This window comes from Gymnodraco acuticeps, unplaced genomic scaffold (assembly GCF_902827175.1).
Source record: "Gymnodraco acuticeps unplaced genomic scaffold, fGymAcu1.1, whole genome shotgun sequence".
NCBI lineage: Eukaryota > Metazoa > Chordata > Actinopteri > Perciformes > Bathydraconidae > Gymnodraco > Gymnodraco acuticeps.
The window spans coordinates 1-102,500 of record NW_022992310.1 but is presented as its reverse complement, the minus strand read 5'-3'; the positions used below and the strand labels follow the sequence as shown (position 1 = coordinate 102,500).

Sequence of the window (102,500 nt, the reverse complement as noted above, 5' to 3'; positions counted from 1 at the left end):
TGATTGGAGCAGTGCCACACAAACAGGCTTGGGAATTTACTACACAACTGGGTAGCAACGCCTGTTCTCTTCTCTAGCATGACTGAAGCCCCATCACATGCAAAAGAAACGAAACACTGACCTAAAAAGTCCTCGTTAAAATCTCTTCCAAGACACTCCATTAACGCCTTTGTGATGTCATCAGCCGTTGTTCCATCCAACTCGATCAGCTCCCAAAAAAACGTTTCGGGCTCAGCATCAGCTAATGCTGAGCATAGACACACAACAAGCACCGTTTTACCACTAATAGTGGTAGATTCATCGACCAAAACACAGAGTTTTCTTTGGTTTTCTGTAATGTCTTTTGCCATTTTTTTCTTCAGCTCATGAGCTATGTGGTCGATGATTTCGCCACAGGTTTTATTGGAGTGCAAAACCCTGCCCACGTTCAGCCCATTCAGTTTCTGTACATTCAAATCAATTGGCATGTCTGTGAATGGCCGGCTATGTTTGCCAATTTGATATGCCGTTCGAAAAAACTCTGATAGTGGTGTCTAATTCAGATTTATGCATAGACTGCACTTGATGTTGAATAGTTTCACATGAAGCAGATGTAAGGATGTCAGCAGCTTCTACATGGACTTGTGATTCTTTATGTTCTTTGATTTTTTTTCTCAGGCTAGCTTGTTGTTTGCCCTTGTCAACACCGAAATGAGACACTGCACACTCACCCCATTCAGTTGACAGTTTCAGTCCTTGTCCAGTGTGTATTCCCAAAGATTTGACATCTCTGCATATCCGACATCCTAGCTTCTTATCTTTAAGAAGGAGCCATGCATTGGTCTTGCAAAAATATTGCACCTGGTCCGTTGTCCAGCAGTCAGGTGCATCGCTTTGCCCGGTGTTGGTGGTGGCAGTTGCGCCAGCAGCAGCTAACGTTAGAGGCTCTGGAGGAGGCGGCGGAGCTAGTGCTAATGCTAATGCACTAGAACTTGGAGCAGGAGGATCAACCAAAGAAAGCTCCCCATCAGACACAATTTCCAACACAGGCACAGCATTCTCTGTATTTGAAGTTTCTTCCGGCGACAACCGCTGTCTTTTTGCACTTTTATTAATCCACGCTAACATTTTAGAAATGCTAATTTGTGACGTGACTTGCTTTCCTTCTCTCGGGGGCGTGCCTGCTCTGTTCTATCACTCTACATAGCCACCCACTGGGTGGGAGTTGCACTGCATAAACACAACACACGTGCATCTAGGTATGTAAATTGTAAAGCATTAAAACATGGTTTTACTAACAGTTTTCAGTATGTTGTTACTTCGGCATTATTATTATTATTATTATTATTTTGAAACGTGTATTACTATTAAATCACGGTCAAATAGGTTAATTTTGACATAGTCGTTTCCACCACAGTATTTACATGGAGAAGATAAGCCCCGCCCCCTCTCCAGCACGTTCTGTTTGAATGACAGGAGTAAACAGCTGACAGCCGCTGTGAAACTCCAGCGGTTAGAGCGATGAGAATGTCCGTTCGGCACCTCATGACGCATCTACTGAGTACCGGGCGGCTGTATATATATATATGGATGTATAATAAGAACGGCGGGAGAGTGTTGAGTACTGGCACGGTGCATGAGTACCGGAGTACCGCCAGCATGCCGGTACTGAGCAAGAAGTGCCGGTACTCCATGGGTCAGAACCAGAAGTGCCGGTACTGCGTACCGGTGAGTACCGGCCCAATTCCAGCACTGGGTAAAACCACAGCTTACAGTTTGTATCGTCCAAATGGACACGTTTCACATTGTCAGATGTTGTCCTTCTGCTTCTGCTGATGAGGGAAAATCCAAGCAGTAAGTTCAGGTTTGAGAATGAAAGAAAATGTGGAAGTGCCTTAAACCTGCAAGGTCTTCTTCAATACAGCATGATGTTCATTTAGTAATTTATAATCCCATTTGAAGTACAATATTCAATGAAGCAGGGTCTGCGTGGGGTAATATCTGGATTAGGGGTGCACCGAATGGGAAATTCTTGGCCGAAACCGATACCGAAAATAGGAAACAGTTGGCCGAAAACCGAATGCCGAAAATGATTAATAGAAATATATATATATAATGTATACATTTTTTACCAATGTTGTTCAGCTACCTGATTATGGAAATAGACATGATTATGGCAAAACTTAACTTAAATAATAATCACTATTATGGGTCCATAAAACATTTATTCAGCACTTTTGAATGCATACAGTACATTTATATATGTCATGTATTATTGCTAAAAAACATTATATCGCAGTCTTAGTGTCGCCAACTCGTTTCTAATATGCAAAGACAACAAATGCGTCTATGTTGTATTTTCGATCAGACGAGATCTCTCTCCCCGTCTGTGTGCGAGGGGGCGGGGCAGTTTACACACACGCAGCTGCTACATGCAGCGGAGCACACTGCGGAGATGGCGGAGAGAACGCGCTCCGAGGTGTGGTTAAACTTTACCCGTCTCGATGTGGAGAATACTTGTTACCAAAAGTGCAATAAGAGTTTAGCATGTAAGCACGAGCAATTTGTCTAAACATTTAGCAAAAGTGCACCGCATGCAGACGGAGGAATGTACCGGGTTCGACCGTCTTTCTAGCAGCTCTGTAGCTCCATCCACGAGTAACGTTTCCACGTCAGGTGTTATGTATGCTAGCAGCAACACACGGAGTTAACTACATGATACAAACATGGGTTAATGATTAGAGGAAACTGAGTTATTTAGTTTGTTAAAATTTCAGCTATTCTGTTTACAATCTGTCATCAGATTATTTAATACGATTTGTTAAAGGCTCAGGGCAATCTCGATGACAAAGGTCAATGTTCCCCCCCTGTGAGCCAGCCGCGAGCATGGTCGCCGCGTCTTTATTACGTCATCACAACAACACGTTAGGTTACCAACGTAAGCCTGTTCTGACATTCGGTGATATTTTTTCGGTGCTAAAACCCTTTCGGCCGAAAGCCGAAAGGGCCTTTTTAACCATTTTCGGCCGATAATTTTCGGTGGTCGAATATTCGGTGCATCCCTAATCTGGATTACACAGGTTGCTGTCCGGTTTCCTAGTTAAAAAAGTTAATTGAAAAATGTTTGATTTAAAAAAATGTCTTATTCAGCATTTGGTTGTTCTAACTGACTCCTATCTCCAATTTTTTTTAATGCAGACAGCCAAACACCAAGATTATATATATCAAAATCAGAATCTGAATTATTTTATTACTCAGCGGGGAAATGTACAGTGTTACAGCAAACCAAAAATATTGTTTAAAACTGGAGATATTAAAAAAAAATGCATAAATAAATAAATGTTATGAGCAACAAAAATAAAATACGTTACATTTATTTGTTATTGGCTATGGTAGGTTATTGATTATGTTCACATACTTATTTGGTTATTAAAATGTAAACCGATCTTTTCAGAAGGGTGTTTAGAGTTGTACCCCCTAGATCTTCTCTAGTAATTCTGCTCAAAGTGCACCAGATTGAAGCATTTTACTTTCAAATGTTAGAAAAAAATATTTTTAAGGGGTGCATACCCCCGGACCCCCCTAGAGGATGTGATGTCCATCCCCCAATTAAAACATGTTAATACAATAATGACTACATTTGAAACCTCCTTTATGTATATAACCAACATCTCAATACGTTTAAGTTTTTGTAGTTTATTGGTCTTTTGTAGAGATTTTTCATTTATTCTTTATATATTCTATTGTGTATTGCTTGGAGGGGGGGGGGGCACCAAATCATAATCTCGCCTAGGGCACCAAAATGTCTAGGACCGGCCCTGCAGACCACAATCCCAAAACGTCACAGTGACTACATCCCCTTCCTATAAACAGCTTAAGGAAAATTCCTTTAGAATCATAGAGTAGGTGGAGTGGTTTGATAAAGAAATGGCCTCGTTTCAGGCAGCAGTTTGTTAAATGTCCCTATATCAATTACACAGCTGCTGTGCAGGTGAGTCTGTGAAGACCAGAAGAACTACAGCAATACATCTGATTACGGCCTCGCCTCACGTAGGACCCGCATCTGCCACTGCTCTCCTGCTCCTGTTCCACACCTGCACCGCCGCTCCACAGCGGGATGGAGGGATGGCAGCAGATGGCACTGGTTCCCGCTGGACGCCACATGGACCTGAAAAGCAAGGAGAGGACAGAGCGGGACGGGAGGCGTGGGCAGTTCAAGAGATGGAGGGAGGAAGAGATCCAGGGAATGGCTGGGAAAGAATGAATGAGGAGAGAATTGATGGTGTGAAATGCTGTTGTGGGGAAGTCCTTTATACATTTTGATTTAGAGGTTGAAAAAAGTGGTATGAGTTCCCTTGAAAAGCTGCATACACTCATCAACAGTGTGCAGGTGCAGCATGGGTTGTTACTTTAATGAAGCCACAGAGGTTGGTGCTTTAACAAACAAGCTGCTTTCAAGAACTTAATGTTCTAGGACAAACAGAGAGGGGTAATTTGTGTGAAGTCACATTAGCTGTGAGATGCACTCAGATTTTAAGCTTTTCTTGCATAACATGACTGTTTATATTAACTACTTATCACAGAGACAGATACATGGTCATGATTTTCCCTGCAGTATACAGGCATATTGAGTGGTGTGATGTAAGTATGATGTGGCAGGCCCAAGTTACACTATATGGTATCATCTGGTCACATGATCAAATAGAGACTTGACATTGGACTACATGTTATCCATCATTGCATATCTGTATATGACCAAAATGAGTGTTAGAAATTATTTGAAAGTTTGATAATATAATTGGCATAATGACCTAATGCGGCACAATTAAATATTAGTTAGACAGTTTATAGGATCGTATTCACAACCTTAGATATGCATCCCTCCCTATGCACCTATCTTATTAATTAGATGTGCTAAGTGTTTTTCTGCTCTGAACCTTAATTACTGACAAGGATCCATTCTCCGCCCAACAGATTGTTTAAGGGCCCACATGTGTTATGCCCCCATGGCACTCTACGGAGCGTCCACACTACAGCTTCAAAAAAAGCTTGGAGCTGGGCGTGTCTGAAGCTTGGGGATGTTATTCAAGCAACGCGACCAACAACCAATCACATGTATCTCCCGCCCCCGACATACAAAGCAAAAACCCCCGGGGATTTTATGGGAGCAATATATATATATATATAAACTCCCCAAACAGGCGAAAACCTACCAGTTTCACCCACTGTCTCTGCCACCTCCCTCCATGCCTGGTTCCTCCGGTTTGTATCCCGGTAGGTGAAGAGGGTCCGGTCATACAAAACCGGGTGATTTGCTACGGCGATAATTAGTTTCTCCTCCATCTTTTTTTGAAATATAGAAATGAACGGCGGGATATCTCTCCCAGCTTAGACGCGGTTTGATTGGCTACGGCTTGAGCTGTCAGATTTTCCGAAACGGGATTTGATTGGCTGGCGCTGGCTACTCCGGCGTCTCCGGCGTCAGAAATTGAACCGGAGACGGCGGAGACGGACCGCTATGCTACCCACAATTCAGTTTGCCGAAAAAAAGCGGCAACGTGACGTCACCCCATTCAAAGTGAATGGGCAGATTGAAGCTGTCGACGCTGTCGACGCTGTAGTGTGGACGCTGTCGACAGCTTCAATCTGCCCATTCACTTTGAATTCACGTAATTCACATAGCGGTCCGTCTCCGGCGTCAGAAGTTGACGGACCGCTATGCTACCCACAATTCAGTTCGGTGAAAAGCGAGGCAACGTGACGTCACCCCATTCAAAGCGAATGGGCAGACGCGTTGGAAACAGTTTTTGAAGCTGTCGAAGCTGTAGTGTGGACGGGCCGTAAGTGTATGCCCCTGGTCATATATTTGCCTCTGCATCTTGATTTTAGCACAAGGGGCTAGGGTCCGGGTTTAAGTTTGCAGTACACAGTTTAAACAAAGACATGGACACAAGTACTGGACATAAAATACACACTGTTTTCACACATGCATGTAAATATATCTAATATCGGACCCAAATATGTATATATGTTCATTTTAAGTAATTTCTTATTTTAAAGTTACTTAAAGGCGGGGTAGGTAATTTTGGAGAAACCAGCTCGAGTGCGCTAGAATTTGAAAATAGACAACCGGAAAAAATCTGCCCCTTCCTTCAGACTTCCTTACAGAGCCCCTCCTCCAACACACACGAACGCGCACATGACCAATGAGGGCACGAGATAAGTTTGTGCACAGATGGAAGGCTGACAGGCAGGTAGGCCATCCAGTTACTTTAGCCGGGCCGGCTCAAATGATTGGTCGTGCTTTTTACAGTACTACAGCTTCCACAGATGATATTTTTGTATGGATTTTTTGTCGAAGCACTTAAGATATTCATTGCTATCGGGATGTTAAGAGCATTCCATGGAATATAACAAAAAGTGTATCTCGAGCCGGTTTCTCAAACTTACCTACCCCACCTTTAACTGTATATAATTTGTATTTTTATCTTTAATTTGATTAATCTCTAATCTTGTGTGAATCTGTGCTGTCCTGTTTTTCATTCTTATCCTGTTGCTGTTCAACTACTGAATTTCCCCACGGGGATTAATAAAGGTCCATTTTATCTTATCTTCAGTGGCGACTGGTCATTAGGGGCAGGTGGGGCACAGCCCCACCAAGTGTCAGCAGAAAGTATTAAAAATAATGATTGCAAAAAAAAATATTAAATATATTTTAAGATCATGTTTAATCATCTGATTCGTCTGTACATTGCTGTTTTAGTCTGTGTTCTTCTAATTAGTGTCTACAGTGTGTGCCTATTGAGCTGTTTAGAGCCATGTGGGACAAAACCCGATCCTGCCCCTCCCTCTCACTGTCTAAGTGAATGGTGACTGTAAAAACTACACTGCACATGCTCAGAGTATTGTCCTATTTCATGTGTGTGGCAAAAAAATGAGAACCGCAGTGACGCGTCGTAAAACCCGGAAGTAAACTTCTTCCGGTTCCTTCGTGAAAAACCAATGCAAATTCTCCATAGGATTTTGGAAAATAGCTCGAAATAAGGTCTGTGGTTGACACACATTTAAGAGAGGGATCACGTTTTGTTTAGCCGGATAATCTCCACATGTCTACCCTACTTTTATAATTTTTGAATCATATATCTAGTCGCCAAAAGCGAAATGCTAACGTTATGCTATAAACTAACTACAAGCCAGTACAGCAGCAGGGTCGCACGACTTCAACGTCACGCCAACTTAAGATCGTTTCAACTGACTTGCACTGAAACTGCACTTTGAACACTTTAAATATATTAACATTTTAAACTGTATACCCTGGTTATCTAGGCCATTTTTGTTTTGTTTTATTATTTATTATTTGTATACATGTCACACTGTGGGAAACGATATTTCGATATTTCTGGATGTATAACACATGTAGAATTTTTGACAATAAAGCTGACTTTGACTTTCGCGTGCTTGCATATTTTAACAAAGCTTTTCATTTCAGCCACACTGAATTTAACTAGAAGTCATGGCTGTCAATGACCAGTCTGATATCGTTTTACAAAGATGACAAGAAGAGTGTAGATAGAGGAGAGAACCACTACAAGTCAGGACACGTAAAACAGTGCAGTCTAGATGAAGGTGTGCTTACCGGTGTTGTCAGGGCTAGCATGAGGGACAAGGTTTATAGTGTCGGTGAGTAGTGATAGCAAGAGTACCGTTAACCTAGAGTTAATTTATTCACATTAATTCCCATCAACAAATCCATTTTATGTGTCACATGAAATCTTTATTAGGCAAGGCAAGGCAAGTTTATTTATATAGCACTTTTCAACACAAGGCAATTCAAAGTGCTTTACAAAAAATGAAAGACATTAAGAAAATGGCATTTAAAATCAGTCATTAAAAAGAAAAGCTAATAAAATAAACATTAAAAGAAAAAATACATGGATAAAAGTTACAGTGCAGTCTAAGATGTGAATAGTTCAATTAAAAGCAGCGGCAAAAAGAAAAGTCTTCAGCCTGGATTTAAAAGTAGTAAGAGTTGTAGCGGACCTGCAGGTTTGTCTAGCTACTTTTATAATTTTCAAATCATAAATCTACAAGAAGATAAGGAGGACTTTTACAAAAAAGTAAGAGATTTTTGTCCAGAAGGATAGGCAAATGGACTTCATCTTCAAGTCAAGGTAAGACCACAATTTTATTGAAAATGGGATCTTACTAAGAGAGAACAGTTCAATATTTAAATGATACAATTACATTTTTTGGGTATCCTTTATCCTAAAATTAATCGAAGAATCAGACAAAAAAAGCTTTTGAAAATAATATTATATTTTGATTTGTAAACCTGAAGAGTCAGTGCCAGTACCAGCCATGAACCTCACTGCACCTCACTGCAGAAGCTTATATATAGACATCTACGTTTTTTGTGCCCCACCACTTTTGTACATATAAAAACGCCACTGCTTATCTTATGTCAGGGACGTGCACAGACATTTGGAGGGGCTATTGCTCTAAACTGGAAAAAGGGCCTCCCCCCCGAAAAAAAAGATAAGACCAAAACGATTATTACATTAACTAATTTGAACAGTAATTCACATCATCATCTCAAAACAAAATAAGCTAAGGCAACTACTTGCATTCGGTGACTTGATTTTTAAAATGAAAAACAGGGACATTTTTTGTTTTGCGGTCCATATCTCATTCAAATATCTAATGTTAGCAACTATTAAAGAAAACATGGGGACAATTCAATGCAGTTTGACCATTGTAACTGCTGTGCAGACATACTGATAAAATAGGGCTTCTATAATTACCTTAAATAAACTCACTAATTAATTAAACCAGTTCAATACGCATTATTCTTATAATTCTTTATGAGCCCAGTAAAGGTACGGTATCTAATTACTTATTTATTTAGTATTCCATAACTTAATAACAGAGACGGTCAAATTAAAGTAGAGATATGGCAGAAATCCTACAATAAAGCGGGACAGTGAAGTGTTCTCCTGTGAGAGGGCGATCAAGAAAAGAGAGCGAGCGGCGCGTTGAGGGAGTTTACCATGGATGTTTAATAGGAGTTTAAGGAGCAGATGAAAAGACACAGAAAGACAGAAGCACAATAACAAGTATATGTAGGTGTTTTTTTGTAAATAACCGACGGTGCCAAGAGCAAGTAAAGTCCCTGCCATGAGAAAACTCAAAATCCATTTCCCTAAATCCGACACTAGAGGTGGTCTTAACGCACCAGCACCAATACAGTAGCCTATAATAAATATTATATATATAATACGTAACATGTGTAATCACACACTTAGATATGTGCGATATAGAACATCAATAATAAAAACGTAGGACTACCTGGTTTAAAATACTTTTGTGGTCATACTGTGGAATGAGTTCACACTGAAACGAGTTCTTCATTGAAAATGTCGCGGGCAATTACATGTAAGGAGAAGAAGAAGTAGTAGAAGGAGAATGAAGCTGGTGTGTTTCCCGCAGCGAGACATTACAATACTAATTGTGGGCTTATCATGTTGATTCGACCACAACAGAAAGAAAAAAAAACTCTCGCTCTCTCCAGAGGGGCAGGTCAGCCAAAAAGGGAAAACGGGCCGTTAACAATAGCCCGTACCTGTGCACGTCCCTGTCTTATGTACATTTCATTGCAAAAACATTATCAGTTTATGGTACCACAAGGAGCACTGACGCTGACATTCACAGGCATAAGGAAAGTGAATTGTGCAGTGTCAAATGTGTGTTAAACATCCTGCAAAATTGACCACAGATAGATGTTTCCCATCAGGACATGTTTGACTTATTTACCATAGTTATTTACGCATGGTTGTGTTTAGAGAGCGCTCTGGAGGCCGGAGTGGGTGGAGCTTGCGTGCCTCGCGCTGGGTCCTCGCGCAGAGCCACGCTCAGCAGCAGCACTGGAAGAGGAGGAGAAAGAGAGGAGAGAGAGAGAGGAGCACAAAGTTTCAGGCTGCAGCTGATCGGACACGGACGGAACCTCTGGTCAGGTTTGTGCAATATTATCACCACTTTTTGTAATCACGCTGCTGATAATACTTGCATTTTTGGTTTTAATTAGTCAAATAAAGCACGCTCGATCTGTATTGTGCATGGATTTATTACAGATTGCACTGCGTAATTGTGTGAAGATTGACGTGCATGTGTTTAATAGTAAGATTTTGCGGTGTATTATAAGTTTAAAGCTACGTTATCAATTCAGTTTTTTTGTACAACTTTCCAAGTCATCCTTTCGCCACAAATGCTGTGTTGTAAACTAGTTTTTGGTGTCATTTTTATTTATTTATATACCTTTCAAATGACTTTAACTTGATAATAGGAGTCACCTTTGTCAAAGAGCAGCAGGAAATGCTTCTGTTGTTTTGTAAAAAGTCGAACCTAGAGAATTAACGGTCCAACAAAATTGACAGGAGACAAAAATGGCAATAAAACAGATGACTTATCTGATCTTTTGCAAATCTTATCATGAATATTATGGTGATTTTTTGGGTGATTTAAGGAGGTAAGAATATCTGCTGGGTCTCCTTTCACCAAACCTGCTGACTTTGATTTATTTGAGGGCACCATTTTTCCACATCATGGACCAATGTGCCATGAAATTACAATGACAAGTCCTGTGGCAAGACAGAATCCCTTCCCTCCCTTCAGCCCCGAGACAGGCTCCTTCAGCAGGAAAAGGGTTGGATTATCCCGCTGAGAGATGGGAGAATGAACTCCACGCAGGTCATTAAGATAGCACGGATGCACACATGTTTAATACATGTGAATTTAATTTAAAAATGTCACTCTGTAGCTGCTCTTTTAGAGTTGCAATTGATACTGATGGGGGGAAACACCATAGGCACTGCGTTGATCTGTTATCGATTCTTTTTGGTTCTAATGTGTAATTTGATCCAGCTCTTGGCTACAGAGATGTATCCTTTGCTCTATCCACCTCATCATTTATCCACCAGGATTGAAATCTGTGTCAGGCGCTGGATGCATCACAGGCTTCCTGGCTTTATCCATCTATATTGTCTTATGTTACATGGACATGCTGAATAATGAACTAACTGCCTCTTGTCAACAGTAATGAGTCATCTGAGGTTTTGATATCTAACAATCTGGATTGAGGTCGTTGAGCAGAGGCAGAGGTCCACTGCTGTTCTGAGACCAGGTAAAGATTTCAGATTAAAGTGTAAGGGATACGAGAGCTGGTCAACTCTCAGAATAAATGTATAGGAATAATACTCACCCAAGTACAGTATGGTTCAGAGGGCTACATTTCAATATGGTTAAATGACATCTCAGATAGGGCTAAAACGTACTTTCTGTATGGATTGATCTGCAGAAAATGGTTGTTTTCACCAAAAATGTAAGACTTGCTCAGATTTTCCTTCCAAAACCCGAATATATTAACTTGACAATGAAATTAAGCAAAGAAAGCAAGACATCTTCATAATTCAGAGGCTGAAAACACAATTTTAGCAATTGTTTTTGCTAAAAAATTACTTTAACGATTAACCGGTTATCAAAATAGTTGTCGATTATTTTTTGTTAATTTACTTATCTTTACTTTTCTCACAATTTTTTTTACCAGTTTTAGGTTTTTGTGCATGTTAATGGTCTGCAAAGGCTAAAATCCCTGGGTTCCAGTTTCATATATTTCCTGTTAAGCATAACACTTGAAAGTTACCCAATGTAAACATGCAGAAGTCAACAAAAGGGCAATACTCTCATTAAAGGCTTGATCATTTGTCATGGAAATGAGAGCATACTGTGGCAACGTTGCTTTATTGCATTCTCAGTATACCATTTATGATAAATAACCACAAAAGCTCATCTGCAGGAAGCTCATGATCAGCATCATCACGTCATGACTTGTAATGAAAGAAGAGATGGGGAAGAAATGGTTTCCCCGCAGAGAAACACAGAGTCAGGATGTACAGTATTACATAGAGCACATTAGAGAATCAGGTTCTCCACACACTCTCACTCTCTTATATCGTTTACTCTCTATCTCTCACCAACGTTATTGTTTCATTAGGTGGTTCAGACCCTGTGTGAAAGCAGCAGAAGTGAAGTCACTAAAGTGTCATTGCTGCACGAACGCTATCATTTAAACTGTTATACGGTTCAGTTCTGAAATTACTTTTTCACGAGAAATCACCTGCGCGTCTTATGACAGTATATTACCCCTGAAATAATAGCAATGTCACACCGAGCGTGATTCAATTTGGCCGTATATAACGTGGCAACATGGCACAGAGGCTCATAAACCTCCTATTTTCTGTCCCGTAAAGAGCCGCCTCCCGCTCGCATGAACACGAAAGCAGGTAGAAGGTGGAAAATGGCTTTTTGAGGCGCAGCGTCAAGGGTCTTCAGGCTCGACAAGGAGGCGATTCTTCGAGTGGTTTTGATTGCCTGGTGAAGATAGGGCATCACATATTCATCGACCCCCATAATCTATAGCCCCTTTGGAAACAGACACAGGGCCCAGGATTTCATTGTCTCCAGAAAGCCCCCCATGACCCCTGAGCACAGTATATTAAATCGATTGGAAATACTAGAAGAGGGGCAATTCACTTATTGGAATGAAATCTGCTGATGGACCATGAAGTGTGTGGATAAGCTCCCCTTTCCTTTTCTGGTCTGCAAGGCTTCTCTGTAATCTCAGTCATCAAATGAGCCAGACTGACTGCCTTCCCTTCAGCAAGGTGATCTGTCCTCGCTCTCTGAGGACATTTCTCCTGTGTTAAATCCTTGCTTAGGAGTCCAATTGTCAGTGGGGATCACCCTGATGAGCAAAAGTTATTTCAGCTTTGAATCAGCACTTTCCCATTGTTGAGAATTCAAAGCTTCTCTTTTTCTTGAAAGGTCGTACGGATTTACGCCCTGATACTGTATTTTTTTCATGGAGTGTGGCGTAACAAGTGTTTTTTAAATTGCTGACTGAAAGCCATTGTATTCCATCCTGGCATGTGTTCGCGCTGACGTCTCAGGGAAGCGGCAACATCCGGGTCTGAAAGTGAAATCTATGTTGAAGTGCCTCAAAAAATGTCCATCGTAAGTTGATCTTTAAATGTCTTGATTTGTCAGTTTCGAATCGCTTGTCGTTTTGTTGACATCGTTGTAGCTCTACTACTGCAAAAAGAAGTATAGAAGTCTATGAAAAAATGACCCTTTACCTCATTGAGCTCATGGTCTCAATTGTTAGTTTGAAGTCTTCTTTAGTACAGCATGAGGTTCATTTGATAAATGATGGTCCCATTTAGATTAACACAGATAAATCAGGATATGCTTCACTACCCAGTTTTTGACAGGTCTCTACCACGGCGTTGTCCAGTTTATGGATGGACCAACATGTGACTTTTTTACTTCTGGTTCCATAAAAACAAGATGGCGATGGCCAAAATGCCAAACTCAAGGCTTCAAAACAGTAGTCAATGAACCAATGAGTGACGTCTTGGTGACTTCATAGACACTTCTAATACACAGTTTATGGATATGTGCAGGGGAGCACCTTCCGAACAGGCAAGGCAGGAAACTGTTTGGGGCCCCGGACCAGAAGGGGGCCCCCAAAGAAGGTAGATTAAGAAGGTCCACAGCAACGACAACATGAAACACCCTTTAATTTACTGCAACGACATGTCGGGTAACCCCCTTAAGGGGTCCCCATGCATAGCGCGCCATCAAAAGCTAATAATTTCAGTTGCGCTGCTCCACTCCAGGGGGGGGCTGTCGGCTGTGCGTGGTGATGAAAAGCTGGTTCGAGAGGCCCCCAGTGAATGTTTGCCTAGGGCCCCCACAGACTCTAGGATCACCACTGGATATGTGGTGAACATGTGGTAAACCCATAGAGTTATCACCAAACTCTTTCTTATCTGTGGTTCCAGAAAAACTGAGAAAATTCAAAATGTAAGGTTTCCAAACATTCACCACAGAACCAAGGGGTGATTTCACAGTGGCTGACTCGTCTAGTTATTCAGTCTATGGGCTCAGGTTATTTATTTGTACCATTCTCAACAAAGTTTCATACTTTCTTTAAATGCTAACTGTAGTGTAAGCACTGCCAGTGTTGTGTGGGTAGGGCATGTGATATAAATACGGCCACTGGGGATCTGACAGAATGACTTGATGCTTGATGGAAGGAAAGTGCTGTTCTCTGACTTTTTAAGAGTGCTGACATTTTCATATTGCCCAACACACACACACACACACACACACACACACACACACACACACACACACACACACACACACACACACACACACACACACACACACACACACACACACACACACACACACACACACACACACACACACACACACACACACACATACACCATGTATACATCACTTCAGGGGACATTACATTGACTTACATGCATTTCCTGGAGACTTATCCTAACCTTAACCATAACCAACACATGCCTAACCCTAACCCTTACCCTTACCCTAACCCTAATCCTAAACCTAACCAAGTCTTCACCCTAAAATTAATGATTCCCCTCATGGGGACCTCCAATTTGTCCCCATAAGGGAAGCCAGTCCCCACACGTGACTATGTAAACAGATTTAGGTCCCCACAAGTATAGTAATGCTAGACCACACACACCCACACACACCCACACACACCCACACACACACACACACACACACACACACACACACACACACACACACACACACACACACACACACACACACACACACACACACACACACACACACACACACACACACACACACACACACACACACACACACACACACCTCCTACTTAGACCCTCCCCAAATCTCCTCTCTCTCAGCACCTGTCCTTTTCCCTCGTCCTCCTACCTTCATCTGATTGATGCCCCCCCGGTTCCCTGGGTAGCCGCAGACCTCTGGCTCTGTCCGAATGCAGACGTGAATCATAGGGATTACCGTTCTGTTCTCCACCTTTCCTCCCAACTTTCTCTCGCTTAGTTTTCTTACCTCATCCCTCATTTCACATCCTCTCACCTCACCACTGGGCCTCTTCTGGATGTGTGCTGCTGTGCTGTTATCCCTGGTGACAGCAGCAGGGGGTCTTTCAAGGTGAATTATAGGGTTGGATTGGCCTATCAGCTGCTCTCATGCTCACTTACACGCTCTTTATTTCCTGCGTTTTTCAGAATTGAACAGAATTACATTACATGTTATTTGTTAGATGCTTTTATCCAAAGCGACTTACATACTCAATACTGTGGACAATCCCCACAGGAGCAATTTGGGGTGAAGCGTCTTGCCCAGGGACACAACGACATGCTGACTGCAGTGGGGTTTGAACCTGTGACCCCTGATTTGAACCTGTGACCCCTGATTCCAACACCAAGGCTCTATCCACTGCGCCACACGCATAAATTGCCCTGTACATAAAACGTTTCCACTTTTTTGGAACATTTTCTCACTCACTTACTCCTAGCCTGCAACCAATTTATCCTCATTTTGTGATATTTCATTGCCTGTGATTCGTAAGTTAGATGAAGATACATTTGTTTGGGCTAGTATTTGTATTTATTCATTTATTGAACAGGGACAGAGCATTTTAATAGAGATTTCTGTAAATGCGCCAGAATTAGCCAACATGCTAGGTCACCCCTCAAAACTAATTATACTTAAAAAAAGTATATCTGGTTTTCATAAATCCTTAAAAACATTCAACATAAAATCTCACATATAGGAAATAATATTTAATAAAATAAAATAAAAACATGACTTTTCATCCCAATTTGTGGGACAAAAACATGATATGTAAAATGTTTTAAGAAGGAGGGTGTAGCAACTATTTCATAAAGAAAAAAGCAATTCTTATATTGAATATTTAACATCTTTCATTTGTAAGTATGTATGTATGTATGTATGTATGTATGTATGTATGTATGTATGTATGTATGTATGTATGTATGTATGTATGTATGTATGTATGTATGTATGTATGTATGTATGTATGTATGTATGTATGTATATATGTATGTATGTATGTATGTATGTATGTATGTATGTATGTATATATGTATGTATGTATGTATGTATGTATGTATGTATGTATGTATGTATGTATGTATGTGGATATATATGGATATATATGTATGTGGATACTGATGACATTTGTCCGCCCTGATAGGAAAAGAAGGGACTTTTTTCAGGAAGAAAGATTGGGTCGATTATTTCTTAAAGAGGAAAGCAGTGATGGAAATATGGCGACTGACGGATGTGATGGTCAGATATGAGAGAGTAGTTTAAGGTGGAGGTGGAGCAGAGGAAGTCGGTGTATTTTGCTGCCTGACAGCTTCAGTGAGTTAAATATCTGCAGGCGACAAATGTGTCTCAGGACTCGTTTCCCTTCCAGTCAGCCCCCGGGGTTTCTCATAGCCAAAAGAAAATCACATTTAGAGCTCATGACTTTGTGAAATAAAATTCACAAAATAGGTTGGCTCTGTGAGTGTCTGCATTTATTCTTTTTTTATTACATTTGTATTGCTGTTATTATCTTTTATTACTTCATTGCTCAGGCTGCAGCAGACACAGTGACTTGATGTGATTTTCTTAGGTCTCAGATAAAATGATACAATTGTGAAATGATGCCCAGGGTTGCGGTTGGATAATCCAAAAATCAGCTCCTAAATTCTAACCCTATCTCCTATTCCTTGACCTCTGAGTGAAACGTCACGGGGTTAAGGGATAGTGGATAGGAGAATTCAAAAGGATTTAGGAGAAGAGACTGCGGTACTTAGAGAATCCGACTGCACTTTCACTATCCGAGGTGTTTATGATGCGCCAGCCAGCGGACGTCATAAATGTGCGTCTGCTGCTGCTGTGGGGAAACTATGGAAACTACAGTTTTCTATACAGCGAACTACAACATGGATGTTTAATAAGAACGAGGGACTCCTGTAAACTCATCTAGAGACTCTGCACCGTGCTCTGATGCTGTTGCTTTGCTTTATGAACGTGGACAACAGAGAAACATATTCTTCAGGACCAAAGTTGGAATTGAAATAAAAAAGGAAAGTGAAACTTATGCTCGTCACCCTCTCCCTCCGGTCCACATTAATACAAATGATCCCAATACGTATGATTGTATGAAAATATCTTAAAATCAATACAAATGTATTTATTATAAACGTTAGTCCTTAACATCTATCACTGTGTATATCACCATTCAAACATCTTTTAAAAGTTGAACAAACTCCACACAGCTCAGTAAAGACTGTGAAATGTTGACTTTATTTGATCATTTCAGTAAAAACTAACGTTCATATTTCTCTTTTTGATTATAATACTGATTAACGTTCAGAACAAAGCACTTTGGCAACTTACCACATACGTTTTAAAATGCTTAATAAGCACCGTAACTTTCATGATATAATTTCTCGGTCATAATCGGTTGTTTCCGTGAACGGCCGACTGTTGAGTGACGGCAAATGCTGCGGCTGCAATGCATTGTGGGGCGGCATTTTCTCCTCTCCTTTCGGTTAGGGAGGTCCAGTGGTTCCTAAGCTAAAGGAGGTTATAAAGGAAGTTTGAAACCTCCTTTCCTATCATCTAGAGAATTCGAACGGCACTTATCATGGCTGCCACTGAGGGACTTCCGGGTCATTTCACTCCGTTAGGAAGGTTCCTAAGCTAGATGGACTATTGGGGCCCATTCCAATAGTCCATTTAGCTTAGGAACCTTCCTAACCAAGTGAAATGACCCGGAAGTACGTGACCTGTGAGTAAATATTGTTTTGGCGTTTATATCGCACAAAATAGGGCAGGGCTATGTTGATATCGGGGTATGAGACTTGCCAATACATATCCCTACTACTGTATATATTTTTTATTTTAACATTTTTCAGCCACATTAGTCAATTGAGAACAAATACTTATTGACGATGACAACCTGGCCAAGTGATCTGTCAGCATTTAGATTAAATCACAAACCTTAACATCTTTCTATACCTTAGTCTCTGTGTCATTTTGACTAGATAAATGCATTTGAATGGTTTGATAGACCTATTCAGCAACTGGTACAACATCCAGTTTCTTCACTACATAATTTACTAACTTAGATTTTCCTAGCAGAAGTCAAACCATGGACTGTATTTCAGTCACTTATTGGTTTATGGACTACCGTTTTGATGCTTAGCATTTTGTCCGTCATGTTTCTTTTGTAACCAAAAGTGATACAAGAGGTAGGAGTACAACCAAACACTGAACATTTCACGGTGCGTAGTGGAGCATGCTGGATCCAAAAACAGAAAATACAATAAAGGACGAACTGACGGGGGAATACAAGTAAAGACGAGACTGATCACAAAGACACAGCTGGAGAGGGCATGCCAAAACACAAGGTGAAAACAGTCAGACAATTAAAAAGGCTGGAAAACACAGAGACAGGAAGTAAAACAAGACATGACACAAGGACCAGTGGCGGCTGGTGGAAAATATTTTTGGTGGGGCTGTTGATATAGTGAGTACAATTTTTTTTTGGGAGAAATGACCCCTTAAATTAGGACTTCTGGTGATGTAATGGTGCGTTTCCAGTGCAGCGCGGAGCTCGCTTTAATGCTGCGTTCAAAACACAAGGAAAACAGGTGAAAATAGTCAGACAATTAAACAGGCGGGAAAACACAGAGACAGGAAGTAAAACAAGACATGACACAAGGACAACATACATTTCAAAAATAAAACTGGTGTCAATCGTCAATCCCAACTCACCCTAAAGCAGACTCTGCTTTATTGTCTAAATGGGTCTATTATTTACAAAATGAACATCATACTGTATTGAAGAGGACTTTGTTTACAATCTCTTCTAAATCAAGTGAGAAGTTTGGTAATTTTCTCGTAGACTTCTGTACAATCTGAGTGAAACAGTGAAGATGAACAGGTGACCGTATCAGGTGAGACTTTCTACTCAGCAACTCAAAACTAAATCAGGCCTCATTGTATTTAGGGAAAGCTATTCTTGTACAAAATAAATACTGATCTAGAATCTTGAATAGTTTGAATATTGATGCAGGAGTAACCTTGAAAACCTAATAAAAAACCCGAAATATGCTGATAGAGAAAATAGACTGTTCAAATCTTCTGGAGACAAAATGATAGATAGTAGGCAGCTCTGAAGGTGGAATTGCTGCATGAGCATCACAAGGGCTTCATTGGTGTACATTTGTCTCTCTCTCTATATCTCTATTCATTCCTCCTGGTTCACTTCAATCTGAGTTTCTCTGTGACGTCCTGGGACACTTTTTCTCTTCTGTAACATCCCGGCACTGAGATTGTCACGATCTGTCTTTATGGTGTTTTGTCTTGTCTTGTTTCATGTTTTATGTTGAAAGGTCTTCACTTCCTGTCTTGCCTGTTTCTGTCTGCGTTGTGTCTTGTTTAAATCTGTCTGTGGTTCCCTGTCGTTAGTTTCCCTGGTGTGTCTAATTTACCCGATTGTGTTCACCTGGTGTCCCTGTGTTTTCTCCTCCCTCCTCACCTGTGTCTTGTTTCTGTGATTAGTCTTGTGTGTATTTAAGTTCTGGTTTTTCTGTCTGTCTTTGTCGGTTCGTCTTTTGTCATGACTAGTTCGTCGGTGAGTGTTCTGTTTTGTCTTTGTTGTTCACCTTGAAATAAAGGAAGTTTCACTTTGATCTGCATTTGGGTCCTACCTGCTTCACACACCGTGACAGAGATCCATACTTCAAACTGATGGGGTGTGAACAGTAAGAAAGTACATGTGTGTATGACAAAGGACAGCTTCTCAAAGAAACATCCATATATAATGTGTTGCCATTCATTTTGTGTCACTGCACTCTTTTTTGTTTTAAAAGGTCAGCAGTCTTGAGTGTTTTCCACTCTCACAGCTCTGCCTTCTCATTTGCATGTACAGTGAAAGCACAGGGCGCCTTCTCTCTTTATATCTGTCTCTCACACAAATACACACCGACCTATGTAAGAGTCAAGTCAAAGTCAACTTTATTGTCAATCTCAAAATATGTTTGTACACACAGAAAGATCCAAATACTGTTTCCCACAGTCCCGAGGTATAAAATACACACATTAAAATACAAGAACGAGTGTGTGCAGAGACGAATGGCGGGCTGTGTTGTAACGGCAGAATATTTAATTGCCTAACTTTATCACCATTACTGCAGCTGCTGAGTGTCTGCCGGCCTGATTATGACAGTGGCATTTTTAGGAGCTGCTACCCAAGTGTAAAGAGAAACGACTCCACAGACACCTTTTTTCTCTCAGGAGCTACAAATACCTGAAAGACAGACATGTTTGGTCTGTGAATTTAAGTGTGCATTTGCGAACATTTATAATTTCTGCAAATGCACATTACTTGTAAAGATACATTGGCATAATTGTAAAAAACACAACATTTAGATGTATTGATGATAGTTGTGAACACACACACACACACACACACACACACACACACACACAATGTTCGTATTTAGTCTCCTGATCTTAAATGGGAATTAAATCAGTTGAGTGTTCCCAAAGCACCAGTGTTCTGCAGTTTGTGTGGGCCTACTGTACTGTTGCACAGTTTTGGAAGATTCATAGCTAACTACACTGAAGATTATGGATTATCTCATATTTTTAAGCCTCAATTTGTGTGTGTGTGTGTGTGTGTGTGTGTGTCCCCCTCTAACATCACCAGAAGTCATAATATATGGGATCATTTCTCAAAAAATTCTTCCGGGGGAGGATCCCCCCGGACCGTCCTAGTATGGTTTGGTCACAGCCATTTCCATAGCCCCACCCAAGATATTTTCCCCCAGCCGCCACTGGTTACACATATTTCAAAACGCAAAGTGTAATAACTGCAGTTGGCCTCCCTGTCAGAATGACAAAGTTCCTCAGTGAAGCACAAGCCCATATTTCTCACTAAATTGTTAGTACAACTTATTAAAAAGATCAGTTCAATGCAACTAATGTCGTCTTAGTGTTATTGCATGATGTTGAAATTGGTTTGCCATGAATTTAGTGATGGATTGTAAACATTTGAAATGTAGCATTTAAGTGTTTCTCAGTTACAAGGTTGTTGTTTTAATAAATCAGACACTGATGGTGCAGCGCTGTACCTCTTTATATAGACATTTTTTCCTTAACAAATAGTTTTTGCGCTGATCAGGGTGATGAATTTGTTTTTCAAAGGGGGTACATTATTGAAAAAAGTTTGAGAACCACTGATTTAGGGGAAAAAATATTTTCTCATTACACTTTAAAATATATCTGTATTTTCTATACTCAAGTTTATGTTCTTGTTAATGTAGAAACTGGAGCCTTTAAGTAAGGTTGCTTGTTATCCAAAGTGCACCTCCAAGAAGAAAATACAAAATGAATGTTACCAAAACTTACATTTTACTACATAAAAAATGAAGCTTAAAATAAGGTTCTTCATCACCTGAATTCAGTGTTTTCATTTGTTTCCCTGTCTGCTCTTTGTCGTACATTACCAATGGACAGGATGCATTTTAATCGTTAATATTGATGGATCTTCTTAATTTAATTTCAAGAAGCCATAAACTTTGATCGAGATTAATAATTCATTAACTGTGCAGCCCTTATGTACATTAGCTTAACCTCAGCTGCTCATATAATTATTAACACATGTTCTAAAGCAGGCGTGTTCAACTATTTTTGAGGCCGAAAACCTTTTAGCCAAAAGACGGAGGAGAAACCCCTTACTAAATAAATAAATAGTTAATATAAATAGTTAATAAATAAATAAATAAATAGTTAAGTTGCATATTAAACAGGGAAAGCCTTCACCTCTTTCGCAGTTTTTTCTGTAGTTTCTATCACTCTAAAAGAGACCAAATGATCAATAGTGTGTCCCACAAGAATCTTCTTACACTTCCGATTATAATGCAGCTACTCAGCTAAAATGTTTAGCAAATACATAGAAGTAGCTAACTAGTTTAATGTAATAGATAGGAGCCAGAAAGTGATTTAACACAGGTTAGCTAGCTCACATAATTGCACTAGGATGTATGGATAATAGTTTAAATAGAATAGAATATATCTGTATTGTCATCATACAAAGTACAACAACATTTCTTTGGTAACTCTCACTGCAGTAACAAATAGACACAATAAATAAATAAGAGTGGTAAAAGCAGAGGTAGTAGCGATGACAGTGCAACGAGATTAAATTCAGTGTCAATGTGCATATTAACACTTACAGTCTAAATATATATTAGTAAAATAGCTAAATAATAGTGCTTGCAGTCTTTGAGGTGTGTGTGTGTGTGTGTGTGGCCTAGCATTACTATCCTTGTGGGGACCTAAATCTGTTTACACAGTCACGTGTGGGGACTTGCCTCCCCTTACATAAGGGGGGTCCCCATGAGGGGATTCGTTAATTTTAGGGTGAAGACTTGGTTAGGGTTAGGCATGTGTTGGTTGTGGGTAAGGTTAGGATAAGTCTACAGGAATTGGATGTAAGTCAATGTAATGTGCCCTGAAGTGATGTATAGGCCTACATGGAATGTGTGTGTGTGTGTGTGTGTCATACTTGCCAACCCTCCCGATTTTCGCGGGAGACTCCCGATTTCATTGCCCTCTCCCGGTTTCCTCCCAGGGTCATATTTCTCCCGCATTTCTCCCGATTTCTGACAAAATCCGATTTACTCACGACTGTTTCCACTCTGACTTTAATACAGCTACACCATTGTTTGGTTTCCATGGTAGCGCGTCTCTTTAGCAGCACACGCAACTCAAAGTCTGAGAGGGTGAGGAAGATGAAAACTGAACAAGAATCGACAACTCGACCCTCTGCTCACTCCTTTCCTGTAAAATACAGGTCCAGCCCACACATATGCTCCATGGTGCTACAGGCATTGCCCTTACAACTACAATAAGCATGTAAATGTTAATCTACAGCTCCGGCGATCCAGCACCGGAGTCTCCACCTGCAGACGCAGCCATCCTCGACAACTACTGTACCTTGGATACGAGTCCAAACAACTCACAGACACACAGGCCAGGGCGCTGACAGGGCGCCCTTTGAGCATCAGATCTGACGATGCTGATTGGCTGAAATTGTGTTTCGGCGGCATAGTATACAGATAGCAACAGTCAGCTTGTTGGCTGCTGCTGCTCTGGCTGAGGGCTCCTTTCTACCGCCCGGACGAGAGAGGGTAATGATACACGCTGCGGCCAGGCAGGAAACATGTGACTTATCAGTAACTTTAGACATCGTAAAACAATTTTAAACGAGATTTTATTGTAGATTATACATTTTACTGATACCAACTATATAATATTTACCTTGTTCATTAAAAATAAAAATATTTTTTATTTATATTTTTTATTTTTTATTTTTAATGACAATCAAACATGTGGGAAGAGGGGGGGTGGCGCCCCTAGTGCCCCTATGGGCCGGCCGCCACTGTGTGTAACTCTGTTAATATAAAACCCACACTGCTCAAACATCGTTACTTTTCCTAAAATTGGTATATTTATTTATTTTGGGGTGTGGGGAATGAAGAGAAAAAAATATATGAGCATTTTATGACCATGGGATTTTGACCCCTCATATAAACATATGCATAATGCTGCGCTATACTTTGCGGCCACACGCCGTTGCCTAGCAACGCTTATTGTTTAGGTGTCCTTTGATAAGCAGGCAGTCATATAATTAACTAGAACTAGCTAGATCTGACAGATTTGGACATAAACGCGAGTGAAGTATAACCAGACGTGAGAGAGATCAGATCAGCTGCTGCTGACAGAGAACACGCAGCTCTGCATGATCACAGCTCCGCCGCTGTGACGGATCGTTGAGCGGAGCAAAAATACACTAAGAGTTAGACCTAACACACTTAGCTAGTTTATCTACTCTGGAACTAGCTAAACTAGTTATAAATATATTTATTCTTTCCTGTCGGGTCACTTATTACAGGTTCAGCGAGCTGCACGAGACTGACGGGCTGTCAGGAGAGGGAGAGGAAAAGAGAGCACCCCGTTTATTTTTCCCATTTTATTATCCAGAGTTTCTGTAAACCTTTGAATAAAGTAGTTCATCTACTATTAGTAGTTTGTTTAAATGCATTAATTATGTTTTTTTTATAAAAACATAAAATAAATCTCATGTACCCCCTGCAGTACTCCAACGTACCCCTAGGGGTCCGCGTACCCCCATTTGAGAACCACTGCCCTATATCAATGATAATAATCGTGATCAGTGACGGGTTTAAAATAACCGTTTTGGTGTGAGTTTTGCAGCAATATGAAGACTTGCAAGTCCTTTCCTTCAGAGATTTGCATGTTAAAGTGGAATAAAGTCTGTTCCTGGAGAGTTATGTACAATAAAGCTAGATAAATTCTGTTCCTGCGGAGATGTGTTGTTGTTTGCAGCTCAAGGTGAGCTTGTCTCGTTAGCCTCAGACACTCAGCAGTCCTCAGCTCCCAGAGGTGACAAATGAGCGAAGACAAACCTCTACGAAGGAATCACTGCAACCAGAGAATAAAACAGATCAATGAGGCCTAATGATGGATGGTATCAGTACTCTCACTGAGGAATCCACCGGCAGACAATGCAGGATGTGCAGTTTTTGTGTTCCTACTTTTGAAGAGATTAAGGGGGATACCATCTTAAAGGTGGGGTAGGTAATTTTGGAGAAACCAGCTCGAGTGCGCTAGAATTTGAAAATACACAGCCGGAAAAAATCTGCCACTTCCTTACAGAGCCCCTCCTCCAACACACACGAACGCGCACATGACCAATGAGGGCACGAGATAAGTTTGTGCACAGATGGAAGGCTGACAGGCAGGTAGGCCATCCAGTTACTTTAGCCGGGCCGGCTCAGATGATTGGTCGTGCTTTTTACAGCGCCACGGCTTCCACAGATGATGTTTTTTTATGTATTTATTGTCAAAGCATTTAATGTATTCATTGCCATCAGGATGTTAAGAGCATTCCATGGAATATAACAAGTGTATCTCGAGCCGGTTTCTATACCCCACCTTTAAGCATGTTGACATCGTGTAGCTCTATTTTTCATACGTTTATACTTAGCAATTTCCATATGTTCAGCATTTTTTCTCTTTGCTCACTGGGAAGCAGAAGTAAATATTTTTTCAAAAGTGTAGTAGAAGTCCTGAGAAGAAACGTCTTAAAGAGGCCCTACCATGCTTCCTGTATTGTATAATATAGGTTTTAGTGCATGTAAATGGTCTGTAAAGGCTAACATCCCCGTGTTTCCTCCAGAGGGAAGTCACTATGTAACACTCAAGCTCCTATTGGCTAGCGAGCGCTCCAAAATATTGTATGTGATAGGCTAAGGGGCGGGACATCTCTAAGCAGGTTGACCAATCACAACAGAGCCGGCCAGCTAACCAATTAGAGCAGACTGGGCTCTGGTTTCAGACAGAGGGTGAAAAGAGGTCATGCAGTACGAGAACAATAAAGAGCTTTTTGAACATTAAAGCATGGAAACACATCACAGTAGAGACACTAAATGCAAATATGAACCTGAAGAAGCAGTTTTCAGGCTATGAGATATGAGAATGTCCTGTTTTTTTCTATTTAATATCATATTAAACCAAATATTCTTGGGCTTTGGACTTACAAAGCATTTTAGTTTTTTTTAGTTTTGATATACTTTATTAATCCCCGTGGGGAAATTGTTTCTCTGCATTTGACCCATCCTAGTGTTAGGAGCAGTGTGCTGCCATTTTGAACGGCGCCCGGGGAGCAGTGTAGGGAACGGTGCTTTGCTCAGGGACACCTCGGTAGCACTTGGTCTTGCCGGGACTTGAACTGGTGACCTTCGCCAACACCGCCCTTTGGACTTCAGGGAAATGGGAAGATAATCTTTCTCTATTTTCTGACCATTTTCAATAATGAAAGAAATCTCTAGTTGCAGCCTTTTTGCAAACATAGTGGGTGTTTCTCAATGTCGAGTACGCTTGCTTGGTAGCACATGTCTTCCGAGTCACTTGCTTCAGAAGCGAGGCAAGAATCCTTCCTGGCATTCGGAAAACGAAGAGTGGAACAGGCGAGCAAGTGTGCAGGTGTGCGTCATATGAGAGGCCCCGCCTTACATTTCCCGCCACAGATTTGGGGAAATTGGTCCGTGCGCAAAGCATTGTGGGGATTTTAAGACCGCGGAGTCTATACATGTGCAGCCTCGAAATCTCTCGCTACGAAGTACGCCGGGCTCGGTAGAATTCCAAGTATGCTGGACATTGGAACAGTCCTTCGGCGGCACTCGATGACGTAGTGTGCTTGAAATAGTGGCTCTAGAGCAGCTTTACTCGACATTGAGAAACACCCAGTGTGTCCTTTTGGCCAGTTTATAGAGATGAGGAAGTAAACCCACCTGAGATTGAGGGTCTCATCCAGTCCCCACCCTTTCTTCTTCAGGTCCACTTTATCTTTATAAGCAGTAAATTGGAAAGGGTTAATTCAATTCCCAGCAGGCTGTGGCTGCTAACATTTACCGTCTCTCCCCCTCTTCTTCTTTTGCTCTTGCCACTTGCTCTCTCTGCCTTCTCCCTTTCCCATTGTTTCTAAAGTGTAATTACTTTTAGAGAGTGGCTTTACTCGGGCTATAAATAATGAAAAATCAGGCTGTCTCTGCTGAACCCTATGGAGCTCTGTTGGCTCACTGGGTGTGTGAGTGGTGAGGACACTGTGATCTGTGGTTTCCATCATGAACAGATCATGCCTGTCTCCCTTTTAATTTACACATTTGTTTGACCCTTTTATCCCGTTGAGAGACATCCAAACAGAGGCAAAAAACTAGCAAAACAAGAAGTGAACATATCATTTCTTTGTGGAAAATCCCCCTATCAGTGAGTTCTTTTATCTACATCCTTGAAATCATGACTTTTTACACAGCCATTCCAAAATAATTGATGACTGTATAATGAATTTCTGACCTCTATATGCACTTTAAAACAGTACCTTTTAATTGGCCTCAAAATGCAAGTGTCTGAATATCACTTTCATTTGTGAGCCTTTTAACTTTATGGCAGTTAAGCTCTTGGTACATTTGTTTTTCCCCAATTCAACACAGCTGAATGTCACAGTTCCCTGAGTTGATTGGAGGTTTTTAGGATCACCTGTTGGCTCCTGATTAAGAACTGAGAGCAGCTTGGTGCACTTATCCTCTCAGCCAATCAGAGTGAGACAACCTATTTTCTTAAGTGTTTAAGAGAAGGAGCAAATGTCACACTCAAGGTGCTCTGATTCTGCCTTCACATGTCACACACCTCATTTCAGGATTTCAGAAACCTTCTGGCCCTTTTTGAAAAATCTTAGCTCTCTTAAGTGTTCTGCTTGTTGGTGATATGTAGCATATAGAAAAGACTAGGGATGGTGAGATGAAGCCTTATGAAGCTTTCCAGCCAATTGGTTCGCTAAAGGGTTCATCTCATGAGGCTTCATCATGGGCTTCATTTGAACACAAACCCCCCTGTTGGTCAAATATAAATGAAATGTTTAAATACATTCAATCCTTTATTACATACTCTCTTTGAATGATGATTCAATCAAAAATAAATCTATGTATCTATATTTTTTGTTAAATAATTAGCTTCAAAGGCTTTTTTATCCTGCTTTACAAGTACTTATACTAGTAGAATATATGCATTGTAGCAGGTCTTTCTGGAAAATGTATTATGTGATTATTCCTCCAAATATCCAGATGAGTTGCTTTACATCATAATAAAGTGAATATCTTCGCTGTTCGTATTACGAAACAAGACTTTTACGAACTTGGAGGAACAGCTTTCACTGTTTTCTGAGCTTTTTTTGATCAAGCGAATAATCCATAAAACAATAGGCAGATTAATTGATAATTAAAATAATAGTCAGCTGAGCCCTAAAGCATTTTGTGAGAAAAACACTGTAATCTACCCTGCGCCTACATTGTAGAAACGTGTGTGTGTGTGTGTGTGTGTGTGTGTGTGTGTGTGTGTGTGTGTGTGTGTGTGTGTGTGTGTGTGTGTGTGTGTGTGTGTGTGTGTGTGTGTGTGTGTGTGTGTGTGTGTGTGTGTGTGTGTGGTGTGTGTGTGTGTGTGTGTGTGTGTGTGTGTGTGTGTGTGTGTGTGTGTGTGTGTGTGTGTGTGTGTGTGTGTGTAGTGTCCATTTAAGGGCCTTCTGATGAAGACTGACGAGTGTCCACTTCGCTTGCCTTCATCTCAGGGGTCTCGTTGGTGCTTTCAGGGAAATGTCTTGCAGGAGAAATGGAGTGGGCGAGAACTAATGCGAGTGGAGCGAGGCCGAGGCTGATGGTGGTCAGTGTGTGTGTGTGTGTGTGTGTGTGTGTGTGTGTGTGTGTGTGAGGCTGATGGAGTGTGATGGTGTGAGCGAGACTTAACGAGGAGGAAAATGAGCTGAGCAACGTCTGTCTGTCCTCCCTCCACCTCCCAATATCTTATTCACACACACACACACACACACACACACACACACACACACATACACATACACATACACACACACATACACACACACACACACATACACACACACACACACACACACACACACACACACACACACACACACACACACACACACACACACACACACCATGTATACATCACTTCAGGGGACATTACATTGACTTTAACTATAACCAACACATGCCTAACCCTAACCCTTACCCATAACCAAGTCTTCACTCTAAAATTAATGATTCCCCTCATTATGTCCCCATAAGGGAGGCGAGTCCCCACACGTGACTGTAAACAGATGTAGGTCCCCACAAGGATAGTAATGCTAGGACACACACACACACACACACACACACACACACACACACACACACACACACACACACACACACACACACTGGTCTGACCACTCTAAGGCTTGTTGCCCTTTTAACTTCCTTTTTATGAAATCGACCGTTCTGTATGTTTTACATTTACTGCTGTTTGTGATTGCTTAAATAAATCAATAAACAATATGTAGAGGTAATTATGGACCTGTTATTATACAATATGATAAATGCCACTATTTCAAAGGCAACCACTGCTTTCTCTCTCCTCTTTAAGTCTGTTCCCACTCTCTGTCGGTCTGTTAATCACCGTCTCTGTCTCTCAGTGATGAGATAGTGATTGATAATGGTGCCACTAAATAATTACAGTGTATGAAGGATCAGAGGAGGAGGTTATGTGTGTAGTTTTTAGCAACATTCATTCAACATTCACAATGGAAATCAACCCAATGTGGTGAGGAGTGTCACCAGCAATGTTCCTTTTATTTGCCCACTTGAATTTCAAGAGTGTGTGTGTGTGTGTGTGTGTTTATATGTTGCACTATAGTGTTCTTCCTGTGCATTAACCATCTGTTCTACAGGATTTTGTATTAACCCTGACTGAGTATTCTTGAGTACTTTTTACCAGTTAATATCAAAAACAGTAAAGTAAAATATATATAATCAGATTGTTATTTATGATCTGATCCAGATGATAACTTTGCTCATTATAAAAGCCCTAGACGACCATGGTTCACCCACACTACACACACTTTGTTGAGCCATTTCTTTTGACACAATTTTCAGTGTCTCTCAGAAACGAGTATATGATTTTGTATTTCAAACTGTAGAAAAAGTGCAACTCCACTCAAGAACACATAGAAAATTCAGATCATTGATCATTTATATTGGTTGATTAAATACAGCAACGTGATTCAATGCATTGTGTTTATGTAAGCAAATGTTTTGCTTGTGTTAGTAGGTGTAGAGGAAACTTCTGTGTAGCTATGTAGTGGGAGTCACCGACTCGGGAAGGAGACACGGGAAGAGCAGTAGCTTTGATGTCAAACACATGATGGTTTATTTGGAGTTAACGGCCGGAGGATTCACATCACAAGTCCAAGAGTCAGAGGTTCTGACTTCACGGTAGAGTTGCCACGTCAATTCTGGAGAGCCTCTCTCTTGCCAGCCCATCTAACTGGTTTCGCAGAGAGTAAACAACATATTTGAGAAGATAGCCTAAACAGTGTGGGAACACTGAGCTACTTGCGTCGGACACCTATGACCTCGAAGATTTCACCTTGGAGTCCACAAATACAGAGAAGGAAGTGTCCCAGTGTACCCACAACACAGACCATCTGTGACCCAGTATTGACCGGTCACAGAATGGGAACAATAACATTATTGGCTAAGCAGCCTGTGTCCTTAAAGAAGGTAAACAGACATCAAGGTTTGTCCTGTATGTCACATCTTGGCGTCTATGACAATTATTTCCATAACAGTAGGAACATTTAACAATGATGCACTGAGAAGTTACAGGAAGCTAAAGCAAAAAACTAAAATTAACAACAAGTCCTCCAACTCATACGACCAAATATGTCGTTTGTTCAAGCGCTTAATACGACCTATAATTACGTTTTAAAGTTTAAAGGCCTCTAGTGCTCCCGTTGAATGCAAACGTTACAGATGGTCATTTATTCACACATAACCCTCTCTGTAAAATCCTAAATTGTAGGATAGTTTGGCCATTAAAACGCTTTATGATTAGATTTCTAGCGAGAAGTATATATTGTACTTTTAGAATCCACGTCCAGTCGTTATGTAGGATCTATAGTTTGATAGATATTACGAAGATGATTTGAGGTTTCGTCAGGAGAACGTGTATATGCGGCAAGCTTCCATGTAAAGTTACGGGTTGAAAACAGTATTTCCGGTCTCGACGTTTTCATAATAAAACCAATGATCAAATGATTTAACAGTGATATCTGCAGTACTCATCCACTAAAAAACATCAGTTTATCCTAGTTAATTATACGACATTAATTGGTTTAAATTGTGTACAATGCTTTTGTGTTTTTCCCATAGGGTTTTCTCTTTCGATTCTGAGAGACACATTTCTTTTTTCAGAGGTTTTGATAGGCTAAAATCACGCCGCAATGCACGTCGGGATATGGTGTTTATGTGATATGAAATCGGAAAACATTTAAAAATAATACTTTATTCCGAGTGTTCTTGCTTTTCTCTTTAAAAGTCATCACATAACGGCATGTATACATAACCTATACATGTATACATGGTGTGTGTGTGTGTGTGTGTGTGTGTGTGTGTGTGTGTGTGTGTGTGTGTGTGTGTGTGTGTGTGTAGTGTCCATTTAAGGGCCTTCTGATGAAGACTGACGAGTGTCCACTTCGCTTGCCTTCATCTCAGGGGTCTCGTTGGTGCTTTCAGGGAAATGTCTTGCAGGAGAAATGGAGTGGGCGAGAACTAATGCGAGTGGAGCGAGGCCGAGGCTGATGGTGGTCAGTGTGTGTGTGTGTGTGTGTGTGTGTGTGTGTGTGTGTGTGTGAGGCTGATGGAGTGTGATGGTGTGAGCGAGACTTAACGAGGAGGAAAATGAGCTGAGCAACGTCTGTCTGTCCTCCCTCCACCTCCCAATATCTTATTCACACACACACACACACACACACACACACACACACACATACACATACACATACACACACACATACACACACACACACACATACACACACACACACACACACACACACACACACACACACACACACACACACACCACACACACACACACACACACACACACCATGTATACATCACTTCAGGGGACATTACATTGACTTTAACTATAACCAACACATGCCTAACCCTAACCCTTACCCATAACCAAGTCTTCACTCTAAAATTAATGATTCCCCTCATTATGTCCCCATAAGGGAGGCGAGTCCCCACACGTGACTGTAAACAGATGTAGGTCCCCACAAGGATAGTAATGCTAGGACACACACACACACACACACACACACACACACACACACACACACACACACACACACACACACTGGTCTGACCACTCTAAGGCTTGTTGCCCTTTTAACTTCCTTTTTATGAAATCGACCGTTCTGTATGTTTTACATTTACTGCTGTTTGTGATTGCTTAAATAAATCAATAAACAATATGTAGAGGTAATTATGGACCTGTTATTATACAATATGATAAATGCCACTATTTCAAAGGCAACCACTGCTTTCTCTCTCCTCTTTAAGTCTGTTCCCACTCTCTGTCGGTCTGTTAATCACCGTCTCTGTCTCTCAGTGATGAGATAGTGATTGATAATGGTGCCACTAAATAATTACAGTGTATGAAGGATCAGAGGAGGAGGTTATGTGTGTAGTTTTTAGCAACATTCATTCAACATTCACAATGGAAATCAACCCAATGTGGTGAGGAGTGTCACCAGCAATGTTCCTTTTATTTGCCCACTTGAATTTCAAGAGTGTGTGTGTGTGTGTGTGTGTTTATATGTTGCACTATAGTGTTCTTCCTGTGCATTAACCATCTGTTCTACAGGATTTTGTATTAACCCTGACTGAGTATTCTTGAGTACTTTTTACCAGTTAATATCAAAAACAGTAAAGTAAAATATATATAATCAGATTGTTATTTATGATCTGATCCAGATGATAACTTTGCTCATTATAAAAGCCCTAGACGACCATGGTTCACCCACACTACACACACTTTGTTGAGCCATTTCTTTTGACACAATTTTCAGTGTCTCTCAGAAACGAGTATATGATTTTGTATTTCAAACTGTAGAAAAAGTGCAACTCCACTCAAGAACACATAGAAAATTCAGATCATTGATCATTTATATTGGTTGATTAAATACAGCAACGTGATTCAATGCATTGTGTTTATGTAAGCAAATGTTTTGCTTGTGTTAGTAGGTGTAGAGGAAACTTCTGTGTAGCTATGTAGTGGGAGTCACCGACTCGGGAAGGAGACACGGGAAGAGCAGTAGCTTTGATGTCAAACACATGATGGTTTATTTGGAGTTAACGGCCGGAGGATTCACATCACAAGTCCAAGAGTCAGAGGTTCTGACTTCACGGTAGAGTTGCCACGTCAATTCTGGAGAGCCTCTCTCTTGCCAGCCCATCTAACTGGTTTCGCAGAGAGTAAACAACATATTTGAGAAGATAGCCTAAACAGTGTGGGAACACTGAGCTACTTGCGTCGGACACCTATGACCTCGAAGATTTCACCTTGGAGTCCACAAATACAGAGAAGGAAGTGTCCCAGTGTACCCACAACACAGACCATCTGTGACCCAGTATTGACCGGTCACAGAATGGGAACAATAACATTATTGGCTAAGCAGCCTGTGTCCTTAAAGAAGGTAAACAGACATCAAGGTTTGTCCTGTATGTCACATCTTGGCGTCTATGACAATTATTTCCATAACAGTAGGAACATTTAACAATGATGCACTGAGAAGTTACAGGAAGCTAAAGCAAAAAACTAAAATTAACAACAAGTCCTCCAACTCATACGACCAAATATGTCGTTTGTTCAAGCGCTTAATACGACCTATAATTACGTTTTAAAGTTTAAAGGCCTCTAGTGCTCCCGTTGAATGCAAACGTTACAGATGGTCATTTATTCACACATAACCCTCTCTGTAAAATCCTAAATTGTAGGATAGTTTGGCCATTAAAACGCTTTATGATTAGATTTCTAGCGAGAAGTATATATTGTACTTTTAGAATCCACGTCCAGTCGTTATGTAGGATCTATAGTTTGATAGATATTACGAAGATGATTTGAGGTTTCGTCAGGAGAACGTGTATATGCGGCAAGCTTCCATGTAAAGTTACGGGTTGAAAACAGTATTTCCGGTCTCGACGTTTTCATAATAAAACCAATGATCAAATGATTTAACAGTGATATCTGCAGTACTCATCCACTAAAAAACATCAGTTTATCCTAGTTAATTATACGACATTAATTGGTTTAAATTGTGTACAATGCTTTTGTGTTTTTCCCATAGGGTTTTCTCTTTCGATTCTGAGAGACACATTTCTTTTTTCAGAGGTTTTGATAGGCTAAAATCACGCCGCAATGCACGTCGGGATATGGTGTTTATGTGATATGAAATCGGAAAACATTTAAAAATAATACTTTATTCCGAGTGTTCTTGCTTTTCTCTTTAAAAGTCATCACATAACGGCATTGTAATACACGGTTCGGCTGCATTACATAATACATATCTGCCGTAGATATGTATTATGTATTTATAGAGCCCTGATCAGAAGACCTTTTGACAAACTGGAAGAGATGCCGCCAAAACTGAATACGTGACGTGGACCATAAAATATCAACAATTAAACAACATCTTCCATTTCTTTTCACACAATACGTCTCCTTGCAGTATCAACACTAATTCGGCTGACTTTTATAATTGATCCAATAAGTAGATAGTCTGTATTTACACCATTACGGTGCACAGCTGATAGAAAGGGATTTTTTTGTAGTTTTTAAAGATATTACTGATTTTCTGAACTACCTTTCCAACTCCTCATGCAGTTGACTGTTACAGGTCTATAAAAGTTTATGGTACAATGCATAAGCTTCACATTGAGAGACTGAAACTGTATTTTCCTTTACCGTTCTGTTTTAATTTCACAATAAAGTGAATAGTCATATTATGTTTGATATTATTATGTTTTATTAACTAGACCACTGGTCTAAACCGTACCTCCTAGTGGTTAAAGCACGTTATTGAATTTAGTTGTTGAATAAGTTTAATTTTTATGAAAACATTTCAATATTAAGAGTAGCCTACATACAAAATAGGGGTCAATGATAGAAATATAGAATAGAAAATATCAAGAAGATACTGTAGTGATCTCTACAATAAAACAGTTTAGTGCAGGACGTCCAAAGATATTAACAGGAGGATGTGCAAAACAGACAAACTGATAAGGCTGAATTTTACTCAGGTGTAACGAAAGTCTGATTTAAGGGTTGTTTATATTTCACATCATTAATCAGAATCTGCAAAGTAACAAAAATAAATGTAGTAGAGTAAAAATACCAGGTTGACGTCTGAATTGTAGTGGAGTAGAACAAAGTAGTACATGCTGCTGTAACAAAAACATTTCCCAAATTGGGATCAATAAAGCATCTTATCTTAAGATGATCGATGGCTACTGCCATATTTGCTAAATGTGCATCTGAACCTTGACAAGTGCATGTTTCAGGCTTATCAATTAACAACAGGAGGGGTCACAGACATAAGACCAGCTGTTAAATAAAGCTCTTCTGACCTTAGCTGTCATGTGGGTAGGCCTATATTAATGCTGCCCATTATGGGCACAAGCAATTTTCACCCATGTATTAATTATATGTTTTAAATTTGATAACACCAATGTGTTTCGTATCCCCTAAACCTCCAGGGATGTATACAGTTTAATACTGGCAACTTCTAATTGTGGGAAAAAACGAAAACGTCTTATAAAACTACAATTCCCAGTAGAGACGTGCCATAGAACATATTGCGAAACACACAATAGCCAGCATGTGTAATTCTGGGGGGGAGGGCTGGGCTGGACCCGTCCAAGTCCAGTTTTGTATAGTCTGCCGTGGTTCCATTCCATTTCAAAGAGCTGTTTGACATTCGGCGTAACCTTGTCGCACTGCCACTCCAACATCCAATCACAAAGCTTGAGGGCAAATCATGGGGTTTGTAAAGCAAGGCGGATGTTGTAGTCCCAAACGATAGCTGGGGATTCTGGGTAGTGTAGTGTCTTCGGAAACTCTGTAGTGTCTAAACTCCGAAAAAACTATTTGTTTCTCCGAATCGAAGGTTAAAAACACAAAAGCATTGTACACAATTTAAACCAATCAATATTGTGTAATTAACAAGGATAAACTGATGTTTTTTAGTGGATGAGTAATGGAGATCATTTGACAGTGTGGGGAATACTTCCGGTTTTATTATGAAAACTTCGAGACCGGAAATACTGTTTTCACCCACGCTAACTTTACATGGACGCTGCCCCATATACACGTTCTCCTGGCGAGACCTCAAATTATCTTCGTATATCTATCAAACTGTAGATCCTACACATCCACTGGACGTAGATTATAAAAGTACAATATACACTTCTCGCTAGAAATCTAATAAAAAAGCATTTTAATGGCCAAACTATTCCACAATTTAGGATTTTCCAGAGGGTAATTTGTGAATAAACGACCCTCCGGAGCGTTTGCAATCGACAGGAGCATGTTGTTTCTTACACGACCACTAGAGGTGCTACACTTTAAAACGTGACTCTGGGTCGTATTTAGCTGCTGAACAATCGACCTATATGGTCGTTTTTTGTAGGAGGACAGGCTGAAAATTAATAGTGGGGATGAGCATGAACAACAACAACAACAACAACAACAACAACAACAACAACAACAACAACATTTGCCTATTAAGCCTTAAACTGCAATACGAACATAGGTGTGGTTTTGAAGCTGTCAGTGTCTCACAGCAGCTGATAACAGTTGGAAGGATTTCTGATCTGAGCTGCAGATGTGTCACAGTGTCCGTCGTCCTGATGTCCTTCACCACAGTCACAAGGTTTCTGACCTATTTTTGGGCAACGCACGTCAGAGGAAGCGACACACACACACACACACACACACACACACACACACACACACACACACACACACACACACACACACACACACACACACACACACACACACACACAGAGGTGCACACACGGTATGAGAGTCTCCAGGGTTTTCGGTGCACACACTCAGGCTGGCAGCAGGACAACACAGCAGAAAGAAAGAAAGGCAGAGCTGGAGGAAGAGATGAAAAGGTGTTTTGTGGTCACGCTGAGCAGACTGTGTATTTAGTGCCAGATAACCTCTCCTCTCTCCTCTCTCCTCTGTAGTGCTGCCCGCTCACCACAGTAACCTCTCCTCTCTCCTCTGTACTGCTGCCCGCTCACCGCAGTAACCTCTCCTCTCTCCTCTGTACTGCTACCCGCTCACCACAGTAACCTCTGCTCTTCTCATCCATCTGCACCGCCATTCAATCTCCATACGCTGCTTCTCATTTCCCCTTTTCTCATATTTATTTTCACAAATCAGAGATGCATAATATATACAGAATATGACATATAAATATTAGGCTGATTATGGTGTATCAAAACTAAACTATTATGTATCATGACGGTTATAGTTGATACATTTTTGGAGAAGAAGAACAAGAAGGAGGAGAAGAAGAAGAAGACGGAGGAAGAGTAGATGGAGAAGTGAAAGAAGAGAAAGTAAAAGTATGAGTAGGTGGAAAAGAAGAGGAAGTATATGGGGATGAAGGGTGGATGAAGAAGAGGAAGGAGAAGGAGAAGAAGAAGTATAAGAAGCAGAAGGAGGAAGAATAGGATAAAAAGAAGAACAACTGGTTACTAAGACATGTTGCCAACAATGTGGACTTTTTTCTCAGTTTCAGAGGAAGACAACACAACTGCTACTGCTAGTTTTCAGATTGACTTGTCTATTAAAAAACGAATTGACATCTGTAGAGCCAGAAATGTTAAAGGGGACCTATCATGCAAAATGCACTTTTTTTGATGTCTTTTATACATAACCATGTGTCCCCGGTGTGTCAGGGAACTCACGCAGCGTCAGAAAATAAAGCCCTCTCTCTTTTCCTCCGTACCCAAATCTCTAAAAACGGGGAACAACGGAGCTGATCCAGATTTGCGTCCGATATGACGTAATATCGGAAATGTGGACCCACGGCCCAATCAGAAACGTTGTGTTATGGAAATCTAAAAACCCCAATACTGTAGAGTACAAGTCAAAGTGATCAAATAAAATAAATGGTGAATCAGACAGTTGTCTTTCTGGTGATGTTTATTCGATGACTCAAACAAACATCAGATACAATAAAATATATATATATATATAGACACAGGTCTCACAGAGTATAAAATATGTCTGCGCGAGTGTGCGCAGTTCAATATAGTTTTCAAGCTTATATTGAGGAAAGGGTGGGAAGGTAAGAAATCTGTTGCTATCAGAAACAATGCCCGACTGTTTTGGACGTAATATGGTCGGTGTTTACATTAGCATCGCTAACACTCAGAGCTAACCTGTACTGGAGAGCATGTGTGTGAAGAAGCAGGAAGTAAAAAGGAACTCAACTTGTGGTATAACCGGCAAGAGAGAAAGCCTTTGAGCTCCATACTGTTTCAGAGATAACCCTTGATAATCCATGATATGGCGTTTCATCACGGCAGTATTTAGTTTAGACGGTAGCTGCCGGGTCCCGCATGAGCTCAGACCCCTCCTTTTTCTTTCACATTTTAATTTTTTTAAAGCTTTATTCATAAAATCAGCACTTTTGAAACAGGAAGTGAAATAGAGGGATATGAGGCATGGCTAGAATGGGTGATCTGTTTGGTATTTTGACCAAATCACTTCATAGACATGTTTTTTATATATTTGTATATATCTGAGACCTATGCTATTGCCTAAAATAGCATGATAGGTGACCTTTAAGTGGTATTGTTGAAAACATTATGATATGATAGATGTCATGTACATTTGGTAAGGTCAGACCTATGGCAAAATAAATCCATCAATTATTTTTCACTTCTCAATTTTGCCTTTCAATTCTACATAAACTAAAATGTGAAGTTATCTGATATCTTATGGGTCATGAGGGGTAGTATCGGTATTAGAGAAGAAAATCTATATTGATCATCCCTCATTGAGATATATTGAGTTCCTCGTCTTGTCCAATAATCCTCTCTCCAGACAATAACCAGTTCACTGTAAACTGATTAAAAATTCAAATCTAATCCAACCTATCTGTACCTCTGACCATTTCCCCTTCATACACATTTAATTCACTTTCAATTAACATCCCTTCCTGTTTCCAACCAACTTTGTTCTTTTGCCTTTGTCTCTCTTAAACACCCCCCCCCCCCACACACACACACACACACACACACACACACACACACGCACACACACACACACACACACACACACACACACACACACACCACACACCACACACACACACACACACACACTCACACTCACCGCCCTCTCTGGTGTCACAAAGCGAAGTGAAAATGGTTTGCGTATTTCCTTTCCTCCAGGATTTGAAACCCAGTCCGCCAGGGGAGACATGATTTTGGATTATTAATGACTTTAACTTTGTCTTTCCCTCCATCATGTGAATAACGGGGGTCAACACATGAACAAATGGCCCAACAGTACACTGACGTAATGTGGTATCAGTGTTTATAATCGTGCATTCATTACTGCTAATGCGGCCGTAATGGCACGATAATCAGCTGACTAATTGAGTCATTACAGGGGAAGCTCGTGCTGTTACCCCCCCCCCCCCCCCCCCCCCCCACAGATGGCTTATGTCACTGTTAGTTATTGAGCAAAGGGTGCTTATCATCACATCCTATGATGACATGAGGAAGGAATTACTTAATCCTCTCCTGCTGGTCCCCATTAGGAACAATCAAGGAAAGCTTGTGTAATGCATGTGTTGCACACCTGGATACAAAAGGGACTTCCAGGCAGAGGTCGCGTTAACCGAATATTTTCCGTCTATGACGGATTTTTTTTAACAATGACGGACAAATCTGAAAGCAGTCCGTCATTTTGACAGATTAGAACAAACTCGGAACAGCGCCAAAGTTACCCCGCAGCGAGGCTCCGGTGTTATGCAGTGTTATGCATGCCCTCCAAAAAGGAAATTATACCGTTTTAAACTGTGCCGTACAAATCATTGAAATGTCTGTGAGTTTTCGCTTTACGCTGTGTACCCTCCTGCGAGGTGCAGCAGCCATGCATAACACGGCGCATGTGAATTGTCCCGTCCCCCCCTGTTGACAGTTCACGAGCAAGCTTCTCCCCCCCCCCGTCAGAGTTGTGTAAAGGCCGACGGGTAATTCTGGATTTTGACAGAAGATATAGTCTAGCACAACCTCTGCTTCCAGGTGTACATACGTTTAAAGGGGCCCTTCTTAAACTAAAGGCCCTTAAACTTCCCTTTGTGTTTTCTATATGTTTTAGTGCATGTAAATGGTCTGCAAAGGCTAAAATCCCCCCCTTCCCCCCCCCCCCCCCCCCCCCCCCCCCGCCTGAAACGCCTCCATCGGACTCCTTTGTTTACTTCCTAAACATAGTGATATCACTATGTAATATTCACACTTCTATTGGCTAGCGCATCAACATATTGCACGTGATTGGCTAAGGGGCGGGACTTCTCTAAGTGGTTGACCAATCACAACAAAGCCGGCCAGCTAACCAATCAGAGCAGACTGGCACAAAATACAAATATTTTGACTGACTAAAGGTTAGGGGTTAGCTAAAGGCACTTTTAAAATAAAAACATTTTACTTTGTTTCTGAAATACACAAACTCTAATAAATAATGCTTTTACCTCTTCTGGCTTTCACCTAAAGGACCCCAGAGATGCCCTCTGTGCCTGTATTAAATGTGGCATTGCACATGAACATATATCAGAACAAATGAAACTACAGTATATATAAAAACCATACCAAACAAAACCATACAACAACAACAACAACATATAAAGATGCCATTTGCAGGCCCAAAATGACTGTGGGTCCCACACCTGTAGTTTAATTTAAAGGGATTTTTCAGATCGGGGCAATTGAAATGTCCTCATTAGTGACATTTGTGGACAATTATCTTGAAGCTTTTCTAACCAGATGTATTTTATTCTTTCCGGTGCTTCTCATAGGAGCTGCAACCGGGAACATCTGATGACAGGACGTCTGTAACAAGTCATGCCTGCTGAAGAGCCTCATGAACAGAATCAGAATTCAAAACACTGAAGATCAAGCTGGATTAAGAAGCTTTTAAATTCATAACTGACACTTTGAGAAGCTTACCTTCTCAGACGATTCATTTTTCTACCTCTTGTTGCTTTTCCTGTGAAAATAAGCAGTTTTTTTCGAGTTCTTTGAGTGCCTTTTGATAGCTTTGACCCACATTTGAAGCACTTATCATGGAAAAACGTCGCATTTAGCACGCCACTTTTGCAAAAGTGGTGCAACTTTTTTATATTCAGGGTCGCTGACCTCTGGCTCTAGTTAGAAAGAAACACATGCACGTACACTGACACACACCTGGTGTTTCTGGCCTCTTGTTTAAACAGCTATACCCAATCTCCACATAAATCACAGAGGACACTGGCCTTGAATGCGATCTGACACGTGTTGTTTGCATTGTCTGAAAGAAGAGTCACGTCTCTGATTGAGAAGGAAAGCTATTGTGACACCTTGATAAACACATTAAAAACCTCACACACCGCCTCAGGGACGGTTACTCCGCTAAGTAAAGCCATAATTACACTGTTTAGTCACTTCCTAAAAAACATGTGGTGCTGAAAAGTAGTCCACGTTAATTAAAAAGTGTGCATGTGTCACATTGACAGCCTTTTCTGGGTCACGTCACTTTGACTGACCTAGATTTGAAAATACATTTGGAGGAAGATGTGTGTGCAAGAGGACAGGATACACACATTTTTAGATATAAACACAACACTATCTAACCTTGAAGATATCGTTTGCATTCTTACTTCTTATGTACTACCTAGCAAACCTTTTGTCTAGGCCCTTCACCCAAGAAAAAACACAATACAAACTTCTTATAAGACGTCTTTAAAAGTCTCCAGTTGATTTTCCTTCCTCACCACCCTCGATGAACACCTTCCCTTCCTTCTCCGCCCCTCCTCCCAACACGCCCATCCTCAAGTCAGTGTGTAAGCCGTGCCTTCGGGCCCCGTGGAGGATGAACGATGTTCCCACACTTGACTACGAGTTCCTTCTGTCCCCGGCCAGCTCCTCCCTCCCTGGCAGTGCTGGGGGGGGTAGCAGCAGCCCCCCCCTCTCACTGGGTGGCGTGGACAATGAGCAGCGCACCGCCCTGGCCTTCGTCGGCCTCCTCGTCCTCTTCCTGGTCTTCCTACTGGTCCGGTGCTTCAGGATCCTGCTGGACCCCTACAGCCGCATGCCTTCATCGTCCTGGACCGACCACAAGGAGGGGATGGAGAGGGGCCAGTTCGGTTATGCACTGGTTTAACGATGTGTGAACAGGAACATATTTCATTGAATCTTAGAGAGCTATTTAGATCTGGGAATGGATAATGCATAATGTTGTGAATGCACTCTAACAGGAGGGGTTTACTGTGTCCTGGTGTACAGTTTTAAAATGATGAATTATGAATCTGCAGCATAGGGTGACCAGACATCCGGGAAGATTCGGGACTGTACCAAATGATGAAGAGTTCTCATGTATCCTAACCTATTCGCCCCAAAACTTAGATTCAATCGAGGTGTGTTTTGCTATAGCCGAATACAACATTGAATACTTTGAAACAACTGATGTAAGAAGTACTCAGAACCTTTACTCGAGGGAAAAGTACTAATACGACAGTAAATATATACTCTGTTAAGTAAAACTGAATTCCTTTTTTTTAATTAGCATCAATTTATACTTAAAGTACCAAAACTAGAAGGCAAAAAGTACAATATACGCTTCCAAATTGTAGTGTAGTAGAAGTATGAACTAGCATAAAGTGGAAATACTTATGTAAGTAAATAGACCTCCAAATTGTACTTAAGTACTTGAGTACATTTACTAAGTTACTTCTTACCCTTTGGGGATTTGTTTTGGTGTTTCCCCTCACACATGAATTATGGCTTTCGTAGTTTTGTATAGCCTTGCACGGTAGATCTGACGTTTACTTGAAAATCTTCGGTGGAAATTAAACTTCCTTCGCTGACATGGTGCCAGCGAAATAATTTGAGCAACAACTGAAGGTACCGTTTTAGGAGGAAAATACCCAGAGATCATTGATGCCTTACATGATCCAAACAAAGTCATTGCAACGTCTGCAGGAAATGAATATACTATGATTAATACTAGTGTTCCTTGACACTAAATGTCATGTTCTGGAGGGCATTCCCAACTCCCCTGTTCCCTGAATTACACCCATTATCATCTGGTCACCCTACTGCAGGAAGAATAACAGGTTTGGTTAAACAACAACATGCACACAGCCCACTGGACTCCCTGCGAGACAAACCCCCAGATGTTGCACCATGAAGGACAGGAATAATGAGCTGCACAGCTGAGCCATAACCTGAACCTACTGTTCCCATCCAGCATGTCACAGCACCTCCTCAGGGCTAGGGTCTCCAAACTCCACAGCTTGCCAGTATTTAAAAGGAGTAGAACTTAAAGGGGACATATCAAGGGTAAACTCACTTGTTCAGTGCTTATGCAGATACATTTGAGTATCTGGAGTGCCTACACCTCTACAAACAGTGAAATAAGACAACCAGAATGTTATTTTGTGGGGTAGCTGCGCTTATAAAACATGACATTCAGATGTTGCTATACTTCCTATATCACATGGAGATTCATTAAAATATACCTCCCCAATCTGAGTACCTCAACCCACAATTTCAGGACAACCTTTGCAATTGTTGCACTAGCCAATCAGAACAAACTAGGCTTTTCCTGGAGTTGGTCTTAAAGAGACAGGCGCTAAAACGGCACATTTGAGACAGAGGGTAAAACATGTTTTTTAAAGAAGCCGATATGAGGAAAATAATGTGTTTTTTAACATTGAAGCATGTGAACATGTTCTAGTAGAAACCCCTTATACATGTATGAACCTGAAAATGGGCATGATATGTCCCCTTTAAATGAAAGAGTTTATTTTTCTTTGGGACTCACTGCAGTTTCATGAACCTTTTAGGCAGGTAGTTTGTGTCTCCATAACATGTTGTCAGTGTATATTTTGTGTGTTACTGTGTATGTAACTGAGAAGCCATATTACATCCATAATCTCTTATTACTGCAAGTAAAGTTTATGTTCACTGGTTGTGTGCTTTGCTTTGGTGAGCCTGCCACATTTGGTGATGAAGCAAACAGCAACCTTTAGGCAAGAGAAAGCTTTATTTTTCTATTCCTGACTCGAGTTTGGGGAGTCTCCTTTTTGCTATCTTTCTGTCCTCTTACTGTGGATTTCTGACGGAGTCATGCAGCCACGTCTTAGAAGGAGGATAAGCTGGGTTTTTCTTGTGTTTTTACATCTTTTTCTGACTTGATCTGCTTTGTTTTTTAAAAACACTGTCATGAATCAGTGAAAAAAAAACGTTATTCTACCTTATTTCCACTGGAAATTAAATAAATGATTGCTACTTATTTGTCACGTTGCCTCAGTTTTGTTACCAACACACACACACAGACAATTCTAACTGATTCAGAGGAAGTCGCTGGAGCCAGACATGAACGATGCAAAATAACGTGATTACGTCAAAGTCCAAGCAGACCCAGTGATCATACTGTTTGATGAAGGTTGCCACAGTGACGCAATTTCTCCATAGGATTTTGGAAAATAGCTCAAAATAAGGTCTGACTGGACAGGAAGGAGATGTCATTTCTAATCTGGAAGTGAATTACAAGTAACTTCTTCTTTTTTTTAAACAATATGTTTATTCATTTTTCATTATTTTAAACAAGACACACCATACCTTACAAATACTTACGACAACAAAGCATTAAAATAAAACAAATGATGTGATAAACAGAGACAAAGACAAGACAGGACATCATTACAAAAATTAAATGAAATTGAAATATAAAATATATAATACAAATAAGAGACATTAATGAAATGAAATTTAAAAATAAAATAAAATTGGGCAGTAGCAACATTATCCTAAAAAGTGTACATAGTCACAGCAGTTTAAGAAGTACTTTACTTTTCCATTCAACCAGATCGCTCTCATGGATTCCCATTGTTACTTCTTGGCATGTTTGACACATTAACATCACCTAACAGCTGAGTAAACGGGCCCCAAACCCTATCATAGGTTTCATTTTTCCTTTTCAGAATATACGTCCATAGAACAGCAATTACTCATTTCCCTACAAGTAACTTACGTGCTTACTTCACAAAATGTATTTGGTATCATTCGTCTGCTGGTATCTGTACTCTCTCTCAGCTTATTGTTCTATGAGTCAGGTGGTTCTCTCTCTCTGCTTATTGTTCTATGAGTCAGGTGGTTCTCTACTTATATGGTTATGTGTTTTTTAGTGCTGTCAAAATTATCACGTTAACGGCGGTAATTAATTTTTTGAATTAATTGCGTTAAAATATTTAACGCATTTAACGCATGTGCAGAATGGCCCGCCCCATACGTGCCACCAGTGGCAGCGCCAGGGTATGGCTGGGGTAGGCTACACCCATACCAAGAAATGGCTTAGCCCCACCATGAAAAATGATGTTAAAGTAAGCAAAATAAAGTCTGCCAACTCGCGCGGAGTAAATTGCACAGACAGCAGTTAGTAAGATTGATTTCAGTAGCCACGGTTTTGAAAACTTTTGTCACGTAGTGATCGTCTTCTCAATAGAACATCTTTGATAACGGCGTGGTGTTGTTGCAGGAAGTCCCGACGGAGAATACTTTTGCTGTAGTACAGGGGTACACATAACTGGTACGCAGGTTATGTGCGTAATCTCTCTGAAATGCGTACCGTCACTTGTGTCACAAAGCGCATTTGCGTACCGACGTAGGCTACTTGTGAAGCTTTTCCAGAAGATCACCGGACGACAGAGTCGGTCTCCGTGTGCACAGACAGGGCTGCTGTTAACGTCGGTCTGTACAACGGAATTGTACCAAAACTACGCCAACCGGCTGCGGAGGGAGACTCCCCCCCTTCACTGGAGAACTGCGCTAAAACAGCTGATCACAACGTTCACACTCTGTGGTCACGAAGTACTCCACTAGCCGCCGCCGCCCCCCCCCCCTCTGTCGACTTTCCTGAAGTACTCCCCCGTTGATAGAAATCAACACTGTAATGAATTAAGACCCCACGGTTTGATGATTGATAGGTGTGTGGGCTGTCTTTCATTTTGACACGCAGAAAAATGTTATAATAAACATAGATACTGTATGTTAAATGGATATATCCGCCTTCTTTCATTTATCTTTCCATTCCCACAACATTGATTGATTAATTAATTAATTTTTAAACTGTGATTAATCTGATTAAAAATTGTAATCGTTTGACAGCCCTAGTTTTTTTTATATGAATGTTATTACAGTAAACCCACAGGAAGCGACATGCGCTCATCCTGACTGAGTCACTGCGGAGAGGCGGATTACCGAGAAATGTATAAGAAGAAATAAGAGGCAGCAACTTTGAGGAAGTGACACATAGTGTGTCACAGTGACCAGTCTAGAGATTTACACGAATACAAGAGACACGATGGGACGAATTAAAACGGATAAAAATGTCCTCACTTCTTATTCTGCTGCTTCAGTTTACAGGTAAGGATTCCTACAACATATATATATATATATATATATATATTTAGAAACATTTAAAAAGGTAATTTATTCATCATTAATGTTACTTTATTACCTAATCTCATTTGAACCAAGACAGAGGTCTGTTTGTCTTCCAACGAGGGGAAGGCAACTTTAAAACACATATGGAAACTTTTGTTGTATCTTAAATTAACATTTGTATTTCTCTGTATTCTTTATATTTCTCTCTTGTTTATTCAGGGACTGCAATTGGACAGCGTGTCCTCTTCCTCTCTGTCAGAGTTGGAGATGAAGCCACTTTGCCGTGTAACTATGTGATTCATGATCAGGGTGAATGTGAGAGTACTACCTGGCTCTTCAGTGATTCAGGAAACTCAGTAGCGCTGGTTAGACGTGGGCAGATTGGTAACCATGCTAAATCAGACAGACTGAGAGTTACAGAGAAATGTTCTCTGCTTGTAAAGAAGGTCACAGAAGAGGATGCTGGTCTTTACACCTGCAGACAGTTCAGTTCAGGAGAAGAACAAGAAGGTCCAGACATTCAAGTTTACCTGTCTGTTGTTACCAGTGAGTATTTACATCATGATGTTTCCAAACTTTCTCTGTTGAGCAAAATACTAAAACATAACAATAGTTATTATTGCAGTGATGAAGTTAATGTTACTCTTGTTGTCTTTCTCTCACAATATCTCCATCTTCAGTGACTGGACATCAGGACAATGATGAGGTGACGTTACGCTGCTCGGTGAAGACATATGGAGACTGTGGACACACAGTGAAGTGGCTGTTTCAGGGTCGAGATGTGGATAAAGATCACAACGATATAAGGAGATCACAGTTCCGCTGCTCTGCTTCTGTGACATTTCCGACTTCTCATTTTAGTTACACACCAAGGTCTAAGTTGTTTACTTGCTCAGTAAAGGATGGTTCCAACGTGCAGGCCTTCAGCCTTCAGTCCTCAGGTGAGAACCAGCTGTTTAAACATAATTAACTCATATATTTGTACTTATTTTACAGATTTGGAGTTTAAGTATAACATCACAATATAAATTACCCATAAGACAGTTTGCAAGTGAAACATTTGTTGATCTTTTTTCATCTGTTCAGGTGAGGACACAGCAGCAACAACAGAGAGCGACTCCAGATCAGGTTTCACTACGACAGCTTCTGTAATCACTGAAGATGCAACAGGTTATTGTTGCATTATAGAAATTAGTTTAATTAACTCACTTTTATAACAACACTAGTCTTAAATTAAAGTAAATGATTATTGATTTATATATGAATATTAATTGATTACAAATCTTAAATCAAGGACTTTAAATTGGTTTGTCTTAAGGCCCGGACACACCAATCAAAGAACTGACACAGACGGACCCCGATGTGCCGCCCTGCCCTATCTGCAGTGTGCATGTGCGAGATGGTCCGCCATATTGGACAGCTATATGCCATACATTTTTGCATACATTCACAGTAAATAGTTATTCAGCTGTCTAACAGAAGTTAAATTCATTTCTCACTTATTCTGACAATGTACTTAACCCCAAATAAAAGAACCCAATAAAAAGAGTTGTTAAATAATAGTGAAGTCACGTTGTAATAAAAACAACTCCTCTCTCTCGAGTTTTCTTTTTGTGCTTTGCCAAAAGCCACTGTGTCAAGTGTCCTACTTGGGTTGCCGTACGGAGTTGACCATCTCGCACATGCGCACTGCCGACAGCCAAGTTGCACGTACGCACTGCGCATGCGTGAGTGGCAATAACTCTCCTTACCAGCAGGCGGCGGTAGTGTGTATTCGTCATTCAAAAGAGGCAACAACCGGAAGACACCGAGAGATAACTGAGAGAAGAAGAGCAGACTGCGTGATAAAAACAAACAACAAATAGCGTGTGCGTTCCATTTTCAGTCTACAGCGAGAAGCTCATGGGGCTTTCCCGAAGCTGTGTCGAGAGCTGGAGTTAAATGAAATCTCAGATTTGCCTTCTTAATAGTTTGTTTGGGTCCCTCACTTCCGTTTCGCTTCTCATGCACTGATTCACTAGCTGAACAGCAAATCAGAGTGATTTATTTTGCTTACAGCCTTTTGGCCCAAAACCCGATTTTCGGCCGAAAAGGCATCGGCCCGGCTGAAAAGTCCCGACGGTGCGGGACACACCAATCTGAGTAGGGCGTGTCGATGCTCATCGTCGGCCTGATGCCCACCGACGCCGATAATCGGCCTGGTGTGTCCGTGCCTTAAAGCTGCTTTTTTTAAAATGAGGAAATACATTTTCACGAGAAATAACATCACATCTGATTTGCGTTCAACGTGATTAAATGTAGATAACGTTCAGCCTTCAGTCCTCAGGTGAGAACATGTTTAGCTACTAAAGATTTGTTGAGTTTTGTTAATCCGTTACACAAACATCTGAAAAACTGAATCATCAACAAAAAGTACTTTTTTATTAAACTCTAAATGTTATGATTGTAATTCCTTTTCCAGGTTGGTGGTGGTGGATCATCGTTGTGATAGTGGGTGTTGCAGCACTCATAATAATCAATGCGCCTGTCATCTGACGGACGAGGACTCAAGGTGAGGACATTCACACATTATACTTTACAAACAAGCTTTTGAGAAACATGGATTTTAACTATGGAAGATTACATTGATGCTCTCTGGCCTCTTCAGGACAGAGACCTCAGACGGATGAAAACATTGTAAGTTTTATGGATAAGAAGACAAACGTTTTGACAGTAAACAATTGAATCAGATCAAACAGTGTCGTAACAATCTAAACCAGATTAAATAGAAAGAGATGAGGGGAGACTGGGAGAGAGGATGAAGAGATGTACAGAGAGAGGGATTAAGAGATGAAGGGATGTAAGGAGGGATGGATATAGGGAGGGGTTTTCAAAGAATTGAGGGGTGGTTGAAGGGATGTAGGTATATTAGCCGCTTTCACACCAAGTACTTGCCGTACTTAGTGCCGGCACTTAGTAACCCCCAGGCACTAAGTACCAATCGCGTTCACCACCGGATGTACTTTTCCCTGAGGGAAGATTACGCAAATGATACCGCTGACGTCACTTCGTCTTCTTCTGCTTTGGGTTTACTGGCAGGCCGCAAAACAACTTCACGGCGTATACTGCCACCCGAAGTCCCCGGCCGGAAGTCCCCGGAGTTGGGGACTGGCTTCAGTAGAAGCTGCTGGGAGTCCCAGCAGCTTCTACTGAAGCCTTCCGAGTAAATCGCCAGAACGCCGACACCTCCTCATCTCCACCGCTCCCCATGTTTTCTTTTGTGTTGCCATAAGTTATTCTCTCTCTGTTGGTGCGCGGGGCTAATGCTAATAATGCTAATGCCACAAATACAATGGCGGCTTCACAAAACTTGTCAGAGTTTTACGGGCTGTGGTTTGCAATTCGCCCAGCCAATAGAAATTGGTACTTTTTGGTACTTTTTTGGTACCACCTCTCAGCAGGCAATAAAAATGGGGGTAAAAGTTCCTGGCACTAAGTTCTCTTTTGGTGTGAACGCAACATAAGGGGTACTAACGGAACTAAATGGGAAAAGTACGGGGAAAACTCCGGTGTGAACGCGCCTAATGAGGGATAAAAGGATGAAGGGAATTAGGGATGAAAGTTTTGAAGGGATGAGGGGGTGGGATGAAGGGATTTAGGGAAAGATGGATATAGGGAGGGAGGGATGAAGAGTCGAAGGGTTGAAGGGATCAATGGATTACAGAGAGAAGGGATGAATGTATTAAGGGATTTAGAGAGAGAAGGGATGAATGGATTACAGAGAGAAGGGATGAATGGATTACAGAGAGAAGGGATGAATGGATTACAGAGAGAAGGGATGAATGGATTACAGAGAGACGGGATGAATGGATTACAGAGAGAAGGGATGAATGGATTACAGAGAGAAGGGATGAATGGATTACAGAGAGAAGGGATGAATGGATTACAGAGAGAAGGGATGAATGGATTACAGAGAGAAGGGATGAATGGATTACAGAGAGAAGGGATGAATGGAAGCAAACACAGATGGATGAAATCAATGTGAGTTTTTACAACAAAATACTGAACTGTTTTTACTCTCTCTTCATTATAAACTGATAAACACAGACACAAACTACAGCCTCCAAAGAGACCATAGATCTGAATCAACACCTCTTTGAACCAGTAACAACTGAACATGATGAATTCAGATTAAGGACTGATTCCCCTGAATTACATCACATAGAGGATTTCCCCACTTTAACACTAGTGCTTTAGCATTGCTAATAGTTTTTGTTGTATTAGAAAACAATGTGTATGTTACTGTGAATAATGTGCAGGATACAATCTAGTTTCTAAGCAAACTGTCCAGAAGTCAGTAGATTAAATCAGATCAGACGGTAACTGATGGTGCGTTCAGGGTCTGCTGACTCAACTGCGAACTGTGTTTTACTTTGTTTTTTGTTTTTGTTTTTTTTGTTGTTTTTTACCTCGGAGTCATCTTCGACAGTCAGCTCAAATTCAACCACCACATTAATCACATCACCAGGACTGCCTTTTTCCACCTCAAAAACATTGCCCGTCTCCGCCCATCACTCTCCTCCTCTGCTGCTGAAACCCTGATTCATGCATTCATCACATCACGACTCGACTACTGCAATAGCATCTTCTACGGCATACCATCCAACCTCCTCAATAAACTCCAACATATCCAGAACTCTGCTGCCCGCCTCCTCACCCACACCCGCTCCCGAGACCACATCACTCCCGTCCTCCAGAACCTCCACAGGCTCCCTGTCCGTCAAAGAATCAACTTCAAAGTCCTCCTGATTACTCACAAAGCCCTCAACAATCAGGCCCCCCCTACCTCACAGACCTGCTGCCACCACACCCCTTCCCGCTGCCTCCGCTCATCAGAAGCCAACCTCCTATCCATCCCCACCCGCACCAATCACCGGACCTGGGGGGACAGAGCCTTCTCTGTCGCTGCCCCCTCCCTCTGGAACTCACTCCCACAACCCATCAGAGACTGCACTGACCTCACCACCTTCAAAAAACTTACAAAAACTCACCTCTTCAATCTGGCTTTTAATGTGTGATTGTTTTGTATTATTTGACTTTAACTTTAACTATATATTTATTTGTTGTTCCTCTATTTTATTTTATCTTCACTATATCTGTAAAGCGTCTTTGAGCACCTGTAAAAGCGCTAACAAATTAAATCTATTATTATTATTTTCCACAGGTATGATGTAGATGATGGTACAGTGAACTGAGAAAACATCAGACCTCTTGATGGAGTTTGAGCAACACTTCTGCCTCCATCAGACTCCACTGATCAACAACGTCTACATCTGTCATCATGTTTCACATCATGAGTGGAAGATTTTACAATCATTCTGAATTACATATTATTTCATTTTGTTTTGATCTAATAAACCACTGGATGTCACTGTAAAGAGCTTTTAACTCTAGTTTCCTTTCTTATATTGTCTTCATGCTGAAGGTCTCAGAGCTGATTTTAAGATGTACTGATTCTGTGGTTGAGACACATTTAAGAGATGGATCACGTTTTGTTCAGTTGGATAATATCCACATGTCTACCCTACTTTTATAATTTTCTAATCATAAATCTATAGATGTACAATTAGAAAATTCAAAAAGTAGGGTAGACATGTGGATATTGTCCTAGATATTTAACTTATTCTGTGTGTTGACATTTACGACCAACCCTACTTCTAATCTCCCGTAAGGAATGTGATAATGCAGTCGTATGTTGATACTACCAGGTTTTATGGCCTGACCTAGCGGGCACAGGGGGGGGTTTTACGACTGTGAGAACGCTGGCTTCTAAGCACCACAGATGTGAGAGACATCTCCTGTGTCTCCAGGTGTTTACGCCCCATCCCCAATATGTGGATTTGACTCTCTGTAAACTAGTTAAAGGGTCTACCAAGATGCGAGGCTGATCAGATTTGACATGGCAACCCACCCTTACAGTCAGAACCTTTGACTGCAGTGTGACTTGTGATGTGAATTTCTCCGGCCGATACTTGTATTAAATCTCAGTGTTTGACATCAGAACTCCTGCTCGTCCCGTGTCTCCTTCATGAGTCGGTGACTCCCACTGCATTGCTACACAGAAGTTTCCTCCACAGATATTAACCGACTGAACAAAACGTGATCCGTCTCTTAAATGTGTGTCAACCACAGACCTTATTTCCAGCTATTTTCCAAAATCCTATGGAGAAATTACATTGCTTTTTTGTTGAAGGAACCCATGTGCAGCTTACTTCCGGGTTTTAGGATGCGTCACTGTGGCACTCTATTAGCCTTTAAATAGAAGAAGTATCCTTGTTTCTCAATGGTCGACCTAGGTAAAGGATGGTCATCCACCTCTGATTATTTCTCTGTAACCCTTCTTTGCATATGTCTCCTTACAAGTGTCCATGGTCTCGTTTCCTACAGGTGTCCATGTTGATGTTATCACTATGGCCACTCTATTACTACCTTGACCAAAACTTGACCTCGTTAGTAATTTCTAACAGATGTTACTGTTGTCCACTTTCCTAATGTAACTTCTTACCCCATCAACTTCAGAGAATGAGAAGGACAGTTCTACCCTAACCCAATAAAAGTGGCCCTTTGAAACCATTTTGGATGATGATCTCGGGTATGGCATAGAATCTCAGTTTCCAAATAGGAAGTCCGACCTCAGGGGGCGTTCCAGTTGAAATTTCCGACTAGGAACTCAGATATTCCCACTTCCCAGTACAACTGGAATGCACCAAATATCTCCACGCTATTATTTGAATCCCCCAGTCAGAGCTGGTGGATGATGCCAGGGAAAAGGAAGTTTGGGAACCTTTGCTGGGTCTGCTTTCCCCCGCAACCTGACTCCGGGTCAGCAGTTTGACGATGGATGGATGGAAACATCTTAGGAAAAAAAAGAAGAATAACTCTGGACACAACACTTAAAAATATAACCCACAATACTTTATTGCCGTTAATGTCACTGGACAAAAGTTTACAATATGTGAATCACTCTAATTTTACAGACTGCCATTTGGTGTTATACATCTTTGGTTTTTGCACATTCAGGATATTAAAAAATGTTCCATGATTGATTTATTGATTGTCAGTTGGTAGGCGTGATGTGACTGCATGATTGTCATTTCAGCTTTTTGGTGAACATTCGAGCAGAAACAGTCTTCTTAATTTTCTATAAAACACAGATTTTTAAATGCAAACAGATGGAGATGACAGTATTGTTTCAAGTCACACTGAAGCTGAGAAGCACACGTAACACAATGCCTTTTTTTTAAACATAGTGGTAAATAAAAGAATTACTAACTGACATTAACGATTCAAAGTATACAAAGGGTTCCCAGGTTAGAAACATGGTTATGTATTACAAACATTAAAGGCTGTGGGGCAGTGCAGCAACATTGACTGTAAAGATTTAGCACCATAGATCCTAAATGGAGATATTATGGCATTGTACAGACAGTGTAAGCTTGTATGAGATAATAAATGATGGGAATGTTTATTGTTATTAAGTCCGTTTTACATGTAACCTTGGTGGTGGCTGATTGACAGTGGTTTCAAACAATACAGACAGTTTTTGTTTCTCAACAAAAAAAGTCAACACACTTAAAAGGCCTTCATCTTACTGTGAGTATTTGGTTTGGCAGCCTTGACATTGGAAAACAAAAACATCTACATTTTACTTAAAAATATACAATTTAATTTTCAAGAAGCAAGTTTGATAATATTGTTTTTTCAGCATTGAGACAATACAAAAGACAGACATACACAACAATAAATCCTAAAAAAAGAATAAGTCTTTTTGCAATCCAGATTCAAGACTGCACTTTGTACAGAGTACGAGATGGTATTATCTAGCACCTTTTTCCTCCTCGAGAGAAAAACAAATCATGAGAAATGAAAGATGACCTGCTTGATATTTGGTTTCTTTATGAGGTTTGGTGTTTACCTGTGTGCGTGCCCTTACGCTGTAAAACACTACCTTTAGTTACAGTTTAGGTTAACATGTCATGGGTCTTTGAGGCTGCAGTCAGCTGTGTTGTAAACAAGGTTAAGAAAGCTCACGGTAAAGTAAAATAAGTCCACTTATAATCGAGTTCTGCTCTATAGAGTGGTGCAGTTAAGACTTATCTTGTCGGCTAACAATTTTGGAATATCCCAGCAAATAAGAACAGTGGACACTACACGTTTCGTACTCTCCATAACACGTGTTTTATTAATTTCAAAGGTACGAAGCTAATGTTAGGCTAAAACAAGCTACAGCAGGGTAACATCACTTCCCGTAACCACCGCTAAGCTAACTGCGGCTAATGTTTGGCGTGATGACACCCTCCATATTTAAACACCTATTGTATTTAATTAAAATGGTCATAAGCCAGAAGTAAAAAGCTAATGTTAGGCTAAAACAAGCTACAGAACGTCATCACCGCTATGCTAACGGCGGCTAATGTTCGGCGTGTTGACGTTTAGTTCCCATTTAAGCTACATATACGCTTCAGATATTCACCAATTGGGTATTTACTGACCTATTTTATGTTGTACAACAAAATGTGAACATCTCTTTAGATTTTGTTAACTAAGCATCTGACCAAAATCACGAGGGAAGCAAACGTTGTAAAATGCGGACTCATTTCCTGGTTTGAAGGACTCATTCCTGCACCACTCTATTCTCCTGTAGCTTTTATGTTTAGGAGTTTTTTTAAATGCAGAACCGGGAGAAGCTATCAACAAGGGGAAAATACTCTGGCCTTAAAGAAAAAGCTGTCTCTCAGGTCCAAAATCAGTGCTCCTGAAGTCTTAATCCCTACGAGATAAACACAAACATGACCTGATCTATCTTTTTCTCTGTGAGCTACTAACTGGTGTTTATTCCCTGCTCACGATGGATCCTGAGCGACACTAGCACCCTTTTTTGTTTCAAATTCTGCATCGCAGCACGGTGTCCGCACTGGCTGAGAAGCACTGAGGTAACCAAACATGACCGCACACACACGCAAACACGCTAATCCCTGCTTGACAAAAGTCGGCTACGTCAAGAGTAGCTCGCTGAAAGTGGGTTTTCATACGGCTATAAAACAGACCTGCTATGGACTGAAGAACCTGAAATGCTGTGTAAATGTTGCAGTCCTTCGTGTTAACATTTTTCAAACAGCACAAATACATTAAATGACACACTACAATACTGAAAGGGGCGGACGTGACGAACATTGTTCCCCAGTGTTGTGAATTATTTTTACCAAGATCACAGAGAGGTGAGAAAGTCCTTGGACCACCCCTTATACTTATAATTTTGGCATTTTGACCGTTTTTGGCTGCTCTCTGCACTTATTTTCTTGTACTGCTTGTGTACAAAAGTGCTTCATGGACTTTTTAACCATTATTTTGTCTCTATCAGGGTGCTACGGTCCAAACACTGATCACCTCTCTGCTTTCTCCTCCACCGGTTCTCAGTGGAGTGCTGGGTCAACTACAAGTGGAGGGGCGCATGAGGAAGTGTAGTCATAAAACATGAACATATAATAACAAAAACAGTAACAAAGTGGTGGTAGAGTTGGGCTGATTGACTCAGTCTTTCGTAGCCCTTGATGCAGGTGGGGGTGCTCCTGCAGGGGGGAGGAGTTATCGGAGAAAAAGGGGTGGAAGGGAAGGTTAGAGGCTTTTAGGAATCAGTCCAGGACAGGATGGTGAGCGCACTCTGGGCTCAGTGCAGGTGGATGAGGAGCTTGATGCGCAGGGCGTCTCCTATCTCCCCTCGTAGGTAGTCAGTGTCGTGCTGCTCCTCCAGCTGGTGGAGTCTGCGGGGTCCGAAGAGCCTCAGGCTGGCGATCTCCAGCTGGTAGGATCCCGCGGGGGGCGCCCTCTTGGCGAGCCGGAGCACACTCTTGCCGTCGCGTCGCTCCAGCAGGCGGAAGTGTTCGTTGGTGTTCCCGTGAGTGATGACGTAGCGGACGTGGTGCTCCAGAGGCTCCAGGGCCGGCAGGAGCTCCAGCAGAGGCTCCTTGTTGAGCAGCGAGGACAGAGTGAGGTTCATGGGGATCGGGCCCTGCGTGTCGATGCTGGCCATGCTCACTTCTGGCTCCTGGAGGATGAGGACAGAGAAACATTAATTATTAATATTATTGTATATTTTTTTACGTTTATGTATGTTTATTTATGAGTTACTTTTAACAACAAGGCAATTCACAGTGTCTTACAAAACAAAAGTACCTTTATATTTCTCTAATTATACTTTATTGAGTTTTTCATTTTTTACAAATACAAACAATGACATCCACAAATAAATATATTAACAATGAGTGAATAAGACATGTACAAATGAGTTGGCAATCCATGTATAAATACAACATTTTACTTAGTAATACGTAACCAACCAAGTTAATCTCCCTTAATATGATTATTTTTATATTAAAGAATGGTGTTTTCATTTTGTTTATTTAATTTTTTCTTTCAATTGTAATTGTGATTTTTCATTGAATTTTTTATTATTATTTTATTTTAATTATACATTCTTTTTAATGTACACATTTTTTCACATAAGAAAAAAATAAATCTAATGGTTTAATTCATATGATACGGCACGTTTCTTTGTTTGTTGTTTGTACTGTATGTAAAACCATTTATTTTAAACAGACTACATGTATGGACAAAAGTCAATCGTAAAAAGTGAAAATAAATAAGGACCAAAAGCTGGAAGAAGATTTTCAACTTATGTAAATGTTGCAATAATACAGTGTTACATTTTACAGGATATTGTGCGGGTTCATGTGTAAAATATGGTGTATTTAAATTCTTAATAAAATCATAGGCAGTTTGTCAACACGTACCTCGCTGAGTTCGTTTCCGTCAGTGTGGCGTCTGTGGCGCCCGTTCTTGGCTCCTCCTCCTGCTCCTGCTCCGTTGATCTTACACTCGTAGCACGCCTCGGGAGACAGACTGTCCTCGTCATCGCCCTCCGTGACATGTCCCGGGAAACCTGAGCCGCTCATACAGTGACTGGAAGAAACAATGAGATGATGTTTAGTCACAGGGAAGGAAATACATTTTAAATTAATTCATCACTACTCTCAGCATACCATAACCTATTGCAACGTACTGTATTGCATTGTATCTTATTGTATCACATCTCATTGTAGTATCATATCGTATCATATTACATACTATCATATTGCATCGCATCGTAAAGTTTTGTATAATACCGCCTTGTATTGTATTGTATCAATTTGTATAGCATTGCCTCGTATTGTATGGCATTGCTTCCTATTGTATCGTATCGTTTTGTTGTATCATATTGCATACTATCATATCATAGTATCACCTACTGTAGTATCGCATAGTATCGTATAGTTTTGTATCATACCGCCTCGTATTGTATTGTATACTATTGTATCGTATCACTTTGTATCATCTCATATGGTATTGTATCGCATTGTTTCCTATTGTATTGTATCACTTTGTATAGCATCGCCTCATATTGTTTTGGTTTGGTATCGCTCGTATCCTATAGTTTCATATGGTATGGTATCGCTTTGTGTCGTATAGTCTCATAACGTATCTTAAACTTATTGAAAATGAATTGGCAATAACTCAGCACTGCATTGTACCGTAACGTATAGCAGTGTTTCTCAAACTTTTTCATACCAAGGACCACTTAACCAATAAAAAAACACTCGTGGACCACCTAACTCCACAAATATAAAAAGACACATCGTTTTTCTAGAACAGATTACAAATCACTTGAAAATGGTACAAACAAGTGGCAACATGTGTGATGAAGGTGTTGCGCTGGGCTATATCATGCAATTGAAAGTGAAACTTAACCTCCCTCCATTGCGGAGATATTCCCGCGAGAGTGCGGAAAACTTAAATGTATTTATTTATTTCAAATGTGAAATTTTACCAATATACTCACGGACCACTAGGGGGCGCTCACGGACCACCAGTGGTCCGCGGACCACACTTTAAGAAGCACTGATAGTATCGTACTGTATCGCATCTCATTGTATCGTATCGTTTTGTATCATCTCTTATTGTATCGTCCCATACAGTATACTATTGTATTGAATTGCATAGTTTGGTATCGTATTGTATCATATTGTATCGCATCGCCTTGTATCGTATGGCCTGGTATCATATCGTAACGTATGCTATAGCATGTTATCGTTTTGTATCGTATAATCTCAGATCGTATTTTATGATACCATGGTATATCGTATTGTACCACATCGTCTCCTATCTTATTATTACGTATCATATGTGTCCTCTTACCCCTGTCCGGCCCTGTAGAAGCCCCCGGGGCAGCCGCACTGATACCCTCCGTCGGTGTTGGAGCAGCCGTAGATGCAGGGGTTGGAGCTGCTGCCGCTGCACTCGTTCACGTCCTGGCAGCCGCTGCCGCCCTGCTCGAAGTCAAAGCCGGAGGGACACACACACTTAAAGCTGCCCAGTGTGTTGTAGCAGGAGGCGGAGCCACACACCGATGCTCCCTGACACTCGTTCTCATCTGAAGGGGGAAAAGTGCAGAGACAGAAGATGAGAATGTGTACGAGAAAAATATGGTGTTATTCTTCCATTCAAGATAAGTGAGTTCAAGTATTTAATTCTCCATACAGCATAAATCAAATTGATAGGCTTATGCAAGAGGCCTTTTTCATATTTGTCATTACTTGCCACTTAAAAAAATTAATCATACAAATACTGGTATCACAACATGTTTCCGATTACTTTACTTTTTCTGTGGGATAACTGTCGATCGAATATATATCGCAAATCCTTTGTATCAAGAATCAAGTTGTGAATTGATTCAAATGTCGATTTTTAAACTAATTAAGTGTTAGATAAAACCAGATCAATCAAGATATATATTTTGAGAAATGGTTATTACATTATTCCTCAAAGATAAGAATTTTCCTTAATCACTTTACACTAATAACTTAAGGAGACATCATATTTGTACATACATTATGGAACAATTTATAACTTAACATATTGCTGCAGTCTTATAATAAGCCTTGAGCCCCAGGTCCTTTATCCACAGGACAAACTCCCAGAATGCATCAGTGTAACTCACCGACGCACTGGTTCCACTGGTAGTGCTGCACGTAGCCCTGAGGACAGCCGCAGCGGAAACCTCCCATCATGTTCTGACAGCCGTGCTGGCAGCGGTGGTTACTGCCACACTCATCCACATCTGAGCAAAATGAAAATACACTTTTAATCTCTCGTGGGGGGGGGGGGGGGGGGGGCGCAACAGCGCTAATTAAAGTTTAAAAGTCTCAAAAATGCTACAACTACTGTCACAAACTGGATGAATGTGAAGTATTTTGTTAAAGGAGGATGAAAGCGTAATTAAGGAGCACTATGGAGTGACTTTGATGGTTATTGGACTCAGGATTAATTCATTTGGATTCCCGCTGTATGAAGAAATTAAAGGACGGCGGAAAGTGGAAACAATTCACAAAGGGATTAAACTGTTTAAAACACATGCTCAAAGTAAGCTTGATTTTGCCGATGTGTTTATGTGGATTCAAAAGTCGTAAATAATCTACAAAATGGAGGAGACCGATCTGATCGGAGCAACTGTGACAAATAATCCAACTGAAACCGGCATGGACAATGACCGTTTTAAAAATGCACTTATCCAGAAAAGCCTGGTTTGGACACTTTACGGGCAGAAGAAACATTTCTATTAAAGAAAGAATTATACATTTCTGTCTTTGTATGCCTTTAATACTAACTTGAATTTTTATTCAAATGAATTAATCAATTATTTTTTACGTTTTATTGTAATGTAGAGACAAGGCTTTTAGTGACAATCATGTATTGCGTTACAATTACAATTATATGTAAAAAAATAAATAATTCTAAATATGATATTTGGCCTCAAATCATCTGAGGCCTGGCCCCCCCTGCGATCTTTGGCGCCCCCCCAGGTTGGGAACCACTGCTTAAGAGAACATGAATTACAATATAAGGGGTTGCTCCAATACGTTTTATAACACTTATCCTATTCTCTCTTTTATTAATTGTATTCCTTCTTAGGAAAATTGACAGGACTTTTTTTGCTATGTGCAGACGAGACTGGTTGAATTTAATGTTGTGATAAAAGGTGATTGTCTTCATTGATTGTCTGTGTGATTGCCCGATCAACATTCTCTTATATTTCAGTTATGTAATTCCTTTCATATATATTTGAGTTTGTTTAGTTTTTTGTCAATGGGATCTATTTTGGCCAAGCTTGTATACCGTGGTCTCGCGTTACCAAACGTCTACTTTCACACAGCTATAAGTTGTTTATTGACAACACAAAAAAGATACATGTAGAAGAACAAAAAAGGACCTTGTGTGGCAGATCTTCCTTCAGCGTGTACTCACCCTCACACTCCACGCCGGTGCCGTCCAGGGAGAAACCTTTAGAGCATTCACAGTTGAAGCTGCCGGGCGTGTTGACGCAGGCAGCTCTGGTTCCACACGCCGTGTTCTGAGCAGAGCACTCATTGTTGTCTGCAAACAGGGGGACAAAAACACATTATTGATGCTACATCTGTCCCTCTTTAGACGTTATTTCAGTGCAGGCCATCACTGATGCACTCACCGATGCAGGCCGTCTGGTGCTGGGTGAAGCCGGGGGGGCACTTGCAGGTGAAGCCTCCGATGGTGTTCACACACAGGAACTGGCAGTTATGTTGCTTAGACGAACATTCATCAATATCTGGGAAGGAAACAAGAAAACACTTAATATCTGTCAAAACCAAAAAACGAGGCTAAAAAGCGATAAAGCTTGTTTATAGAAATGATGAGAGCAATATCACACATTATTATGAACATACAGCTCCCAGTAGAACAGAGTGTTAAGGGCAACAATATTGAGTATTAAGTAGGAAAGATTGTGTATATTAGAATATGCTGTTGTATTCAATAATGAATATAATGTTAAACACCTGAGCTTTTGAAAGAACATCCATAACATTCATCTGTTTGCAATCTATTATATCATATTCCAATTACTTGTATATAGACTCTCCTTGCACTATTTTATCTATGTTATTGTGTTGCACTGTTGGAGGAGCCTGTGACCTAATATGTTCATTGATATATCTACACTGTAGCTTTGCACACATGACAATAAAAGCCTTGAACCTTGAAAAGAGTTGAAGTTGCTGATGGCAAAGTAAGTCTGTTAAAAAGCCTGATGTTGAATGCATCTTTCCTCTGTGCCTGGCCAGCCTCTCAAGCAGCGGTGTCCAAACTACGGCCCGGGGGCCAAATGTGGCTCGCGGATCATTTTGAATCGGCCCTCAGCAAATTAAAAAAGTATAATGGAATACGACCCACAAATGAAACTTGTACTTGTCTTATATTGTACTTCTTAAATATATATATACAAATATATTACACAGTAGTATTCATGTATTAATAAGCCCACTTTTCAAATACATTCACTCAATTAAAGTTGGAAATATTTTCTAACAAATCTTCGTTGATAAGAAAAAAGGCCAATGACTTATTTACATACAACCTTGAAATACACCCTTCCTATTTCCTCTTATTATAAGCAATCTGAAGCTTCTGCTTTAAGGGATGAGCTGCCAACAAAATAAATGAAACCTTAAAGCATTTTCAAGTATCAAGAATAATTTACAGGTTATTTTAATATCATCTTTTCCAATTGTGCAAATAATCTTTTCTTCTAACCCTAACCCTGTATTTGATTGACTTTTCCAACTTATAACTGAACTTATGAGGCAGTATACCTCGCCTCTAGTGAGTGGCCCAGCCCTTCGTATATTTGTCTGTATGTGGCCCTCTGTGAAAAAAGTTTGGACACCCCTGCTCTAAACAGTCAACACACACACACCCAGAGTCCTCCTACCTTTGCAGGTCTTCCCGTCCGGCTGCATGCTGTATCCTCGGGGGCAGGAGCACAGGTAGCTGCCCTCTGTGTTCTTACACAGGAAGTTACAGGGCTTCGGAGACAGAGCACACTCGTCCATATCTGGAAAATACGAACAGGGGGAAATATTCAGTATGTGTCAAACCAAACCAGATGCATTTGAAACCAAAGTGACTGATCGTAAGATGTGGCTCGTACCGATGCAGGAGGTGGATGTGTAGTCGGTTTTGTATCCCACGTTGCAGTGACAGCGGAAGGATCCGATGGCGTTGATGCACTGACCGTTACGACACAGATCTGGCATCACCGTGCACTCGTTGATGTCTGAGGTACAGAGACGTTAGAGAAAGGGATAGGAAAGGTACTCATTGTAATAAGGCCACACCTCAGGCCATTATGATTATCATTCTTATTAATTCTCTTTTTTTATTTAAGTAATTGGTGTGTAAGCTGAGATATACATAGATATCTTGCTACATGATTTAAGTGAGATTATTGTCACCCATGGAGGGATGTATGTTATATGCGTAGTAACTATTCTGCACACATTTGAGTACGTATGCGGGTCACGGTGTATGCTATGTCTGAATGTTTACAATAATGACAATAAAAAGATTATAAATAGATAAAAAGAAAGTTATTCACTGACACTTTAAGAGCTACAATCTTGTTTCTTTAACATAGTATCAACCATTTTTCATGTAGCTGCATTCAACTTAATGTACCCTAATTTATGTTCCCTTTCACAGGTTCATGTATTTGAATGCATTGTATTTTGTTATCGTAATATTGCGGTCATGCAGAATTACTTGCATTATGATTTACCACTAGAGCAGTGTTTCTCAAACTTTTTCATACCAAGGACCACTTAACCAATAAAAAAACACTCGCGGACCACCTAACTCCACAAATATCAAAAAACACATCGTTTTTCTAGAACAGATTACAAAACGCCTGAAAATGGTACAAACAAGTGGCAACATGTGTGATGAAGGTGTTGCGCTGGGCTATATCATGCAATCGAAAGTGAAACTTAACCTCCCTCCATTGCGGAAATATTCCCGCGAGAGTGCGGAAAACTTAAATGTATTTATTTATTTAAAATGTGAAATTGTACCAATATACTCGCGGACCACCAGGGGGCGCTCACGGACCACACTTTGAGAAGCACTGCACTAGACCCACTGTTTAACATGATAGGAGCAATGATGGAGCTACTGAATGGAAAAGAGAAAGGCTTACCTGCTGCATATTATTTTATCTGTGGCACAAAAACCAAATGAACCCATACAGTGAAGGCTCTGATTTATTTCCGTTTGCCAAAAAGCTATTTTTTCCTTCTATTTTTCCTTCTATTTTGAACTAGTTTGTTTGCGCAACTGTACTTGACTAGAAAAGAAAAACTGAAAAAGCAGCTTTTAACAATACAAAAAGAAACGATTGTTGTGGTGAATATATAAACCGCAATAAACCGTATTTAATTTAGTCTTCATTTACATTATTTAATCCCATATTCTATTGACATGTATATAGACTTTTTGCACTACTTTTTAGTTAGTATTTTTGTATTTTATTATATATTGTTGGAGGAGCTCAGGTCAGAAGAATTTCATTACCATTTCTAAACTGTCGCTTTGTGCATATGACAATAAAACCTTTGAATCTTGAAATGGGTAAATAAAGAAGCAGAAATAATATGGAGATTTGGTTTTGTTCAGATCAGTGTGTACCACGGTGGTGCCCCTCACCTCTGCCGTCGGTGGTGTATCCGGGTCCGAGCGGGCACATCCTCTTGTACTGCATGGTGCCGGGCAGCGGGCACAGCTCGCACTGAGACCCCCAGCCCCTCCCTGTGTTGCAGCAGCACTCAGACTTAGTGACACTGTTCCTGTTGGTGGCCGACTGCTGGCACATGATCTGCAGAACCTCCGTGAAGCAGAAGCCCTTTCTGTTGTCTGCAGGCCACGAAGACAGGACATAGAAGGGAAGACAGTATGTTAATAATACAAAAGTTAATTCTTTATAGCATGGAAAATGTAATAAATACCACTTACCCCTCCATCCCCCCCCTGCCCCCACTGGACTATAACTCCCCCACACACTCAGACACTCAAATCCAGCATCAGACACTTTTTACGCTGCTATGGACAATATTGCAATAATATTTATTTTTGCACATTCGACAATCTGCACTAATGTACTTTCTCAAAATATTGAAGTGACTGTTATTTTGTATATATTGATTGTTGTATTTTTCTCTAGGTCTTAATGTGTGCACTTGTAAAAATGTGTGTTTGACTGAGTATATATATTTACACATATTTGCACGCATATTTTTATATCTTATATAGTATTTCGATCTCTCCGCCTGTACACACAAACTGGAACATTGACAATAAAGTTGACTGACTTTTGACTTATAAATTATGTGTAACAACCAGAGATCGCAAAAGTACGCACATTCTTTACTCAAGTAGAAGTACAGATACTTGTGTTTAAAATACTCTGGTGAAAGTAGAAGTACTGACTAAACTTCTTTACTCAAGTAAAAGTAAAGAGGCTTTGAAATGTACTTCAGTAAAAAGTACCCATAACTAGCAGCTGCTTTAAAGAGTACCTGACCTCCCTTTATATTAATAGAACAATAATGTCATTGTTAGCTAATGAATGTTTCCATGCTGAACAACGGCAACATGACAACGTTTCCATTGGTCCCTCTTCTTTAGAGAAGACCAGGAAATGATGGATACACGGATCGTGTTCAAATCAATAGGCACGCAATGACTCTAAAGAATAATGATCACGCATCAAACACACATTCAGACTAAAGGAACCAGCTGTTTGGAAAATGAGAGAAGTAGAAAGTACAGGTATTGGAGTTCAACATGTAAGAAGTAGAAAGTACAGGTATTTGAGTTCAACATGTAAGAAATAGAAAGTACAGGTATTTGTGTTCAACATGTAAGAAGTAGAAAGTACAGATATTTGAGTTCAACATGTAAGAAGTAGAAGTAAAAAGTCGTCAGAAAAATAAGTAGTGGAGTAAAGTACTGATATCAGAATAATTTTCTTAAGTACAGTAACAAAGTATTTGTACTCCACTACTTCCCACCTCTGGTAACAACAAGCTTTTCACCGGATCTTACCAATGCATTCAGTTCCAGTGACGCTGGACTCGAAGCCGTCGTTGCACTCGCAGCGGTAACTCCCCACCGTGTTCACACAGCGGCCGTTCTTACAGATGCCCGGTTTGGAGCGGCACTCGTTCAGATCTGCATGAGTTCGGGGAAAGAGAATGAGAGGATGAGGACATTGGAAGAGGGGCGGACAATTCCAGTAGCAGTAGTAGCAGATATTGAGTGAAAGTTATGGAGATCTTAAAGGTCCCCCATTATACTGTTTTTCATCAATATATTACAGGTCTCAGATACATACAAAACCTGTCTCTGATTGGCTCCAAACACCAAACAGATCATTGTAGCATTACCCATAATCCCCTCTGTTTCAGCCCTGTTTCCAAAGTGCTGATTCTCTGTCTGTTACTTTAGATGAAAATAAGGAGCCCCTCCCCACGCCCCTCTGAGAGATATTTGGTTACAAAGAACACAATGGTGCTCTAGGAGGAGATTCAGGTGATAAGGGGGGGGGGGGGGGGGGTTACCTTGGTTGCTGATTGGCTAATGGTTACACAAGCCAAACAACATTATGACATCATAAAGTGGCCAAAATCTGATCAGCTAATTTTCAGACAGGTTTTTATAGAAATGGATCAGGACAAAAAGAGAGAGAATCTTTGTTCCTGAAACTTTCAGAGTCTCTTTCCACAGAGGGGACACATGTTGATGTAGAGAGAGACATGAAGAAGAGGGGACACATGTTGATGTAGAAGAGACATGAAGAAGAGGGGACACATGTTGATGAAGAAGAGACATGAAGAAGAGGGGACACATGTTGATGTAGAAGAGACATGAAGAAGAGGGGACACATGTTGATGTAGAAGAGACATGAAGAAGAGGGGACACATGTTGATGTAGAAGAGACAGAAGAGGGGACACATGTTGATGTAGAAGAGACAAGAAGAGGGGGACACATGTTGATGAAGAAGAGACATGAAGAAGAGGGGACACATGTTGATGTAGAAGAGACATGGAGGAAGAGGGGGGGACACATGTTTGATGTAGAAAGAGAACATGAAGAAGAGGGGGACAGCATGTTGATGTAGAAGAGACATGAAGAAGAGGGGACACAGTTGATGATGAAGAGACATGGAGAAGAGGGGAACACATGTTGATGTAGAAGAAGGAGCATGAAGAAGAGGGGACACATGTTTGATGTAGAAAGCGACCATGAAAGAAGAGGGACCACATGTTGATTGTTAGAAGAGGACATGAGAAAGGAGAGACATGAAGAGAGGGGGACACATGTTGATGTAGAAGGAGACATGAAAGAAGAGGGGGACACATGGTTGATGTAGAAGAGACATTGAAGAAGAGGGGACACATGTTGAGTAGGAAGAAAGAGACATGAAAGAAGAGGGAGACAACATGTTTGATGAAGAAGAGACATGAAGAAGAGGGGACACATGTTGATGTAGAAGAGGAACATGGAGAAGAGGGGACACATGTTGATGTAGAAGAGACATGAGAAGAAGTAGGGGACACATGTTGATGTAGAAGAGACATGAAGAAGAGGGGACACATGTTGATGTAGAAGAGACATGAAGAAGAGGGGACACATGTTGATGTAGAAGAGACATGAGGAAGAGGGGACACATGTTGATGTAGAAGAGACATGAAGAAGAGGGGACACATGTTGATGTAGAAGAGACATGAAGAAGAGGGGACACATGTTGATGTAGAAGAGACATGGAGAAGAGGGGACACATGTTGATGTAGAAGAGACATGGAGAAGAGGGGGACACATGTTGATGTAGAAGAGACATGAAGAAGAGGGGACACATGTTGATGTAGAAGAGACATGAAGAAGGGGACACATGTTGATGAAGAAGAATGAGAGGGACACATGTTGATGTAGAAGAGACATGGAGAAGAGGGGACACATGCTGATGTAGAAGAGACATGAAGAAGGGGGGACACATGTTGATGTAGAAGAGACATGAAGAAGAGGGGACACATGTTGATGTAGAAGAGACATGAAGAAGAGGGGACACATGTTGATGTAGAAGAGACATGAAGAAGAGGGGACACATGTTGATTGTGTAGAAGAGACATGGGAAGAGGGGACACTGTTGATGTAGAAGAGACATGAAGAAGACGGGGGACACATGTTTGATGAAGAAGAGACATGAAGAAGAGGGGGGACACATGTTGATGTAGAAGAGACATGGAGAAGAGGGGGACACATGTTGATGTAGAGAGACATGAAGAAGAGGGGGACACATGTTGATGTAGAAGATAGACATGAGAAGAGGGGACACATGTTGATGTAGAAGAGACATGGAAGAAGAGGGGACACATGCTGATGTAGACGAGACAGTGACATGAAGAAGGGGGGGACAACTGTTGATGAAGAAGAGACATGAAGAAGAGGGGGACACATGTGATGTAGAAGAGACATGGAGAAGAGGGGACACATGTTGATGTAGAAGAGGACATGAAGAAGAGGGGGACACGTGTTGATGTAGAAGAGACATGAAGAAGAGGGGTACACATGTTGATGTAGAAGAGACACGAAGAAGAGGGGACACATGTTGATGTAGAAGAGACATGGAGAAGAGGGGACACATGTTGATGTAGAAGAGACATGAAGAAGAGGGGACACATGTTGATGTAGAAGAGACATTGAAGAAGAGGGGACACATGTTGATGTAGAAGAGACATGAAGAAGAGGGGACACATGTTGATGTAGAAGAGACATGAAGAAGAGGGGACACATGTTGATGTAGAAGAGGACACGGAAGAAGAGGGGACACATGTTGATGTAGAAGAGACATGAAGAAGAGGGGACACATGTTGATGTAGAAGAGACACGGAGAAGAGGGGACACATGTTGATGTAGAAGAGACATGGAGAAGAGGGGACACATGTTGATGTAGAAGAGACACGGAGAAGAGGGGACACATGTTGATGTAGAAGAGACATGAAGAAGAGGGGACACATGTTGATGTAGAAGAGACACGGAGAAGAGGGGACACATGTTGATGTAGAAGAGACATGGAGAAGAGGGGGACACATGTTGATGTAGAAGAGACATGAAGAAGAGGGGACACATGTTGATGTAGAAGAGACATGAAGAAGGGGGGACACATGTTGATGAAGAAGAGACATGAAGAAGAGGGGACACATGTTGATGTAGAAGAGACATGAAGAAGAGGGGACACATGTTGATGTAGAAGAGGACATGAAGAAGAGGGGACACATGTGATGTAGAAGAGACATGAAGAAGAGGGGACACATGTTGATGTAGAAGAGACATGAAGAAGAGGGGACACATGTTGATGTAGAAGAGACATGAAGAAGAGGGGACACATGTTGATGTAGAAGAGACATGAAGAAGAGGGGACACATGTTGATGTAGAAGAGACATGAAGAAGAGGGGACACATGTTGATGTAGAAGAGACATGAAGAAGAGGGGACACATGTTGATGTAGAAGAGACATGAAGAAGAGGGGACACATGTTGATGTAGAAGAGACATGAAGAAGAGGGGGACACATGTGATGTAGAAGAGACATGAAGAAGAGGGGACACATGTTGATGTAGAAGAGACATGAAGAAGAGGGGACACATGTTGATGTAGAAGAGACATGAAGAAGAGGGGACACATGTTGATGTAGAAGAGACATGAAGAAGAGGGGACACATGTTGATGTAGAAGAGACATGAACAAGTGGATTTTGAATAATAGGTGACCTTTAAACATTTTCACTCACCCATACAGCCCTCTCCATCGGGTCTGCGCTGCATGCCGGGGGGGCAAATACACATGAAGGTCCCGATCAGGTTCTTACAGGTCATGCCCTTGGAGTCGCAGTCATCCATCCCCTCAGAGCACTCGTCCTGGTCTGGGGAGGGATACAGAGAGAGGGTCAGTAGGTAAAACAGCAGATAGAAGAGACAGTTAAAGATCTCCTATCATGCTATTGTTAGACATATATCATGGGTCTCAGATAAATAAAGTCTATGATGTGTTTTTCTCAAAATACCAAACAGATCATGCATTTTAGACACCCCTCATATCCCTCTGTTTCAGCCCTGTTAGAGGAATGCTGATTCTGGGTCCTTAGCTTGATTCTACGAGATATAGCTAAATGCTGCCGTGATTAAATGCCATCATGTTCCAAACCACATCAAGGATTATTTCTGAAACAGTATGGAGCTCAAATGCTTTCTCTCTCTCAGGTTTACCACAAAGTGAGTTTCTTTTTTTATTTCCTGCTTTTTTACACACACTCTCTCCAGTACAGGTTAGCTCTGAGTGTTAGCGATGCTAATGTAAACAAAGACCATTTTACGTCCAAAACACGTTGTGCATTGTTTCTGATAGGGCCGTGGGTCCAGATTTTCGATAACACGTCATATCGGACGCAAATCTGGATCAGCTCCGTTGCAGCCCCTTTTTTTTAGATTTCGGTACGGAGGAAAAGAGAGAGGGTTTTGTTTTCTGACACTTTGTGAGTTCCCCGACACACCGGGGACACATATTTATGTATAAAAGACATTAAAAAGTGCTTTTTGCATGATAGGAGACCTTTAAACACACAGGAAGTTGTCCGTGCTCTCACCTCTGCACATGCGCTGGTCCTCTCGCAGCACGTAGCCACCGGGGCACATGCACTCATAGGAACCAAAAGTGTTCACGCACCGGAAGGCACACAGCAAGGGATTCTGGGAGCACTCGTTGATGTCTGGAGTCAAGAAGAGAGAAAGGATCCTTTAATCAACCCATTACAAAATAATAAAATACTTGTAATATGAGTGACTGTTTGAATGGCTGACCCTCGCAGGTCATCATGGCTCCGGGTTCGAATCCGTCCTGGCACGTACACTCGAATCCTCCGACCACGTTGGTGCAGGTTCCATTCCCACAAGGGTTTCCAATCGAGCACTCGTCAGTGTCTGGAGAACAGCGGAGAGTAGAAAGAAGAAGCAGTTAGATTATCTATTCTGTACCTGACGTTATAAAAGCACTCATTAGCAGTTTAAATGTTAGAGAACTGATCAGGATGCAGGAGGAAGCTTCTACTGGCAGAAGCTCAATGTGTTTGCATTTAAGTAGCAAATGATAAACATTGAGTTTTAGACCCCGAGTAATGGTGCGCACTTTAACAAATGCAATGCCATTTTCAACCTGCATACTCTGCCTACTTGAAATGTGTGTTGTGTTGATCACAATGTATCTGGGGAATTAAGTGTTGACTTGCTGGGAATTCATGTTGTTAAAGTTAGTTAAAATAAAGGGAAATTCATCGATCTGTGGCACTCGTTTTACTTTAAAATTGGTATCAAGTATTCTCATCAAGAGGCTGAAGTCAAAGTCAAATCAGTCATTAGGTAATCAAGAGGCTGAAGTCAAAGTCAAATCAGTCATTAGGTAAGTAAAACGAGTGCCACAGATCGATGAATTTCCCTTTATTTTAACCAACTTTAACAACATGAATTCCCAGCAAGTCAACACTTAATTCCCCAGATACATTGTGATCAACACAACACACATCGACTCAAGGCAACACCTCTAGTTACTGGTGTTAAAAAATAACATCCTACCTTTTGGTCATATATTCTGTGACGTGGCAATAAAGCCCCTTAACAAAAGACAGCCGTTCTCCTGCTCTTTTTGAGACAATAACTCAAAGTACTCAGCTCTACTTCTATGATCTCAGTGTTATTTCTAGAAACCACCTTCAAAAAACTTACAAAAACTCACCTCTTCAATCTGGCTTTTAATGTGTGATTGTTTTTGTATTATTTGACTTTAACTTTAACTATATATTTATTTGTTGTTCCTTTATTTTATTTTATCTTCACTATATATGTAAAGTGTCTTTGAGCACCTGTAAAAGCGCTAACACATTAAATCTATTATTATTATTATCTTACCAATACAGTTGACCCCGGTGTAATCCAGGTTGAAACCGAAGGGACACTCGCAGCGGAACGAGCCGTCTGTGTTGATGCAGATCCCGTTCTGACAGATGCCCGGGTTGTTCAGACACTCATTCATGTCTAAAGAGAGCAAGAGAAAAAAAGCATGTTTTAACAAAACCTCCACAATTGTCTACTCGAGTAGATTTGCGTTACGGCACTCACCTTCACGAGTATCGCCGAGTCCAGGCAGGGCTCCGTGCCCGAAAGGACAGAGTGTGTCAAAAGCTGCTACAGACACATAGAAAAAAAGGTACACATTATTATTTAGCAAATGTTTCTGTGTGCACGTGAGAAAACTAAAGTTTAAACGGTTAATTGTCATACAGAGGAGATGTGGTAGTGAACATCTTAATCCCAGGCTCCTCTAACGATGCAAAATGCCATATATTTAAGAAAAGCAGATGAAGAAATAAAGACATAATAATGCAAGTAAGATCAAGAAATAATAATATATATACATATAAAATAGAATAAGATAAAACAAATAGTAGAAATATGTGGATTTGTGGACATTTGTAAAGAGGAACAAGTTATTCAAAATAAACGTAGGTGGTAAAAGATCTGTATGTGTGTGTGTGAGTGTGTGTGTGTCTGTGTCTCACACACCCTCGCTCTCTCGGGGGCACAGCTCGCAGGGCAGCCCCCAGCCCTCTCCGGGCATCTTGCTGCAGCAGCACTTAGCCTTGGTGGTGTTCAGAGCTTTGGGGACGGAGCATTTCCCCGCCTCAAATGTAGTGAAGCAGAAGCTCTCTCTGGTGTCTGCCATGAGGAAAGAGATGGACCGTAATTGGTTGGTTATTCATGGACCACTCAAAGACAACATCACCACAGTATCAGGGATTATTCCAGATGTTCTCTCACCGTAGCAGCGCCGCTTGTTCTCCGAGAGGACGAAGCCCGACTGGCAGGTGCAGTGGAAGCTGCCGGGGGTGTTGGTGCAGGTGCCAAACTGGCAGATGTTGGGCTCCACCTCACACTCGTTGATATCTGAGCAGAGAGCGAGAAGAGGAGGGGAGGATTAAGAGAGGTGGGGAGAGGGTGGAGGTGTTTTTTAGAGCAGATGGCTGGGTTGTACTGGGATGCTGATGGGAGAGTTTAGTCTGAGCTGGTGTGTGTGTGTGTGTGTGTGTGTGTGTGTGTGTGTGTGTGTGTGTGTGTGTGTGTGTGTGTGTGTGTGTGTGTGTGTGGTGTGTGTGTGTGTGTGTGTGTGTGTGTGTGTGTGTGTGTGTGTGTGTGTGTGTGTGTGTGTGTGTGTGTGTGTGTAACTTACCTATACACTGGTCGTTCTGCACCTCGTAGCCAGGAGGACAGATACATCTGAAAGATCCGTCCAGGTTCTGACAAGTTCCTGGAGAGCAGGTGCCGGGGAGGCTCACACACTCATTGATATCTGTGGAAAGATTCGAAAAGAATATATGTGTTTAAGTCTCTGTACTGAAGACAAATGGTACTGAAGGAAATCTTGGGATGCAACTAACGATAACATTCCTTCATTGCTTGAATCGATTGGTCTATAAACTGTTGTTAATTACTGTATGGAAACAAAGTCCAAAGGCGAGTCTTGTTGCCTCAAAAATGGAAAGATTCTCGCTTCAAAATGACTTAAAATGGACAGAGGGAATCCCCATAGTTGAGGGGCTGAAACCAACACCTACTACATTTCTGCATGAACAATTATTTAAACGATTTGAGCAATTTTCAAAACAGTTGGCAAAATCTTCTTTCGATCAACAAATAATTGATCGTAATAAGTGTTGAAGCTGTAAAGAAAAACGTATAAATACTCCACCCTGCTCTTATTGATCTTGTCTATTTAATGCCTGACTTACCGACACAGTTCTTCCCGTCCGGAGTGTTCTCGTAGCCCTCGTGGCAGAGACACTGGAAGGACCCCAGCCCGTTGATGCACTGCCCGTTCCTGCACACCTGACCCTGCAGAGCGCTGCACTCGTCGATGTCTGGAGGATAAACATGTCAAAGGTTAGGCATCTGAATTCTGACCTCCTTTAGAAACAGTAGTAGAGGTTAACAGGTGCAATACATCCTGAAAATATTGGCTAGTGTATACGTTTCTTTCTAAAACTGAAGAGTCAAAACAAAGTCTGATTTAGGTCTGAATGTTTCCCAAATGTAATACAACTACAGAGAAGGTTTATGTTAAATGACTTGCACAGCCATTATATTACAAATCCAATTACGGCCTAAGTTTTAGATGCATTTTAGGACTTTTTAAGTATCTTGTGGTCCCTGGTGAATGATCCGTACCCATGCAGTCGTTGTTGTGTGTGAGCTCGAAGCCGGGGAAGCAGAGGCAGTTGTAGGAGCCCACCGTGTTCTTACAGGTGCCGTTACCACACGGCTGTCTGTCACACTCATCGATGTCTGGGAAACACAGAGAGAAACATATTTAGACAGAAAAAACAGGCAGATATAGGAAGTGTGCATCGTGTGGTTGCTACTGAGCAGAGATGGCAAAGGCAAAAGTAACACATCCTTTACTCAAGTAGAAGTACAGATACTCGTGTTTAAAAATACTCTGGTGAAAGTAGAAGTACTGACTAAACTTCTTTACTCAAGTCAAAGTAAAGAATTTTGAAATGTACTTCAGTAAAAAGTACCCATAGCTAGCAGCTGTTTTAAAGAGTACCTGACCTCCCTTTATGTTAAAAGAACAATAATGTCATTGTTAGCTAATGAATGCTGAACAACGGCAACATGACAACGTTTCCATTGGTCCCTCTTCTTTAGAGAAGACCAGGAAATGATGGATACACGGATCGTGTTCAAATCAATAGGCACGCAATGACTCTAAAGAATAATGATCACGCATCAAACACACATTCAGACTAAAGGAACCAGCTGTTTGGAAAATGAGAGAAGTAGAAAGTACAGGTATTTGAGTTCAACATGTAAGAAGTAGAAAGTACAGGTATTTGAGTTCAACATGTAAGAAGTAGAAAGTACAGGTATTTGTGTTCAAAATGTAACAAGTAGAAAGTAAAAAGTCGTCAGAAAAATAAGTAGTGGAGTAAAGTACTGATACCAGAATAATTTTCTTAAGTACAGTAACAAAGTATTTGTACTCCACTACTTCCCACCTCTGGTAACAACAAGCTTTTTACCGGATCTTACCAGAAAGGAACCAGCTGTTTGGAAAATGAGAGAAGTAGAAAGTACAGGTATTTGTGTTCAAAATGTAAGAAGTAGAAAGTACAGGTATTTGTGTTCAAAATGTAACAAGTAGAAAGTAAAAAGTCGTCAAAAAAATAAGTAGTGGAGTAAAGTACTTGTACCAGAAAAATGTACTTAAGTACAGTAACGAAGTATTTGTACTTCACTACTTCCCACCTCTGCTACTGAGTAACTCTGCAGGATGACATGCAACACAGTGTGGTGTATCTCAGTAACGCTTGACGTTGTTTCTCGTGTCGTGTTTCTCACCCATGCACATGGTCTGGTCGGCAGTGGCCTTGAACCCGTTCTGGCAGATGCAGCGGTAGCTCCCCTGCGTGTCGATGCACTCTCCATGGCTGCACACGTTAGGGATCTCCTGGCACTCATTACGGTCTGAAAATCAAAAAAGAATTAAAGTTATTAATGTATCAGTAAAAGGGATGCAACATTTAAGTATTGTAGTTAATGTCATAATGATGCCTTCAAACACACACTCACACACATATAAAGACACATTCATACACTTGTTTTAAACATTTTTAATTTGAATGTTATTGTTGTTTTAATACATGTTGTTCTATTCGATTTTGCACTTGTCTTTTTGTTTGTATGTTAACGAATTCTAACATTATTTAGGTGGAGGCTGCAATGGGCTTTCTGCCTCTTCCTGCACTTTATATAATTTATTATCGGTTATGTTTGTGTACATTTATAATGTGTTTTATCTTAAATCATAGAAACTAAATTAACAACGATATGAAAAACACAAAAGCTAACATTTCCTAAACTGTTTTATTTTCTATGACGAATCACTTCAAAACTACTGATAGATATTTTGTTAATCAACTAAATTACTATTTCTTCAGCAGGATTCTCCCTTTATGTTATGTGTTTTTATGCTTTTTATAATCTTATAGATTCTTATATGATATTTTCTATTTGTTTCAGCGGGTGTTTCTCAATGTCGAGGAAGGCTGCTCCAGAGCCACTATTTCAAGCATCGAGTGCCGCCGAAGGACTGTTCCAATGTCCAGCATACTTGGAATTCTACCGAGCCCGGCGTACTTCGTTTGGAGAAATTTCGAGGCTGCACATGTGTAGACTCCGCGGTCTTAAAATCCCCACAATGCTTTGCGCACGGACCAATTTCCCCAAATCTGTGGCGTTAAATATAAGGCGGGGCCTCTCATATGACGCACACCTGCACACTTGCTCGCCTGTTCCACTCTTCGTTTTTCCCAATGCCAGGAAGGATTCTTGCCTCGCTTCTGAAGCAAGTGACTCGGAAGACATGTGCTACCAAGCAAGCGTACTCGACATTGAGAAACACCCAGCATGTCCAGGTCCTGCGATAAATTAAAGTTGTATCTCTTGTTTTGGTGTCTTTCGTTTTGAATATTCAGACATGAACATTTCACGACAGTAAAATAATAAACAGGGTGGGTTAGTAGTAAAACAGCTCACCTCAGCGGATTCTCCTCTCTCCAGTGAATGCAAATTAAAATCCATCAACAAGAGATGCTTAGTTTGACATGTTCCCCACTTCACCAACACAAAACACCTCCATGGCATGTTGAGATAAGATGCCCCAGTAAGACCTCCACTCACCCACACAGGCCCCGCTGGGCGACAGTTTGAATCCCGGCGAACACTCGCAGCGGTAACTTCCTGGGATGTTGATGCAGTTGGCGTTGCGTTGGCACAGGTTGTCCCCGCTGTTACACTCATCAATATCTAAACGAAGGGGGGGGGGGGGGAGAAAAACATCAATCACTGAATCCATAACGGTCTGCTCCGGAGAAAAAACACAACCTTCTTCATTCAGAGGAGTCACCATACTGTCTTTACAACGACATAACTCAGCTTTCACTGCACTGAGTGGACTGGAGTTAAAGGGCCTGAGTGAGTGGAGCTGTATTAATGTGTGTGTTGTGGTCATGTGACTGTATAGGTGTGATTTAGTGCAACAAAGGTGGTGCATGTGTGTGCCAGGAGTTAGTACATGATATACTCTATGCCAGGAGATTTAAAGAACCTGCTGGCCCTTCCTTCCATCACCTTAGTTCACTTGTTTAGTGTTAGGTCAATACTTGTGTTGGAGAAAATACAAGGTGTCTTCTTTAGTATGGGTTTTCTGATGGGCATGATACTGTGTGTGACCTCGCAGCTGCCTCTTCGTAGATAGGAGAAGGCAGGGCATAATTCATGTTGTTGATTCCAACGAGAGCTCACACACTTTGTCTCCTCTCCTCTTTGAGGGGCAAAGAGCAACACTGCCTTTCCAGAGATGTCTCGACGCCTTCCCGACACCTGATGACGCTCAAATCGATTTACGACACTGTTTGGTACCTCCTGACTTTAGACTATATAAGCTTGATGTTACTTCCTGCTGAGCAGCATACCTCATGTGTGTGAGTTGAACCATATCCTTTGTATGTGACTCTGCTCCTTCTTGCAAGAATCAATTACTACCTGACTATTGACTCTCATCCCGGTGTCGAGTGATATTTTACTAACAACTTGGATGCCTGTAGATACTTGGTTATAAAGCAAGTTGAGCAAAGCTAGCCTAAAATTGCTCTTTGACATAACTTTGGATTAGACCAAATACATAAAAAAGGTCCGTCCTGAAGCAGCTATCAGTCTTCAAGTGAGTCAAAGACAGAAATACTACTACTGCTGCTATTCTATGCCTTCTATGGATCACTAATGTTTGCCCCTCTTGGAAAGCTTGCCTCCCACTTTAAAAACGTATGCTTCATTATATGCAATAGCCTAAAATAATGAAGCAGCAGGGTCAAAAGAGGAGATACAAAGTGCAGAGGTAAAAGTGTGAGACAAAGAGGGAAAGACAAATAGTAAGAGAGAGTACGTCTTTGTATCATAACTCTGTGCACATTGTCTTATAATAGGGAAACTGGTTTTTGAATCCCAGGTAATGACCGTTATCATTTATAGCATTCGACAGAAACTTAACGTGTGTCGTACCTTCACAGATGAGCAGGATGTTGTTGTAGCTGAAGCCCATCGGACACTCACAGCGGAAGCTCCCGATCTGATTGATACACACCCCGTTGGCACAGATGCCGGGGATCTCCCTGCACTCATCAATATCTGCACAAAACACACACAGCAGATATTATGCACAATGTAACAGCAGCACTTTTTCACAGTTTTTACTGATTGCGAAAAACACATTTTAACAACAAGGCAATTGAAAGTGCTTTACGACAAACATTGAAAGCATTTAGCATTCTGTCGCAACACAAACACCTGGTGAATAATATCGAAATACATTTCAAATAATGATCTTACCGACGGGCTTTCCAGTGTGGATGTCGATGATGAAGCCAGGAGCCTGGTTCCCACACAGCAACTGGTACTCAGCTGAAACACACAGGAAACACTCAGTGAATGCAAGTTATTGGGCAGTGATATTTCAACACTTGTTTGAACGTCATTTTATCAGTTTCTTTATTTTATTTAGTCTTAGTCCTGTGTCAAATGTCTTTGCTGGTTTTGATCATGTTCAGTGATCAGTTGCAGACCATTTACATGCATTAAAGGTCTCCTATTATACCACACCCGCCTCACCCGCAAAGCACTCAGCATTGTGGGTGACTCCACCCACCCCTCCAACAGCCTCTTCAGCCTCCTGCCTTCAGGAAGAAGGTTCCGCAGCCTCAGCTCGGGCACCGTCAGGCTGGGGAACAGCTTCCTCTACCAGGCGGTCAGGATGCTGAACTCTCTCCCCTCCCTACCTCCCTCTCTCCCCCCTCTGACATCTCTCTCCTGAACTCTCCACCCTGCCTCCGACCTTTCTCCCCTGCCCCAAATGGTCCTGGACTCTAACCCACACACACACACGCCCTTTTTGTTTTTTTGTTGTTGTTTGATGTATATATGTCACACTGTAGGACCTCGAGAAACGATATTTCGAGATTTCTGGATGTACAACATGTAGAATTCTTGACAATAAAGCTGACTTTGACTTTTTGACTTTGACTATTATACTGTTTTTCATCAATATATTATAGGTCTCAGATATATACAGAACCTGTCTCTGATTGGCTGAAACACCAAACAGATCATTGCAGCATTACCCATAATCCCCTCTGTTTCAAAAGTGCTGATTCTCTGTCTGTTACTTTAGATGAAAATAAGGAGCCCCTCCCCACGCCCCTCTGAGAGACCTTTGGTTAAAAAGAACTCAATGGTGCTCTCGGAGGAGATTCAGGTGATAAGGGGGGGGTTACCTTGGTTGCTGATTGGCTAATGGTTACACAAGCCAAAACATCGTTATGACATCATAAAGTGACCAAAATCTGATCAGCTCATTTTCAGACAGGTTTTTATAGAAATGGATCAGGACAAAAAGAGAGAGAATCTTTGTTCCTGAAACTTTCAGAGTCTCTTTCCACAGAGGGGACACATGTTGATGTAGAAGAGACATGAAGAAGAGGGGACACATGTTGATGTAGAAGAGACATGAAGAAGAGGGGACACATGTTGATGTAGAAGAGACATGAATAAGTGGAATTTGCATAATAGGTGACCTTTAACACTAGTTCAAAAAAGACATCTTCATTGAGACTCACTGGTGGCCGGAGTGGGACAGGACTCGCAGGGTTTGTTCCAGGCTTTCCCCACGTTGTAGGCGCAGCAGCACATCTTCTTGGTCATGTTGAAGGACAGCTCGTTCTCACAAGTGTCGTTGTAGTTTCGGTAACACACACTCTTCCTCATGTCTGCATACAAAGAGGACACAGCGCTTTAATATCCAACACCTGAAAGCCAGCACTTTAAATGTGTATTTCCAGTAGATATATAGATGGATAGATAGATAGATAGAGAGATAGATGGATATATAGATAGATAGATAGATAGATAGAGATAGATGGATAGATAGATAGATAGATAGATAGATAGATAGATAGATAGATAGATAGATAGATAGATAGATAGATAGATAGATAGATAGATAGATAGATAGATAAGATAGATAGATAGATAGATAGATAGATAGATAGATAGATTAGATAGATAGATAGATAGATAGATAGATAGATAGATAAATAGATAGATAGATAGATAGATAGATAGATAGATAGATAGATAGATAGATAGATAGATAGATAGATAGATAGATATTAGATTCATTATTAAATTATTTTGTTACAGAAGCAGTGTGTTCAACATTAAAATACAAATACTTAAAAAGTGAAATAGAGAATTAACAATTACAAATTAAATGAAAAGGAAAAATAGTATATACAAAATAAACAGTATCAAATATTCTGGATAATAAAAATGTTCTTAAAAAATTCCAAAATACTACACGATGAGAGTAATACTGTCTGTTATGTGAGATTGCACCTTTGGGAACGCCTGGATGGAATTTCGCTGTACTCTGTGTAGTGACAATAAAGGAATCTAATCTAATATTTTTGTTGGAAGATTCTCCCTCTCACCCATGCAGTTGTTTCCTCCGTTGACCTGCATTGTACTCGGGGGGGCACACACAGGTGTAGTTTGCCCAGCGTGTTGTAGCAGGTACCCGGTTCCACAGATCCCGATGTGGGTGGTTGCACTCATCGATATCTGCAGGTAACGATAAGATAAAGACGATATGAGGTGAGGGCGGATGGGTTAATAATCCTGTAAAGTGATCCTGATGATGTGACCTCTCAGTTCTTACCCTCACAGATGCGGGTCTCCTCGTTCAGGTAGTATCCGGCAGGACATTCACACTGGAAACTCCCGAAGGTGTTCAGACAGTTTCCACCCTGACACAGACCTGGTAGCTCCTGGCACTCATCGATATCTGGAGAGGAATTACAATCCATATACGTTTATTTCCGGCACTTTAATCGACACAACCCAAAGTAAACAATGAGTCGTTCCTTTGAAAACAGGGAAAAACCAAAGCCAACTTTGAAGCCTGATTACATCAAATCTTTTCACGTCATAATATAGGACAATTCTGAATAAATGTATACAATGATAATGGAAGAAAGAACCAGAATAATATCTACAGTATATGAATCAAATATTCCCGAAAAAACTATTGTTCAGACCTCAGCTGTATGACAACGTTTATTTCTGGCATTTTAAACGTCACAAAGCCAACTTTGAAGCCTTCAAGTTTATTACATCAACTTTTTTCACCGTCATAATTTAGGACAATTCTCAATAAATGTATACAATGATAATGGAAGAAAGAACCAGAATAATATATATATGCATTAAATATTCCCAAACAACTAGTGTTCAGACCACAAATTAGCATTTCCTTGTCAAAAGTACTCCATAAACAAACCCTTAGGCTCTTCTGTAGCACAAACATGTACTGTTACTCATGTATTTTTTATGTACATGTTTGAAATTCTGTAATAGGAGTTTAATTTGAGTGTTTTGCTGTACATTTTGTAATAGTATAAAAAACTGTTAAACAGAGAAAGAAGGATTGTTTACCTTCCAAGATGACAGTGATGGGGTTGGGTCTGAATCCCTCTCCTCCTGGACAAAGTGTCTTATACTCCGCTACAGAGAGGACAAAACGCACCACAGATTAGTGTGTTATTCATTTCAGAAAGGGGGGAAAACAGGAAGTTGAAACCCAAGTTAACCATCAGATCTGAGTAACTAGGCCTTAAACTCAGCAGTGAATCTTATAATAGGGCAATGGATCAGGCTGTGGTACGTACTGGAGTTGGGGGCGGGGCAGAGTTCACAGGGGTTTCCCCAGGCTCCTCCCAGGGAGCAGCAGCAGGAGGCGCGGGTCACCCCCACTCCGATCTCCGCGCTGCAGGAGATTCCTCCGTCACCGCGGGCCAGAATGTCCAGGAAGCAGTTCCCAACACGAGTGTCTGAGAACGTCACATATTCAGAATCAGAAACAGGTTTATTACCAGGTAGGGTGACACGTACGAGGAATTTGACTTGATGTCGTGGTGCTTACATAAAAAATAAACATACAATACATGTTTATTTCTTGTGTCTTAATTTCTCTTATGTACATTGCCTTGTGTTTTTATGCTGCTGCAACGCAAACATTTCCCAAATTGGGATCAATAAAGTACCCGTCTGTCTGTCTGTCTGTCTGTCCGTCCGTCTGTCTATCTGTCTGTCTGTCTATCTATCTGTCTGTCTGTCTGTCTGTCTGTCTATCTCACTGTCTGTCCGTCTGTCTGTCTGTCTGTCTCACTGTCTGTCCGTCTGTCTGTCTATCTATCTGTCTGTCTGTTTGTCCATCTGTCTGTCTGTCTGTCTGTCTGTCCGTCTGTCTCACTGTCTGTCCGTCCGTCTGTCTGTCCGTCTCACTCACTGTCTGTCCGTCCATCTGTCTGTCTGTCTCACTGTCCGTCCGTCCGTCTGTCTGTCTGTCTGTATATCTGTCTGTCCGTCTGTCTATCTATCTGTCCGTCCGTCCGTCCGTCCGTCCGTCCGTCCGTCCGTCCGTCCGTCCGTCGTCCTGTCCGTCCCGTCGTCCGTCCGTCCGTCCTCGTCCGTCTCGTTCCGTCCGTCCGTCTGTCTGTCCGTCCGTCTGTCTGTCTGTCCGTCTGTCTGTCTGTATATCTGTCTGTCCGTCTGTCTGTCTCACTGTCTGTCTGTCCGTCCATCTGTCTGTCTGTCCGTCTGTCTGTCTGTCTGTATATCTGTCTGTCCGTCTGTCTATCTATCTGTCCGTCCGTCCGTCTGTCTGTCTGTCTGTTTCACTGTCTGTCCGTCCATCTGTCTGTCCGTCTGTCTGTCTGTCTATCTGTCTGTCTGTCCGTCCGTCTGTCTCACTGTCTGTCTGTCTGTCTGTCTGTCTGTCTGCCCGTCTGTCTGTCTGTTTCACTGTCTGTCTGTCTCTCTGTCTGTATGTCTGTCTGTCTGTCTGTCTGCCTGCCTGCCTGCCTGCCTGCCTGCCTGCCTGCCTGCCTGCCTGCCTGCCTGTCTGTCTCACTGTCTGTCCGTCCGTCCGTCTGTCTATCTATCTATCTATCTATCTATCTGTCTGTCTGTCTCACTGTCTGTCCGTCTGTCTATCTATCTGTTCGTCCGTCTGTCTGTCCGTCTGTCTGTCTATCTGTCCGTCCGTCTATCTGTCCGTCCGTCCGTCTGTCTGTCCGTCTGTCTGTCTATCTGTCCGTCCGTCTATCTGTCCGTCCGTCCGTCCGTCCGTCCGTCTGTCTGTCTCACTGTCTGTCCGTCCGTCCGTCCGTCCATCTATCTATCTATCTATCTATCTATCTATCTATCTATCTATCTAAAAGTAAAACAAAAATTAAAAACACAGATAGAGAACTAGAAACATATTACAAATAATAAAAAATATAGTAAAATATAACAGTATTTACATAGAAATGGAATGGAATAAAATATGGAACAAAGATCGGCAGTAATACAAATAAGAAAACAGATATTGTTGTGCATTAATGTAATTCAAGATCAACACGCAGGACTCTAACCTACCGTCAACTGCTTTACTTCTGCCAAATACATGAGATATAGTTCATCATAGAGTACTGCTTAATGGAGGAGACCCACATGGTGTCCCTCATTATGATCAGCTTATTACAGGAGGTTTCTGACTCACCCACGCAGCCCACTCCGGTGGGGTTGAGCTCGAAGTCAGCGGGGCAGTTACACAGGTAGCTGCCCGGCGTGTTCACACACAGGCCGTTGATGCAGTTCACAGGGTCCGCACACTCGTTAATGTCTGCAACACACAGAGACAAATCAGGTTACAGACACCTTCCTGACAAGTATGTTGAGCAACTCCAGAAAATGAAGGGACTCAAAATGTAGAACTCTTACATCTTGAATATATTCTGTCTAATAATTGTGTAGCTGTACTACTTAATGATTTATAATCTTGTTTGATGTCACACACTAACTTTTTAGTTTGAAGGTAGACTGATAATGAATATGTTTTTGCTTGATTTATGTTTTTCACTTTTTCTTTTTGACTTTTGTTGACAACATGACATTAGTTTTTGCTGAAAACACTTATGGATAAATACGACATCTACATGTTTCTGTTATTTTTGTTATGTTTTTGTAGTGCATGTTTTGCATTCAAGAACAAAATTCAATGCAACAAAAACAGAGAAATGGAGGGACTAAACAGATGATTGTAGACTATGCATATCATAGATATCTTTCGTCAAATAATTTAATCTGGAAATGCAATACATAAATGAAGATGTTGTGGTCGGGGAACATCAGCTGAGTCTGTTCTGTGTCTGATCTAAGTGATGTTAGAGTTTCAGTGCAGCACTAACCCGTGCAGTTTCCTCCGCTGCGGTCCAGCTCGTATCCGTCGTCACACACACAGCGGAACATCCCGGGGAGGTTCTGACACGTTCCGAACACACAGATGTTCTGGAAATTACACTCATCGATGTCTGTGGCAAACACGAGATACAATGTTAGTTAGAGCATGAAAAAAGCACAGTAAGAGGGATAACATGTGACGGAGTGAGTGCAGCACCTTGGCAGGCCTTGCTGTCCTCGGTGGGGGTGAAGCCCATCTCACACTCGCAGCGGTACCCCCCCGGAGCGTTCAGACACTGGCCGTTCTCACACAGGTTCACGTTGTCCGCACACTCGTCCATATCTGAAACAGAGGGGCCAGCGTGTTATAAATAAAGCTCTGTGCATATGTTGTTATGAGCGGTCAGAAAAATCAACGTGCATTGTTGGGAAAATACTGAATGTTCTCTTCCAATATCAGAGTCCACATGATAACAAAGGTATCCCGACTGTAGCTGGGTACATGACAGGATGTATGATTACCTAGAAGAGCATCAGGACTGTTTTAGGCATGTGATAGCTATGTGATTAACATGATGGTTCAGCCTCTATGGAGATAGACATATGACAAGCATGCTCATTTCTGACGTGGAGCTCATCTGAACTAAACATTGAATACTGCTTTCTATTCCTCCATCTTGTGACTGTGTAACTCCCTCTCTTGTATTTAAGGCTTGTGAAGGACACTATTTGTCCCATGTAACCTCTGTATGTGATGACTACTTCCATTCTTGCAAGGATAATAAATACATCCTGATATCGAAGCTCAAGCCGGTGACGAGTGATATTTTTCCTAACACGCATCCACATTAATGATCAGATATCACCGTTTATCTAAAGAAAAACTGACAAAATACTAAACAAAACTCTGAACTCTTAAACAAAAGATTCAAAGCCATATATCTTGGGTACATTTTCTCATCCAGAATTCACCATGCGGTCTCTTTCGTGCGGTTAATAAATTGTTCGCCTTCCACTCATCGTGAGCACCTGTCACCTGTCGTCTAAGGGCGAAAACCACGCCTATGTGACGCCACCATAATAATACATTGATAGTCGGCATCAATCAAAACAATAATAAAACATCATATACGAATCATTCATAATATTTCATTATAAATAGAAATAAGATAGAAATGGCTTCAACACATGTATAGCAGCTAGTGTCGAATTAGGATTTATCTGAACGTTTGGGATGTTACCGGAGCAGAAGAAGCCGTCCCCGTTGAAGCCCTCCTTGCAGGTGCACCTGTAGGACCCCGGCGTGTTCACACAGTCTGCGTTGGGGTTGCAGTTGTGATCCTCTGCAGAGCACTCGTCCTGATCTGCAGGGAGAGAGAGAGGAAGGAAGACTTAATAGCCGATCTCAATATGGTTTTCATTTTGTTAAGTGTTTAACCTGATTTCTCTCTTTTGTCCCCTTTCAATAACCCTGAACCAGATGTGTGTATTGTATTCAGACTGTACCTCACTGCATTAACATTTTAACTCAAATAACTGCAACATTACACATTGAATAATATATGTATATAGAATCCTATGTTTAGATTTCTTTAGCAGAAGGTGGGTCTAATATAGTATTTTCCAACTCATTCTGTTTATCTTATGTTGTGTATTCTATAGATATATCTATATCTTTATACTGTTTATTTTATTGTTATTGTTTTATATGTATAACTCATGTGCAATGCATTTTAACAAGACAATTTCCCCAAAACGTAATTGTTTTACTTCAAACTTTAATTGATTTTTAACGCCATCTTCACAAGATGACAAACTCCTGCAATACCAGCGCTCTTGCTGTTCCACAAATATGATAGATTATGCTTATACTTTAAACCACAATGTTGTGTCTTTATTGTGTCTGTGTACTTGTTTTACAACATACAATGGACCTGTACTCACCCACACACTTGAGGCCGTCTCCCAACCAGCCGTCTCTGCAGCGACACTTGAAGCTGCCCGGCACGTTGATGCAGGCGGCGTGCGCGTCGCAGTTATGAGCTCCGATCTCACACTCATCAACATCTGGAGAGACATACGAAACAATTAGCTTCCACACACATTCTGGTACTGGCTATTTCCCTTTAAACATCAAACGAAACAATGTAAATGAAAATAAGGAACATTGGCCTTTTTTGTTGTTGTTGTTGTGAGATAGTTCTTTATTTATGGCATGCATAGAGGTTAAACATTTGGCTTTTTGCTTAGCAGGTAGTTTTAATTCTATAAGTAGTATTCCATTAATAAATGATCGTTTAAAAAAAATCTGTAGACCTGGAAATACTTTATGCATGAGTGAACTGTCTCAACACTCGTCTCAGATAAGGACAAAGACCCAGTGTGTGTGTGTGTGTGTGTGTGTGTGTGTGTGTGTGTGTGTGTGTGTACCTGTGCAGCCCGTGGATCCCTTCTTCACAAAGTATCCCAGCTGACAGTGGCAGATGAAGGAGCCTTTGGTGTTCTCGCAGTCGCCGTGGAGACAGATGTTTGGGTTCAAGTCACACTCGTTCACGTCTAGACACACAAGTGGAGACACACAGCGATAATATGTGAATGGTGTTGTCTTTAGAGATCACACTGACAGATAATGAGACTGACACAGGGAGTCCCATGTGGACAGAAAGGAACCTCAGTTAACAAAAGAAAATGATTTGCAAAGTTAGATTTAATTTTAGAGTTTTGCTTGTCCTCTCACCGATACACGTCCTCATGTCCATGGAGGCCATGAAGCCGTCGTAACACAGGCAGCGGTATTCTCCGGGGATGTTGGTGCACTGTCCTCCGTCACAGATGTCCGGAGACTCCTCACACTCATCGATATCTGACAGGAAGAGAGGAGGATACATTTGAATAGGCTATAGCTGAAACACTATGTAAAACCCCAACCCTTCAACTTAAGGAACCCCTTTTCTTCCATTCAGTCAACTTCTAACCCCTGACCACAGACAAAACTAATGGGTATTTGTTATTATGTTCAAGGCATAACAATTACAGTACAGAACAACTGATAAACTGGTCAGATAAACCAAATAGTGAATGTAATTACTGCGGGAAATGCGTTCAAAATGATCATTTGGATACAGATCATTTCCTGTGAATATCACGTTAGAGATTCATTTAATGAACTTTTAAAACAGTTATCTGTGTAATAATGTAATGTAAAGTTGTCATACACTCTTTAAAATCAAGAAGGCCTTGTGCTCCCCAGTGAAGCTTTAACGTGCCCCAGTTTGGGAAGCATGTACTGTACGTTGGAAAAGGCCATACAAAACAGAAAAAGCTTCTTTTTTTTCATGGGAATAACTATCAGACATGGCATGATAGCATTGTTTCATATCTAAATAGTTTTAGTTTCATAAAAGGGGAAATTGAACTACAGCTATACTGAACACATGATGTCTGTGTTTACCTGAGCAGGTGCGCAGGTCGGGCATCAGAGCGTATCCCTCGCTGCAGCTGCACTCGTAGCCTCCCTCCGAGTTCGTGCAGTGAGTCTCACAGCCGCCGTTCATTATGGTGCATTCATCAATATCTGCGGGGAAAGGTCAACAACACTGCAGTTTACATCTAAGCCTCATTAGATAGGAGTTACAAATGCACACACACAGTAAGTCATTGCCATAAAAGAGAGAGGTTGGTTTCACTCACCCACGCAGCCCTGTTTGTCGGGGGTCCCCTGGTAACCGGTGTCACAGGTGCACTGGTACGTCCCCGGCCCGTTCACACACTGACCGTGTTTACACAGGTTGTCACTCAGCTGGCACTCATTCACATCTGACAAGGAAACAAGTCAATAATTAGGCATTGTATAGTGCAGTGCTTCTCAAACTTTTTTCAGTCATGTACCCCCTTTGAAACATTTTCTCAGTCAAGTACCCCCTGACCGACCCCGAACATTTTTGATCGAAAAAGCCTATACAAATAATTCCAATATAGTGATGTTCCCTCAGTGTGTGATATTACCTCCTTCATGCATGCATTACAACAAACTAAGGATATTTTCATTTTATGCATGAAAAAAAACGAAAAAAAATGTAAACAGATTTTTCCAAGGAGTTTTTCAACTGAAGTAATATCTGTTTAACAAACCAATGAACAAAATGATATATTATGCAAAACTATAAAATACAATACACAAATTTGACATGTTTATATGAGGACCCCCTTGGTGGTTCTAGGAATATTTTATATAAAATTGTGTTTTCTATTGAACTTATTGTACTAAGAATATTTTTGTAATCCTGCATGGTATTTTTTTTATTAACTTATTTTAGTTTTTTTTAATTTAAATCTCACGTACCCCCTGCAGTACCCCAACGTACCCCTAGGGGTCCGCGTACCCCCATTTGAGAATCACTGGTATAGAGTGTAGTGTATTGCTATTGTGCCTTTTTTGATGTGCCTTTTTTACTTTATTAAATAGAACTGATAGAACTGGACTTACATACCTGAAGAAATGTTAAAAAGGGTCACTTAAAAGTATTTTATACCCCACTTTTATTCATGTGTGTTATTGTTATTTACTTTTTAATGTTTAGAATGTGTTTCCGCTGCACTATTTCTTAATGATCTTAATGTCTTTCATTTTTGTATGAAAGCACTTTGAATGGCCTTGTTATTAAATAGAACTGAACTTAGTCTGGTCTCTTAAGTCTTTTATCTCACATACCCATGCCTTGATCTGTTCACTAGGTTTTAAAATAAAAATGGATGTGCACAGAATGATATTACACCAAGGTTGCGTTTCACTTAGGTTAAATGGATTCCTTGCGTCCCTCACTTGCGTCGTTTCCCTGCGACTAGTCCCTCCCACCAGGGAAGCATGGAGGGACGCAAGGAAACCACGAGAAGCAGGGAAATTAGTTTTAAGAGCAATGGGACGTTGTTTCCTCCGGAGCGTTTGTGATGATGCCGCACAGCTGATCGTCTGACAGCAGCCAGATCAGTGCATGCGCTGCATCGTCCAATCGGTGAGCGATACACAGTAAGGGGGCGGGGCGAGTGTATGAGGATTTCACACAAATAAGGCCACTGGGACGCTACTCAAGATGGCGCAGACAAATCAACTCCATTACACCAAGTGTGTGAATGCATAATGTGTGTGTGTGTGTGTGTGTGTGTGTGTGTGTGTGTGTGTGACCTACCTTCACACACAGATCCGTCGTTACTGAGCGCGTGTCCGGGGGGGCATTCACACTCGTAGCTTCCTTCATTGTTCAGGCAGGTTCCTCCACGACACAGCAGGGGGTTCCTCTCACACTCATCGATGTCTGTCAGCACACGTGGAGACAGGAGGGAGGGAGGACAATATTAATAAAAAGGAGGGAAAAAGTAAGTAATAGAAAAGTGAGGTTATCTTCCAAACTGTGACAAAGGTGGGTCATTTTGTATTTGTGTGTGTGTGAACTTCCAGCTCACCCATGCAGTTCTTCATCATCATGAATCCGCTCTCGTAGCCTTCGAAGCATTCGCACTCGAAGCTGCCGGGCGTGTTGACGCAGGCTCCGTTCCCACAAAGGTCGGGGGAGATGCGGCACTCATCAATATCTGAAACACAAAGACGTTGCAGAGGGACGCTCAGTAACTGCGCTCTAAGTGTGACATGAGTGTGAAATAAACGTGACTTCCCGCTCCCCTCGTACCGGTGCAGTTCCTCTCCTCGGCGGTCAGAGCGAAGCCGTTGCTGCAGCGACACTTGAAGCTGCCGATGGTGTTCCTGCAGCTCCCATGGGTGCACAGACCCTGGAACACCTTGCACTCATTCACATCTGGAGAGGAGAGACACAGTTAGCGTGGTGTAGTCTACAGAAAGACTCATTTGGTCAAGATAGTACAATTTACTGGATACATATTTGAACCTGGGAAGTTAAAGGTGGGGTAGGTCATTTTGGAGAAACCAGCTCGAGTGCGCTAGAATTTGAAAATACACAGCCGGAAAAAACCTGCCACTTCCTCACAGAGCCCCTCCTCCAACACACATGAACGCGCACATGACCAATGAGGGCACGAGATAAGTTTGTGCACAGATGGAAGGCTGACAGGCAGGTAGGCCATCCAGTTACTTTAGCCGGGCCGGCTCAGATGATTGGTCGTGCTTTTTACAGCGCCACGGCTTCCACAGATGAGGTTTTTTAATGGATTTGTTGTCAAAGCACTTCAGATATTCATTGCTATCGGGATGTTAAGAGCATTCCATGGAATATAACAAAAAGTGTATCTCGAGCCGGTTTCTCAAACTTACCTACCCCACCTTTAACAACATGTAACTAGTGGTTAGTGGAAATATAAAAGAGGGATTCAATTAGTTTAATGACAATGGCTTTTTGTTATAATTCAGTACCACATGTGAATTTGAAACTCATTTTCTGTCAAGGCCTGGCTGTTTTTCAGTTTTATTTTGAAATGTTGGCCTCCTTGTGTCTCGTCCATATGGTCTCAACTGGCCTTCCTTCCTGTGTCTGATTGTCTCATTGTGTTCACCTGTTGAACCTGCCTCCCCTGCCCAGCTGTGTTTTGTCCTGTGATTACCCTTCTGTGTATTTAATCTTGTCTTCCCTTTTGCTCCATGTTCGGTCGTCATCTTTCTCGTCGTTGTTACCAGCATTTTCCTGTTCCGGTTTTCCCTGGGCCTCAGTACTTTGTGTTCCTAGTTTTGTTCCTGTTCCCTGGTTTGTGCATGTTTTCTTTGTTTGTCCTTACCTTGGATTAAAGCTCTCTTTTTACGAGAACGTTTTTACTGCATTAGGGTCCTGCCTTACCCCAACACCCTGACATTTCCAAAAGAATCTCATGATGTGGTCACAGGTTACTACTTGTGTATGTAAAGTGTTGAGTTGAATGCTCTAGGTACCTTTGTAGAAGGGTCTTCCCGTGAGGATCTCCCCTCTGTTGGCGAAGCCGGGCCCCCGGGGGCAGATGCTCCTGTACTCCGGGGAGCTGGGTTGGGGACACTCCTCACAGTCCACCCCCCAGGCCGAGCCCACGGAGCAGCAGCACATGTCCATCCGGTATCTGCCCGGCAACGGCTCGCCACACTCATCTTCGTGCCACTTCAGGTAGCACTGCTCGCTACGCGTATCTGGAGGAGATGGTTGACATGGTGAATGGAAATGTATTTATACAAAGCTTTTCCAGTCTTTACAACCTCTCAAAGCACTTTTACATATACGGCATCATTCATCCATATACACATTCATACAGAGACAGACATTGTGCCATTCACACACATCTACTCACTGTTAGACATTATTTTACCTTTGATCGACTTATTGTTGCAGCTCTACCTGTTTCTCTACGTTTTCTCCCAATGGTACAGTGACATCTTCTCTTGTAATAATCATTTTTTATTGTAATTGAATTTCTGATTTTCATAGTTTTTAAGACCTCTCACTTCAGAAAATAGTAAAAAATGTCCCTTCTGGTTTCTCAAAAACCAAAGTAATGGCTTTAAATGTCTCCAAAGTCAAGAACTCCACACATTTCTCTTACGATATAAAGCAGGACGTCTCCATTATTGAGAGTCTTGAATCAGCATTATCTGCCATTTGTATGAACATTAGGATTACAATCATTTATCAAAAATATTTGGCGACTATTTATCTGTGGAGAGTTTATGTTTGTCCTATTAGTGCAGTGACATGACAGGCTGTAGAAATATCAGTTTCATGGGGATGTGGAGTGTGATTTCTGGGTGTTGTCGTCCTCTTACCCACACATGTGCGTCCCGTGCTGTCCAAGCTGAGGCCCTCGACGCAGTCGCAGCGGAACGAGCCCTGAGTGTTCACACAGCGGCCGTTTGTACACACTCCGGGGAACACCTCACACTCATTAATGTCTGCAGGGAGCCGGACAGTTAGAGGATTACAAGGTGAAACAGACATGAGCACTTTCCACAGAAACCTACAGGGAGGACTTTAGAGCGCATCAGAAGGACAAAGAGATGATTTGAGGGGCGTGGATTCAAACTACAGGCTCTCCACCGATCATTAAGCTTCTAAATGTTCTTACCTTCACACACCAGGCCCTTCATACGAGCGAAGCCTCGGGAGCAGGCGGTGTCTGAGGGGAGAGGAGACAAGAGATGTAGTAAAGACAATGTATCTATGAGTGCTGTTGGTAGTGCATACATTGGTTTGCCAAAATGTCATGAAAGTATAGGCCAGAATGGGAGCAATATTATACAATACAAATGATAAAAGCACTAGAGAACGACATATACAACAAACAAACAATCCTTGTGGTGTAGGAATAATCTGAAAATGTATCTCCAGAATAGGAAATTTAACTAAAACAGCCCCTTAAATCTGAACAACAACTATTAAACAGATATCCACATGTTGTTTAAAACCTCTGAGCAACATATGGCCTGCAACACATCTTCTCTGTAACGAAAATGTTGTTTCAACCATTTCCAAATCAAGACTTAAAGCTCCTGAACTTTCCCCCGAAATCAGAAGAACTCGGGAAATCAGCAATAAATGCAACATTTGTCTTGTCAAGTTATGATGTCCACAATGGTACTTTTTTCTTGACCTAATAATAATAAAAATAATAATAATGCATTACATTTTTTTTATTAGAGCGCTTTTACAGGTGCCTAAGCAGCCATACAAAAAATATTAAAATCTACGTTATCAATTTACTTGTTCCGAATTTTGTTTGGTTTTATAATAATGTATTATTAATAATTGTAAAGCAGTTCTAAATATGAAACAACTTTTAAGATGTCAATTTTGTTGATAGTAAGTCATTCGTACTGCATGACTAACATAATAACTGATTTCCTAACTAATAGCAGAATGTGTGTGTGTGTGTGTGTGTGTGTGTGTGTGTGTGTGTGTGTGTGTGTGTGTGTGTGTGTGTGTGTGTGAGGACTCACCGATCTCACAGGGGTCACAGGGGCTGCCCCAGGCGGCTCCCAGCGTGGAGCAGCACTCAGACTTCAGCGTGGCTCCGTTGATGTTGACCTCGCAGCGGTTGTCCTGGATCGTCAGCCAACACGTACTCTTCATGCTGTCTGTGGAGCGGGAGGAACGACAGAGAGGTTCACACACCTTGTTAAGTTAACACACTCTCAATGTTAGCTGTGTGTTTCCTTCAGACCTCACATATGAGTTGAGTGCAGTTTTTTTTTAAGGGGAAACACAACAGTGAATATGGTCAAATTGTTTAACTAATGAATATCACCATGAAACTTCCCCAGTGCATTACTGACATTAAGACAAGTGCTTTTGCATAACAACTTTTCTAAAATGTTATATTTGAATATGACAATTAGCTATATTTTATTACATATCTGCTCATTTGAATACATTTTCAGGGCAGAAATATTGATATTGGTTTAACCAACGTTTCAGATTATTGTTTCTTATGTAAAAATATCAGAGTCAAAGGCTTTTACTGAGGGGATTTTGGATATCTCTTTTATCACTCTGAAAATACTGTCAATAAACAGCCATGTTTTTAGGAATAAAATGCTTTATAAATGATGATTTAAATGCTCTCTGTAAAAAGCTTCAGAATATAGATAAGAGATACAATTATTTTTCAGAAAACGGCCTTTGAAGGGCTGTGAATTGGGTAAAAATAATAAACAAGTAGATATCACCATGATATCTTAATGTAAGGTTCAATACTTACTTAATTACTTTTTGTATTACAAGTTTTCTGAAACGTTATTCCTTAAAGTGAAATGTAATGCTAAGTTTTGACGGCTTAAGCAGAAAAATCCAGACACAAATAGACAAAGTTATTAAATTAAACACTTTAATGTGTATTTTAGATGTTTTTCTTTTGACTAGTCTGAAAGAAAACACGTAGAAGCAACATAGCCCAAACTTTCAAAATTGGGTAAGCTAGTGTTGCCTGTAGTGTCTCGCCTTCAATATTTTTCGTGTGCAAACAAAGCAAACAGTTAACCGCCAATGAAAGCGTAACAGCACCACCGGTGGTCAAAATGTCAAAAATATCGACAGGGTTCCCTTAACTATGGCAACAAAACACACCACAAAAACAATCAAAATGTCACCTTCAACTTTCCACGCTGCCATAAACCGTGTGAGTATTTGCCTACATGCTGAGCTAAGTAAGCCCCATGCATCATTACATTTAAACCTATGCTATTTCATTCCTAATGGCCTGAAAGAGTGTACAGGCATAGCGGTGTCACCTTTTCCCCAAAACCACAAAGCCACCCAAACACAAAACCATCATTTAGTTTCCCTCTCTTCCCCCCCGCTGAGTGATGGGCTGTGAAACACAAAACAGAAATGAACCAGACCCGAGGAATGAGTCGATGTTAGACAGTGCCGGTTCGAGTATTTATTTAGTGACTCATTCTCCTGTCCACTAACAGTACAACCTGTATTCTGTATGAGCATGTAGCTTTCTCAGGATGTTTTCCACAAAGTAGGCAACCCCCAAACAAGTGGAACATTTAACCAATACCAGATTTTACGTTTTAAATCTGGGGCGTACTTTATGAAGTAAAGTCATCTCCATGTGAACCAAGGCCATGCATGCGAGTATTTATCAAATGATTTCTCGATATGGCTCAGAGAAACCTAGACCCCCTCAGTGTTTGTGTACAAAAGTGAAACCTTGATAAGAGTACAATAGGGACTTTAGAACCAGAGTGTTCCCGTTCGAGTCCCAATCAAACCGGATAAGGAGCATAGACTGTTATTTTCAGAGGTGCCAGTTCACCTCATGGGCAATGTTGTTAATGACCGGCACCACTGCTCTTTATTTAGCGATGCAGGAATGAGTCCTGAACCCGAAAAATGAGTTAGCATTTGAGCACGAGGGAGCACTTGGGCTCCCTCGTCTGAGTTTTTGGTTAGAATGCAGAAACAAGATCTGTGGTCAACAAATCTTGAGTGTCCGAAGCTTTTATAAAGTCATCCCGCTGAATATTAGCCGCCTTTATCTTTAGCTGCCACGAAAACCCGTGAACGTAATGTAGTTCCTTTATAGCTCAATGTTAGCTTTTTGCTTCTGGCAATTGCATGTATGCTTAAACTATTATAAAAGTGGTGTTGAACTTGTAGCTTTCCTCACATTGCTGGCTAGGCGCGTTATTTTGATGCATTGGAAGGGTCCTCGTCCCCCCTCTCAGCTGAGTCGCCCCCCCTGTACCGCAACAGCTCACAGGAATGCTCACAAAATGTCTCGCAGGTTTTCATTTATTTATTTGTATTTATATTTATTTATATATGTATTGTATTTTATTTTTTTATTATTATTATTATTATAATTTTGTATTTCATTATTACATTATTGTCTAATTGTAACTGATGTATTGTGTCTTCTTGGGGTTGTTTGTTAGAAATCGCAGGGGTAATGTATTGTATTGCTGCTGTCTTTGTGTATTGTGTCTTCTAAATAAGACTTCGCTGGCCCGCCAGCAGCTTGTACAAAACGCTGAGGCGCGGCTGCTTACAGGAACCCGCAAGTTTGACCACATCACACCAGTTCTGGCTTCATGTCCATTTTAGAGTCCATTTTAAGATTTTATTGTTTGCTTTTAAATCTATTAATGGGCTGGCCCCAGAGTACATCTCCGACCTCTTACAGGTGTACACCCCCTCAAGGGTTTTGAGGTCGGCTGATCAGCTGCTGGTGATAGTCCCAAAAACAAAGAAAAAGACCAGGGGAGACCGAGCGTTCTCATCGGTAGCCCCCAGGCTCTGGAACGACCTGCCCCCTCATGTAAAATTGTCGCCCACTCTTGAAGCTTTTAAGTCCCGCCTGAAGACCCACCTCTTTTCCCTCGCTTACCAGTCAGTCTGAGCTATACCTATTTGTATGCTTTTACTGTCTGTCCATAGCCTTTATGTGCCTTGTATTTATTCTTATGTGTGCTTTTTATCTATTCGTGTAATATTATATTTTATTATAATGTTATGTTCACTTTGGAAAACCCTCTGTTTTTAAACTGTGCTATATAAATAAAGTGGATTCGATTGAATTGGATTGAAAATCGCAAAAATAAATCATATATTAAAAAAAAAAAGAAAAAAAAGTGGCGTTTATATGTCGAAATTATCCCGCTAAAGAAAACATGTAAGTATCACAAATGTGTGTTTGCCACGGAGCCTTTTTTCAACGCAATATTACAAAATCCAATGGAGAAATCCCATTGGCTTACAAAGATACAGTAAGTCACTGCACCCCTCTTTAATAGCAAGGGTTAAATGGAAAGACAAAATGTCACTTTATGTGCAATGCTGTGAAAATGTGAGTAATGGGGATTTCATACAACAAGACTTTTGAACCAATTGTCACTCGTCGTCATGTCTTAGTAATGATATATTTATCTGAAGTAGATCTAAGGATCCTGGAGGTCTTCAGAATCAGAATACCTTTATTGGTCCCATAGACGGGAAATCAACTTACCCACGCAGATGGTGTTGGTGGAGTCCAGCTTGCTCCCGTGGGTGCACTCACAGTTGAAGGACCCGGCCACGTTGCGACACGCTCCATTGATGCAGGGGCTGGAGTCGCACTCGTTGATATCTGGAACGTGCAAACACACACCTTAGGTCAAGGCTGATTCAAATAGTTCATCATCATCATCAGTCAATCCTCACAGTGAATACAGAGCTAAATCCCAGATCAAATGCACGCTAAAGGGTCTTTAAAAATGTTTTTTCTCTCAGTGATTGTGCCGTTATGTTAAATGTTTGTTTTTCATGCATTGTGTCTTGATATTTGTCTATGTTGATGTTATTATGGAGCTGCTGTGATGCAAGTCAAATTTCAGACTTGATCATTAAAGTATTATCGTATCACAATTTGGCAATGTGTGTGTGAGTGTGTGTGCCGCATCTCCATGAGCCACATGTTGACTAGAAACAGTCAATACAACACATCCAGTAATAATGTAACTTCCTAATGACAATCATGTGAGTGTGTGTCAGAGGGAATGTGTGTGTGTGTGTGTGTGTGTGTGTGTGTGTGTGTGTGTGTGTGTGTGTGTGTGTGTGTGTGTGTGTGTGTGTGTGTGTGTGTGTGTGTGTGTGTGTGTTTACCCTCGCAGGTCTCTGACTCAGGTTTAAAGATGAATCCTTTAGGACAGGAGCAGGTATAGGAGCCAGGGGTGTTTCTGCACAGTCCGTTGTCACAAAGCAGGCGGTTCACATTACACTCGTTGATGTCTGCAGGGAGGCGAGAGAAGGCGAGGGTTCGAAAATAGGAAAAAAGTCATGTGAGGTTTGAGAAATGTAGAGGGTTTATTGCGTAAACCAGCCCTTTAAAGCCAGACTGTGTAGCTTTTGCTGTAACAAAAATAAATTACAAGTTCTCTTACATTAACATAAGTTGAAATAATATGAAATATTAACACACTTTTGTCATTTTAATCACTAATTGCTGCTACCTGGAGCCAAGAAAAGCCATTTAAAAAGTATGCAATGTCATCATAATGTAGTCTTCAGGTCGTGGTGAAAAGGGCGGGGAAATCACTACTGCCATATTTAGTGGGCCACATGACCAGCATATACACTAGAAGGAGAAGCTATGAAACTTTGTTGGCGTTAAGACTCATAGACTTATAATAAATACATGATTTGCTAGTATGTTAAATGTGGGTTAAAGCTCCTTGGTGCTTGCTTGAGCTAGTAGCTTAGTACGGCTAATGTTAGCTAATGTTACCAAACCTTTCAAAGTTACCGCTGTAAAATAAGATGGCTCTTCCTTGCTTTTTACACTGTTGTAGCAATTACCTGTATAACTTGTGGATACAGTGGGGGATATTCAAACAGAGGTACATTTACTTTAACACAGAAACATGGCTAACTATGCTAGCCAGTGACTCCACTTGACTCACCAACACAGTTCTTGCCGCTGGTGTCAGACTCGTATCCGATGTTACAGATGCAGCGGTAGCTTCCTCTCAGGTTCTCACAGATGCCGTTCTGACAAATGTCCGGGTCCAAGGCACACTCATTGATGTCTAGGAAAATACAAACATTATATAGATACATAGGCTACTGATTTGAACTAGCACTGTGGAAACATTCTAACCCTAACCCTTTCACATGAGCAACAAACTCACCTCTGCCATCAGCTGTTATGCCGATACCACTGCTGCAAACAGCCTGGAATTCAGCTGAAAGTAGAAATTGTGGCTTTAGAAAAATGTACCAAGACTTCAGGGTTAAACAGAATAAATCAGATTAAAGATTGTACCAGAGTTTCTGGAGGGGCAGGGATTGCAGGGCTCTCCAAAGCCATGTTCAGCGTTAGCGCAGCAGCACTCAGACTTGGTGACCGCACCGGGGAACGGTCGAGAACATGTGCCCATCTTAATGGCGCCATAACAGGTGGTCCTCATGTGTGTGTCCACACACACTCTCCCATCCACATCGATGGCCAGGCCTGGAGGACACTCGCAGCGGAAAGAGCCCTCGGAGTTGATGCAGCGGCCGTTCATACAAATGCCAGGAGTTAGACACTCGTCGATATCTGATGGAGAGAGGAAACACAATTTATACATCACGTCTCGGATTGACTGAAAGAGAATTCCTCAAGACAGAAAACATGCGAAGGATTTTATAAACAATTAATCTTTTATAGAGTATGTTTTCTATTATTCCAACCTATAGGTACAAAAAACGTCTACAACTACATCTCAAACATATTGAATTATGCATGTCGCTGTTTTTTCATAGGAATAGCTTACAAGCTTAACATTTTTACTGAATAAATACAATTAGATGCTAAGATTTAATCAATTTTAAAATACTTAAACATATGACCCACACATATAAACAGGGAATCAAAGAAAGCTTGATAAGGACACATGTAGGTATCTGAAATGTAGAATGATCTAAATTGCTATGTGTTGTATTTAAGATGTCCTACTTCCTACTCAGCAAAGCTGTCGATGTCTGGACTTTCTGGATTATTTCAGAGGATGTTGGACTTCTAACACAGGCCCAACACTTCAAGTCTGTGTTTGCTCTTTATAAACCTTCCTACCTGTGCAGTAGCGTCCGTTAGGTGCTAAAGCGAAGCCCGGTTTGCAGATACACTTGAAGCTGCCGTCCTCGTTGATACACATGCCATTGAGACACATGTTGGTGGTGGCGCACTCATCGTGATCTGGACAGAAATAAGAGAAGGAGAACTTGAGTCAAGGGAGGCTGTGGCTCAGTGGGGAGTGTGCTGGACTTGGAATCAGGGGGCAAGTTCGAGTCCCACTGCAGTCAGCATGTCGTTGTGTCCCTGGGCAAGACACTTCACCCCAAATTGCTCCTGTGGGGATTGCCCACAATACTGAATGTATGTATGTAGCTTTGGATAAAAGCGTCTAATAACAAATAACATGTAATGTTTTTTAAGGCATAAGTTAAAGTGTAGTTGAGTCTGTTTCTGTGTTTGCTGCTCACCCATGCAGTTCTTCCCGTCAGGAGTGAGCTCGAAGCCGGCATTGCAGATGCACTGGAAGCTTCCCTCGGTGTTCACACAGCGGCCATTACGACACATCACTCCGTTCACAATGCACTCATCAATATCTGCAGAGAGGAGGGGAGATGATCAGGGCTTAGTGTGTATTTTTAACCATCTGTCATTCAAAACATAACACATGTGTAAACCAGAAAACAAAATGCATGGGTTTAGTATTAGGAAATGTGTGGCAACGGCAACATTTTGCATAACTACAAAACATGTGTTCTGATTTGTCTAAAGGCCTGACATTTTGAACAGAAATATATTGTGCAAGTATCTTAAGATGCTACTTTTGACTATTTACAGAAAAATGTTTCAATATTTAGGGTCAAGGCTTTTGAAAGGAATTATACAAATGCCAAGCTTGTGTTTATTGAAAGACAAAATAAGCATATTTTTACAATGAAAATGTAAGCATATGTTTTATATCAAACTTAATATGACTCCCAGATACCAAATACTTAATTGTTTACTTTTTGGGGACAATGGGGCTGCTGTCCATGTGCCCAAAGACCAAATTCAGAATGACTTTTTGCCTTTCAGTCAAACTTTTTGATTGATTAGGACAATTTCTTCCGATGTTTGCTTACACAAGCCAAGAAAACACTATTACCAAAGGAAATTGGTTCTACAGAAACACCTTTATGTTACGGAAACACAGCAGAGGGAGACGTACCCATGCAGGCCTGTTTCGTGGGGGTTCCCTGGTAACCCTCATGGCACTTGCACTGGTATCCTCCAGGTGTGTTGACACAGTCTCCGTTGACACACGGATTACTCACACACTCATCCACATCTGGGGAGAAGAACAAAAAACAATGACTTATCTGGACGGAGAAAACCATGACTCATCTGGACTGGCAATGTGAAGAATTATAACCAGATAATAACAACTGTGGATAAAAAAAAAACAGCTGTACCATTTTCACATTTGGGAAAGTAACATTTTGCTTTATTAACTTTTCCAACCTATGCATTAACCTACACTTATATTTAGTTCCTTAAATGAGCAGAAGATGGCAGTGCAGCGCATGCTATTACCTGTCGATACTCTGTCTGCCTCAATATGGTTATTGAGAACTGACATTGCATATATAAGTATTCAGATGATTTACTTGGTACCAATACCACACTGTAAATACTCAATACAAGTTAAAGCACTGCATCGAGAATGGTACTTAAGTAAAAGTATTTAGGTACAATGAGGAAAGTGTACTCATTGCATAAGAAATTGAAAACATCTTTAACATTTAAGAAGCTGGAACGGTGGAACTTCTTTGCAAAATAGCTGCCAATACATTTTCTGTTAACCCAATGATGGTTTTTGGTGCTTAAAAATATAATGTTGGATGGTTTAATCCATACCAAATAATAATATTTTAAATGTTTTTCCTAAGTATTGTGTGTAAAGTTATTTATCAAGTAAATACATTTGTAAAATAAATGCAGTGGAGTCAATAGAAAAAACATTTGCTTCCAAAAGTACTATACAATGAAAATACTCGGGTAAAGAACAACTACCTCAAATACTTGAACAGTATTTGAGTAAATGTACTTAATTACTTTCCCTCCCTGATGAGCACTGATGCAGTATTTAAAAAGCGCTTAAAGCAACACTTAAGCGGATGAATGTACATGTTTTATGTTTTAATTGTCTTGGCCGCTGGTCTCAAGCGTACTATAGCTTATTGGGATTTCGCATTTCGTATTTAACTTGTGAATAAATGGAATGAGTTGGTGTGAGAGCATGCTTCTCACCGATACACTCCCCGCGGACGTCCTGTCTGTATCCCATGTTGCACTCGCAGCGGTAGCTCTGCAGGGTGGGGATGCAGCGTCCGTTCAGACACAGGTTGGTGAAATGTTTGCACACGTCGATGGATTCATTCACAGAAACCGAGCCTGAGAAAACACAACAAACAATAAAGAAAAACACTTACAACTGCAAAACACGCCCTTTCCTTCTTGTGAGTGTTCAGATCCACAGAGCTTCTCACCTATACGTTGGTGTCCTCCTCCGTTGCCTCCAAAGCTTCCTCCGTTGCCTCCAAAGCTTCCTCCGTTTCCTCCAAAGCTTCCTCCGTTGCCCCCGATGCCTCCGTTACCGTTACCGTTAGGAACTGCAGGATACTTGTAGCCATTGTAGTTGTAGCCATTGCCGTTTCCGTTTCCGTTGCCGTTGGGGAAGTGTGCGTTCGGATAGCCGTTAGGGAGGCCGTGTCCTTGGGCAACTCCAACGATACACAGACGCCTGAACTCGTCTACAAAACAGATCACAGGGTCAAGTCAGAGGATGCGTTACGGTACGAATAATTGGTTTCTGTGAGATGTAGCGGGGGGGAAACCGATTCACAACCAAGATCCAAGAGCATCTCTGGTAAAAAAGAGAACTGAAAAAAACTCTCATTCCCACTTCAATGTGGACAAACAGACTGTGTTTTAATACATATGCACACTTTCTTTTATTCATTAATATATTGATATATTGTTTTAATGTAACTTCATGTGAGTCCAGTTTTTGATTTGATACACTTTATTAATCCCCGTGGGGAAATTATTTCTCTGCATTTGACCCATCCTGTGTTAGGAGCAGTGGGCTGCCATTATGTACGGCGCCCGGGGAGCAGTGTAGGGAACGGTGCCTTGCTCAGGGACACCTCGGTAGCACTTGGTCTTTCCGGGACTTGAACTGGTGACCTTCCAGTTGCCAAGCCAAGTCCCTATCGACTTCGCCACCACCGCCCTAATGTGTTGTTTGTAAGCCCCCTTACCTGGGACAATGTTTAAGTACAGTAGAGGTACAAAAGTAATACATTGAGGACTGTAAATGTTTTGTTTTTAAAATATTTGTATTGATTCTTATATGTAATTCAGACTAGGGCTGAACGATTAATCGATTTTAAAACGAAATCGCGATTTTAAATGCAATTAAATGATGTATGATGAAATTATGCAATTCCATTTTTCTTCTTGTGTGTCAGTCATCCACACCAATCAGAAGTGCTGTGCTCCACATGACCAGCCATAACCAATCAGAAGTGGCCCATGATAGAAGGTGATAGACAGATTGATCCAATCACATGCCTGCCCTTTCCACATGGCTTCCAATGGAGCTTTCCTAGATGGTTTGGTGAAACAAACCGTCTGAGTCAGGTTAGTAATGCTCCATCACATGTTTGACATCTATTACAGGGAGAATCTTAAACTGAAGCTTGACTTTAAAGCAACCCAACGGAAGTCTCATGTAAGTTTAGTTCTTTCACTCGTAGCTCGGGCTGCGGGGGTGCTAGAGACGGGAGCACGTTGATACGACCTTCTTAGCCGGAGATATGGCCGCATTTTACAATAAACCGCCGTTGGGTCGCAATATCTGTCAGAAAAATCGCAATTAGATTAT

At 41.1% G+C, this 102,500-nt stretch overlaps 3 protein-coding genes across 7 annotated transcripts; 2 read left to right on the top strand and 1 right to left on the bottom strand.

Annotated features, from left to right (window-relative positions):
• The first annotated feature begins 9,916 nt into the window (after nt 1-9,916).
• LOC117541135 (cortexin-1-like) lies at nt 9,917-44,010 on the top strand. 3 transcript variants are annotated; one of them, XM_034208261.1, is made up of 3 exons: nt 9,917-9,989; nt 11,069-11,155; nt 40,541-44,010. In XM_034208261.1, exon 3 carries the CDS (start codon nt 41,503-41,505, stop codon nt 41,881-41,883), a length of 381 nt encoding a protein of 126 aa, XP_034064152.1. In that variant the 5' UTR covers nt 9,917-9,989; nt 11,069-11,155; nt 40,541-41,502; the 3' UTR covers nt 41,884-44,010. The 3 variants fall into 3 exon arrangements, with proteins under 3 accessions (XP_034064152.1, XP_034064153.1, XP_034064154.1); XM_034208262.1 differs by lacking the exon at nt 11,069-11,155 and having other exon boundaries at nt 9,919-9,989; XM_034208263.1 differs by lacking the exon at nt 11,069-11,155 and having other exon boundaries at nt 9,929-9,984.
• Nucleotides 44,011-45,833: 1,823 nt separating this feature from the next.
• LOC117541126 lies at nt 45,834-51,943 on the top strand. Of its 3 annotated transcripts, none has more exons than XM_034208249.1 (6): nt 45,834-46,148; nt 46,389-46,715; nt 46,850-47,110; nt 47,256-47,297; nt 48,631-48,723; nt 51,371-51,943. In XM_034208249.1, the coding sequence occupies exons 1-5, from the start codon at nt 46,112-46,114 to the stop codon at nt 48,702-48,704; spliced, it is 741 nt and encodes a 246-aa protein (XP_034064140.1). In that variant the 5' UTR covers nt 45,834-46,111; the 3' UTR covers nt 48,705-48,723; nt 51,371-51,943. The 3 variants fall into 3 exon arrangements, with proteins under 3 accessions (XP_034064140.1, XP_034064139.1, XP_034064138.1); XM_034208248.1 differs by having other exon boundaries at nt 47,256-47,339; nt 48,631-48,720; nt 51,373-51,943; XM_034208247.1 differs by having other exon boundaries at nt 47,256-47,339.
• Nucleotides 51,944-53,101: 1,158 nt separating this feature from the next.
• LOC117541116 (fibrillin-2-like) lies at nt 53,102-101,364 on the bottom strand (the record flags this gene model as incomplete). The annotated part of the gene is given in 59 exon segments (XM_034208222.1): nt 53,102-56,253; nt 56,999-57,167; nt 58,440-58,674; nt 59,242-59,361; nt 60,546-60,674; nt 60,766-60,882; nt 62,044-62,166; nt 62,263-62,388; nt 63,813-64,019; nt 65,211-65,336; nt 68,956-69,087; nt 69,808-69,930; nt 70,022-70,141; nt 71,123-71,248; nt 71,333-71,398; nt 71,777-71,929; nt 72,032-72,157; nt 72,441-72,560; nt 73,000-73,128; nt 73,436-73,552; nt 74,612-74,737; nt 75,953-76,078; nt 77,333-77,458; nt 77,660-77,731; nt 78,943-79,092; nt 79,816-79,846; nt 79,848-79,877; nt 79,879-79,905; nt 79,907-79,930; nt 79,932-79,945; nt 80,043-80,168; nt 80,819-80,887; nt 81,052-81,213; nt 82,929-83,051; nt 83,617-83,739; nt 83,826-83,951; nt 84,850-84,972; nt 85,553-85,675; nt 86,039-86,164; nt 86,346-86,471; nt 87,060-87,182; nt 87,299-87,424; nt 88,795-88,920; nt 89,069-89,197; nt 89,293-89,418; nt 90,501-90,728; nt 91,359-91,484; nt 91,658-91,708; nt 92,529-92,666; nt 96,047-96,166; nt 96,682-96,807; nt 97,479-97,604; nt 97,707-97,760; nt 97,841-98,116; nt 98,633-98,755; nt 99,043-99,168; nt 99,780-99,899; nt 100,862-101,005; nt 101,101-101,364. Coding segments are annotated over 59 exon segments (7,547 nt in total), but the record flags the coding sequence as incomplete, so codon positions are not given.
• Nucleotides 101,365-102,500: the final 1,136 nt, after the last annotated feature.

Coding starts and splice junctions, on each gene's coding strand:
- LOC117541126 (XM_034208248.1), top strand. CDS start 46,112: ATGTCCTCACTTCTTATTCTGCTGCTTCAGTTTACAG. Junction 47,111..47,255: donor CTTCAGCCTTCAGTCCTCAG/GTGAGAACCAGC, acceptor TCATCTGTTCAG/GTGAGGACACAGCAGCAACA. Junction 47,340..48,630: donor AATCACTGAAGATGCAACAG/GTTATTGTTGCA, acceptor TTCCTTTTCCAG/GTTGGTGGTGGTGGATCATC.
- LOC117541135 (XM_034208261.1), top strand. CDS start 41,503: ATGAACACCTTCCCTTCCTTCTCCGCCCCTCCTCCCAACACGCCCATC.